Genomic DNA, 133,614 nt, shown 5'->3' with positions numbered 1-133,614 from the left:
TCTGAATACACCGAAGTTGGGTGCCATCGAGCAAAGATGGGTGGCTCAATTAGCTGTTTTCGATTTTGAGGTCCGGTACCGTCCTGGACGGCATAATGTTGCAGCAGATGCCCTCTCGAGGCACCCGTTGGCAGGGGAGCCTGACAGTCCTGAAGAGTTGGATGACTGTGTTGCCATTTGTAATGTTGTCAACAAGGGCACACCTTTAGACCCTGAATTATTGATTGTGGGTGACCAGTGCTGTAAGGTTAGACAGATCCGTGCAAGGGAGGGTAGTCCCGGGAAAAGTGACATCCAGGAATGTATGTTTGCTCTTCCAGGTTATACCAAGTCTCAGTTGAAGGAATTTCAGCTAAGTGACCCTGTTTTGGGCTCCTTCAATGAGTTTTGGGGTAGTCAGAGAAAGCCCACGAATCGAGAGAGAAGCAGCCTACCTAGGCCTGTGTTGTCACTGCTGAAACAGTGGAAATATATCCAAGTGATGGATGGGTTGTTTTACAGGGTTGTGAATGACCTTTGCTTAGGTGAGTGCAAACAGTTGCTTTTGCCAGCCTGTTTAAAAGAACAAGTCCTGAGCAGTGTCCATGATAAGATGGGACATCAAGGCATTGAGCGTACGCTCGACCTGTTGAGACAACGTTGCTTCTGGGTCGGCATGTACAAGGATGTCGAGAGGTGGATTAAAAGGTGTCACAGGTGCATTCTAACCAAAATGCCACAGCCGCGAATCCGTCCGCCTATGAAGCCATTTTTAGCATCCAGACCGTTGGAGGTGGTGGCCGTGGATTATACTGTGCTTGAACCTGCCACGGATGGTCGCGAAAATGTGTTGATTGTCACTGACGTATTTACTAAATTTACACAGGCGTTCCCCACCAGAGACCAGAGAGCTGATACTACAGCGAAGATACTGCTGAAGGAGTGGTTCATGAAATACGGGGTACCAGAGCGATTGCATTCCGATCAGGGAAGGAATTTCGAGAGTGAGAACAGAGAACGGTTTAACAGAACGCTCCACGAGTTGTTAAGAACGCTTTCTCCAGAAAAGAAAAGGCGATGGCCAGAACACCTTCCTGAGCTGATCTATGCATATAATGTAACCCCACATGCTACCACTGGGTATTCACCTTATTTCTTGTTATTTGGTGTAGAACCACGCCTTCCAGTAGATGCTCTCCTGGGTGAGGAACATCCTGTGAATAGAGGGGAAGATTGGTTAGTAATTCACCAGAGCCGTCTCAGGGAAGCTCATGAAAAGGCGAGAGCATTTGCAGAGCAGAAAGCTGCAGAGAGATTGGCTCCACTTAATGACAAGGCTTACTGTCCATCTGTTGGTGTTGGGCAGACCGTGTACTTGCGCCACCGCCCTGTAGGTAGACATAAGATACAGGATTCCTTGGCTCCAGTCGTGTACCGGGTAGTAGAGGTACAAGGTACCACATATATGGTTGAGCCTGTAGAGGGAGGTCCTCAAAAACGGGTCCACAGAGTTGATTTGCGACCATGCGAGAGACCTGTGGTTGAAACAGCGGAGGCAGTGAGTAGAGTGACAGCTCCAGTAGCAAAGTTTCCCTCTGATTCAGTGGAAGCTGAACCTGTTGATCCAGAGTGTGTAATACTGGAAGAGGTTACTTTGCCTCACGTGGAAGAGACAAGAGATGTGGAAATGGAAGTCTATGGGTCAGCAGAGGAAACGTTAGCAGGGGGACGTGATTGTGTTCTGGAGAATGAGGGACAGCTACCCTCTGAGTTAGAGCACACGGGGAAAGAGGGTATTGTTCTTGTGGCAGATAGACCTGTGCCAAAGAAACCGGTCCCTGCACCAAGAAGGACTAGCCGTGTCAATGCTGGTGTGCATCCAAACCCATTTAATGAACCCAGGTCGGCTTGTAATTCTGTCTCAATCAGCCCTGAAATCTTTTCCCAGGTTTTGACGAGCCTTGGTAGTGTTTTTTTCAGGGAAGCAGTAAATGAGGTTAGGAATCAGCACTGATGTCATTGAGGACAATGATGGGTTTCAGCAGGGGAGAATGTGGCCAGAGGTATAAATACAGCATGTTTTTAATGCGTGTTAAAACAGTGTATGGCCCCTTTAAGAGATCACCGATCTCTTCCCGCAAGATTTCCTGTTTGCATGTGCGTGAATAGAACGGCCATTTCGTCATAATCCGATGTAGCTGCCGAGTGCCATGTCGTGTTGTTGGCATCGGGGAGATTTATTATGAAGTGATGCTGTCTTTCTGGGTAAATATTACAGTAAAACCTTTCTTCGATATCCGAGAGAACCAGAGACCTGTTTGTGTGAACTTTCGATGTGTAATTCTCTGTAGATGAGATCGGATCGTGTGTGATCCACGTGAACCTCGCGTCGGGTGATAGTGGAAATTTCCAGTGTAAGTTCAGTATTTCTTCTATTCTTGTGTTAGTATCTGGGATTGTACAAATGCTATCAGTCCTGTTAAAACTCCTGTTTTAATGTTTAACAATGTGCTTTCATGTGAAAAAGGTGGTTATTGTGAGAGCAGAGATGAGATTACTTTATTAATGTGTTTCTTTTATCTCTTCTTTGTACCATAGCACTACCGTATTCTTTACTGTGTCAGTACCTCATTTTTTGACCATGTTAGCATAAGGATTCAGGATTTTGGTGAAGCTAAAAACATTTATCTAAGTGTTCCTTTGCACTTTTTTCTACACGGCCTGATCAAGTAGGAGATATTTTTGGTTGTGCTCACTCCAGAGTAAATTATTTGGGAGTGTGTGTCTCCTACTGCTTTTCAACCAGTGTTAATCTGTTGTTAATCTAAATTTTTGTTTTTGTTACATTGGAACTGGTGAAACATTTCATTATTATTATTTTTTTTCTTTCTGTAAGTCTTCAGTGTCATTACACTGTGTAACTCTTGGAGTAATAATTTGAATTTAGTAATTTTTCGTACTTTTCCTATTTTCTTGCGTATTATTTGTATTTATTTATTTTTGCTCAGCTGTGTTTCCGCCGACCGCTGTCGCTTCTTTTAAGTAAAAAAAAACAGCAGTCAGATAAAACCCCTATACAAACAAATGAATCTGTTGCCGTGTGTGTTTCTTTTTCCTGACCACCCGGTTACACTGGCATAGTGCTTCGGAGAGAAATTCAAAATTCCTAGCTCTGCTTCTGCAGTCAAAGGTAAGGTGTGTAGCGCAGTAATAGGGACCTTTTCAGAAGACTCAGAAGGAATTCTGTTGTAGCTGAGTACCTAGTGTGTCCACCTTATCCGTTTGCAGCTTTCTTTTTGCTTCTAAGACTGCATTCATTCCTTCTTTCCCTTCTGTCCCCATATCCTCTTCCTTGTGTGGAGATTAAGTCATTGTTGACTCCTTTTCATAGCTCGGCTTATGCTGCATTATTTAATGCCCGCTCTGTGAATAACAAGGCACTGTTCTTATCGGATTTTATTCTGGACAAAAAGTTGGACTTCCTGTTTTTAACTGAAACATGGCATAAAGAAAATGATGGACTGCTGTTTAATCAGATCACTCCTGTTGGTTTTGGAACCTTAGATCTTCCGAGGTTATCTGGCAGAGGTGGAGGCATTATTGTGGTTTACAACCTGCAATTCAAGATAAGCCCTGTATCTGTTTCCCAGTTTTCATCATTTGAATGCCTAGTTCTGAGTATTTCTGCTCCTACATCTACCATCATTGCAACAGTCTATAAACCACCTAAGACAACACATGAAGCTTTTATATCAGAATTTGCTGAGTTTCTGTCTATGTTGAGCTTGAAGTTCCATAGAATTCTTATTGTGGGGGACTTTAATATGCATGTGGACCGAAGTGACTCTGCGGTTGCCAAGGAATTTTTATCGCTTCTTGACTGTCTTGACTTCTCACAGTTGGTAACAGGTCCAACTCATTGTAAATATCAAATGGTTAATTTGTATCACAGTTATCATCTGTTGACATTGGATTGTCTGATCATTCAGCTGTTTTCTTTAATTTGGAGATGCATCTTTCAAGTGTGCCTACAAAACGAACTGCAACATTCCGGAAGTGGAAGTCTATTGATCAAACAGTTTTTTCTAATTCTGTTGTATCCACTCTAAGTGACCAGCATTCAACATCTTTGGAGGAGAAAGTTTCACAGTTTAACAATGCACTTGTTACTAATCTCAACTCTTATGCTCCTCTAATGTCACGTCAGATTACTTCAGCCTGCACTGCTCCTTAGTATAATGATAATTTGCGCACTAGGAAGGCTGCATGTCGTAAAATGGAGTGTAAATGGCATCTTACTGGCTTGAATGGTCATTATTTGGCTTGGAAGGATCTTCTGGGTGACTACAGAGCATTAATTGAGACTGAAAGATCCTCTTATTTTTCTCAGATTATTGAAAACAATCAAGGAAACCCCAGACATTTGTTTCAAACTATAAATAGACTGCTTAAAGTTGATGCTGCCACCACCTTGCCTGTTTCTCAACAGCTATGTGATTCTTTTCTTAAATTTTTTAACTCTAAAATTTATAGTGTTCGCAATCAAATTTCTGTTGCATCTGCTCCCACTGTCTCACTTCTCTGTTCGTCTGGGTTTACTGGTTTTCCTCTCACTAATTTTCCACATCTTGATTCTGAGGGTCTCAAGAGGGAGGTATCAAGCATGAAATCTACCACTTGCTTGCTTGATCCCATTCCCTCAAGTTTATTTAAATCTTGCTTCAATGTTTTGAGCCCTATTGTCCTTAGTATTATGAATGATTCATTGCAGATGGGGGAGGTTCCAGCAGCATTAAAGATTGCTGCTGTAACCCCAGTACCAAAAAAAGAAAATACTACTCTGGAGGATTTTAATAATTTTCGATCTATCTCCAACTTTCCGTTCATGGCAAAAATACTTGAGCGTGTTGTTGCCTTTCATCTACGTAACCATCTTGCAATTAATAACCTGTTTGATCCTCTTCAGTCAGGTTTTCGTAAATTCCACAGTACTGAAACGGCTTTGGTCAGAGTTACCAATGATTTGTTGATGGCTTCTGACTCTGGGGTAATTTCCATTCTCATCCTTCTTGATTTAAGAGCAGCTTTTGATACTGTGGATCATAGTCTATTACTCGCCCGCCTTGAACAAGATTTTGGTGTGTTGGGGACAGCTTTGAAGTGGTTTAAATCTTATTTTACTAACCGTTCACAGTTCGTTTCCATGGGCGGTTTCAGGTCTGAGATTAGCCCTGTTTTTACTGGGGTTCCTCAGGGCTCAGTCCTGGGCCCTCTTCTTTTTAATATTTATCTGGCACCACTTGGACAGTTGTTGCGATCGCTTGGCCTCCTTTATCAATTTTATGCTGATGATACGCAGATTTATATACACTCAAAGTCTGGTGAACATCTTGATGTTGATTTTCTGTCCGGCTGTGTTTCTGAGATAAAGGAATGGATGAGTACAAATTTTTTGTGTCTGAATAGTAGTAAAACTGAAGTTATGCTTATTGGTTCCCGTCATCAAATTTCAAAAGCTGGTTCCTTATCCTTGACTATTGATGGCTCTGTTTTGGCTACTCAAGCTAAAGTGAGGAATCTTTGAGTTATTTTTGATACCAGGCTTTCATTTGATTCTTTTGTCCAGAGTACAGTTAAATCATCCTTTTTTCACCTCAGAAATATAGCTAGATTACGCCCTGTGCTAAATTTCTCAGTAGCTGAAAAGCTAATGAATTCCTTTGTCATCTCTAGGATAGATTACTGTAACGCCCTTCTAGCCGGAGTCTCTAAATCCACACTTAACAAACTACAATATGTACAAAACTCGGCCGCTAGGATATTAACTGGGTCCAGGGTATGCAATCACATCACTCCAGTTTTGGAGTCCTTACATTGGCTTCCAGTCCGATTCAGAGTAGATTTTAAAATTATGATGCTGACATATAAAGCATTGCATAGCTTGGCCCCTTATTATTTATCTGAGTTGTTAACTTCCTATACCCCAACTCGGAGACTGCGTTCTTCACAATCCAACTTGTTGGTTGTTCCTCAAACACGCTTACGATCTATGGGTGACAGGGCCTTTTCTTTCATATGCTCCTGTCCTTTGGAATTCTCTGCCTCCTGATCTTAGGGATGCACAGGGCTACGACATTTTTAAAGGTAGACTTAAGACTTATTTTTTTAAATTAGCATTTGATTGTTGATGTTACTTTTATTGTTTGAGCTTTGTATTGCTTGTTGTGTACAGCGCTTTGAGAAGTTGCCTTTAAAGGCGCTTTATAAAATAAAGTTTATTATTATTATTATTATTATCCTTCCTTTTAACTGTTGGTGCATTCTTTACCGGCGAGAAAGGATCTTTTCTTTTAGTATTCACAGTGGTAACTTCCATCCTTGTAGCATACTCATGGCTGTCAACTGCCTCGTTACTGCAGGATAAAGCAAGATTCTTTGTAGTCATGGTGCACCTTCTTTTCTTTAGTTTTTCAGTTTCTTGATATATGTTACTTCAAAAGGAACACATTATAGCGATTGGATTGTATAACATATAAAAATCTGGGACAGTCCTCGAGAGCTCACAACATGTGATGCACCCGATCCGCCATCTTGCAGGATCTCCAATTCATTCACAAATTAGAACAATCCGATTGCAGCTGTTCTCGAGTCGACAACTCACTGATTCAAATGATCCATTTAGTGCGAGTCTCCAGTGAACTGAATTCACAAGTAAGAACCGGGAGATCTTGTGAGTGTGCGCATCTGATGATGTTAAAAGTAAGTTACTAATGTCGAATTTTAGGATTAATTATTGTAACTGAAAATCATATTTAGGTCAAAGCTGTTGTTTGTGAACTAAATCTGCTGTAAAGAGTGATCTGTTTAAGCCCACTGAAATGCTTGAATGCAGACACATTAACATCAGAGTCTCTATGTTTTAGGTCAAAAAACATTAAAATAACACAAATTAAATAAAATAACTCATGCACGTTCATCTTCCCCGTTAGGGTTAGGGTTAGGGTTAGACTGGGACAAAAAAAACAGCCCTGGACATCATCCAGACTGGCCCACCATGCTTGTATACAGACACACACACATGCGCGCAAACACTCACATGTCTGGTTTGCTATTTTGTGGGTAATCTTGGTAGGCATAATGGTTTTTATACTGTACAAACTGTATTTTCTATCACCCTACACCTAAACCTACCCCTCACAAGAAACTACTGGCTTCTTTACATTCTCAAAAACTCATTCTGTATGATTTGTAAGTTTGTTTACCCATGAGCACCTCAATTTAGGCCCCCACAGTTACACAAGCCCCCATGAATTGGTGTGTATTCAGGTTTCAGTCCCCACCGGAATAAAAACAGGTACACACAAACACCCACAGACCCACACCCACACACACACACACAAAGAGTTGGACTATACACATCTGTATGTATTAATTCAGTTTCCATTATACTCCATGTAAAATGACTGATTAGAATCTAAAAACAATTTATTTACTATCAAAACCAAGTAGAAAAATAATCAAAGTAAGAAATAAGAAAATGCAAAATGTATTATCAGGCTTTATTGTAAATAACTACAGGTCTTAATTTATGTACTGTATTATTCTAATGAAACATATTAATGCTTAGGGTACAAAATTTCTGCTGTAACTGTATTTTAAGAGGTGCTCAAGAGGCAACTATATTTCAACATCACTCCAAGGGCCTTGTTGGAAACTCAGAAGCGAAGACCAGGAGACCCTTACGTAATCTTCAGCAGAATTCTTTATTGAGAACGTGCTGGATGGCACTGCAGTCATCAAAAGTCTAACCAAAGCAATGATACTTTGGAGTTTTCATACATTCAACTGGGAGGGATACATACAGTAGAGGTGGAGACAATCTAACCCATAGCATGCAAATGAAGTACAGGAATCAGCCTTGATCTCATCAGCATAACAGTGTCATTCAAATGCAGAGGTGCCTGACAGTATCGCTCATACCTTCCCATTATCATAGAAACAAAGGCACACCTGTGCCTTGAGCTTAAAAAGCCAGATGGTCAGGAAGAGCATAAAAACAAAAGTAAGTAATTTTAATTTATAAAGCACATTTACACACAGCACAAAAGTGACCAAAGTGCTGTACAATGAATAACTAAAAAGACGATAAAAAATAAAAACACATAGAATTAATAATCATAATTATATAAAACATGAATAAAAATAAAGCCTTCAGTATCAGGGCACAGGTAAAGTACCAAGTTAGGGAACAAGGAAGGCCAAGGAATAAAAATTAGTTTTTAACCTGGATTTGAATGCAGCGATGGAGGGGACAGATCTAATATCCTGGGGGAGTTGGTTCCACAAACATGGGGCAGCAACTGCAAAGGCTCTATCACCCCTTTGTTTAAGTCGTGTGCACGCCACAAGCAGGAGCCCTTTGTTTGAGGATCTCAGTGACCTTTGAACTGAGTATGGCTGTACAAGGTCGGTGATATAGGTTGGGGCGAGCCCATTAAGTGCCTTAAAAACAAACAATAAAACTTTAAACTGAATCCTAAAAGGACCTGGAGCCAATGCAAGGAGGCCAAAATGGGGGTGATGTGCTCACGCCTCCTAGTGCCAGTTAAAAGACGCGCTGCTGCGTTTTGTACTAACTGCAAATGTCTAAGTGATGATTTTGGGAAGCCAAAGTAGAGGGAATTGCAATAATCCAGCCATGATGTAATAAAGGCATGCATAACTTTCTCAAGATCGTTAAAAGATAGGAATGACTTCAGCAGGGAAATCATTCTGAGCTGGTAGAAACTATTTTTAACAACAGAACTAATCTGTTTGTCAAGGCAGAGTTCTGAGTCAAGAATGACACCCAAATTTCTGACATAAGGTTTGATAAATGAGGTGAAGTTACCTTAATTTTGTACCACAGTGCATCTTGCCTTGGGAGAACCAAAAATAATCATTTCTGTCTTGTCACTGTTTAACTGGAGAAAGTTGTTAACCATCCAAGTTTTGATGTCCTCGAGACAGGCCAGAAGAGATTGTATGGAATCCCTAGATTTTAGAGGCAAGTACAACTGTGAATCATCCACATAGAGATGAAAAGAGATGTTATGCTTCCTTATGATTTCACCCAGTGGGAGCATATACAGGCTAAAAAGCATAGGACCCAAGATGGACCCCTGAGGGACCCCATATGAAACAGAAGCAGAGGATGAGGAGAACTTGCCAATAGATACTGAGAAAGTCCTATCATTGAGATAGGAATGGAACCAAAGTAATGCAGTCTCCCTAATGCCCACCTGCTGATCAAAAACATCCTTTATAATAGAAGAGGGGATAAAATCATAAGATGAAGTAGTAGGTTTCATATGTGATACTAAATTCCTCAATTCAGTGAGAGAGATGGGCTGAAATTGGTTAAAAGTAGCCAGTACCCCTGAGCAACCAGGCGGAGTAGCAGATGAGGTGGGAGTAAACACTGATCTAAAGTTCTCAATTTTATTAGTAAAAAACTTAAGAAATTTATCACAGGTATCAGTAGATACATCAACAACTGGGGAATTTAAGGGGTTGATAACAGAGTTTATCGTACTTAATAAAATGTTTGGTCTGTTTGAGTGTTTACTGATCAAATCAGAGAGGTGCTTTGCTCTGGCTGAGTTGCAGTAAGAGAATGTATCTGGTGAGAGTAATGATCCTGAACTCTGACAATTTGCAGGGGACTGAAAAGGGTGATGTCAAATGTAATGGGCTTATGATCAGAGAAAGTGGCCTCCTCAATCACAATATTATCAACATTAAAACCATACGATAAAATTAAATCAAGTGTATGTCCCAGTTTATGAGTAGCTTTATCTATATGTTGCGTCAGGCAAAAGGCATCTATTACACCACATAATTCACTAACCATAGGTCTATCCAGACAGAAAACATGAATATTAAAGTCACCAAGTATAAGGAGACGATCATACAGTGACACAAAATGAGAAAGAAAGTCAGAGAATTCAGTTATTAAGTCTTTGTCAGGCTTAGGGGGCCTATAGATCAGTACACAAACCAATGGTGACATAACAGATTCTACAATTACACATTGCAGTTCGAAGGTGGAAAAACTCCCTGCAAACAGTGTCCGTAATTTAAAATTGATCCTAAAAACAAGAGCCACACTGCCTCCTCTTCCAACGCGCCTTGGCGTGCCAATAAATGAACAATTAGTTGGGCAAAGTTCACTAAAAACAGACGACTGGCCAACTCCAGCGCTAATCCATGTCTCAGTTAAAAACAGAAAATCCAGGTTGTGACGAGAAAAAAAGTCATTCAGAATGAAAGTCTTGTTAGACACTGACCTGCTATTGACCAGGGCCACTTTTGCATTTGAATAAGCCGCAGCCTGGGGGCAGTGAGAGTATTCCAAAGAGCGGATGTTCAGTGAGTTTACCCCACCGCTACGGACACGCAATCTAGGCAGAGCAGGGCCAACAGGCATCTGGGGTCGATGCAGGGTAATGTGTACATGACAAGAGTACCTCAAATCCCACAAACTTCGAGCCAGGCAGAGTTCTTTCCGACCTAGAATGTCTTCAGAGAGCTGGTAGGGACCTAATTGTGCAGGAGAAGCACTCGCTCCTCTCCCGATCCTCACCCGGACGCTTCCACATTTGCCTCGGCGCCTCCGACGCTTCCTCCGGTTAGAGATACAGCAATGTCAAAACAAAAGGTCAATGTCTCAGAAACCTGGGCTGCTTGACTTGATCATCTCAGAATGTCATCACCTTAACCTCAAAATGTAAAAACACAATGTACATACTATTACATTGGAACCTAGATTTAACATTTTATAAACAGTCCTTCCGTTGAGAGTTCTATTAACTCTCACATAATACAAATTTAAACCTTCTTAAGTCCATTCTAAGTCCATTCTATGGCCTATGTTTGTTAACATTAGCCCCATCTTGCTGTCATGTAACTTGAAAAGGTTACAGGCACATATACAGTGGGTATGGAAAGTATTCAGACCCCTGTAAATTTTTCACTCTTTGTTATATTGCAGTCATTTGCTAAAATCATTTAAGTTCACTTTTTTTTCCTCATTAACCCTCTGGAGTCTAAGGGTATTTTTGCGGCCTGGAGAAGTTTTGTCATGCCCTGACATTTGTGCTTTTTTCAGTTTCTTATAAATATCTAAATGGCTAAAGTTTAATCTCACTGTAATCAGCACAAACTAGGCTATAATAATATGTGAGCAGCATGTATGTACATGATTGTGTTTTTGAGAAAAAAAATGTTATGCGTGGTAAGTGAAAAACTAAAAATGTTAAATCACTTGAATAAGGCAATAAAAACACATACAGAAAATTGGTTCCCAGGAATTTTGAGAACTGGAGCTTGTAGCCTAGAATTTTTTTTTTCTAAATGATGTGAAAATCATCTTGTTTACTCACTTATAGAAAACAATATATTGATTTAAATTTTCTAAGACACTTTTGTTGGTAAAAAGTCATATGCGAGTAGGCGTCAACTATCATGAATTCACACCCTGAGAAGACAAAGGCCTGCATAATGAGCTGCATAATGAGCCATTCAGTCAGCTGTGTCACTGAGAGGGATGAGTTACAAGAAAGAATGTGAGGACAAAATAAATCTATATAATTTTATGTTTGTAGTTTATTTAGAATATATTTAATTATCCCACAACATAATTTAATATTCACTTGTGAGTGCAGTTAAACAGTTTATTAGGAAAAATCAAAGCTGACTTTCAAACTGAATTTTTTTGCATCATTACTCCAGTCACACAATCCTTCAGAAATCCTTTTAACAATCTTATTTTCTACAAAAAAACAATTATTGTTATTATTATCATCATTATTATTATTATTAATGTTGAAAAGAGCTGAGAATATTTTTTTTAGGTTTTTTAGGGGGGATAAATTGAAAGAACAGCAATGATTGTTACATTTGTTACAGTTACATTTATTGTTACATTTATATTATTTACATCAAGCTTTTGAATGGTATAGTAGTGTATATTGTTATTGAAACTTCATAATATTTCACTTGATTATACATTTAGTCAGGAATTATAGTTTGGAAAAAGTCTTTGGAAAAATTCAGCATTGTCTTCTCTTCCACACGTTATGTGAAAACTAGTACAAGTATATAAATAAATAAAAAGAGACTTACTCATGTTTATGAACTCTGCTGAATAAAGTGCTTCATTCTTTTTTTCTGAGGAAATCCAAATCTCAAATCCTCAACCACATCACATCTTTTTGGGGTGAATTATGTCTTATTCCTCTCATCGCAAAGCAAACTGTAAAATAATAAAAACTTGAAGAACAGTCTCGCTGCGTTGTCTTCTGTTGTGTGGGCGTATTCAAAAGCCGCGCGCTTCAGTGAAACATTTGAATCTCAAAAGCGCGCTCGGCGCGGGGGGCGTGGTCGCATTAGAAGATAATGAAGGGAGACCTGAAAAACGGACATCGCGTTGTTTTCATATGGATTACTTTATCACAGAATATTTGTTTTTCAGCAGCACTTGTTTTTAGTTTAAAAGTAGACATGTCAGGCTTTCTATAGATATCTCTCTCATGCCTCTTCGTTGAGTATTCACTGAGTTACAGTTCATTTTAATGACGCATTTGTATCTGAAGATCAGCGCAGACAAAGGCTGCAGGCAGCACTCCTTGTTTGTTATCTTTATTTTATAAGTGCACAAAGTTTTGTTGTTATTATGTCTGTATACAAAAAAAAAGTAGACCCTTTACAGATTCGATTGATGTATTGCACTTATCTGTACAATCAAAACTGAAAGTGTAATTTAAGTTCTTTTCGGGGTTATCAGGAGAAAATACCCCAAAACGCGTATACGCGTTAATCGACTACAGAGGGTTAATATACACACAGCACCCCATATTGACAGAAAAACACAGAATTGTTGACATTTTTGCACATTTATTAAAAAAGAAAAACTGAAATATCACATGGTCCTAGGTATTCAGACCCTTTGCTGTGACAATCATATATTTAACTCAGGTGCTGTCCATTTCTTCTGATCATCCTTGAGATGGTTCTACACCTTCACTTGAGTCCAGCTGTGTTTGATTATACTGATTGGACTTGATTAGGAAAGCCACAAACCGGTCTATATAAGACCTTACAGCTCACAGTGCATGTCAGAGCAAATGAGAATCATGAGGTCAAAGGAACTGCCTGAAGTGCTCAGAGACAGAATTGTGGCAAGGCACAGATCTGGCCAAGGTTACAAAAAAAATTCTTTTTAAGGTTCCTAAGAGCACAGTGGCCTCCATAATCCTTAAATGGAAGACGTTTGGGATGACCAGAACCCTTCCTAGAGCTGGCCGTCCGGCCAAACTGAGCTATCAGGGGAGAAGAACCTTGGTGAGAGAGGTAAAGAAGAACTCAAAGATCACTGTGGCTGAGTTCCAGAGATGCAGTCGGGAGATGGGAGAAAGTTGTATAAAGTCAACCATCACTGCAGCCCTCCACCAGTCGGGGCTTTATGGCAGAGTGGCCTGACGGAAGCCACTCCTCAGTGCAAGACACATGAAAGCCCGCATGGAGTTTGCTAAAAAACACCTGAAGGACTCCAAGATGGTCTGATGAGACCAAGATAGAACTTTTTGGCCTTAATTGTAAGCGGTATGTGTGGAGAAAACCAGGCACTGCTCATCACCTGTCCAATACAGTCCCAACAGTGAACCATGGTGGTGGCAGCATCATGCTGTGGGGGTGTTTTTCAGCTGCAGGGACAGGACGACTGGTTGCAATCGAGGGAAAGATGAATACAAGTACAGGGATATCCTGGACGAAAACCTTATCCAGAGTGCTCAGGACCTCAGACTGGGCCGAAGGTTCACCTTCCAACAAGACAATGACCCTAAGAACACAGTTAAAATAATGAAGGAGTGGCTTCACAACAACTCTGTGACTGTTCTTGAATGGCCCAGCCAGAGCCCTGACTTAAACCCAATTGAGCATCTCTGGAGAGACCTGAAAATGGCTGTCCACCAATGTTTACCATCCAACCTGACAGAACTGGAGAGGATCTGCAAGGAGGAATGGCAGAGGATCCCCAAATCCAGGTGTGAAAAACTTGTTGCATCTTTCCCAAAAGACTCATGACTGTATTAGATCAAAAGGGTGCTTCTACTAAATACTAAGCAAAGGGTCTGAATACTTAGGACCATGTGTTATTTCAGTTTTTCTTTTTTAATATATGTGTAAAAATGTCAACAATTCTGTGTTTTTCTGTCAATATGGGGTGCTGTGTACACATTAATGAGGATTTTTTTTTAAATTATTTTAGCCAATGGCTGCAATATAACAAAGAGTGAAATATTTAAGGGGGTCTGAATACTTTCCGTACCCACTGTAACTTATTCTGTGTCTTGTCCTAGATTTACTTAGGTGTAACAGTTCTTTTTAGAACCTAACTGTTGAAACATATGACATGGATGGTAACATGTCATGGAAACTACATGTTGACACAGAAAATCCTTGTAACATAAGAGTGGAAGTCTTGAAGTCCATGGCGCCCGAATAGCTGTGAAGTCTGTTTTCTGTAGTCCATTTCCCACGTAGATTCACTCAGATGACTCTTGGTCCTCATGAAGCTTGTTCATGGATGTCTGAGGTGATGCTATACACCAGGGTGCCGCATATGAAGATGACATTTCATTTACATTTTACATTTAATCATTTAGCAGACACTTTTATCCAAAGCAACTTACAAAGGCGAACAATAGAAGCAATCAGATCAACAAGAGAACAACAACGGTCTACAAGCGCTATGACAAGTCTCAGTTAGTCTAGTACAGAACACGTAGCCAGGGTTTTTTTTTTTTTTTTTTTTTTTTTTTAAGAATAGGATAGACAAGAAAAGAAAAGGTAAGTACTCGTATTAGTTGTTTAAGTGCAGGCGAAAAAGATGTGCCTTTAGATGTTTTTTGAAAATGAGTAAAGACTCAGCTGTTCGAATTGGGTCATTCCAACAACTCCACCAACTCCACGAAGTCAATGAAACGTTACATTAAATTTATTAAGAACCTCTTTGGGATTGCACCACAAGGCGTCGTTCACTTGCAGAGCGCAAACTTCTGGAGGGTGCATAAGATTGAACAAATGAGCTTAGGTATGTTGGTGCAGTGCCAGTGGTCGTCTTGTAGGCAAGCATCAGTACCTTGAAATTGATGCGAGCGGCTACTGGTAGCCAGTGTAACCTGATGAGGAGAGGAGTAACGTGAGTTGTTTTTGCCTCATTGAAGACAACCCTCGCTGCTGCATTCTGGATCAGTTGCAGAGGCTTGATAGTACATGCAGTAAGGCCCGCAAGGAGAGCATTACAATAGTCCAGTCTGGAGAGAACAAGAGCTTGGACAAAAAGTTGGGTGGCTTGCTCTGACAGGAAGGGTCTAATCTTCCTAATGTTGTATAAGGCAAATCTGCAGGACCGGGTCATTGTAGCAATATGGTCTGTGAAGCTTAAACTGATGATCCATCACAACTCCTAGGTTTCTGGCTGTCCTGGAAGGATTTATGGTTGACAAACCCAGCTGTATAGAGAAGTTGTGATAAAACGATGGGTTAGCTGGAACCACCAGCATTTCAGTCTTAGTAAGGTTGAGCTGAAGGTGATGGTCATTAATCCAGCTAGAAATGTCACTCAGACAGGCTGAAATGCGAGCAACTACCGTCGGGTCATCTGGTTGGAATGAGAAGTAGAGTTGAGTGTCATCAGCGTAGCAGTGATAGGAAAAGCCATGCTTCTGAATGACAGATCCAAATGACGTCATGTAGATGGAGAAGAGAAGAGAAGTGGTCCAAGTACTGAGCCTTGAGGAACCCCAGTAGCAAGTTGTTGTGACTTAGAAACTTCACCCCTCCAAGACACCCTGAAGGTTCTATCAGAAAGGTAGGACTTAAACCGCTGGAGTGCGGTTCCAGAGATGCCCATCTTTCTGAGGGTGGACAGGAGAATCTGGTGATTAACGTGTCAAAAGCAGCAGACAGGTCCAGCAAAATGAGTACTGAGGATTTTGAAGCTGCTCTTGCCAGTCGCAGAGCTTCAGTAACCGAAAGCATGGGCAGTCTCAGTTGAGTGGCCGCTTTTGAAGCCAGATTGGTTGCTGTCCAGGAGGTTGTTCTGTACAAGAAACATAGAGATCTGGTTGAACACAGCTCATTCGAGTGTCTTTCCAATGAATGGAAGAAGGGATACTGGTCTGTAGTTTTCTAAAAGTGCTGGATTTAGAGATGGTTTCTTCAGCAGTGGGCTTACCCGAGCCTGCTTAAATGCTGAGGGAAATGTTCCAGAGTGAAGAGAGGAGTTGATAATGTGAGTAAGTGAAGGCATAACAGAAGAAAAAATCGCTTGAAGGAGGTGAGTGGGGATCGGATCAAGTGGGCAAGTAGTAGGATGACTGGACAGGATAAGTTTGGAAACGTCCGTCTCTGAGAGTGGAGAGAAGGAGGAGAGAGAGAGTGTGCATTAGTCGTTGTGAAGTTATCCTCAGTCTGCGGTGTGGAGAATTGGTCACTGATGGTTCTTGTCTTATTTTTGAAGAAAACTGCAAAGTCATCAGCTGTAAGAGTCGATGGAGGAGGAGGTGGAGGCGGATTAAGAAGAGAAGAGAAAGTTTTGAAGAGTGTCCGAGCATCACAACAGTTGTTAATTTTGTTGTGGTAGTATGATGTTTTAGCAGTGAAGACATTTGCAGAGAAGGAAGAGAGTAGAGACTGATACACACTGAGGTCGGTAGAGTTTCTTGATTTATGCCATTTCCTCTCTGCAGCCCTGAGTTTAGAGCGATGTTCACGGAGAACATCGAACAGCCAGGGGGCAGATGGGGTGGTGCGTGCTGGTCTAGATGACAGTGGGCAAAAGTTGTCCAAGCAGGAGGTTAGAGTGGAGCAAAAAGTGTCCGTAGCACTGTTCGTGTCCAGAGCTGAAAACTGCGAGAGTGAAGGAAGTGAGGATAAAACTCCAGAGGATAGGCGAGATGGAGAGAGTGAGCGTAGGCTCCATCGAAAGGTGACCCGCGTTGGAGGGTGCGCCAGGTTAGCAGTAATGAGGAAGTGGTCTGAGGTGTGCAGTGGAGCAACTAAAGAGTTGTAGATGAGGTCCAGTTGGTTGCCCGATTTGTGAGTCGCTGTAGTAGACACTCACTTGAGATCAAATGAGGCGAGCAGAGTGTTGAAGTCAGCAGCCTGGGGTTTATCTAGGTGGATGTTGAAGTCACCAAACAGTACCAGAGGAGTACCATCTTCAGGATAGTTTGATAGCAGCACATCCAACTCCTCCAAGAAGTTTCCCAATTGACCTGGGGAGCGATAAATGACCACAAAGTGGATTTTAACAGGGTGGGTTACAATAATAGCATGTGATTCAAATGAACCGTTACCTGTAGGTGATGGTTGAAGATCAAATTTCCAATCTTTCGATATAAGGAGACCAGTACCTCCCCCTCTTCCAGTCGTACGAGGGGTGTGGGAACAAGTAAAATTAGTGGAGAGGGCAGTGTCTTCAGGTGTGATCCAAGTCTCAGTCAGTGCCATGAGGTTGAGACCGGAATGAGTAGCAATAGAAGAAATAAAGTCTGCTTTGTTAACAGCAGACTGGCAGTTCCAGAGACCAACTGCAATAGAGAGCGTAGTAATAGAGGTCAGAGGGACAGGCCGTAGATTTGTCGGGCAGGCCTTCCTTCGACGTACATAGAGTGCTCTCCGAGTTTTAGTAGTGATAGTAGAGATCTGAAAGCACATAGTGACTACAAGTGACCAAAATAAGTATTTGAGGACAAGCTGTACAAAAATTGAAAGGGGAGAAAAGCAATACTCAAGTGCCTTGTCTGTGTCCTTGCTCAGTGGAGTCGCGCAGGTAGAGTCGATGGTCTTTACACTCGTTGGTCTTCACACAAGGAGGCTTCACACAAGGGCTGCCGCGACCGCTGCCGCGGTGACACCTACCACTTATATATTTGCCTGATTACCTGTGATTGAATTCATCGGTCCCGCCTCCTTATTTAGCAGACCGAAACTGGCCAGTCCCGCGATAGGCAAACGCAAACCCAAGCGCCACTTCAGCACATAATAACCAGTACAACACACACAATAAATAAATAAAAATATCCCCACAAACCACCACCATACAGTAAACTAATGAGAAAACGAGGCAAAACACTTACAAACTGCTGTCCTTGTTTGTTGCTCGACTGTTTCTTCTGACAAGCGCTTCCAAAACAGCTCGTTAAGTACTTTCACTGGCTATAGTCTCGCCTCCCTATTTAGCAGACCGAAACTGGCCAGTCCCGCGATAGGCAAACACAAAACCAAACGCCACTTCACACGTATTTACCAGGGTAAGACACACAATAAATAAAGCAAAGTTTTCCAAGCAACGACGATCACGCAGTAGTCTAATGAGATAATGAGGAAAAAACTTACAAACTGCTGTCCTTATCTGTTGCTCGACTGTTTCTTCTGTACACATACCTGCAACACAAGAAAACAAAGAAACAGCAGACCAGCAGTATTCATGCATAGATATTTTTAGACTTCTGTTGATTGTATAGTGGTTTTAAGTTTGGTGATCGTATAGTGTTTTTCTCAATCTAGTTTTAAGCAATTTGACACCTATGGACCAGTGAGGTGGGGATAAAACTACTGATAGGGGAAACCTATGAGGAAGTCTTCGCCACAGGGTTGGCCCCCGAGGCCTGTTGCACATCGGTTCTTCCCTGGGCTCCCCACTGGTCTGTGTGTGTCCTAATCTGTCCCTGTAGTTCAGGGGTCATCAACTATATTTGTCCAAGGGCCAGAATTTTTCTCTGCAGACACTTTAAGGCCCAGATACTCGTAATATAAAATAAAATTTGAATTGTATCCTAATATGTTATTATTTGATATACTAATTCTAATTCCAAATTTATGTTATTTTTTACATATTAACTGTACTGCAGCAAGCCACCAGGGGGTGATAGCGATATTTTAGGCTTCATATTTGTGAGGCTGTCAAGCTGTCCATCACTGTCACATGCAGGTCGTAGTTTGTGGAGAACTCTAGAAGAAAGGCCTTCTGAATATATTTGAATGAAAAATGGCACTCTCAAAGAGCCTTAAGCGAAAAGTTGATTCAGAGAACTGTAGTTTTAATGAAGAATGGACTGATAAGTACATATTCATAGTGCCTACTTTTAGAAATGCTGTACCTGTGTGCCTCATTTGCAACGAAACTGTCGCTGTCGCTAAAGAGTACAATCTGAGGCGTCACCACAGCACAAAGCATGCAAGCTTCAAGGAGTCTTATCCTGAACAGTCAGAGGCCCGTCAAAGAAAAGTTGCTGCTTTGAAATCTCAGTACTCCCATGCCAGCGGAATTATTAACCGAACTTCAACTGAACAAGAGAGGGCAACAAGTGTGTCTCTGCAGGCTGCCTGGGTACTCTCCAGGCATAACAAGCCATTTACCGATGCAGAGGTTTTTAAGGAGTGCATGGTGGCTGTTCTGGAGGAATTTGCCACTGACATATCTACGGACAGGATAATTGCGTCTGTTAAGCAGATACCTCTGTCTGCTAAAACTGCTGTTCGCCATGTCCATGTTTTGGCAGAGGATGTCCAGCGACTTGTAATTGATGAGATCAAAGAAGCCAGATACCTATTGCTGGCTATTGATGAGTCCACCGACAATACTGACATTTCCCAAATGTGCATTTTCGTCAGATATTTTAATGGCAAAGATTTCAAAGAGGAGCTGCTGGCCTTGATTCCACTGGAAGGCCTGACCACTGGCGCTATTATCTTTGGTAAGCTGGAGGAACTATTTCAAAAGCATGGAATGTCATTTGAAAAAGTCAACCTGGTTGTCACAGATGGTGCTCCTGCCATGATTGGCAGAAAAAAGAAACAGGGGAGTAGTGAGCAGAATTAAGGCTGTCGCTCCCAGCATTAACGCACTTCACTGTCTCATTCACCAAAGCGTGCTGTGCACAAAATTAAGTGGCGATCTTAAAGAGGTTATGGACAAAACAGGGGGAATTCAAGCACACAGCACCGTTTATTCCGAAAATTTGTGCAGGAATCTGAAGCCTCTCATGATGACCTCTTACTCCACAACGACGTGCGCTGGCTCAGTAAGGGCAAAGCACTGGAGCGTTTCGTTGAACTCAGGGATCAAGTTGTGGATTTTTTAATGCAAAGTCAATCAAAAGCGGCAGCTGACCACCTGCGCATCATTCAAGACACAGAATACATGTGCAACGTTGCATTTTTAACGGATATATTTTCTAATTTTAACGCACTAAATTTACAACTACAGGGGAAAGAAAAAACTGTGGTGAATATGGTGGAAAAACTTGATGCCTTTGGAAACAAACTTGATCTTTTCCACAAAGATTCGTTGTCGGGGAGGGTGCTACACTTTAGCACACTTGAGACAGTGGGTCACAGCAAGGTCACAGAGAACATGAAGACATTTATCACACTGCTGAGGGAAAATTTCTCTGCCAGATTTGATGACTTTGCCATTTCCAGGGATGTCATTGGATTTGTGCGTGACCCGTTCACTTTCAGCCCAGGTGGAGAATTCTCCGCTAATGTGAGGAAGGTGATGCCCCGGACGAGGTGGCTATTCAAAGTGAACTGATTGACATCCAGGCCGCTGGTGACATAAAGGCAGCTCTCCGTAGTTATGAAAGCTTGAGCGCCTTTTGGGTGGCTTGTCCCCAAGAGTATAAAACACTGAAGACATTGGCCATGTATGTGCTCACCATGTTTGGATCAACATACACCTGTGAAGCTGCGTTCTCAAAAATGAACTCTATAAAAACGCATGAGAGGAACCAACTGTCAAACCAGTCTTTGGAGGACTGCTTGCGCATAAGCCTGACAGCTGTCAAGCCGGATGTCAAAAAGATGGTGTGGGAATGTCAAAAAGATGGAGGGGAAATGTAACTTCTCCCATTAAGCAAACGTAGGTATTTTAGTCTGAGATTTTCTCGGTTTTACTTTATTTGTGTTTATTTGTTGGATCACAGGCTACTTTAATTGTATGTAAATAGTAACATTTCTAATAACTGAGGCCTGTCGGTTTTATTCGTCATTAGAACTATTTGCTGATATGCAATGCTTGCAATTACCATGTTCTTCTCTGTTATGTTGATGGTTGTTATTGAGACACCGCAATTGTGCGCAAATCTCAGGCAAGGGAAATTTTGGCATTTGTTAAAAAAATGAGCATGTGAAACAATAAAAGATGTTCAATGAGAGCAACGCGTTTATCGTCATTCTTGACTGAAGGCAGGCTATGGCACAAGCTTCTTTTCAGAAGGCTTTTTTTTTTTTCGTTAGATTTAAAAATAAATAAATATGGAACGGACACAAATATTCGTTCGGTGGGTTGGTATTCAATTTGAAAATTTGACATTCGAATATTCGTTTTTTTTTTTTTGCACACCTGGGATCCCCCGCGAAACGGTTCTCATTCCCCCTTGAATAAGGCCGGCGACACACTGGCTGTGTGAGCATCTCAGCTCCATGGCGTGTCCGTTTTTATTTCGGCTCCCATATTTAACAGGTTGGAGTTTGCACACTGAGACACGCGTCTCAGGTGCGCTCGAGCCACGCGTAAACGCGTGCATGCTAGAAATAGAACCGACACGTGTTTCAGCAACGGGAGTGTTATCTGGCTAGAATGCAGAACAGCGGAGTTTGTACGGACCGAAGTGCATGTCTGAGCTTGTGTTTTGTTGCTTTGACATTATGGAAAATAGAATAATAGAAACAAAATGTATTAGCATTTTTACCCGTTATTATCAATCTAAATTAATCTGGTTTTTAATTTAACTTAATTTAGTTTTTCTTTATTTAAATTTCGTTTTTCTTTATTTAAATTTAGTTTTTTCTTTATTTAATTTTCGTTTTTCTTTATTTAAATCTACCCTTACTGTGCCAATTTGTTAGTCATAAAAATATTAGACTACCTTAAAAGTATTGCTTAATTTAACAGACCTGTGTGTGTGCGTTTTATATCACTAGTGTAGTGTCCGTTCTTGGAGCATAAGCCCTGCTAGCGTGAGGTGCGCCGCTTTCCGCTCGCACTGTTCTGACTGTAGTTTACTAGTAGTTTATTAATTCTGAATGTGTCGCGTCTCGCGTGTCCATCTATATTGCACCAAATAAAAATGCAAACGGACATACAGACACAGATTCCTGCCTTTATTAGAGAGAAAAATATGTTCAGCCCCTCTCTCCGAAGCTTCGAATAGTCGATGTTCATTACTACCTAAGCTTCGAAGCTCAAAAAATGGTATTAGGACCAGCCCAAAACTTTTTCCTCTTACAAGGCTATTCCTGAATTCAGTATTATTCTGGGGGCCGAATGGAAATCTCTGGCAGGCCGGATTTGGCATTGTTGACAGTTGACATTGCATGCTGTAGTTGGTGTGCAAACTGTACTGTGTGACACCTCCATCTTCCAATGGAACATCAGTCATAACAAAACATCATAACCCAAAGAGAATAGGAGTGACTAGAGTGTGCTGTAATATAGCTTTGAAGGCTGTGAGTGTACTTAACGTTCTCTCAATGAAAGGAAGTGACAGTCACCTTCCTGTAGTTTTATTTACAAAGGATCTTTCATCTTTGTTGTACACTGGGGAAATTAAGCACTCAAAGCCCTAACAGTTAACACCTGAGCAAGCTGATCCAACAGTTCGGTGAAGTGGGGAGGGGCTGCTTCAGAGTGGTAAGTACAGTAGACTGAGTAGGAGCTGAGTATAGCTGTTCATTTCTCCTAATGTCTTCTTGCTTTTCCTACACTCTTTCATCCAGTGTATTGAGCATCGCGTTAGTTCAGTCAGGCCACGTTAGTCACGCTTGCATCAGCCGGCAGTCAGCTGTTCCTGATGTGTACCAATCCAGTATTGACATCACATGCGGTCTATTTAAATTCCCATTCTTCAGCATCTCTTCCATTGCATCGCTGCTTGCAATTAACTCCTTCCTCCAACCCCAACTCCACCAACTGAACCTGTAATCCAATCTAACTTTGTTCTTTCTTTACAGTCTCTTCATTGGAAGCAGTCTCTATCACGTTTCGTTACAACTCATGTAATTGTGAATTGTAATTATGTGAATGCATATAATGGTTCTGTTCTGTACCTCAGGGGGGTTTGTCTTGCTGCTCTCCCTGCTCTGTCCAAGCATGGCTGCATGGACAGGCATGTGGAGTGTTGCCCAGAACATAACCATACCGCCAACATTAACTGTATGCAATATAATTGTCATAAATATACTTGACGGAAGTGGTCCTGATTGAACTAGTTTTACCACAGTAATGACAACTGCCCTCCTTCTTGGGACTTTTACGTTTCTGTCGGTTCTCTGTGTTAACCTAAAAGGATGCTGCTGCAATCTTTACTCTGGCTTTGACATCAGAGTCTCTTTCCCAAGTAGCTAACCTGTCCAAGTTGTTTTACAAGCTTCCAGTGGACCATGCAAGATCTAAAAAAGGTAAAGCAGATCTGTACTCGGCTAAAAGGCCATCAAACCATGTTCAAACTAGTGGTCCTTTATGATTCATTACCTTCTCTGGAGTGTCAGCTATTCCACTGTAAGCTGCAGCTGACTGACCTTTCAGTGTATTCACTTACAGTTTCATCCTTCTTCTGTACACAACTCTCAACAAATCCTTGTGCTTGAATGAGAGCAGTTGTTTTCATGGTCATGTCCTCTTGTATTGTATTGTATTGTCAAGAACACAGCAATATCGTTGACCACTGCAAAGAGTGATCCACTTTCTATTACTGTTTGGGTTGTGTCAGCAAGAACTAGGTTGAGCACATGTGAATAACACCAAACATGCACATGATTTGGTGACAACTTGGACATCTGTGTAGAAAATCTTTTGTATTGGCCTTGCATATTAGAAGCACCATCTGTAGCATGTCCAATGCACTTGCTTAGGTCCAAATTGAGCTTTTCAGCAAGCTCTGAAACAAGATGGAAAAAATGTTGTCCAGTAGATTCCTTACATTTGATAATGCTGATAAGCCTTTCATAAATTGTGTCTGTAACATATTGTACAACAACAGAACACTGTTCTTGTGAGTTGATGTCTTGCATGGTGTCAATCTGAAGAGAGAACATTTTAACATTCTTTATGTCTCACGCAATGGTCTCATGAATAAGCTGCTGAATGGTATCAATGACAGAATTAACGGTTCTTGGAGATAGTAATGAAACCAGAGACCCTCTGCCTTTTGCCCCAGTTTGATGTATCATCTTAGATTTTTCAATGCTCTCCTTTAAATGCTCTTTTAGACAGACATCATACTTGTTAATAGGACTATAACCTCCAAGAAGTTACCATGATCAATATTGCAGTCATCAAGCATGTATGCAGCCTCATTCTCTAACCTATAGCTAAGGCCTCTTTTTCCAATCATCTTTACAACATCAACTACACACTCGAGTACTTGTCCTTTCTTTCGGATTTGTTTCCTGTGTAAGGACAACTGACTTCCACTAAGTAAGTGTTTAACATTAGATGTAGAGGCATTTGGAAAGTATGCTTCTGCACAACTTTTGTGAGCCATCCTCTTTTCGTGTTCCTCAAAGTGCTGATGCACGTTTCCAGTCTGTCATACCACTAATGAAGGGAGGCTTGTCAGTTGACTTGGCAAATGCTATGCAGACAGAGCAATACAAAGCATGACATTCTTGGTGGTAAGTAAGCCACCTTTTATTAGTGCCATCCCACCAGAACACTTTTTGCACTACTGGATTATTTGATGTTTGTTGAGCATGATACTAAAAAAAGGTCTTCAAACTTTCATGGCGGGGAAAAAAGTAAACAGCAGACATACACATTAAAATCCTGAGTGATAAATTAACACTGCTTGGAGCATATATGGTCCCACTTTACGAAACCGTTAATGTAACACTGAAGTGGTGTTAAAGTTAATGTGATAATTATGTGATTAATTAAGTGCTAATTGAGCATTAATGATGAACACCTGCAGTTAACAAGCACAATCAGTGAAGTAAAGAGAAACACAAGAATAACAACTGACTTTAGCCACAGCCTTAGATGAAATCAACTGAATAAAAGAAGTCATTAAATCTCTCAAGATCTCAGCAAAAGATAATTAATTAATCATCTCCACAAACAGCATGTACTGTTCAGAAACACAGACATCAAGAATCAGCATATGAATCTCAACAATGGTGACGATCATCAGACAGATTAATAATAATAATTCCTTACATTTATATAGCACTTTCCTGGGCACTCAAAGAGCTTTACATAGAAGGGGGTATCTCTTCAACCACCACCAGTGTGCAGCATCCACCTGGATGATGCGACGGCAGCCATATTGCGCCAGAATGCCCACCACACACCAGCTTATTGGTGGAGAGGAGACAGAGTGATGAAGCCAATCATTCATTGTTCATTCATGTTCATGTTCAAGATTCCTATTAAGTTCCGTATCAGTTACAAAATATAATTACTTACTTATAAGGCCCTTAATGGCTTAGCTCCTGCGTACCTAACTAGTCTTCTACCACGCTACAACCCATCACGCTCCCTAAGGTCACAAAATGCTGGACTTTTGGTAGTACCTAGGATAGCAAAGTCCACTAAAGGAGGTAGAGCTTTTTCGCATTTGGCTCCCAAACTCTGGAATAGCCTTCCTAATAATGTTTGGGGCTCAGACACACTCTCTCTGTTTAAATCTAGATCAAAAACACACCTCTTTGGCCAAGCATTCAAATAATGCATCTCATAATTTTGGACTGCAGTTATATCTGATCAAATGCGCATTATTATTCTTTAACTTGGGTTAAACTAATTAATTTGACTTGGCTGGAACAGCAGCTACGCTAATTATGTCTCTATTTGTTTCTCTGTTTTGCCACGGGATTAACATTTACACAAGCTCCAGTCTGGATCCATAACACCTGAGAAGAGATGATGCCAACCCCTCAGAGGACCTCAGATGATGCTAACCCAGAGACAACATACAGAACTACCACATTTTGCTATAAGTTCGATTGCAAAATTGCTGTTAATAGTGTTAATCGTCTGTTTGTTTACGTCTTTTATTGATTTTTCTGAATATTTCTGCTGTATGCACATAAACTAACAGTCATCACTGATAAGCTACTACTAAATATTGTAGAAACTTAATTTTCTGTAAAGTTGCTTTGCAATGATTTGTTTAATAAAAAGCGCTATACAAATAAACTTGAATTGAATTGAATTGAATTCACGTTGCATTGCATTCTGGGTGGGAAATGGGAGTTTTACTAACTCAAACATGTTCTGAGGACAGAAAGGAAAATGATTGGTTTACAGATTCAACCAATGAAATTGAAGCAGAGGCGGAGTCAGGAAATTTGAACGTGTGGATGGAATACTTCAGACAGATACATTACTGATACTTCGTGGGAGGCATTTATTGCAAGGTAAGTGAATTTGCCATGTATTTTCATGAAAAAAAAATTCACATCTCTAATGTATAATAAGATAATTAGCAAATAAAGATGCACAGAACAAATAATCAAGGTCTAAATATCATACAGCATGCATTTTTATTTGACTGCTTCATCAGCTGATTGCAACAAAGCTGTTTATGTGGTAACTGGAGTAAAACACGCTTTTCCAATGCTTCCACAGTCTGTGAAACCCATATGAGCGACAACAGAACTCGTTCATATCTCTGTGACATTTCATCAGTCAGTTAACGTTTGCACTGCTCTCAGGGCAGGAGTACTCAATATTTATATAAGTTTTATTTTTAGAGTACTATGCGCTGCCCTCAGGGCAGGAGTACTCAATATTCATATAAGTTTTATTTTTAGAGTACTATGCGCTGCCCTCAGGGCAGGAGTACTCAATATTCATATTACTGTTATTTTACTCAACTATGTGCTGCTCTCAGGGCAGGAGTACTCAATATTCATATTACTGTTATTTTACTCAACTATGTGCTGCTCTCAGGGCAGGAGTACTCAATATTCATATTACTGTTATTTTACTAAACTATGTTCTGCTCTCAGGGCAGGAGTACTCAATATTAATATTACTGTTATTTTTACTGATCTATGCGCTGCTCTCAGGGCAGGAGTACTCAATATTCATATTACTGTTATTTTAGTGTACTATGTGCTGCTCTCAGGGCAGGAGTACTCAATATTAATATTACTGTTATTTTAGTGTACTATGTGCTGCTCTCAGGGCAGGAGTACTCAATAGTTCCAAGATAGCACCGCTGAGTTCGGATGCCGTCCAGGTCGCTCCACTTAGATTGTGTTTTTATTTACTTTTGTACTTTCTTTTGCACTCTCTTTTTACATATATATCGTCTGCACTCATCACTTACGACAAAGGAATACTTTTGGACACTGGACACCACTTCACTAACCTGTTTCTGGACACTTTATCCTCCAACCCATCGTGGCCATCTGAGATTCTCTGGAACGCTGAGATGAACAATGGCCACTTGAGTAAGCCAACGCGGCGATGGATCAAGAAACACTGCGGGAAACGCTCTGGGATTCGCAACAGAGTAAGGAAAAGAGCACACAGCCCTCCTCTGCCGAGCATTCTGCTTGCCAATGTCCAATCTCTGGAGAATAAGATGGACGATCTTAGAGCCAGGATAAGTTTCCAATGGGACATTGTAACACTGTAACATCCTTTGATCCATTCCATCACAGGCAGACACAAGCTTGGCTTTTGTCTAAGCTTCATGATGTGCTCAGCGGTTACATCAACAAACATCCTGACGCTGTTTCTATCATCGCAGGGGATTTTAACAAAGCCAACCTCAGGCAGGTTATGCCTAACTTTTATCAACATGTATCCTGTCCAACCAGAGGACTGAATACACTGGATCATTGCTACTCTCAGTTTAAGAATGCCTACAAAGCTCGCTCACTACCGGCTTTTGGCAAATCGGACCATGCCGCCATTTTCCTCACACCAGGATATAAACAAAGGCTCGTTCAAGTACTCCCAGTGCAGGGAGTAGTGACGCGCTGGTAAACAAACGCACTGCTGCATACAACGTGGGTCTCTCGTCAGGGAACATGAGCGAGTACAAAACATTGTGCTATGATCTCCGACGGGCAGTAAAATCTGCAAAACACAGATACAGGGAACGCATAGAGTCCCATTTCCAAATAAATGACTCCCAACACATGTGGTAAGGACTAAGAACCATCTGTGCCTTTGGAAACATATCCTCTGCAGCTGTGAGAGCAGAACCGTCGCTGGCTGACGAGTTAAACTCTTTCTACAGCCACTTTGAATTAAACCGAGGCAGCGCGAGTCTGCCGATCAGTGCGTCAGGAAGCGGCAGTCAGAGCAGCGATAATCACGTAATCACTGTGTCAGAGGACCAGGTCCGGGGGGCTCTAAAGCGAGTGAACGTCAGGAAAGCAACAGGTCCTGATGGGATTTCTGGCCATGTTCTGAGGTCCTGTGCTGATCAGCTCGCTGGTCGCTATTTTTAATGAGTCCCTTGCTACCTCAGTGGTTCCCACCTGCTTTAAAAAATATGTCATCATCTCTGTGCCTAAGAACAATAACCCCTCTTGCCTGAATGACTATTGTCCAGTTGCCCTCACATCACCAGTCATGAAGGTCTTTGAGAAACTTATAAAGAACAACATTTGCTCCTCCATCCCTGATACTTTGGACCCTATCGCCCCAACAGATCTACTGAAGATGCCATCTCTCACATCCTGCACTCTTCTCTCACACATATTGACAGCAGCAATGGGAACTATGTAAGGCTGTTATTCATTGACTATAGCTCAGCTTTCAACACTATAGTCCCCATCAAGCTAGCTTCCAAACTCGTCAACCTCGGCCTGAATTCTTCACTCTGCAACTGGATTCTTGATTTCCTCACTGGTAGACCTCAAGTGGTGAAAGTAGGCCAGTTCATCTCCAACTCCATCACCCTGACCGTGGGAGCTTCACTCCTCTTATGATCAGCGGGACCCCTGTGGAGAGGGTGAGCAGCTTCAAGTACCTTGGTGTAAACATCTCTGAGGACCTGACTTGGTCTACCCACATTCAAACACAGGTTAAAAAAAGCCAGGCAAAGACTGTACCATCTGTGACAGCTGAAAAATTCAGGGTTTCACCATAGAAAGTGTATTGACTCAGTGTGGTAGAGGAACAGCCCCAGTCAAGACTGCAAAGCCCTGCAGAGAGTTGTGCGCTTAGCTGAGCGCATCTCAGGGTCTGCTCTCCCCTCGCTGCAGGACATCTACCTCAAACGCTGCAAATGCAGAGCTTTTAAAATCATCAAGAACTCAAACCACCCTAGCAATGGTCTTTTCACTTTAGTGCCATCTGGTAAGCACTTTTGTAGCCTGATGGCAAAAACTGAGAGATTTAGGAGGAGTTTCTTCCCCCAGGCCATCAGGCTTCTAAACTCAAAACCAGCCTCTTAACATCTACATGACTCCACTTAATCACTTTATCAGTAAGATATTCATCATTCTCTACCTTACATTGACATACTGACAGTGTCAACCTGTTTGCACATTCGCCTCTTGTACATTCCTGTGTATCTTAATATTTAAGACTACAGTATACTTTCATGCACATTTTATTTTCTATTCTGTATTTAATTCTACAGTATACTTTTTATTATATTTTATTATCTTTTTTATATTCTTATATTTTTATTGTTTACTTTTATTTCATTTTTTCATACCTATATTTATGTATATTTTCATCTGTGTTGTATTCTTTAATAAATGCACTGTCCATGGAGTGGACCTGACTCACATTTCACTGCTGGTTATATATTCTCTATATAATCGTGTATGTGACAAAAAAAAATCTTGAATCTTGAATTCATATTACTGTTATTTTTACTGAACTATGCACTGTTCTCAGGGCAGGAGTACCTAATATTCATATTACTGTTATTTTACTAAACTGTGCGCTGCTTTCGGGGCAGGGGTACTCAATATTCAAATTACTGTTATTTTACTAAACTATGTGCTGCTCTCAGGGCAGGAGTACTCAATATTCATATTACTGTTATTTTACTAAACTATGTGCTGCTCTCAGGGCAGGAGTACTCAATATTCATATTACTGTTGTTTTTAGTATACTGTGTGCTGCTCTCAGGGCAGGAGTGCTCAATATTCATATTACTGTTATTTTACTAAACTATGTGCTGCTCTCAGGGAAGGAGTACTCAATATTCATATTACTGTTATTTTAGTGTACTATGTGCTGCTCTCAGGGCAGGAGTACTCAATAGTTCCAAGATAGCACCGCTGAGTTCGGATGCCGTCCAGGTCGCTCCACTTAGATTGTGTTTTTATTTACCCCAGGAATATCTCCACTCTGTCGCGCTCCTGCTCGCCTCTTCTGGAACATTTATCCATTATTTGCCGCCTATTCTATCTGCCCCGGGAGTTTTCATCGGTCATTGTTACTGCTGTCTACATTCCACCACAAGCAGACACAAGCTTGGCTTTTGTCTAAGCTTCATGATGTGCTCAGCAGTTACATAAACAAACATCCTGACGCTGCTTCTATCATCGCAGGGGATTTTAACAAAGCCAACCTCAGGCAGGTTATGCCTTACTTTTATCAACATGTATCCTGTCCAACCAGAGGACTGAATACACTGGATCATTGCTACTCTCAGTTTAAGAATGCCTACAAAGCTCGCTCACTACCGGCTTTTGGCAAATCGGACCATGCCGCATTTTCCTCACACCAGGATATAAACAAAGGCTTGTTCAAGTACTCCCAGTGCAGGGAGTAGTGACGCGCTGGTAAACAAACGCACTGCTGCATACAACGCGGGTCTCTCGTTGGGGAACATGAGTGAGTACAAAACATTGTGCTATGATCTCCGACGGGCAGTAAAATCTGCAAAACACAGATACAGGGAACGCATAGAGTCCCATTTCCAAATAAATGACTCCCGACGCATGTGGCAAGGACTAAGAACCATCTGTGCCTTTGGAAACATATCCTCTGCAGCTGTGAGAGCAGAACCGTCGCTGGCTGACGAGTTAAACTCTTTCTACAGCCACTTTGAATTCAACCGAGGCAGCGCGAGTCTGCCGATCAGTGCATCAGGAAGCGGCAGTCAGAGCAGCGATAATCACGTAATCACTGTGTCAGAGCACCAGGTCCGGGGGGCTCTAAAGCGAGTGAACGTCAGGAAAGCAACAGGTCCTGATGGGATTTCTGGCCATGTTCTGAGGTCCTGTGCTGATCAGCTCGCTAGTTTGTTTACATCTATTTTTAATGAGTCCCTTGCTACCTCGGTGGTTCCCACCTGCTTTAAAAAATATGTCATCATCTCTGTGCCTAAGAACAATAACCCCTCTTGCCTGAATGACTATTGTCCAGTTGCCCTCACATCACCAGTCATGAAGGTCTTTGAGAAACTTATAAAGAACAACATTTGCTCCTCCATCCCTGATACTTTGGACCCTATCGCCCCAACAGATCTACTGAAGATGCCATCTTTCACATCCTGCACTCTTCTCTCACACATATTGACAGCAGCAATGGGAACTATGTAAGGCTGTTATTCATCGACTATAGCTCAGCTTTCAATACTATAGTCCCCATCAAGCTAGCTTCCAAACTCGTGGACCTCGGCCTGAATTCTTCACTCTGCAACTGGATTCTTGATTTCCTCATCGGCAGACCTCAAGTGGTGACAGTAGGCCAGTTCACCTCCAACTCCATCACCCTGACCGTGGGAGCTTCACTCCTCTTATGATCAGCGGGACCCCTGTGGAGAGGGTGAGCAGCTTTAAGTACCTTGGTGTAAACATCGCTGACTTGGTCTACCCACATTCAAACACAGGTAAATAAAGCCAGGCAAAGACTGTACCATCTGCGACAGCTGAAAAAATTCAGGGTTTCACCATAGAAAGTGTATTGACTCAGTGTGGTAGAGGAACAGCCCCAGTCAAGACTGCAAAGCCCTGCAGAGAGTTATGCACTTAGCTGAGCGCATCTCAGGGTCTGCTCTCCCCTCGCTGCAGGACATCTACCTCAAACGCTGCAAATGCAGAGCTTTTAAAATCATCAAGAACTCAAACCACCCTAGCAATGGTCTTTTCACTTTAGTGCCATCTAGTAAGTGCTTTTGTAGCCTGATGGGAAAAACTGAGAGATTTAGGAGGAGTTTCTTCCCCCAGGCCATCAGGCTTCTAAACTCAAAACCAGCCTCTTAACATCTACAAGAATCCACTTAATAATTACTTAATCAATAAAGATATTCATCATTCTCTACCTTACATTGACATACTGACAGTGTCAACCTGTTTGCACATTCGCCTCTTGTACATTCCTGTGTATCTTAATATTTAAGACTACAGTATACTTTCATGCACATTTTATTTTCTATTCTGTTTAATTCTACAGTATACTTTTTATTATATTTTATTCTTATATTTTTATTGTTTACTTTTATTTCATTTTTTCATACCTTTATTTATGTATATTTTCCTCTGTGTTGTATTCTGTAATAATTGCACTGTCCATGGAGTGGACCTGACTCACATTTCACTGCTGGTTATATATTCTCTATATAATTGTGTATGTGACAAAAAAAAAAAAATCTTGAATCTTGAATTCATATTACTGTTATTTTTACTGAACTATGCACTGCTCTCAGGGCAGGAGTACTCAATATTCATATCACTGTTGATTAGGCACTCCTGGTTTAAACTATTCAGCTGAAAATACAGTAGTCTAAGAAAAAAAATGATTATAATTCATTTGTTGAATATACAAGAAATAATAATAATAATAATAATAATAATAATAATAAATAAATCAGCAATTATGGGGCCAAGCACTCCAGTGGCAAGTTGAGGGGCTAAGCATGGCATGGAGCATCACACCAAATGCAACAATGAGCAATAAAAGCAATTTTAGGATGATTGTAATTGTAATGGCAGAAAAATCATTAATACAATCTCTAGTAGCGTGATTTGTTGGCTTATCAAGTGTGACCAATAGGATAAAAATTTATCAAATCAATGTGGTGTGTTCTGTGTGAGCTGACAATGACACACACAAAGTTTGGTGTCAATATGCCAAAGCACTGCAGAGATACACCTACAAGTGCCATTTTGGCATCATGCCTCAAATTCGTTGCTGTAGTATGCGAAAACGGTTTTGTCTATCGACACAAAATCCATAACTTTTTGTCAGCACAGGCTGAAGATTATCTGGCTCGATTTTGGTGAAAATCGAAACAATCGTTGATGAGGGGTTCGAAAAAGTAGGTTTTCAACATAAATCAAAATGGCGGAAAGGAAGTTCAGCTTACTCTGGCATATTTGGTATCTATGTTGTCGGCATAAGCCACAGCATATTTTGAGATGAGTTTCATTGCAATAGGCTAATGCAATAAAAGGTTATTAGCATTTTTATAAATGTAATTATTAATGGTTAATGAATGGTTTATTACACTTGACCAATAGGTGGCGCTGTTACCAAATTGATGTGGCATGGTCAGTGTGAGGTGACAATGGAACATACAAAGTTTGGTGCAAATATGTCAAAGCTTTGCAGAGATATAGCCTCAGAACCATTTTGGCACTGTGCCTAAAATCTGTAACGGTGCTGTATGAAAACGGTTTTGTCATGAAACACGAAATGCATAACTTTTTGTCAGCACAGTCTGAAGATGATCTGACTCGATTTTGGTGAAAATCGGACCAACAGTTGAGGAGGAGTTAGAAATAGTAGGATTTTAACATAAATCAAAATGGCGGACAAGGAGTTCAGATTTCCTACAAAAAAATTGATATGTCTGTTGTCGGCACGACCCAAGGAATATTTTGAGACCAGTTTCATTACAATAGCGTAATGCAATCATAAGTTATTAGCATTTTTGGAAATTTTATAATTAAAGGTTAATGAATGGTTTATTACTCTTTGCCAATAGGTTGCGCTGTTACCAAATTGATGTGCCGTGGTCAGTGTGAGGTGACAATGGCACATACCATGTTTGGTGTAAATATGTCAAACCTTTACAGAGATACAGCCCTCAGATGCAGTTTGGCATCTTTCCAGCAAATTCGTTCATGAGCTAAACAAAAACCGTTGCTTGTAGCAACACGAAATCTATAACTTTTTGCCAGCTTTATCTGAAGATGATCCGAGCCAAATTTGGTGAAAATCGGACCAACGGTCTAGGAGGAGTTCGAAAAAGTAGGTTGTCAACATGAATCAAAATGGTGGACAGGAAGTTTAGCCAATATTGGTAAAATTGGTATCAGTGTTCTTGAAATGATCCAAGGAATCTATCAATATCTGTCCGATTACAATAGGCTAAAGTAAGCAAAAGTTATTAGCATTTTTCTATATTTCATCATAACTTTTGACCACAAGGTGGCGCTGCCCCCAAACTTTTTGAGTACCATGAGGGTATGGAGCTGAAGATTTTTGTAATTAGTTTAATAAAGATACGCTAATGTGTTCGTAAAATACAGCGTTTTAGAACATAATTTAAAATGGCCGACAACCAAAATGCCTGACATTGGCATGATGCACCAAATCTAACGAGACTAGTTTTGTGATTTTTGGCCAAAGCATTCAGAAGTTATGAGCAAAAATATGCATTTTTCATATCTCCTGACCAATAGGGGGCATAGTGTCGAAACACTGCAGGTAGTCTCAAGTCATGCTTGTTATAACACACACCAAGTTTGGTCTCAATAGGCCAAACCGTTGCGGCGATATAGCCTCACAAGCATTTTTGCGTGCTTTTCGTAGAATTTGCTCTCATGGTATTCGAGAACGGTTGGACAAATCAACTTGAATTCCATAACTTTTGGCCAGAATGGTCTGAAGATGATCTGATTCAATTTTCGTGAAAATTGGACTGTCTAGGACGAGTTCGAAAAAGTAGGTTTTTCGAACAATTGAAAATAGCGAAAAAACTAAACTTCGTGATTTTTGAATTTTGGGGTCCTTAGACTCGGCATGAGAGAAGGGTTTAAAGGAAAAAAAGAATTTTCTTTCTGTGCCTTATGGTTCAAAAGTTATTAGCATAAAAATATTGAAATTTTGGACAAGTGGTGGCGCTAGAGAGTTTGAGTTAGAGACTCCAAATTTGCTATGGTTAATGTTGACACTGTCCTCTATCAGTGTGCCAAATTTCACAACTTTCCCACAAGCGGTTCTATGGGCTGCCATAGACTTGCGGCGGAAGAAAAAAAATCAAGCTAACGGATACAATAGGTGCCTAAGCACCTTCCGTGCTTGGCCCTTAATAATGCTATGTACCCATACATTATTTTTTTCAGCTGTGACTGTTTCATGTAGTTTTTCTTCTCTTTGCAGAATAACATTCTTGGAAGAAGCAGAAGCCGTCACTGGTCCATTCTTTGAGAAAGGGAATCTCTGGACTTTCTTTGTAAGCTCCTCTAGTTTTAGTTGAGAATCTGGTTGATATTTGAAGTGGCCATATTATTTTTCCCCCAATATTACCTTTCATGAATTGCAATATAGCTGTTTTTAAATATACAAAGGTCTGCAAAGGTTTAAAGATCAAATTGCATAACAAATAAAGTTTTGTCTCCTAAAAGTAAGAATTGATTCTGAACTACTGTGCTGAAATGAATGTAAGAAAGTCCGATCTCACTTCATGTTATCAATTACCTGTTACGTTTGTTTGCATAATGCCAGCCTATGGACATCATCGGCTGTCCCTCAAACGTCTACTTCAGGGATAGACAACGTCGTTCCTGGAGTACCGCTGTCCTGCAGAGTTTAGCTCTAACCCTAATCAACCACCCTGAACAAGCTAATCAAGGTCTTCAGGATTACTAAAGCTACAGACAAGTGAGGGTTTTTTTTTCAGGGTTGGAGCTAAACTCAGGACTGCAGGACATCGGCACTCCAGGACTGATGTTGCCTACCCCTGGTCTACTGTAATCTGCTCTCAATCACTGTAGTTGTAGCTGAGGCCAAACAGAGAACAGTAGGCTGTAGAAATGGCAGGGTTTAATGATGTATTATGTGTCATTAAGAAATTGTCAATTTTGAGGGTATTGAAATGTGATTTTTATAATTTTACTAGTAATTATGTTTGTAATAGTAAAATATTTTGCTCCACAAAAGAAAGTGGTCCAGGAAATATATGAAAATGAGGATGTTCATGATTCAGTGTCCAAAACTAAAGCCTTCAGGTAAACTATATATATATATATATATATATATATATATATATATATATATATATATATATATATATATATATTTATATATATATATATATATATATATATATATATATATATATATATATATATATATATATATGTGTGTGTGTTGCAAACACTTCTGGAGACTTTGAGAAACTGGCTTTGAGAAGATATCTGGCAAGGCAACCTAGGGCCTGGTTTAAAGGGAGCACGTTCAAACTACAGCAGTTCAATGATGCATCTACCTTTTGCTGTGAAATCTTCCTGTGTATTGTACATGCATTTAATTCACTGGATTTGTTTATAATTGTAATTGTTTAAAAAAGGAAAGAAGTCATAATTATACTTGAATATTTTATTGTAATATAGGACCTGTAAACTGATTATTTTCAATCATTTTGTTCTTACACAAACAATTTATACAACAGACATTGAATGAAACAACATTTACAGCACAATAAAAAAATTTTTTTTCTGAATTAGAAGGCTTAATTTTTCTGCAATAGCCTATGAGAACATTACGTGATTGCACATAGATTGACACTGGGAACTTTTGAAATCACATTTATGTATCACCAAGTCAACTCGGTGAGAGAAGTCCTATTCAGACGGTAATTGTTACTCATATGAACAAATGTAAAAATTTATTTACATCTCAGTGATAACTCATGGATTTGATGATTTATTCACAGTGGAGAAGAAAGATGTGTGATCATTATGAACCTAGGAACGCACTGCTGACATGGCCAGTTGCATAGTTGTCTGCTCTAAATAAAATGTCTTGAAATAATACATTTAAATGTAATAATATACTATTTATTATTTATTTAAATATCTGGTTTAAAAAATAGGAAAATAAACCCAAAAAAGCTGAAATGGTTTTCTTAAATTTTATCTCTCAAAATGATGGGTGTCATTAAAAATATGAAGATTAGCATTAATACGTTAAATAAGTTAAATTAAATAAAGTTAATAAAATTAATTAAGTTGAATAAATGCAATCTCTTATTTACACGAGGCAAACAAAGCTGCTTGGTTTGCATTTTTAAGTATGTAATTGTAGGCCTATACATATTTTAAAATTGTATTGCATACCTGTTACTGCCATAATAATGACCCATTTCAAATGTTTATGTGCTTTTCTGGTCATTTTGTTCTTAACATCATCCAATCACTATGTTGAAGCAGTTATGAAATATTATTCTTGTAAACATTCTAGCATGTCAGTATTTATTTTTTTTTATTTCAGTAATATGCATGCAAAGTACAACAGTTAGTATATGGTGTTAAACGGTGATGAAAATGGATTTAAACAGTTAATTTTGAAATGATTTATTCTCAGAGATGTGGATTTGGACAGCAATTAAATTACCACATGACCTTGGTAATACAGCTGCGGATTTTCATGGGGATGGTGGGAGAAAAAACAATGACATTCTGGATTCAGATGGCAATAAAATCACAGACTAACCCCCTCTAAATGTTGATAATCACTTACGTCGCCATGAGAACCAATTACCCTCTGAATTTGCCTATTATGTACTTTTATCAGGTGGAACAAAACACACCATTTTTCATACATCTCCATTTTTGCACCATTTTGGACTCCGCAGCATCAGATGCCTCTTCAGTGTTAGCTCCTTTGATTTGTTCAATTTCTGCCAGCTCTTCCAGATAACTGAAGAATAAAATAAAAGATCAATCAATAATACAGACATTGTCTACTGGTTTATAAATGTAATGATTAAAAAAAAAAAAAAAAAAAATTGAATACCCTTAAAAATATAAATAAACTATATATAGACTATAACTCGTTAATATAAACAGGAAAAACAATATCAATACTATATAGAACAAATGAAAAAAATAAATATCTATGCAGTGTAGACTACACTGTATATTATGGGATTGTGGGACAACTTGCTTCAGTTTTTCAACAGTCAAGAATGCCCAAGGAGCCGACAACCATGTTTAACGAATGATGTTCATGATTGATATAATGTGTTGTTTAAAAGAATGTACAATGGTTAGGTCATAGAGGATAGCACATAATACACACACACAGAAAAAAAGAAGAAAAAAAAACATATGAATATCAGGTGCTCCTGCCCTGAGAGCAGCACATAGTTCAGTAAAAATAACAGTAATATGAATATTAAGTACTTCTGCCCTGAGAGCAGCACATAGTACAGTAAAAATAACAGTAATATGAATATTGAGTACTTCTGCCCTGAGAGCAGTGCTAACGCTAACTGACTGATAAAATGTCACGGAGATATGAACGAGTTCTGTTGTCACTCATATCAGTTTCAAAGACAGTGCGGAAGCATTGGAAAAGCATGTTTTACTCCAGTTACCTCATAAACAGATTTGGTGCAATCAACTGATGAAGCAGTCAAGTGAAAATGCATGCTATATGATATTTAGTCAAAGATTATTTGTTCTGTGTGTCTTTGTTCGCTAATTATCTTTTTAAATGTTAGAGATGTTAATTTTTTTTTTTCATGAAAATACACGGTAAATTCACTTACCTTGCAATAAATGCCACCCACTATGCGTCAGTAATGTATCTGTCTAAAGTATTCCCTCCACACGTTCAAATTTCCTTCCTTTCTGCTCTCAGGGGGAGCAGCTGTGGCCTAATGGTTAGAGATTTGGACTTGTAACCCCAAGGTCGCAGGTTCGAGTCTCGGTGCTGGCAGGAGTTGTAGGTGGGGGAGGGAGTTAATGAACAGCGCTCTCTTCCACTCTCAATAGCCATGACTGAAGTGCCCTTGAGCAAGGCGCTGAACCCCCAGTTTCTCCCCGGGTGCTGGATATATAGCTGCCCACTGCTCCGGGTGTGTGTTCACAGTGTGTTCACTTCTCACTGCTGTGTGTGTGCACTTGGATGGGTTAAATGCAGAGCACCAATTCCGAGTATGGGTTACCATACTTGGCAAAATGTCACTATTTTTTCTTTCAGAACATGTTTTAGTAAGTAAAACTCCCATCTGCTTCTGAGTGCACCAATCATAACTCATCCATGGCTCCCAGCATGCATTGTGACATGAATAAATTATGTAGCTGCATTGTCTTAGTATTTTCATTTATTCTTACTATTTGCTTTTATTTTTGTTGTGACTTTTTACTGCCTTGTTTTGTGACGTTCAAAAATCATATCAAAATTATCAGAATATTTTGTCACCATTGCTGAGATTCACATGCTGACTTCACGTCTATGAATGCCAGAATTAAAACCTCTTTATGAACCATATTTCTGAAAGTGTTTTATAAAGTTTTCTGATATTGTCATCTTATAGCATAGAACTATAATAATATAGGAATCATAAAAAAAAAACTGAAGACTTACATAACTAAAGCAAACACTATTCACCAAAATGGTAAGTTGAAAAAAAAAGAAAAGAAAAACAAACATCTAAACCTTAATTCTCAAAAAAAGAACATCTCGGGTTACGCATGTAACCATGGTTTCTCAAGAGGGAACGAGATGCTGCGCCCCCTAGGGGGCACATTGGGGGAATGCAGCCTGCATGACCGGTGTCTGAAGCACGTTTGAAACAATGCCAATCTATTGGCCTACCTGGCCCCTGACATCATAGGCAGGACGCCCGGAAGTATAAAAGGGCATCTTCTGAATAAGTCCTCCACATTAGCTGTCTGAAGGAGACGTAGACAGGTAGGCCAAAGGCTTTGCAAGGGGGTGCAGCATCTCGTTCCCTCTCGGGAAACCATGGTTACATGTGTGACCTGAGACATTACCCTTCTAGGGAACTCAACGCTGCGCCCCCTAGGGGGCACATTGGGGAACAAAATCCAATACACCATGCCGAGGCACATGCCTGTCCACCTGGTGGGAGAGCACCAAGGAAGCGACAGACAAAGCCTTTCCTCAGAAAGGGGCCATGCCACTGATGCCATGGGCCACTCACGCAACTTGGCAGAAATGGGGGAAACCGAATAGATCAAGGGGAACATCCCATCCAAGTTAAAAGCACAGCTATCCTCAGATGCTATGTGAGCAGAACTAGCCTGGAAACACAAGACCACTGAGGAGGTGAGCCTCTGAAGGCTACTTGAATCCCAGGTAAAGAGAGTAGCTGCTGAGCTAGAACACAGCTATCCTCAGATAGCTGTCTGTAAGGTCTTATGTAGGCTTGTGGACCAGAATAACCAGGTAAACCCTCCTATGAGGCTGCCCAGACCACATAGATATGGCTATCTACTTACTACACTAGCATGGGAGATATTACTGTCTAGGCGAGGGCTCAAGGAGACCACTACTTAAGAAGGGGCGCAGTCACTGAGCTAGCACACAGATATCCTCAGATAGCTATGTACCAAGGAAGGGCTACCAAAAAGGGGGACCGACTGAAACTACCCAGACCACAAAGAGTGGTCTTTCTACTTACAACCCAAAGAAGGGAGACAGCACTGTCTTGGTAAGGGCACAAAACCCCACGCAGGGGAGCGATCTCTGAGCTAGCACATAGCTATCTGAGGATAGCTAGGCTCTAAAAAAAGGGGACCACTTCATGAGAGGGCTCACCGCAACTGCAGTAGAGCACAGCTAGCCTCAGATAGCTGTTTTCAGGTAAGCCTATCCTGCCGTCACAGTGGCCGGAATGTTACCACCCTCAGGTGGCTATACTAAGGAGGACCCCAAAGCGTGTCAGTCCCAAATAAACAATATACAGCTAGCCTAGATAGCCTTCCTGCAAAGTTGCCCAGACCACAGAGAGTGGGCTATCTACTTACTACCCTAGCAGGGGAGATAGCACTGTTTAGGCGAGGGCTCAAGGAGACCACTATTTAACCCTCTGGAGTCTAAGGGTATTTTTGGGGCCTGGAGAAGTTTTGTCATGCCCTGACATTTGTGCTTTTTTCAGTTTCTTATAAATATCTAAATGGCTAAAGTCTAATCTCACTGTAATCAGCACAAACTAGGCTATAATAATATGTGAGCAGCATGTATGTACATGATTGTGTTTTTGAGAAAAAAAATGTTATGCGTGGTAAGTGAAAAACTAAAAATGTTAAATCACTTAAAAAAGGCAATAAAACACATACAGAAAATTGGTTCCCGGGACTTTTGAGAACTGGAGCTTGTAGCCTAGATTTTTTTTTTCTAAATGATGTGAAAATCATCTTGTTTACTCACTTACAGAAAACAATATATTGATTTAAATTTTCTAAGACACTTTTTGTTGGTAAAAGTCATATACGAGTAGGTGTCAACTATCATGAATTCACACCTGAGAAGACAAAGGCCTGCATAATGAGCTGCATAATGAGCCATTCAGTCAGCTGTGTGACTGAGAGGGAAGAGTTACAAGACAGAATGTGAGGACAAAATAAATGTATATAATTTTATGTTTGTAGTTTATTTAGAATATATTTAATTATCCCACAACATAAATTAATATTCACTTGTGAGTGCAGTTAAACAGTTTATTAGGAAAAATCAAAGCTGACTTTCAAACTGAATTTTTTGCATCATTACTCCAGTCACACAATCCTTCTGAAATCCTTTTAACAATCTTATTTTCTACAAAAAAACATTTATTGTTATCATCAGCATCATCATCATCATCATTATTATTATTATTATTATTATTATTATTATCATTAATGTTGAAAAGAGCTGAGAATATTTTTTTTCAGGTTTTTTAGGGGGGATAAATTGAAAGAACAGCAATGATTGTTACATTTGTTACAGTTAAATTTATTGTTACATTTATATTATTTACATCAAGCTTTTGAATGGTATAGTAGTGTATATTGTTATTGAAACTTCATAATATTTCACTTGATTATACATTTAGTAAGGAATTATAGTTAGGAAAAAGTCTTTGGAAAAAGTCTAACTAGTAAAATGTTTACACATTATGTGAAAACTAGTACAAGTATATAAATAAATAAAAAGAGACTTACTCATGTTTATGATCTCTGCTGAATAAAGTGCTTCATTCTTTTTTTTTGAGGAAATCCAAATCTCAAATCCTCAACCACATCACATCTTTTTGGGGTGAATTATGTCTTATTCCTCTCATCGTTAAGCAAACAGTAAAATAAAAAAAACTTGAAGAACAGTCTCGCTGCGTTGTCTTCTGTTGTGTGGGCGTATTCAAGCTGCGCGCTTCAGTGAAACATTTGAATCTCAAAAGCGCGCTCGGCGCGGGGGCGTGGTCGCATTAGAAGATAATGAAGGGAGACGTGAAAGACAGATATCGCGTTTTCATGTGGATTACTTTATCACAGAATATTTGTTTTTGGCAGCACTTGTTTAGTTTAAAAGTAGACATGTCAGGCTTTCTATAGATATCTCTCTCAAATCACTCTTTTGAATATTCACGGAGTTACAGTTCATTTTAATGACGTGTTTGTAACTGAAGATCATCGCAGACAAAGGCTGCAGACAGCACACCTTGTTTGTTATCTTTATTTTATAAGTGCACAAAGTTTTGTTGTTATTATGTCTGTATACAAAAAAAAGTAGACCCTTTACAGATTCGATTGATGTATTGCTCTTTTCTGTACGATCAAAACTGAAAGTGTAATTTAAGTTCTTTTCGGGGTTATCAGGAGAAAATACCCCAAAACGCGTATACGCGTTAATCGACTTCAGAGGGTTAAAGACCCTAGGAAGGGGAGCAATCACTGAGCTAGCACACAGATAACCTCAGATAACTATGTACCTAGGAAGGGCTACCAGAAGGGGGGCTCGACTAAAACTACCCAGACCACAAAGAGTGGGCTGTCTACTTACAACCCAAAGAGGGGAGACAACACTGTCTTGGTAAAGGCTCAAAAGACCGCTACTTAAAACTCTAAGCAGGGGAGCAATCATTGAGCTAGCACATAGATAGCTAGGCTCTAGGAAAAGGGACCACTCCACAGGAGGGCTCACCTCAACCGCAATGGAACACAGCTAGCCACAGATAGCTGTATTCAGGTAAGCCCAACCCACCATACCAATGGCTGGAATATAACCACCCTCAGATGGCTATACTAAGGAGGTCCCAAATCTGCATCAGAGCCCAGATAGCCTTCCTACAGAGCGGCCCAGACCACATAGAGTGGTCTATCTACTTACTACGCTAGCAGGGGACATAGCACTGTCTAGGTAAGAGCTCAAGAGACCGCTACTTAAAACCCTAAGCAGGGGAGCGATCATTGAGCTAGCACATGTTTATCATCAGATAGCGAGGCTCTAGGAAAAGGGGCCCACTCCATGAGAGGGCTCTCTGCAATTGCAGTAGAACACAGCTAGCCACAGATAGCTGTATTCAAATAAGCCCATCCTGCCAAAAACAATCCATGTCAGTCCCACAGTAGGCTAGCAAAGCACCGTGCTATTGACCAAGATCTCACAAGAGGGAGATCCAGACCATCAGTAAATGATTCGTTAAGAGCGAACAAACATTATAGATAAGATCAAGCCTGATGTAAGCAGTAGCCATAGCACTAGAGGGCTAAACACAGCTATCCTCGAATAGCAGTTCTCTCAGATAAGGCTGAAGATTGCCTTGGCTATGGAAATGGGCCATCTAGTTAAAACCTCGAAGGGGGACAGCACAGTCCAGGCAAGGGGCTCACATAGACCACAATCTACAAAACCCCAAAAGGAAAGCATTCTCCACACTGGAACACAACTATCCTCAAATAGCAGATTCATAAACAAAGACTTCAGCACTTACTCGAGAACTTGTGCCAAGGGGAACCCAACCTAGTTATTAAAATCTAGGCTATAATATAGCTGCCGTCAGACCACCATATTCCAGAGCAAAAAGATATTCCCCATAACCACTCTAGCTGCTGAAAACCCTGGGAGAGAAAACTCGCAAGCCTCTCTCCACGGAATATTTAAATATATTCATGCCCAGCGAGGCTCTCCACACACAATAACATGCATATTAGAGAGTCACAGCCAAGTTGAATATAGGTCCGCCCACGATCTCGCAGGATCAGGGCTGAAACAACTCTGTGCTCACACTTCATCATCATAACAACCCAACAACATCTGTGGCATCTGACAACCCGTATAGAGAAGGAGTGCAGATGCCACAGATCAAAGCGATGACCGCGAGGTGAGATAAACTGTGCCCCGCAACGGTGGAACCAGGCCGCTCGAGACACAAACGCTCTGTTCCGTATCCCTCGGGAATAGTAACAAACACGATTGGAACCTAGACATCGTGACTCATCACAATGAGCGCATAACACTGAATGCACGTGCTCTTCGCCGAGACAAACGCAAAAGCAGAAAATGCCCCCGAGTGAAAGTGACGTGACATACAGCCAAGTATGGTGACCCATACTCAGAATTCGTGCTCTGCTTTTAACCCATCCAAAGTGCACACACACAGCAGTGAACACACACACCGTGAACACACACCCGGAGCAGTGTGTATCATTTATGCTGCGGCGCCCGGGGAGCAGTTGGGGGTTCGGTGCCTTGCTCAAGGTATTGAAGGTGGAGAGAGCGCTGAACATTCACCGCGCTGTATTTGCAGTATTTGAGTATTTGCGGTGCCTATTAGAATCCAAACACAGAGGCATACATTCCCTAAGACACTGCTTGACTCGAGTGATATCTGCGGGATCCAAGAACCCAAAAAGGGCATCTCAACCCTGCGAATTCCGTGATCCAAGTATTTGCGGTGCCTCGGCAACAGTGGGACACGAACCATGAGATGCAAACGCTTGTCACTCATCTCTCGAGAAGAGGAACAAATGCGAATGGAGCTTCTCATTGGGTAACACTCACAATGAGCACATTCAGAGCCCTTCAGCACTGAACGAGCAAGCTCCTGACCAAAAACAGACGACAGATAGATTGTGTGCATCCAGAAACCTCTGGAATGGAGGCACACACTTCTCACACCAACCTGCCTTGGTCTCTTCCATAGAAGGGGAACTTCTGTTTTAGACACTCCAGAAATAAAGTCTAACTGGTTAGTAATGCATGAAGCTGGTGATGTTGTTTGTGGAGATGATTAATCATCTTCTGCTGAGATCTTGAGAGATTTAATGTCTTTTATTTCAGTTGATTTAATCTAAGGCTGTGGCTGAAGTCAGTTCTTGTGTTTCTCTTTCCTTCAGTGATTGTGCTTGTTAACAGCAGCTGTTCATCACTAATGTTCAATCAGCACTTAATTAAACACATATTATCTCTGTAACTTTAACACTGCTTCAGTGTTACTTTAACACTCTTGTAGAGTGGGACCATATTTGCTTCGAGCAGTGTTAATTTAACACTCAGGATTTTACCATATACGTCTGCTCAGACCCTGACGTGATGCTAAGCACTTTTCCACATCAAAGCCAGTTTTTTACAAATATGAGCATCGGTGTGGATTTAAGTGTACGCTCACTCTGATCAAATCTGAGCGTATGTGCACTTTATAAATGAGATCCCGATGACAATGATTTCTTCTCAAGACCACTCGCCACAAAGTAGCAAAGTCCAGTTAAGCTTGCTGGTTACCTTGCATGTGACACTTGCTTCACTCCATCCCAGCCATCAATAAGCTGTCTAAGTTAAACACACCTACCTGCCTGTGAACGGCTTTTTAGCTGTGCTGGTCTATTATTCACAACCATGCGAAGCTGGGTAGACTCTGTGAGCTTTGAAAAGCAGCTTCTGCTGAAACTGCACAAAAGTTTCAGAGGGTGAACTGTCCGGGATGTGTTAGTATGTCCAAGTAAGGCTCTTGCCCAGCTGTTTGATTTCAGGGCATTGGGTAAAGTTCATAGTGTTTACAAAGTTTCAAAATTATTTTTAGTATTCTTTAAATGTGTTTTGTTGTCTGGATCTTGTCTGATTCAGTAGTTACTGATGAAAATTCATTAAATATCACCAGCTGAGATGCATCTAAGAACTTTGAGTAGTTTTGTGAAGAGTAATTTGTGCTTTTACCCAAGTACTTTTTTTAACACCAGTACTTGTAAATGAGTAATTTCAGCAATGTAACAGTATTGTACTCGAGAACAAATTTTCAGCTCTGATCTGGCATTCAAAGCAGTGAGCACATTATCATCTTAACTTTACTCCTCCAGAATGGAAGAGAACTGAAATGAGGAGCAGAAAGCAGGAGATGAAGTATTTGTTATAACTTTATTGAATAATCTTATTTGCTTCTTGCTCAGTGATCTGCTGATTTATCTGACCAGCACTGATTAAACCAGTGTTATACCAAGCAAAGGCACAACATAACATTAAACATATAACATTAAAAGTAACCAGTCATTTATTATTTTAATAGAAAATTAATATTAAGAAATAATCAAACACAGAGAGATGAAACAGCATGCAGTACAACGTAGATGTGTGTTTGCTCTCTTGATGCCCCACCCCACCCCACCCCACCCACCCACCCACAAACAACTATTGCCTCCTTTTGTTTTGTTTCAGATGTATGTCCATCTCAGTCTCTGAGGTTCTCCTTTCTTCTGTTTTCGTACTTATCATTTTTTCTGGTCATGTTTTTACAATGTAACACTGGAAACACTTTACAGTCTGTGCACTTACATGCAATAATTCATGATGAACTAATGCACAGCTGACGTATGACTCATGCAAAACTAAGCCTTTCATTAACTATTGCCCAATCAGCAACGAATAAAGAGTTCATCTGGTTAATAAATTAAGTCATATGATTTGTTGTTAACTACATGTGTCATCATGGATTGATTCCCTATCAACATCTCGTAAATTACAAACAGTGTAAATGAATTACCAAAATGTTTCAAAGCCATGTATTTCAACTTCCAGCTGTCTGAATTAATAAATCATTACATCATCATTAGCAAAGATTTTATCTATGATTTTGGAGGACTGAAGCACACCTCGTCTAGGTGGTGGCAAGTAGCAATGAACATGCTGCTCACAAAGATACTCAGAAGACGTGAGAGAACAAGTAAGGAGCTCTTTCTCACACAAGGCCAGACAAAGTGGGTCTCTGAGCTGTGTGCTGTGATGATGAGATGATTGACGACTGGTGATGGTGAGCATTGTGATTGGGTGACGGGACGAGACAACAGCCTAATTCACTTACTGCTGTCTGTCATTAACATTAAACAAACAGTAAGAGAAAATCACTCACTGCCCTTGACTTTTGTAGCTTTCACAAGACTTAATCTATAATTTATACAGTTACGAATATGCAGTTTTATTTTACATTTGATTATTTTATTCAATTTCTTATTTTGTTAGTATTTGCTCTACTGAATTTATTTGTGTTATTACTTGTAATTTATTTGTTTTTAATTATTGACTGTTCACAAGTGTTTAATAATGTTTGAACTTATTAAACTTATATTAGTTAGGCTAGTACTAGGTTTTTTTTTTTTTTTATAATTAATTTTTTAACCTAATTACATTACATTACATTGTGCTTTGAATTAAATGGCAAAGAATGTGTTTGGATCAGGTAAATGGATCAAAATCATTACCATGGGAGCATATTACTTAATATAATGAGTTAAAAGTCAGATGCCTCTACAAGTCATAACAATGTTATCTTTGCAAATTCTCAGCTAATGTTTTTTTTTAAACCAGACAGCTGGAAGTTGGAATACTGTACACGCTTTGACTCACTGTGGTGAACATATTAATTTCCACTATTGGTTAAAGCTAGACATTGATAGAGAATTAATCCATGATGACACATTTAATTCATATATGTCTTACCCCCGGTTTCACAGACAAGGTTTAAAACTAGTCCCAGATTAAATGTAAAATGTAAATGTAAGATGCACACCAGTAAGGTTTTTTTTTTCTTTTCTAAGGCATGTTAATAAAAATGACTTAAATGTGCTAATTGAACTATGGCCTGATCCTGGTTTAGTCTAAGATCTGTCTGTGAAACTGGGTCTTAATCTATTAATCAAACATTTTATCAGATGCTGATGTAAGTAATGAGTGGCTTAGTTCTTTATAAATCAAACATTATCTCAAGACTATCTGTGCATTAGTTCAGCATGAATGAAGGCGTGTTAGTGAAAAACTGCTGGTGTTCCCATTCTTCTGGGTTTCCTCCGTTCACTTATCCACACTGATCTGTTACGTTAGATCTCAGATTCAGTATTCACGAGTTTGACCATCTCCTGCTCCTTAGTGAATGAAGCTGCTGCACCCTTTTCTTCACTGCTGCTCTCTTTTGTAATAATCAGAGTCTGTTTCTTGCCACACCATCTGTGGAAAAATAAAACGTGTACATTCACTAAAACCCAAAATCACTGTTAACTTAATCAATTGCTGGCAGCTATTTTATAAATCCAATAGTTTTAAAGTTAGAAAGTGTAAACCAAACCTATTCTTTATTTCTGTATTTTTTTATTTTTATTAATTAAAAAAAAAAAAAAAATCTTGCTGTTGTCTACTGTCTGTTTATTCTTTTGGAGCACAGATGTTTAAGTGCACTTGATTTAAAGACCTTTAGGGCCTGTTCAATACCCACACTTCTGGGTGCACACATAGAGAGGAAGTACAAGCAAGACGATGCCAGGTCTGAAAAACGGCAACACTAACACACCCTAACCCTAGCAACTTTGAAGCGCTACATTTAAGAAACCACAAGCCTTCCTTTAGAAAAGCAGCCTATGTTCATCTACACGACAGCCATGATATCGTGGTTTCTAAAGCCAGTTGGCAAGACTTAATAGCAACTGTTTTAGCAACTCAGCTTTCATAATAGCTGTGTCAATCAAATGTTCTTTTACACACATTCAAGATCACACTTGCACACCGTGGCCAGAATTACCAGCAGTACATAACACAAGTAGACAAGTACAAATTGACAAGTGTGTGCATTGTGAGAGGCTGGTGGTATTTTTGTACTTACAACATACCTTTTTCTGTTTGCTACAATAACACAGACAAGCAGAATGAGAAGAACTGCCAAAATGATGGTGAGTAAAATGATGAGCCAGTCTGAGGATTAGAACAAATAATATGTTATTTCAACCAAGCAATAAAGAAGAAGCAATGCAGTTGTGCAAGTCAGAGTGCAAATTACAAAAGAATCATAATGGCAGAGGTTTGGGTGTGTTCTTAATAAACAAAATACATATGTTCATGTGTGTTCTCCCAGTATGTGAGGACAACTGCTGGTTTGTCTGCCATCAGCAAATAATCAAATAGATAATTACAATTTTTAGACAACCGAAAGCTGTTAGACACAAGCGTCTGATAAACTTGTGGTTTAACTTAAAAATATGCTGCTTTAAACACAGGCTGTTTTAACAGAGTTATTTCCTATATTCAGTTCAACAACACTCAGGGTCATCTTTGTTTTGCATTTGTGTTTGTACTGCAAATGTATTCATGGGATTAAAAATTCAACTTCCACAGTTATGAGACTCTACCCACTGTTCTGTTTTCTGTCAATGCCTTTGGTTTTGCATGTGGTTGCTAAACTTGCTCATGTCGATAGTGTTTCGGGTTGGTCGAAATGATATTATAAGTTTAATGAGTAGCATTACGACTGTACATGTACTTGAAAATGCCACAGCTCTTCATATTCCCCATCCTTCAAAGATGGTGATCAGACCTCCTAAAACAGGGCTTTTTAACTCCAGTCCTGAAGGGTCAGTGTCCTGCTGAGTTTAACACTCACCCTCGGTCCTGGAGGGCTGCTGTCCTACAAATTTAGCTCCAACTTGCCTCGACAGACCTGCCTGGAAGTTTCTAGCATGCCTTGTAAGAGCTGATTACTTTGGTTCAGGTGTGTTTAAGTGGGTTTGGAGCTGAACTCTGCAGGAGCAGGACTGGAAACCTGCCTGTTCAGAATTGCTTGCAAATAACAGATAGATGGGTTAAAACTGGGATTGATAGTGAAGCCTGCAGGACACCTGCCCTCCGGGACTGGAGTTGTTGAAGATCGCTGACCTAACATTGTTAAAAAAAACAAAACAACAACAGCAAATTCTCATTATGTATGTTTTGAAGCATAGGTACTGGTTTGAGCTGGTTTAAGCTGGTCCTCAGCAACTAGCTTCTGCTCAGGACCAGCTCAGGACCAGCAGTCATGCTTCAAAACATACCTAATGAGCATATGCCGTTTTTTTTGTTTGTTTTTCTCAAGACTGCCTTATAATACACACCCTGGTGACATGCTGTCAATCTAGGCTTGTTAAAGACTCAGAATGAATACAGACAAATACAGAAGCACAGTAACAGAACAAATTAAAGAAAAGGGCAGAAGTCATTTTCAGTAACAATTATACACAATTAAGATACAGAATAGTGTATTATATTTTGTAAAGAATGAACTGATGATAAAAGAGATATGACAATTCCCATGATGACTTTAAACAGAAAATGTCACCTGCTTTATTTGCTGTAGTTTCACTGGTAGACGCTGTCTCACTCAGCCCTGAGGAAGTTGTGGACTCCATATCACGTGTATGACGGATTGCCTGGTCATTTGTTTGATCAGTGCGGTCCTGTTCCACAGGGCTCTGTGTGGGGCTGCTCTGCGTCCAGTGAACTGGAGTCGAGGACTCAGACACAAATGTGTCTTCAGATGTTGAATTTTCAGACTCTTCCCCTCCATCATTTGTCTGGTGTGTTGTGACTTCTGTCAAATGACAGTTATGCAGAACTTCACTTGCTGTCTTGTAGATATTTACATGAATTTATTATACAACCAGCATTACTGGCAAAACTAACAAATCAAAACAGCTTAGCATTTATTTGGTCATTCTTAAAGAAATAAATCGGTCTGTTCAGGGATGGAAAGTTTGGCAGGGTTTTTCTGAAAACTTAAGAACAAGTAAAACTGATGCATGTACACATGAACTCAAAGATAACACTGGTCTACAGAACTTGTCTGCTTAAGAGATAAAATGTGATATTAATTATGCATTTTGATGTGCTGAATTCAAGTATGACAGTTAAAACAATTGATTGGCTGCTGTTTCCAAGATAATTCAGTTTTTACACTTTATGTCTACAGTACCTGTCACCTCTCCTGTGTATGTAAAGTCTTGAACACACTACACGATTTTTGCTTATGATTTTCTGCTGGTTTACTGTCTGGAGAAGTTGACGCTAGATGCCGAAGGTCAGAGCCAGTTTGCAGATTTGAGCTGACAGATTTCATTGAAAATCACGCAGAGTATGATGGTCACAGCCTCTGATTCCATCCAGTCAGAGGAGATCAAACATGTTTGATATTTTGAGCAGATATATTGTTTTCATTTGTTTAAGGCGCATGTTTCTGTGAGTAGTGAGTGATCCTCCGTCATTTAGTGTGTGATGGCCAGTTTTTCTTCTTTGACTATTTACAAAGTCGGTAAGTGTATGAAATCTGCTCAGATTTTAAAAGTCGTGTAGTGTATTCCAGCCTTAATGCTTTAAAAATCAGCAAAAAGGGTTATATAAATAACATTTATAGTATTTATAATAAAAGGCAAAAAACTATTTTTCCATTGTTTCAATGTGACATCATTCGCTGTGCTCGTAGAACATATGTACATACTGTTTAGTGTATGTGTGTGTGTGTGGTGGGGGTAACCGTCATACCTGTAAACGCTGAAACAGAGTCATCTGTTTTGTTTGAAGTGTCAGGGTCAAACTTAGCTGTGCAGTTCTTCTCTGACGTATCTGATTAAAATGCAATAGTTTGTTAAAAAGATAATTGATTGTGTGTTGTTTAAAATTTGCAACATATGGTGCAAATCAAACCTTCAGCATCATAACAGAATGCGTCGTATTTTTTTCCATCTAAAGTTGCCGTGATGATGCCCGTTTGGTTGTTAGCACAAATTACATGTGGCGTGTGACGGAGTATCACCACATCTGAGCTGTTTATCCATCCGTACCTGCAGACAAAATGTACATATTTAGGTGGAGCGCAAGGTATTAAAGATTCTGTATGTTTAATTGTCATTTGGCTATGTTTAGCTGAATATAAGAACCTGCACGTCTCTAGTCCTTTATTGTAGGCTTGTTTCACCTGCTCCAGACTGGCTAATGAAGAGGCTAAATGCTCACACAAGCTCCTGGCCTCCTCAAACGTCAGACTATAGCGTTCTCTCCCCTCCACGTGAAACACTCCAGCATAGCTGCAGCTCCGTGAACGCACTGCTACAGGAGAAACAGGGCATTAACGATAGTAATGAGTCAATATTATTCATACAGTGCCACTCTAGAAGCAAGATTTTCTGAAACATAGCAGAAGAATGGAGAGAAGGGAAACAGTGATAGAGATTTAGTGCAGATTTGAGCTTTAATCGTAAAGAGTGAAAGAAACTGACAACACATAAAGATCAAGAGCTTTAGGATCATTTAATAACACTTCACATCTGTCTGGCAAATTTAGGTGTCACGCTGCCGGGGTGGATGGAGCAGGTGAGGTATGGATCTAATCGCAGACTGATTTCCTTAAAACAACATGAGGACATTTTAGACAACAAGTAGAACACAGGAAGAAGCTAATACAACCATCAGAGTACAAACCCAGAACTACTTAAATGTTAAAACATGAAGTGACAAATGACGATTTAAACTGAGGTTGAACGCATAGATATTGTATGACATAGATGCCTCATTTGTGACTGTTTCTATATACAAAACAATTATAGTCATTCTTTAATGTTATGTTTAATTTTCAAAGCTTACTATAATATTGCCTTTATTTTATTTGCCTCTTAAGGGTAGCAGCTTGACAGGCAAATATATGGTACTATGGAGGAGAGAAGGCAGGCAGAGGTGAAGACTGAACTGCAGGAGCTTTAATTAATGTAACAAAACAAACAAATAACCAGGAACACAGAAAGCAAGAGAACAGAAACATGAACAAGCAGAAAGACTACAAACTGACTACAAAATGGCACATGGGACAGGAAGTAATACCAAAGTCCTGAGAAGACGAAAGGAACTTTTAGCATATGAAATCTAAAAACATATTGTAGAAATCACAAATAAGGTGATGCAATGCATGTTTTGTTCATTGTAAAATAGTTTGTTCAGATGAATTAAGATATATTAAGATCACGATTGAAATGATTAAGGTTGGGACAGCATTTGGACAAATACTTTGATCAACAAAATCATTTTTGTTATTAACATGTTAAGTGTATTCTTGTTCAGTTTACACAAAATAATAAAATGACTCCTCTTTCTTCAAGCTACTTTTTACATTTGTTAGAAGAACACTTGCACCACTTTTAGTAGGTCCTAGCCACTGCATACCAGGAACACCTTGCTGTCTATGGATGGTCAGCAAGCTCACAGATTTCATCAAAAATATCTTAATTTGTGTTAAGAAGATGAACAAAGATCTTATGGGTTTGGAACAACATGAGGGTGAATAATTAAGGACAGAAATACATTTTTTTTGGGGTGAACTATCCCTTTAAAGTATTATTTCCAGTATAACGTGTTGAATGAAAATACAAAATGTGTAATAATTCTTTATATTCATTTTTTTTAACCGCTCTTTGTGCCGTGCCTGATATGCTCTGGCACCCGCTGGTTACAGCCCCAAAGGCCTCCTTTTAAGTATAAAAGCGTGTCTGCAAAACACGTTCAGCAAAATCTTTCCGAAGGAGACGTGTTGGCAAACCCAGTGCATGGCAATGGGACACCACTTCTCATTCCCCTTTTTAGGGATTCATGGTTGTAGTCATAACTTAGAGGTTCCCTTTCAAAGCTGAACTTTGACACGACGTCTATGACAGTATGGGGAAGCAATGCCCACTCACCATGCTGAGGGAGTGCCTTCCTCACTAAACTGTAGATACCATACTGGGAATAGAATAACCTGACTCAGCAGATCAACCAGCTAGAGTCAAGATGTGTAAACCCCCAGGGCCTCTTTATGTGTCATACACTGCTTAGTAGTACCACTCCCTGAGCCAGTTTCTTCCAACAGTAAAGGAAAGATACTCAAGATTCTACTCTCTATTGCAAGTGAAGTCCTGGCTTTTACAACCTTCCTTCCTTCATTTCAGGGTAGGTGTAAGTCTTATAAGCCCCCAAGAGCAGAACCCTAAAGGAAAATGCTTCACATTTAAAAAAGCCCATAGCTTACCAAAGGGATTGTACTATCAAAGCAGAGCATACATCCCTACTACAAGAGCCAACAACAGTTATAGAAGGAGGTAAATAAAGCAGAGGGACTCTCGTGAGTTGCCTATCATAATTCGATTCACCCTGCTCTACCCTAATGTAGTACTCAAGCAGACTACCAAAGGGAGCATGAAAGGTGCTGGAAACCTCTATACTACACCCTTAGTTTTTGCCACTCCTCCAACGGGACCTTAGGCCCTACTTCAAGACTCCAAAGTATCTGAGGGAGAGCAGCTCATACATACCTTGAGTAAAAATGCTCTAACCATCTAAAGTGGAGCGATATCCCCACTTTAGGACCCACTAGTATTTGGGGAGGAGGGGTACCTGAAGTTCTCTGTTCACTTTGCTAAATGCCTTCATTCACGAAACTACCGCCAGGTGGCACAAAGGGACGGATTGCGAAATGAATGTAATTGTAATATGAAAGGAAGACGTAAAACAACAATAACATATAATATATATATATATATATATATATATATATATATATAAAAAAATAATAATAATCTTCAATATATATATATATATTTATATATATATATATATATATATATGGATTAAAAGCTAAATGTTTTCATTTCGGTTCATTCTTGGTTAAAAAAAAATAATAATAATAATCTTCAGCTTCCATTTGCAGAGCGAAATGAGAACGGCCCATCATTTACAAATAATTCTTATTAACTCTGTTATTAATCTCCAAATTTCATACTGCTAACACATTGCACTTTTGAATTATGCCTTTACTGTGTGACCAAAAATTGTGAATTGTGACTTTGATCGTGCCTCACGCGCACATATTCATTGGAAACAGCAGTCGTTCAACGAACCATGCGGCACGAGCAGCGGTCCACTTTGGCATATTTTTGTTCATTGTGATTTTTTTTTTGCGTAGATAATGAAACACATGTGAAATCCAAAGCCTATTTTACCTCATGAATAAGAGTTTAGCTTCAAATGGGCAACATGTTTGGATTTGTCCCGAATGAGAGAGATAAGCCCAACCTTACCTTATGTATCACTTTAAATTATTTTAAATTATTATTTTTGTTTTGTTTATAAGCCTATATTATTATATACTGCAATTATATTTATACATTACAATTATATATTTCTAATTATTGTTCTGTTCTAATAAATTTGTTGAATTTAAAGGATTTGTTGTAAAGTGAAGGGAAACTAAAAATATCCTGTTGGTACATTATAACATTATTAGGCCTGCCGTTATTATTTCTGAATGTAATAAAATGCAACTCTCACAACTTTATAAAATTTATTTTCTCTAAAATTTATTTTTTAGCGTGTTTTTTTTTTTAAAATGCAGCAAACGAAAATAGGCGATTAATCGGTTAAAATGTGTTATTGTGGGTTAACAGATTTACATTATATACTTAAATACGTCTTTCTTCATGTAGACTGAATGTTTTACCGCCTTACTAAATGTTGGGCTCATGATCAATGAGTTGTATTCGCTCAAACCGCGGACGGTGAAGCTGGGTCAGTTAGAGCTCACGCTCTCTGTGAAGGTCTTAAAGCCTCCCTCAAACATCTACGTTCACAAACTTCTACGATTTTCTTAAAAATAATGATTAATTATCAATTGATAATTTGTTATTATTTTGGTCTAGTGAAAATAATAATATGAGCTGCGGGAAAATAATGAATAAAAAGAGTAAGACTGCTGTGAGTGCAGGCATGTTTCAACCCAGTAACAACACAGCGTTCCTCAGCCAAAAAACAGACCGAGTTCAGTTCAGCTGGAGGGGGTTGGGGTAGTTCTGTATAGCTTGTGGGGGTCGAGATAAAGGTGTGAATCTCTTGCTCTTTCACATGAGGGTTTCAAACTTGCAGAACAGGTTTTTAGGACATATTGGTTTTAAAACAACTTTAAAGAAAGGTTTGATCCACTTCAAATGTTGACCACTGTATAGCGCAATATAGTTTATTAGTTATTATAACTTAATTTCAGAGGAAGTTGCTAAAAAAACTAAAAAAAAAAAAAAAAAAAAACAAACAAACAAACAAAAAACTTTAGAGAGAAATACAACCTTCACAGATTACATAATGCTTTCGTTTTGAATTGATTCGTTTAAAAGACATTTCAAGCTTTCTGTAGATATATTTCTCATGTATGTGAGACACCACAATTTTAAGTTAATTCATTATCAGGAAAAAAATCACGTGATCGAGAGGGCGCCTCCCTGTCATGCATGTGTAATAATTTTCTTACAAACACTTGAATATGAATAATAATTCACATTTTGCATATGCATTACAAAGCAATTTTTTTTACATGCAATTATCCAAAATAAAACCAAACAAGGTTTGTAATAACAAATTAGAATAAATGCTGCACGTGCACTCAGCATCATGCAGAGCAAATCTTGCACTGATATTTTACAGAATATTTACATTTAAATGCAGCTACAATTTATTTATTTATTTATTTATTTATTTATATGTTTTTTACTTAAATTACATGAAAGCAAGTAAAGAAGACTGAAGTTGTCAATTAATGAAGCTCTTTTTTTTACATTGTGAGTATTTCGTTGATTATAATGAGAGAACTTGAGTTTGTACATGAAGACGTTTTATTAATCAGTCCATTCTTTAGATTTTCAATGATTTAGTTAAATCGTGCAGGTTTAATTTATTCCTTTCTTGTTTTAATTAGTGCCTCACGTTTTACTAAAATAAAGAAAATAATTTATAAAACACGCAAGCCTAGCTCACTATGCTATACACTTTTAATGCTCCAACGCAAAATAAACCACAATTTATTTTGAATAATATAACACATAATTCATATTATATAAATAATACTGCACACTATTTAAATGTGTCAAATCTAAAATATGGTGTAGAGAAAATATAAGCACAGGCTTGACATTTATCCTGCATGAATTCGTTCTAAGAAACGCACATATCTTCATAAGGACTAAACTTTCATCTGTGAATATTAAATATTTTTTCTTTCATTTTCCCTGACTGCAGTCAAATATAACACTTCAGTGAGGCAAAGCTGACGGCTATTTGCAAAAAAGTGCTTTGATGCGATTGTTTGAAAACTTGTGATTAAAGCGCCACTTAGCGGTCAAAAGCTGTAAATGCACTTTGTAGACGCCGGCGGCGGTACGAGCGGCGGTAGAACCAACGTTTTGGATGGCCACCTACTGTATGCGCTAAACCATGGAATTGCAGATGTTTTTTCTTGTTTTACCCCCACCAGATGGCACTAATCAAGCTTCAAAACTTGTATTTTAAAGGCATTGAATCTATTTTAACATGAAATACTACATCAATTGAAAATATTTTATATATATATATATATATATATATATATATATATATATATATATATATATATATATATATATATATATATATATATATATATATATTAGGGGTTGCACGACTACTGATTTCTGCTAGTCGATTTCTTATTTAAAAAATACTCAAGTTACTCGACTACTCGTGGTTCATGCTACTGTAAATGAAAAGACATGAAATGGTTCTTATCAATAAACACATATTAATTCATAGCCTAATGCAACAATTATATATGTAAATTGTCAAAACTTTATAATTATGACATTACATATTTATATTTTCATGTAACAGCCAGTATTTGTATCTGTAACAATTACAAAATTATTTGTATCCCAATTCGAACGTCGTACAGTTACTTGATGAGATCTTATAAGACCGTTATGACTATCTTTTTTTTTTCATAGTTATCACTGAACAAGTATGCCGTGTTAAACTAAAATAATTATTAATTTCTAAAAATATATTTATCATGCAAGCAGAAAGATGTCATGACAAATGTTTAGTGATCATTTGAACACGACTGAATCCATTCAATGCGCACATTTTCATTACGCAGAACTCTTTAAGCGAGTCTTTTTTTTTTAAACTTCACTAAACAAATGTGTGTGTGCCACGCAAACCAGCAAAAGATAAATATGCAAATATGTAGGACACAAAGAAAATGTATCTGTATCTAAGTTGATTATTAGCCTACTCCTGAGAGAGAACTGGTTTGGTTTTTGAGAGACCGAGATGCGCAACGCGGCTGTTTGATTGGTTAGCGCACTGTGCTTATTCCATTCATTCGCATCATATCGTAGCCTAAGGTTTAAATCATTGCCTTTTAAATATATACAAATAATAGAACATGTATGATGTATTATTATAGGTGATATTACTCTTGCCAAGCTCTGATTTCTGAGAGATGCACGGAGAAGCAACAGCAATGCTTGTTTGATTTGCGCTCTTTTCATTCATAAAGTTTTCAAAACATTCATTCACTTCACACTCTATTGCGTGACTTTAGAGTTCTGTGTATAATATAGCGCTGATCCCCTGATCAACTGTTATCTAGCAAACACCAGACTGTGCCAGCTTCAGCCGAATATTCAGGCAGAATTATTCCTTGTCCGTTATTCGTTTTTGAAGCCATTATCCGTGCCATTCCGAATAAGGTTTTTGGCTCCGGGCACACCCCTAATTATTACATTACATATTTAAATTTTACATGCAACATAGGGCTAGATAAAGTCATAGAAAGTAACAGCTACACGCAATATTGTAATCCTAAAATTCACTTCGTACTTGCAAACTCTGCATTATGGTTAATGCATGCTCGAGTAGTCGATTGCTTCCAACAGCGCCGACTAGTGTTTGAAGTAGTCGATCACTCGACTACTCGACTAGTCTTTGCAAGTCGAGTAGTCTTGCAAAGACTAGGGGGGTAACATTTTAGGTGTCCGGTCCGGTCCGGTTTTGACCGTGAAGATCACAAGTGTGACTCACAAAAGAGGAGCACCAGAGGGTTAATTAAAAAGTGTGCACATTGGTGAAATATTGATGTATTCAGACATTTACTTCATGTTATTTTGATATAATCATCATTATTTCTATTCATTTTCTATTAAAATGCAATCTGATGAAAATGGACTTCAACCACTGTCTGCCTCTCTCTCTCTTCTGGGATTGAAGATGATTCTCTGTAGATCCATCAGTCAATATTTTTTGATCATAATTCCCACCTTCCAGTAACTGTAAAATTCTGCACTCTGTCCTGTATTTTCTTTCTTTTTCTTTGACAAGTCTGTTTCACTCATGTTATTGGTCTGGTTGTTTTGGGTTTGTTTTTTTGATCTGTGCTGATTTGGGGAGGAGCCCGGGTCCTTTGTTAGATCATCATAACGTTCTGCTCTGCTGGAGAGCTGGACCTTTACCATTACCTTTATTTTAATTTAATTTTTGTTCATTATTTGTTTATTTTTTGTTAGTAATTTATCATCTTTATTTGGAAGCCATAAATGTTTTGTTTAATATGATATTTTTGATTTTGACTTTGATACCATTGAAGCTCTCGCTGGTTTTCGTTTGAAAAGCTGAAATTTACTCCTGCCCAGTAGCAAGTCTCTTCAGCCAACAAAGAGTTTCCCACAATTACCTCAAAACAAACACATCTCACTCTGACATCTTTTATGCTGAGTTTTTACACAAAACACTTGAAAATCCCACACAATGCAAAAGGGTTAAAGTCAAAGTAAAACAGAGGTGTGTAAGTGGGTAGTAACTGTGGGGCTGAGGAAGCTTCATTTTGTTCTCCATTAAGGATTTTCATTGGTATTGCTTTCATCAATAGTTCGGACACAAAGAACCTCAAACAGGATTTAATATGTGAAAGTGAAAGTTGTGACATTTGTCAAGTATAGTAACCCATACTCGAAATTGGTGCGCTGCATTTAACCCATCCAAGTGCACACACACAGCAGTGAAAAGTGAACACACCATGAACACACACCCGGAGCAGATGTGAAGAAGAGATCAATGATATAATATAAATATAGCTGCAAGCAGCAATTACGGGGCCAAGCACTCCAGAGGCAAGTTGAGGAGCTAAGCATGGCATGGACCATCAGACCAAATGCAACAATGAGCAATTACAGCAATTTTAGGATGATTGTAATTGAAATGCTGGAAAAATCATAAATACAACCTCCAGTAGCGTGATTTATTTGCTTATCAAGTGTGACCAATAGGTGGTGCTGTTATCAAATCGATGTGGTGTGTTCTGTCTGAGTTGACAATGACACACAAAGTTTAGTGTCAATATGCCAAAGCACTACAGAGATACAGCTACAAGTGCCATTTTGGCATCATGCCTCAAATTCGTTGCTGTAGTATGCGAAAACGGTTTTGTCTATCAACACAAAATCCATAACTTTTAGTCAGCACAGTCTGAAGATCATCTGGCTCGATTTTGGTGAAAATCAAACCAACTGTTGATGAGGAGTTTGAAAAAGTAGGTTTTCAACATAAATCAAAATGCCGGAAAGGAAGTTCAGCTTACTCTGACATATTTGGTATCTATGTTGTCGGCATAAGCCACAGCATATTTTGAGATGAGTTTCATTGCAATAAGCTAATGCAATAAAAAGTTATTAGCATTTTTATAAATGTAATTATTAATGGTTAATGAATGGTTTATTACTCTTGACCAATAGGTGGCGCTGTTACCAAATTGATGTGGCATGGTCAGTGTGAGGTGACAATGACACATACAAAGTTTGGTGCAAATATGTCAAAGCTTTGCAGAGATATAGCCTCAGAACCATTTTGGCACTGTGCCTAAAATCCGTAACGGTGCTGCATGAAAACGGTTTTGTCAATCGACATGAAATGCATAACTTTTTGTCAGCACAGTCTGAAGATGATCTGACTCGATTTTGGTGAAAATCAGACCAACAGTTGAGGAGGAGTTAGAAAAAGTAGTATTTTAACATAAATCAAAATGGCGGACAGGGAGTTCATATTTCCTACAAAAAAAATTGATATGTCTGTTGTCAGCATGACCCAAGGAATATTTTGAGACCAGTTTCATTACAATAGCCTAATGCAATCATAAGTTATTAGCATTTTTGGAATTTTTATAATTAAGGGTTAATGAATGGTTTATTACTCTTTGCCAATAGGTGGCACTGTTACCAAATTGATGTGCCGTGGTCAGTGTGAGGTGACAATGACACATACAAAGTTTGGTGTAAATATGTCAAACCTCTACAGAGATACAGCCCTCAGATGCAGTTTGGCATCTTTCCAGCAAATTCGTTCATGCGCTAAACGAAAACCGTTGCGTGTAGCAACATGAAATCCATAACTTTTTGCCAGCTTTGTCTGACGATGATCCGAGCCAAATTTGGTGAAAATCGGACCAATGGTCTAGGAGGAGTTTGAAAAGTAGGTTGTCAACATGAATTAAAATGGGGGACATGAAGTTCAGCAAATATTGGTAAAATTGTGATTTTTGGCCAAACCATTCAGAAGTTATAAGCAAAAATATGCATTTTTCATATCTCCTGACCACTAGGTGGCGCTGCGTCCAAACACTGAAGGTATTCTCAGGTCATGCTTGTTATAACACACACCAAGTTTGGTCTCAACATGTCAAACTGTTGTGGAGTTATAGCCTCACAAGCATTTTTGCGTCCTTTTTGTAGAATTTGTTTGTGTGGTATTCGAGAACGATTGGACGAATCAACTTGAATTCCATAACTTTTTGCCACCATCATCTGAAAATGATCTGAACCAATTTTCGTGAAAATCAGACTAACCGTCTAGGACGAGTTCGAAAAAGTAGGTTTTTTAAACAATTGAAAATAGCGAAAAAACTAAACATTGCGATTTTCTAATTTGCGATTTTTTGGGGTCCATTCGACTCTGCATGAGCCAAGGATTCAGAGGAAAAAATAATTTTCCTTCTGTGCTTTATGGTTCAAAAGTTATTAGCATAAAGATATTGAAAGTGGTGGCGCTAGAGAGTTGGAGTTAGAGACTCCAAATTTGCTATGGTTAATGTTGACACTGTCCTCTATCAGTGTGCCAAATTTCACAACTTTCCCGCAAGCGGTTCTATGGGCTGCCATAGACTTAGACAAAAAATCACGCTAACGAATACAATCGGTGCCTAAGCACCTTCGGTGCTTGGCCCCTAATAAACCACAGAAGCAAGATTTATCAGATTTATTCACCCAACTCAGATTTGGCAAGTCAACCATCAAAGTTTCCAAGAACTACATGTAACAAACCTCAGAACAAAATGTTACCACAGTAACTGCTTATGAAAACAGAGAGTGCATTTTTGGAGGGGCACGGAGATGCTACAACACAAGCTGAATATTTTAACGTGAGGAAAAATCTGGGACCAGAATCATTCTTTCACTTGCTTTTCAAACAGCTTAAACTCCTCTGGCTCTTTACTGGTTTGTTTTTGTAATGCTGAAATGTACAACTGCCCAGCATATCTCCCTTTCCTCTGTAATAAACAAGTGAGCACTGTTTATCTGTCCTCAGACACACACTTAGCGCTGCTCCATTCATACTCAAATTCAAAGAAAGATGTGTATTGTTCCTCTGACGAGTCTTCTTACCTGTGGTAGCTTCTGATCTCGAGGAGGCCAGTAATGCAGAGGTGAGACCCAACAGTATAATCCACATCCTGATGCTGGTGAGGGATCTGTATGTGAATCCAGATGATGTATAGTAGAGCTTAGAGTCTGCTGCAAGTTTGGAGATTTGAGTGTCTGAACTAATAAAGATCAGAGGAAAGGGAAGTGCATGTATAACCACACCCTTCTACATCTGCCTTCACTCTCTCTCTGGTGTTTGTTTGGTAAGAGATTGACATCCCTCACCTCCAAATCACCCTGCTACTGCTTCTCGTCACCGTTAACATGTTTATTCATTTATTTATTTTCATATTTGAAACTTTTGTTGGTCATTTTGTGTGAGTAGCTGCAAAGATGATAAAATAATTTTGGCAAGTTGAATATCAAAGTTTCCAAGAACTGCATGTGACAGCTTCTGTGAGCTCACAAAGAGCCTCTGCACCCAGTGAATCACATAAAATATCCAGGCATAAATCAAAAGAAAATATACATAAAGCCTATTTAAGCATGATCAAGATTTGTTTCACTGTGACATTATTTTAAACACATTTCCTCACAAATTCTCATGACTGGTTTACACAAATTAATGGTGAAAAATACTTTTTTTTCTTTTTTTTTTCACTTAGTACAAATTAGAGGCAGCGCATCTACCACACCAGCATTCATCAGCCACATCAGTGACTTCATGAAATAATTAAGCCAACTGACTTTTCAGATCAAGATTCACAACAGAAAGTTTCTTTGTAAAGCAACAACAGCTGACAAACACAACTGACAATATTAGCTGCATTTTAAGTTTCTCATGAAAAACAGAATCTGCATTTTGAAAACAGGACAAATGCTTCATTTGTCACTGCTGTTGTGTTCACGTTTATGTTGTCATTATTAATTATGTAATGAACAGAATAAACAAGACGCCTTCTGGAAATTCAGATCTTCGAGATAACTCTCCTCTCACTTCCTGTGTAGAGCTGTTACTTTAATACTGCTATGTTTCTGTCCTTTGCTATGGTGATGCACACAAACAAATGTACTGTAAGCTACACAAACTCCTGAACACCTGATTCAGTAAAGACGAGTCTGCTCAAACTGAATTTCACTGTAACACTTTATAATGCCTTATTTAATGTCTGTCACACAAAGATATCATTTAAATTCACAATAAAGACATTTAAGGCACAAATCATGTGGCTACTACAATGCTCATACAGATCTGACAAAGTCATACAAGAATTAAAAAAAAAATTACAAAAGATATAAAATAATAAGCATATTCTTTCAAAATCACAAATATCAGAAAAAAGAGAAGAATTATTATTGTACCTCTTACAAAGAATTCAAAAGAATTGGGTTTTTACAAAATCACACTGATCTGTGAAAAAAAAAAAAAAAAAAAAACACAGGAAGAGGTTGTGACAGTTGCGGTGTTGCAATCTGCACCATGGTAACACAAACACAAGAGAAAGTGCTAATGAAACACTTCTAAGTGAGTAACTAGCAACATAGCACTGCATATCCAGTATTATAACTGTGCTAAGTTAGCATACAAATACACACAAAAATATATATAAAAAAATTCAAACATTTCATTACTTAGTAATTAATTTTCTGATTTTTTTCTAGAGTATACTCCTTTGGATGGTGTGTTTGATGAATTTACTACACAAAATTTATCTTGCGAAGTTAAACGCATGGACTGCAAACACATGATTTAGTACCCAAATAATAGGCCTACACACATTCTTTCTACTAGGGTTGCGTTTCACTACATAAAATTATTTAATAAATATCTGTTTACAATCAGCACTTTTCCACATGTACACAGGACAAAGTTAGAGGGTGCACACAATCTGAGGGAGTGCAGAGCCATGATCACTAACCAGAGGTGGGTAGTAACAAGTTACATTGACTTCATTACATTTTTTGGGTAACTAATACTTTTGGAGTATATTTAAAGATGGGTACTTTTACTCTTAAGTAAATTTTTTGTGGAAAAAACTGTACTTTTACTTTGTTACTGTGGGCCACGCTCCTCTCGTTACTTTATCTTAATGCAATACAAGTTATAAATGCTTCAGTTTATACCAAACTAGCTGTATACTTTTCTCTGGGCAATGAACGATGCCCATTCGCGAATGATTCATTCTTTTGAGTCAATTCTGTTCAAAAGCTTGATCAAACCAGTGAATTGGTTCGCAAATCACTTTGAATGATTTGTTCAGTTCCCTGCTACACGCGCTGAGCCGTCTGAAGCGGTTTACTCAGAGTTGTAACAAAGTTTAAGAACATCAAGAGCATTGAAGACATGGCTCTGGATCTACAGTCAATTGAAAGCAAATCTGCAAAGGTTATTGTTTGCTAGCGATGAAGATCTTTACTAGATGAACACAGCGTGTGCTGTCTACGGTTCAACAGGTATAACCTAGATAGGCTAAATTCGATTACAGTACATGATACCACTATGACATAACCAGTTTTTTTGTACGTGTAACTTATAAATTAAATACAATGTATAATTTTTACATTAAATAAGCTGTCACAGAGTATGAAATGAACACCCTCCAAACCCACGTTAGTTCTGTTCCAGGAGGAATGCCTTCGCCTAGACACAATTAATATTAAAATTTCCACAATATTTACGCTTGCAGAAATATACATTTGTTTACATTTTCCAGAACAGATGGAAGAAGATCCGTCAATGTGCATTTGGTTCGTTATGTTCAGATGTTCGGTAACTTAACCGTCGTGTGAGGAGTTTTCGCTCTTCTCCATGTCAGAGGTTCCCTTTCGAACGTCCACTCTCGTTATGTATGGGAAAACTAATTTTTCCCTTTCTGCTGAAGCCTGATTTGTTCACGTTTGTGTAGCTGCACAAACCAATGGTGCTTCAGCCTGCCAAAAGGGGCGGGGCCAACCACTATATAAGTTGGTCCGTAGTGCCCTTCATCAGATTATTCTCCTTCAGCAACGAGGGTCATCTCTTCGCTGGCTCTTCTGCAAGAAAGAAGCCGTAAAAGAAGCTCCAGCTCTGCTCACCGCCATGGAAGAAGCCGAAAGCAGCAACATGAGCATCAATGCAGGCATCCGGGCAAAGAGCAAATTTCCTAGAGCAAATTTCAGCACTCGTTGCTTCAAATGTTGAGCCGCAAGTGAGGTTAGTGCAAGGGACTCTTGCACGATGAAGACGGGCACAGCGAGTGCATCGCCTGCCTCGGCCGTGCCCACACAGGGGCTGCACTCGCTGATGGCACGTGCTTTTTTTGCAAGAGCATGAGCCTTTCCCATCTACACTTGTGGGTCGCCTTGTTCCATCAAGGCAACCCCCCCCCAACGCCTGCGTGCCCCGCCCTCCCCGCGTCCTCTCACATGAGGACAGCACCCCTCTTCAGCTGTGAGTGGACTGGTCTCATTCGGGATGTCCAAGGAGGACATCGTCATCGATGACATCACCACCGACGATTCTGTGTCCTTGGTGGCGTCAGGAATTGAGAAATGGGGTTTTTGCCAGCCGTCCATGATGAGCTCACCAAGACGTGGCGAGCCCCCTACTCAGCATGGGTGAACCCCTCTACTGCAGCAGCTTTCACCACCGTTGACAGCGCTGATGAAAGGAGGAAGCGACTGCCGCACATATGTGCCCACCATCTGCCCTCGGCTTAAAGGGCCATGCAGCGCATCCATCTAAGCCCTGCATGACCACCTCAGCTATCACCAACAGGGCTTATGCAGCAGCCGGACAGGCGATCCTTCAAGTGTTTCAAGCCAAACTTCTCCGTAGTATGGACGAGTCTGGCCAAGAGCACCAGGAGACCTTTAAGAAGCTGTGTCCCCTTCCCGAAGCGTCAAGTTCCCCACCCACGAGTTGTGCTGGACCCTAAGCCGCAGCCGCACTGAGGCGCTAGAGAGGAAAAGGAGAGGCCCCATTCTCGCCTCAGCTGGAACGCCCCCAAAACAGCTCCTTCACTCCTCACCTCTCTGAACACCTCTGAGAGACGGAGTTAAGTTTTCAGCGGGTCACGTCCTGCAGGTGCAGCACGTGCCCTAATGTGCCCTAATGTGGGCGTGGATCTTGCCGGATCATTCCCTGACAATTCAGCGATTGACAGCTTCCTTCAAACCGGGGACGATACGCCCCCCTGAGCGTTTTTCAGAGGCTGCTTGACCTCATGGCAGCTGCCACCTCTGTAACTCTGCTGGGCCTGCTCCACATGCGGCTCCTCCAATTTTGGCTAAAAGCCAGAGTCCCGCCCCGCGCTTGGCGGTTGAAGAGATTTCTGGTCAGGGTGGACCGCCGCTGTATCAAAGCTGTGGCTGGTGGAGGACTGGCCTGGTGGACCACTCGCCTGTTTCAGACAGGAGTGAGGATGGGCGTAGCGTCCAGAATGAAAGTGATCACGACAGACGCGTCCAACTCTGGGTGGGGCATGCTTTTGGAGGGCAATCTGACATTCGGCTCCTGGACAGCTCAGCAGCGATGCCTACATATCAACTCCCTGGAAATGTTGGCACTCTCCTTAGCCCTGTATTCCTTCCTTCCGGCCATCAAAAGCCACCACGTCCTGGTCCATTCAGACAGCACGACAATGGTGTCTTATATCAATCACCAAGGCGGTCTCAGGTCTCACGCCTTATACAGATTGGTTCATCGCCTCCTTTTCTGGGCACAGGAAGAACTCCTCTCGCTAAGGGCGGTTCAGGTGCTGGGCAAGATGAACCTGGGAGCGGACATGCTGTCCAGGGGCAAGGTAACCCCAGGCGATTGGGCGCAGCATCCTCAGATGGTACAGCGAATTTGGGCGGTCTTTCGGAAGGCAGAGGTCGACCTCTTTACCACGGAAGACAACTCTCAATGCCCAACATTTTCTCGATACGGAGAAATGCCCTGGCCCAGGGCTTGCCTGTATGCATTTCCTCCTATCGCCCTGATTCCCCAGATCATCAGGCGAGTCAAGGAAACCAAATGCTCCCTCCTCCTAGTAGCTCCGCTCTGGAAGAACCAGGCTTGGTTTCCAGAGCTGATGCAGCTGGTGACGATGGCCTCGTGGCCCATCCCGTTTAGGAGGGACCTTCTCTCTCAGGTGAAAGGCATGATTTGGCATCCCCACCCAGAGTTGTGGAGCCTTCATGTCTGGTTCCTCGACGGGAGTCTGATAGGCTCCCAGCGAGAGTAAACAACACCATTCTTGAGGCAGGTGCGTCATCCACGAGATGGCTCTATGGCCAGAAATGGTCAGTATCCCTCAGTTGGTGCTCTGCATGGCAAGTGGACCCGAGGGGCGCGCCCCATCCACACTCAAAGTATATGTCGCGGCCATCGCAGCGAATCATTCTCTCGAGGCCGGCCATCCAATAGGCAGAAACGACTTGGTCGTTAAATTTCTGAAGGGTGCAAGGAGACTGAATCCTCCTCGCCCTCGGACTGTGCCGTATTGGGACGTAACCATGGTCCTAGGGGCCCTAAAAAGGCCCCCATTTGAGTTGCTCAGTTCGGTTGACTTGAGGCCCCTATCGCTTAAAATGGCCCTTCTCCTTGCTTTGGCATCGGTTAAGCGTGTGGGTGACCTACCAGCACTGTCGGTCAGCACCTCGTGTCTTGAGTTTGGGCTCAATGACTGCAAGGTCATTCAGAAAAAGAGACATGGCAACGCTCCCAAAGTGCTCTCTACTCCCTTTAGAGCGCAAGTAATATCCCAATTGGTGCTCCCCACTGCAGACGGCGAGCAGGGACCGAATGCTCTCTGCTCTGTTAGGGCTCTGAGAGTCTATGTGGAAAGTTCTGAACTGTTTAGGCAGTCTGAACAACTGTTCACTCTGTCACTTATATGGGAGAGCAAGCCAAGAGATTCATGCTAGCACCCTCTCATATTACAATAATGCACTCTTGACATTTGCCATTACAATAACATGAAAAACTGCCTCAAATGAACTATGAAACCAAAATAAAGTCGTACCAGCAGCAATCCATTTCTTATTGGTTAAAATGAACAGGCCCTTCGAGCCCCTGAGCACCCATGGGACCGGCACCTATGAGCATGCTAACTTGAAAACTCTAATGGCTAATAATTTATATATAATTTAAATAGTAAAAATATTTCACAATATCACTGCTCTTGCCGTACTTTGTACAATAAATGCAGGCTTAGTGAGCAGAAGAAACTTCTTAAAAAAAACATAAAAAATCTTACTGTTCAAAACTGGTATATTTGTATGAAATATAAGTTTATTAAATCTATGGTATTGGGGAAAAGGGAAAGAGGAGTGAAGGTGCAGTGCAAGAGAGAACCTTTAATTATTTTCCACGGCCCCAAATTTAAAGATTAATTATGGTGGTTAAGTATGTTGACCCATACTCAGAATTCATGGTCTGCATTTAACCCATCCAAAGTGCACACACACAGCAGTGAACGAACGAACACACACACACACACACACACACACACACACACACACACACAGTGAACACACCCCCGGAGCAGTGGGCAGCCATTTATGCTGCGGCGCCTGGGGAGCAGCTGGGGGTTCGGTGCCTTGCTCAAGGGCACCTCAGTCGTGGTATTGCTGGCCCGAGACTTGAACCCACAATCTTAGGGTTAGGAGTCAAACTCTCGAACCATTAGGCCATGGCTTCCCCCCCATTTAGACCTTTTTTATGTGATGGCCATACAAATAATATGGCTGTCTGGTTTCAGAAATTGTTGTGGATGTATAAGCTATATAGGCAAGGCAAGGCAAGTTTATTTATATAGCACATTTCATACACAATGGTAATTCAAAGTGCTTTACATAAAAGAAAGTAAAATAATCATGGAAAAATTAATAAAATAATAATAATAATCACAAAGGTAAAACAAGGAATTTAAAAACTTAAAAAAATATTGAAACATTGATTTAAAATGAATTTAAAAGAGTTAAAAATTGAAAATGATTTTAAATAAAATACAGTGATTCCAACAGCGGGCGGCATAATAACTAAAAGCCGACTCCCCTTGTTTTGTGTGAACCCTTGGTATTTCTAACTGACTTGATCCTAATGATCTGAGTGGTCTGTTACGTTTATATTCAGTGAACATATCTGCAATGTATTTCGGTCCTAGGTCATTGAGTGATTTATAAACGAGTAAAAGTACTTTAAAATCAATCCTAAATGTAACTGGAAGCCAGAGTAGGTGCCTGAGGACTGGTGTGATATGCTCAGGTTTTCTGGTTCTAGTCAGAATCCTGGCAGCAGTGTTCTGGATGAGCTGCAGCTGTCTAATGGTCTTTTTGGGAAGGCCGGTAAGGAGACCATTACAATAGTCCACCCTGCTGGTGATAAAGGCAAGAACAAGTTTCTCCAAGTCTTGACTGGAAACAAAACATCTAATTCTAAATGTTTTTTAGATGATAGTATGCTGATTTAGTTACTGCTTTGACATGACTACTGATACTAAGGTCTGTCTCCAGAATCACACCAAGATTCCTGACTTGATTTTTAGTTGTTTGACCCCTAGAGTCAAAGTATGCATACGCCTTGAGAAATTCATCTTTGTTTCCAAATGCAACGACTTCAGTTTTTTCCTTGTTTAACTGAAGAAAGTTCTGGCACATCCAACTGTTAATTTCATCAATGCATTGGCAGAGGGAGTCAATGGGGCTGTAGTCATTTGGAGATCCCAGGCGCCGCAGCCTAAATGGCTGCCCACTGCTCTGGGTGTGTGTTCACATTGTGTGTGTGTGCACTTTGGATGGGTTAAATGCAGAGCAAGAATTCTGAGTATGGGTCACTATACTTGGCTGTATGTTACATCACTTTCACTTTTTTCACTTTCATAAGGCTAGGTAAATCTGAGTATCATCAGCATAGCTGTCATAGGCAATTTTGTTCTTTCTCATTATTTGACTTAGTCGGAGCATATACAGGCTAAACAAGAGTGGTGCAAGAATTGAGCCTTGTGGAACTCAGCATGCCATGGACATCCACTTAGACATATGCTCTCCTATACTCACATAATAACCTCTCCCTTCTAAGTATGACCTGGACCATTTGAGTACCATCCCAGAAAGCCCGACCCAGTTTTCCAGTCTCTCTATTAGTATGTTATGATCGACAGCATCAAACGCAGCACTGAGATCTAGTAATACCATCACTGATTTTTTTTGTCAGAGTCAGAATTTAGGCGAATATCATTTATTATTTTAATGAGTGCTGTCTCTGGGCTATGATGTGTTCGGAAACCAGATTGAAAATTGTCCAGGTATCCATTTGAGTTTAAGTATTTGTTCAGCTGATTAAAAACTATCTTTTCTATAATTTTGCCTATAAAAGGAAGTTTTGATATTGGTCTATAATTGCTCAAGATGGTGTTATCAAGATTGCTCTTTTTCAGGAGGGGCTTAACAACTGCAGTTTTCAGGGAGTTTGGAAATGTCCCAGAAAGAAGTGAGACATTCACCACTTCTAAGAGATCTGCTTCTAAACAGTTAAGCACACTTTTAAAAAAAAGTTGTGGGAAGTGTGTCAAGACGACTATTTTAGATGCTGCACTATTTCTTCCAAAATTTTGCTATCAATTGCTTCAAAAATAGACATAGTATCTTTTTGAAATTGCGGCCAAATCTGTCTGACCTCTTCTAAGAAAAGAAGGAAGCAAACCCATTGCATTTGCTGTCGGAGAGCATTTCACTGGGAATCTGACTTGGGGGGTTTGTCAGTCTCTCAACAGTAGCAAAAAGCGTACGAGTGTTGTTTAAGTTACTGTTTATAAGGTTTGAGAAGAAACTCGATGAAGGCTGCATGAAGGCTGTCTTTATAGATGCTATAGTGAATTTAAAGTTTCGTCTTCTGCCACATCTGCTCAGCTTTTCTGCGTTGTCTTTTCATAGTCTGTACTGCTGTTGATCTACTCCAAACTGATTTCTGTCTGTTTGTTTTCTTACTCACTATTACAGGAGCAATATCATCAATAACATTCTTAACTTTTGAGTTAATTGAATCAAGGAGAAGATCAACAGAGTCTGCAGAAATGCTTGGTGTTAAAGATATAGCCTCCATACATAGCACACTAGTGTTCTCGTTAATGCATCTCTTTCTGGCAGTGACAGACCTAGATACAGTGGTAGCAGAGAAATAAGGGTCCAAAATTGCACCTTTTGGGGTACAACAGCTTGTCACTGGAACAGGACCCTTAAAAGGACATATTTGTTCACAGTAAAATCCTTAGTGTTAAAAGTGACATCATGAAAATCTGACTTTTCCAGGTTTTAAGTGCTATAATCAGGTCTCTGGTGCATCTATCAACCAAGAAAAAGATTAACCTAGTTACTTTGTTTTGGTAAGTCTTTTTCTGCAAGCGTCTGAGAAAACGAGTGCATCTGATTTCGCTCCCTTGGTGACGTGGCAAAGGGATCTCATTATAATATTACCACCCCTTAATCTGTAAGCTTCCACACACGTCGCCGTCATTTTGATATCGCAAGCAACAATGGTATACAGCTCTAATGCCATTGTGAAAGTTTGAGCAAAACATGCTAACTGTTCTGCCTTTGGCTGCACAGATGAGCACAGAAGACTATTTGGAGTCCCAGCCTCAGAGCAGACAACAGAGCAGTGGATTTATTGATTTATTTATTGTATATTGCTGCTGCCACACAGATCTAAAATAAACATACAATTTATTTCCCAGCGCTTTACCTTCACAGACATAACCAACTGTTTTTGTAACTTGTGTGTTTTTAACATAAACTTCTGTGTAAAAGAGAACTTAGTTTAGTACTCACATGCAGTGACATCTGTTTTTTCGTTTGTCAGAGCCGTTAAATGTAGAAATTCTATACCCAAATATATAGGATAGAATCTACTCACACAAACTGAGTGCAAATTGTTACATCAGTTTTGAGTAGATTATATAGGTTGTTTTTTACAGTGTGTGTACTTTCTGGACTTGTCTCATTTGCATTTGGCCCAGGCTTCTGCAGTGGGTTTATTAGCATCTACATCTGGATTTGCACCAGCTGTTTCTGAAGAGGCAGAATAGTAACTTACCCAAGATGTAGATATTACAAAGTGATCCATTTTGTCAAGTTAAAATAACTGCTTTCGATTGAATATTTAAAATGTAATGTATTGCTCTGATCAAAAAGCTGAATTTTCACCATCATTATTCCAGTCTTCAGTGTCACATGATTTTTCAATGATAATTATATAGTATGCTCATTTGCTGTTCAAGAAACATATTTGTTGTTATTATTAGGGGCCAAGCACCGATTGTATCCGTTAGCGTGGTTTTTTCCTTCTGCCGCAAGTCTATGGCAGCCCATAGAACCGCTTGCGGGAAAGTTGTGAAATTTGGCACACTGATAGAGGACAGTGAAAAAAATTACCATAGCAAATTTGGAGTCTCTAACTCAAACTCTCTAGCGCCACCACTTGTCCAAACTTTCAAAAAATTTATGCTAATAACTTTTGAACCATAAACCACAAAATTAAAATTCCTTTTTCCTCTGATTCCTTGGCTCATGCCGAGTCGAAAGGACACCAAAATTCAAAATTCGTTAGGTTTATTTATTTTTTTGCTATTTTCAATTGATCGTAAAAACTACTTTTTTGAATTCATCCTAGGCCATTGAACTGATTGTCACGAAAATGGAACCAGATCATCTTCTGACCACACTGGCAAAAAGTTATTGAATTCAAGTTGATTAGTCATATTGTTTCCGAATACCAAGTGAACAAATTTTACGTAAGGCATGCAAAAGTGGACGTGATGCTATATCTCCGCAATGGTTTGGCCTATTGAAACCAAACTTAGTGTGTTATAACAAGCATGACCTGAGACTACCTGCAGTGTTTCGGCGCTGTGCCCCCTAGTGGTCAGGAGATATGAAAAATGCATATTTTTGCTCATAAGTTCTGAATGCTTTGGCCAAAAATCACAAAACTTCATGTCGAATTGAATGATACCCAGTTTTCCAATGTCAGCCATTTTGGGCACCGGCCATTTTGAATTATGTTTTAAAATGCTGTATTTTACGAATGCATTAGCATATCTTTAAGAAACTAATTACAAAAATCTTCGGGCTCCATACCCTCATGGTACTCAAAAAGTTTGGGGGCAACGCCATCTTATGGTCAAAAGTTATGATGAAATTTAGAAAAATGCTAATAACTTTTGCTTACATTAACCTATTGTAATCGGACTGATGTTGATAGATTCCTTGGATCATGAAGAGGACACCGATACCAATTTTACCAATATTGGCTGAACTTCCTGTCCACCATTTTGATTCATGTTGACAACCTACTTTTTCGAACTCCTCCTAGATCGTTGGTCCGATTTTTACCAAATTTGGCTCGGATCATCTTCAGACAAAGCTGGAAAAAAAGTTATGGATTTCTTGTTGATACACAAAACAGTTTTCGTTTAGCGCATGAACGAATTTGCTGGAAAGACGCCAAACTGCATCTGAGGGCTGTATCTCTGCAAAGGTTTGACATATTTACACCAAACATGGTATGTGCCATTGTCACCTCACACTGACCACGGCACATCAATTTGGTAACAGTGCCACCTATTGGCAAAGAGTAATAAACCATTCGTTAACTTTTCCAAAATTTCCAAAAATGGCAATAACTTTTGATTGCATTAGGCTATTGTAATGAAACTGGTCTCAAAATATTCCTTTGGTCATGCCGACAACAGACATATCAATTTTTTAGTAGGAAATCGGAACTTCCTGTCCGCCATTTTGATTTATGTTAAAATACTACTTTTTCTAACTCCTCCTCAACTGTTGGTCCGATATTCACCAAAATCGAGTCAGATCATCTTCAGACTGTGCTGACAAAAAGTTATGCATTTCATGTTGATTGACAAAACCGTATTCATACAGCACCGTTACAATTTTTAGGCACGGTGCCAAAATGGTTCTGAGGCTATATCTCTGCAAAGCTTTGACATATTTGCACCAAACTTTGTATGTGTCATTGTCACCTCACACTGACCATGCCACATCAATTTGGTAACAGCGCCACCTATTGGTCAAGAGTAATAAACCATTCATTAACCATTAATAATTACATTTATAAAAATCCTAATAACTTTTTATTGCATTAGCCTATTGCAATGAAACTGGTCTCAAAATATTCTGTGGCTTATGCCGACAACATAGATACCAAATATGCCAGAGTAAGCTGAACTTCCTTTCCGCCATTTTGATTTATGTTGAAAACCTACTTTTTCGAACTCCTCATCAACGGTTGTTTCGATTTTCACCAAAATCGAGCCAAATGATCTTCAGACTGTGCTGATTAAAAGTTATGGATTTTGTGTCGATACACAAAATCATATTTGTACAGCGGCGCTACAAATTTTGGGCATAGTGCCAAAGTGCATCTGTATCTCTGGAAATATTTGACATATTGACACCAAACTTTGTATGTGCCATTGTCACCTCATACTGACCAGGCCCAATTTGGTAACAGCGCCATCTATTGGTCAAACGTGATAAGCCAATAAATCATGTTACTAGAGATTGTATTTATGGTTTTTCAGCCGTTTTGACTAAAATCATCCTAAAATGGCTTCAACTACTCATTTCTGCAGTTGGTCTGATGCTCCATGCCATGCTTAGCTCCTCAATTTGCCTCTGGAGAGCTTGGCCCCGCAATTGCTGCTTGCAGATATATTTATTATTATTATTATTATTATTATTATTATTATTATTAACAATATTTAAAACAGTCGAGTACATCAGGATTCTTTGATGAACAGAAAGATCCAAAGATCAGCATTCATCTGAAAAAAAAAGCTTTTGTAACTTTACCCATAGACTATACCAAAAGCTTGGAGTCAGTATAATTTGAAGTAAATTTACATTTATGCATTTTAGCAGACGCTTTTATCCAAAGCGACTTACAGTGTATTCAGACTATACATTTTTTACCAGTGTGTGTGTACCCTGGGAATCAAACCCACAACCTTTTGCGCTGCTAACGCAATGCTCTACCACTGAGCATTTAGCAAGGATGCTTTAAATTGATCAAAAGTGATGATAACATTTATAATGTTTACAAAAGATTAAAATTTCAGATAAATGCTGTTCTTCTGAACTTTCTATCCATCAAAGAAACCTGAAAATAAATATTATTAATAAATGTTTTTTGAGCAGCAAATCAAAATATTAGAATGATATCTGAAGGAACGTGGTGGCTCTTGCCATTCCTATGAAGAATCACTCTTGAAGTCTTGGGGTTTTGATGCCAGAAAAATAGACTTTTTTATTCTCAGAGAGATAAAACAGTCTAGAGACAATCTGCAGACGATCTGTCGTGTCTGCTAATTCTTTGATACAGTTTTTCCTGAAGGCGTGTTCAGTACATTCTATACATATGGTTATTGTTTATCAACTCTTTTACCTCTTTTGGCTATGTCTCCAGCTTCCCACCCAGCAGTAGAATTTATTTTAAGTGAAACAAGGAGGCCTAATCATATATTTTGTCTAATGTCCAAATAGAGTGTGCAGCTCCACCATATACCGTACCCCTGCACTGTCTGCACATTCCATTCACACATAGGCCATTACAAATTAAACATTAAAAATCTTAATGATCAAAACATTTTCACTGGTAGTGAATTTAAACACTTTCTAAAGTGCCTAAATGTCAAAATTAGTGCAATATATTTGTTGAAAAAGTCTAATACACTATTTAATTATTAGGCTGTGAGACTGTTACTCATGTTATTTTTGTGTTGCTGTCTGCTCTAGCTCCCTCCCTCCCTGTACAATAAATCCATATGAATATCTGTCTCTGCTAAATTGTTTAATGTAACTTTACAAACAATATTGATGTCTTTTAGCACAGTATTCCGAATGACGATGATAATGGGGTGCTACGGACAGATACATGCAGTTACTCAACTACGTTAATAAAGACAAAACTATCTAGTGCAGAGGTTCTCAATTCCAATCCTCGTGCCCCCCTGCTCTGTACATTTTGTATGTTTCTCTTATGGCTTCAGACATTTGTTCTATTCTAATGTAAGTGCCCTGTGAAGTGGACATCACAGGATATTCCACCATGATTCCAGTTCGAAGTGAACGTATATGTTCCATTCAAAGTACACTGAAGTGTGTGAGACGTGAATTTAAATTGTATTTATTTACAGAGGTATATGATGTCACACTTGTCCGTGTGTGAAGACGGAGCTCACTTCTAACCATAGACTGTATAAAAACATGGGCGTAGTGTCTGTGACGTCACCCGTAGATTTGTGAAAAGCGTTTTTGAAGCTCAAAGTGGGCAGAGCGGGCCGTCGCCATCTTGGCAGCACGTCACTGCATGTCAATCCCGGGTAATTGAAAATTGGCAAAGAGGCGGGAACTGGTTGCTGAAAACACACCCACCTAGCAAGACGGCAATGACAGCAGTGGCAATCCACCTGTCACTCAAGTGGCCACACCCTTAATTATGCAGAAATTTAAGGCTTAATATAATTTAAATGGATGAGTTATAAAAAATAATAAAAAAAAAACACTCCCCTCACAGTTGTCATGAAGGGCAAAATTAGCTATATAGACCAAAACCACTTTTTGTACCAGGCTGTAAACACATTTTTTTCTGCTGTAAAGTTGAACATTTTAACATGGAGAGTCTATGGGACTGACACCCTTTTGGAGCCAGCCAGTAGATGGATTGCAGTTTTAGTCACTTCCTTGTTGGCTTCACGAGAGAGCGGGAGGTTGCCGGTCGCTTTTAACTAGCTGATTATCTGAATCAGGTGTGTTAACAAAGAGAGGCGTGCAAAATATGCAGAGCTGGGGTGCGCAAGGACTGGAATTGAGAACCGCTGATCTAGCATATTTACGAAACTGACCTGCACTTGAAGCCCTGAACAGGTCAATGATGTGGCTACATTTCATTGCTTCTTCTGGCTGCTTCCTCTCTTTCATTGAGTCCCACGCATCGGTTCTGTTCGGAATCATTTGATGGAAACACGGAACACACGTGAGCTGATTTGTATATCACAGCACTAACAGTCGAGACTAGGTGCTGGGATGATAAATCGATGCAGAATCGATTTGTGGATCGATTCTTAGTTTTTTAAAATGCATCGCGAATCCTCTGGAATGGATTCTGAGCTTAGATTTTAACAGCAGATCCGCACACTCAAATGTTCATGAAGAAGAGTGCTAAAGAGCGCTTGTGAGTTTGGCTGAGTCATGTAGGTTCACCTCAGTTTAGAATGCTTTTATGACGTGAGATTAATGTAAAAGGCCAGTTTGAAAACCTTTGTAATTCGCTTCAACCTTTTCGAATTTTATGAATTATTAGGTTCAGGTGTGTGTAAGGATTTGGAAACAAGCAGAGTACAGCTGTTTCTACAGCATGCAGTGTCATCTGCTGTTCAAAACTAAGCTCAGAATCGATTCAAGAAAGAATCGTGATGCATTCGGAAAATCTCAGAATCAGTGCTGAATCATTTCTCGATTTGCGATGCATCGATTTATTTTCCCAGCCCTAGCCAAGACTAACCAATATATCATTTGTTATCGATTTATTTTCAAAGGAAAAAAAAAGAAATTATCACTTTGGTACATTGAATAAAGTATTAATAATAAAAAAAATAAAAAAAAATAAAAAAGTTGGGATAATAAGTCAATCAGAACATTGCACTTACACTTGGTAATCAGCTGATTCTCTATCTGGGTAACCGATAGGATCCTGTACAATATTTAAAGAAGTCTGCAGACCTGAAGTATCAGGTTTTCTGTTGAAAAGCATTTTGAGTCATGGGACATTTTACAAACAAAGACAAGTGTAGGAGTCTTACTAGCGCTCCACACGGGTGTTCTCCTCTCTTCAGACACGCAATCTCACTAATTCGATCCAGGTTCAAGGAGTCAGGATAATTTGATGTGCACAAGTAGGGCTCGCTTATTCTAAAAGGGGTCATATGATGCTTTTTTAAAGATCATTATCTTGTGTATTTGGTGGAACAGAATATGTTGACATGCTTTAAAGAGCAGCATGTCAAAAAAAATGATTTTTTTTTGAAAATTTCATTACTGAATGTTCTTTAAATGTTTAAAATTAGTATTTTTTTAATGTATTAGGAAAGTTTTTTCTTGGTTTATGTGAATGTTATAGACACATTCCATTCTATCATCTTGAAAACGTTCTGAAAACTTCATTACTGAATGTTCATTAAATGTTTGAAATTTGCATTTTTTTAATGTATTAGGAACGTTTTTTCTTGGTTTATGTGACCGTTATAGAAACATATCATTCTATCATCTTGAAAACCGACACTACCACATCACAAGATGATACTGAAGTGTACAGCGCCCCGGGCGTGGCCCAGATTAATTTTTAATATCTTCTTTAGTGTTCACTAATCTTTCATTTAAAATTGATACGCTGCCAAAATGTTTACTTACCGCTAACCCTAACTCATCTCATTATGATAAATGCATTTTAAAAGTAAAGAACTCACTGGATTAAGTTGGCATGAGAACAATTTATTTACAAAACTATGCAATTACAGCAAAAAAGAAGACAAAAAAAAAACAAGTTAGACAGAAAGTTTATATAAATATGAAAAACATACCATTTAACTAAATTACCCTTACATTTATTTATACTTAAGTATAAATAATTTAACATGTATAAACAATAAACACGTGATACTTCACAATTTACAATAAGGTTTCATTTGTAACATTAGTTACCTACCCAACATGAACTAACATGACAAATACTTAACATTAACCTTACTTAACTGTAGTTAATATATTAACCTAGTTAATTTTAACATTTACTAATACATTAAGAACAAAAGTTGTGCCTGTTGACCTTATTTAATGGATCAGAGCCAACATGAACTAACAAAGAACAGTTTTTTTTTTAACAGTATCAAAGATTGATGCAAATTGTATCAAATGTATTGCTCATTATTTAATGTTAATTTCAACATTTACTAATGTTAACTAATGATACCTTATTGTAAAGATACACCAAAACTTAGTGTTTTGAATAACACATTAGTAAATGGCAGAGTTTTAAAATTAAAACCCATTTTGTACTTTTTATTTATTTATCTAATCATTTACTATTACTATTACCATGAATCATTTCTGACTAAAACAGTGGGTACTTTTCCTCGGTTGTTGCCCATATTCAAATTACTCAGGATTTATGGTTGTTGTGGTGCAACATGTCTTTTCACTTCTTAATCCGGTGACATCTTTGTTTGGGAGCTTTTATTTCTGCACCTGTAAAGAGAAAATAATATACAAGTATCTATTAGTAAAGGTCTAACGTAATGCATCATTGTGAACTACATTAAATGTATGTTGTAGCAATGTACCTGTTATTTGACAGACTATTTACAGCACTAACTGCAGTGACAGCACAATAAGTGGCTGTGCCCAGCATGATTAATATTTAGTGTGTAGCATGCTAATTAAAGAGAGTTCACCCAAAATATGGAAATCATTTTGTCCCCTTCATACTGTCCATAGCTGACAAACTTGTTGGGTTTGATTACCAGCATTCTTCAAAGTATCTTCTTTTGAGTTCTGCAGAGAAAGAAAAGTAAGAGGTTTGGTAAAACGTAAAAGACAGAATTCTGGTTAACTATACATTGAAGTAAATTAATAAAAACTTTTCACGAGTCATCCCTATGCAGAAAAATAACAGTGAACCCTGTAATAAAATGCTTGAAAAATACACAGTCAGTAGATCCAAACCCAGCAGGCACACAACATCATATGACGTTAATATTAGATTAGATTTAGGTCGCGACGTCAGGTAACCAAAATTCAATGTCAAGCCAACGTCTAATGACAATGTTAAATTGACGTCCAAGACCAACATCAGCTGACGATGATATTTGGTTGTTTTTAGGTTGTGTTATAAAGTAACCAAAATCCAACGTCGAGTCAACGTCTCAAGCCAACGTCATATTGACATCAAATACTGATATTTAGTCGTCAGGTATGGCAACCATAATCCAACGTTTCCTAGACGTCATAATGGCAACGTCCACACAACGTCAAATTAAAACATCATTTGATGTTGATCTGTAGTTAGTTTTAGGTTGTGGCATTAACTAACCAAAATCCAACATCGAGCCAACGTCTCAAGCCAACGTCACATAGACATCAAATACTGATGTTTTGTCATCAGGTATGGCAACCATAATCCAACGTTTTCTAGACATCATAATGGCAACATCCACACAACGTCAAATTAAAACATCACTTGATGTTGATCTGTAGTTAGTTTTAGGTTGTGGCATTAACTAACCAAAATCCAACATCAAGACAACGTCTCAAGCCAACGTCAGATTGACATCACAAACTGATACTTAGTCGTCAGGTATGGCAACCAAAATCCAATGTCCACAAGACGTCATAATGGTAACGTCCAATCAACGTCAAATTATAACGTCATTTGACTTTGATCTTTAGTTGGTTTTTAGGTTGTGACATTAAACTAACCTAAAATCCAACGTCGAGGCAACGTCTCAGGCCAACGTCACATTGACATCAAATACTGATGTTTAGTCGTCAGGTATGGCAACCAAAATCCAATGTATTCAAGACGTCATAATGGGTAACGTCCAATCAACGTCAAATTATAACGTCATTTGACTTTGATCTTTAGTTAGTTTTAGGTTGTGGCATTAACTAACCAAAAATCCAACGTCGAGCCAACGTCTCAAGCCAACGTCACATTTACATCAAAACTTATGTTTTGTCGTCAGGTATGGCAACCATAATCCAACGTTTTCTCGACGTCATAATGGCAGCATCCACACAACGTCAAATTAAAACATCATTTGATGTTGATCTGTAGTTAGTTTTAGGTTGTGGCATTAACTAACCAAAATCCAACGTCGAGCCAACGTCTCAAGCCAGCGTCACATTGACATCAAATACTGATGTTTTGTCGTCAGGTATGGCAACCAAAATCCAACATCTTGTAGACGTCATTATGGTAACATCCAATCAACGTCAAGTTATAACATCATTTGTTGTTGATCTGTAGTTAGTTTTTGTTTGTGGCATTAACTAACCAAAATCCAACGTCGAGCCAACGTCTCAAGCCAACGTCACATTGACATCAAATACTGATGTTTTGTCATCAGGTATGGCAACCAAAATCCAACATCTTGTAGACGTCATTATGGTAACGTCCAATCAACGTCAAGTTATAACATCATTTGATGTTGATCTGTAGTTAGTTTTAGGTTGTGGCATTAACTAACCAAAATCCAACGTCGAGCCAACGTCTCAAGCCAACGTCACATTGACATCAAAAACTTATGTTTTGTCGTCAGGTATGGCAACCATAATCCAACGGTCAGGTATCAAGTAGACATCATAATCCAAAGTGGCAACGTCCACACAACGTCAAATTAAAACATCATTAGATGTTGATCTGTAGTTAGTTTTAGGTTGTGGCATTAACTAACCAAAATCCAACGTCGAGCCAACGTCTCAAGCCAACGTCACATTGACATCAAATACTGATGTTTTGTCGTCAGGTATGGCAACCAAAATCCAACATCTAGTAGACGTCATTATGGTAACGTCCAATCAACGTCAAATTATAACGTCATTTGACTTTGATCTTTAGTTTGTTTTTAGGTTGTGGCATTAACTAACCAAAATCCAACGTCGAGCCAACGTCTCAGGCCAACGTCACATTGACATCAAATACTGATATTTAGTCGTCAGGTATGGCAACCATAATCCAACGTTTTCTAGACGTCATAATGGCAACATCCACACAATGTCAAATTAAAACATCATTTGATGTTGATCTGTAGTTAGTTTTAGGTTGTAGCATTAACTAACCAAAATCCAGCATCAAGACAACATCTCAAGCCAACGTCACATTGACATCAAATACTGATGTTTTGTCGTCAGGTATGGCAACCAAAATCCAACATCTTGTAGACGTCATAATGGTAACGTCCAATCAACGTCAAATTATAACGTCATTTGACTTTGATCTTTAGTTTGTTTTTAGGTTGTGACATTAACTAACCTAAACCCAACGTCGAGCCAACGTCTCAAGCCAACGTCACACTGACATCAAATACTTATATTTAGTCGTCAGGTATGGCAACCATAATCCAACATTTTCTAGACGTCATAATGGCAACGTCCACACAATGTCAAATTATAACATAATTTGATGTTGATCTCTAGTTAGTTATTAGGTTGTGGCATTAACTAACCAAAATCCAACTTCGAGCCAACGTCTCAAGCCAACGTCACATTGACATCAAATACTGATACTTAGTCGTCAGGTATGGCAACCAAAATCCAACATCTTGTAGACGTCATTATGGTAACGTCCAAATCAACGTCAAGTTATAACATCATTTGATGTTGATCTGTAGTTAGTTTTAGGTTTGTGGCATTAACTAACCAAAACCCAACGTCGAGCCAACGTCTCAAGCCAACGTCACATTGACATCAAATACTGATGTTTTGTCGTCAGGTATGGCAACCAAAATCCAACATCTTGTAGACGTCATTATGGTAACGTCCAATCAACGTCAAGTTATAACATCATTTGATGTTGATCTTTAGTTAGTTTTAGGTTGTGGCATTAACTAACCAAAATCCAACGTCGAGCCAACGTCTCAAGCCAACGTCACATTGACATCAAAAAAAAAACTTATGTTTTGACCCAACGTATCCCAACCACAATCAAACCAACCACAGACCCAAAGTATCCCAAACATCCGTTTCAGACGTCATAATGGCAACGTCCACACAACGTCAAATTAAAACATCATTTGATGTTGATCTGTAGTTAGTTTTAGGTTGTGGCATTAACTAACCAAAATCCAACGTCGAGCCAACGTCTCAAGCCAACGTCACATTGACATCAAAATACTGATGTTTTGTCGTCAGGTATGGCAACCAAAATCCAACATCTTCAAGACGTCATTATGGTAACGTCCAATCAAACGTCAAATTATAACGTCATTTGACTTTGATCTTTAGTTTGTTTTTAGGTTGTGACATTAACTAACCTAAAACCCAACGTCGAGCCAACGTCTCAAGCCAACGTCACATTGACATCAAATACTTATATTTAGTCGTCAGGTATGGCAACCATAATCCAACATTTTCTAGACGTCATAATGGCAACGTCCACACAATGTCAAATTATAACATAATTTGATGTTGATCTGTAGTTAGTTTTAGGTTGTGGCATTAACTAACCAAAATCCAACATCAAGACAACGTCTCAAGCCAACGTCACATTGACATCAAAAACTTATGTTTTGTCGTCAGGTATGGCAACCATAATCCAACGTTTCCTAGACGTCATAATGGCAACGTCTACACAACGTCAAATTAAAACCATCATTTGATGTTGATCTGTAGTTAGTTTTAGGTTGTGGCATTAACTAACCAAAATCCAACGTCGAGCCAACGTCTCAAGCCAACGTCACATTGACATCAAAAACTTATGTTTTGTCGTCAGGTATGGCAACCAAAATCCAATGTCTTCAAGACGTCATAATGGTAACGTCCAATCAACGTCAAATTATAACGTCATTTGACTTTGATCTTTAGTTATTTTTAGGTTGTGACATTAACTAATCTAAACCCAACGTCGAGCCAACGTCTCAAGCCAACGTCACATTGACATCAAATACTGATGTTTATTCATCAGGTATGGCAACCAAAATCCAATGTCTTCAAGACGTCATAATGGTAACGTCCAATCAATGTCAAATTATAACATCATTTGACTTTGATCTTTAGTTTTTTTTTAGGTTGTGACATTAACTAACCAAAATCCAACATCAAGACAACGTCTCAAGCCACCGTCAGATTGACATCAAATACTGATACTTAGTCGTCAGGTATGGCAACCAAATTCCAATGTTTCCTAGACGTCATAATGGCAACGTCTACACAATGTCAAATTAAAACATCATTTGATGTTGATCTGTAGTTAGTTTTAGGTTGTGGCATTAACTAACCAAAATCCAACGTCGAGCCAACGTCTCAAGCCAACGTCACATTGACATCAAATACTGATACTTAGTCGTCAGGTATGGCAACCAAAATCCAATGTTTCCTAGACGTCATAATGGCAACGTCTACACAATGTCAAATTAAAACATCATTTGATGTTGATCTGTAGTTAGTTTTAGGTTGTGGCATTAACTAACCAAAATCCAACATCAAGACAACGTCTCAAGCGAACGTCAGATTGACATCAAATACTGATACTTAGTCGTCAGGTATGGCAACCAAAATCCAATGTCTTCAAGACGCCATACTGGTAACGTCCAATCAACGTCAAATTATAACGTCATATGACTTTGATCTTTAGTTTGTTTTTAGGTTGTGACATTAACTAACCTAAACCCAACGTCGAGCCAACGTCTCAGGCCAACATCACATTGACATCAAATACTGATGTTTAGTCGTCAGGTATGGCAACCAAAATCCAATGTCTTCAAGACGTCATAATGGTAACGTCCAATCAACGTCAAATTATAACGTCATTTCACTTTGATCTTTAGTTTGTTTTTAGGTTGTGACATTAACTAACCTAAACCCAACGTCGAGCCAGCGTCTCAAGCCAACGTCACATTGACATCAAATACTGACAACGTCAAATTATAACATCAATATATTGTTTTTTTTATTATTATTATTATTTAATAAAGTGGTTTCACTTCATTTGATGGTCCCTTTTGAAATTTATGTTGTCGCACCTACAGTCGTGGCCAAAAATATCAGCACCCTTGGTAAATATGATCAAAGAAGGCTGTGAAAATTCATCTGCATTGATAATCGTTTTGAACTTTTATATAAAAAATTCACAAAAATGTATCCTTTCATTGGATAATAAGAATTTAAAACGGGGGAAATATCATTATGAAATAAATGTTTTTCTCTAATACACATTGGGCACAATTAATGGCACCCTTTTATTCAGTACTTTTTGAAACCTCCATTTGCCAGGTTAACAGGTCTAATTTTTTTTCCTATAATGCCTGATGAGGTTAGAGAACACCTGACAAGAGATCAGAGACCATTCCTTCATCCAGAATCACTCCAGACCCTTTAGATTCCCAGCTCCATGTTGGTGCTTCTCCTCTTCAGTTCACTCCTCTCATATTCCGTAGGGTTCAGGTCAGAGGACTGGAATGGCTATAGCAAGCAGAAGCTTGGTTTTGAGCTCAGTGACCCATTTCTGTGTTGTTTTCGAGGTTTGTGTTTGGATTATTGTACGGTTTATCAGATCCAAACATGGACCATTATACGATTTCTTGCAGTCACTTACTGATTTTTTTATCTGTTGGTATTTGATAGAATCCATGATGTCATGTATCTAAACAAGATATCCAGGACCTCCAGCAGAAATATAGGCCCAGAAAATAAAAAATACAGCAGTATATTTCATTGTACACATGGGGTACTTTTTTCTCTCTGTGTGTTCACCAAACCCATCTTGAGTGTTTGCTGCTAAAAAGCTAATTTTTTAGTTTCATCTGATCATAGAAGCCATTCCCATGTAAAGTTCCAGTCATGGCTGATAACTTAATATGCTTTAGTTTGTTTTTGAATGAGCTAGGAGAATTTTTCTTGTAACCCTCCCAAACAAAATGTGTTGATGTAGGTTCTGTTTGACAATTTTTTTTTTAACGGTTTTCTGAACCAGAGACTCTGCTATTTTCTGCAATTCTCCAGCTGTGACCCTTGGAGAGTCTTTAGCTACTCAAACTCTCCTTATCATCGCACATTAGGATGATTTAAACACACGTCCTCTTCCAGGCAGTTTTGTAACATTTTCTGTTGATTGGAAATTCTTAATTATTGCCCCTGATGGTGGAAATAGGAATTTTCACTGCTCTAGCTCTTTTCTTAAAGCCACTTCACCAATTTGTGAAGCTCAATTATCTTTTGCTGCACATCAGAAATACATTCTTTGGTTTTTCTCATTTTGATGAATGATTAAAGGAATTTGGGCTTTGTTTTCCCTCCTCTTTATATTTCTGTGAAACAGGTAGCCATGTCTGGATAATTTCATGTTTATAATCATGCTGGAGTGCTCGAAATTGTGAATTTGAATGGGAATATACTTCAGAGATATTTTACTCATAAGAATTTCTAGGGGGGCCAATAATTGTGTCCAAAGAGCATTTGAGAAAAAACGTTTTCAATTCTTATTATCCAATGAAAGGATACATTTTTTGTGAATTTTTTTTTAAATAAAAGATCAAAAGGATTAACAATGCAGAAGAATTTTTACACTCTTCTTTGATCATATTTACCAAGGGTGCCAATATTTTTGGCCACGACTGTACATACCTGCTCTCATTAGAGTTTTAGAATAAGTTGATGTACTTGCAAAGTTACTTGTAGTCAGTAAAACATATTTTGGGAGACCATCAGAATTAAGAGTTAGAAATTAAGCAGACAGGCTATTAACACTGTAATGAAAGTTAGTTGACATGTAAGTGCAATATTATATTGTCAATAGAATATTCAAAAGGGACTATGAAAAAGTGTTATGACTTTAATTTGACCCATGACCCATTCATGAACCATTGCAGTTTATATAAATTGATATCCAATCTTTTTTTTGCAATATAATGCAATTCAAACACTCTCAAACCTGTTAAGACATATTTAGGATGATCAAAACAGTATTGCTTACTGGATTCTGGGCTGGAAACATAAACTTTTTGATCTTTGTGTTGGAAAGTAAAGTGAGTGCATGCAGACAATGCAAACATTACTGTTTATTGTACAGTCTTGTAATTATGCAATATAACTCTAATTCCTTTGCTATAATTTGGTCTGTTCTTTATATTATTATTCTTTTTTATATATATATAATATATATTGATCAGATTGATTGCTGCTTCTTACTTGCATTTTTTTATATATATTTAAAGTACATTCTAGTTAAAAATGTAAAATTACAAATCATTTCATATTTAAATGTTGATCTCATCCATCAAAGATGATATGCTTCAACTTTTTCTGTGTATGGATTTTGTGGATAAGCACTAATGTACAGAATAATACAAGTTAATTTAAAGTATATTATTGTTTATTTTATTTGAATTATTATTATTATTATTTATTTATTCTTTTGCCAACCCCCATAATCCCATGCCCAAACATAATGCAACGCGGTGACATCGCGCTATTGCGCCATTTTGCGACTACTTGGCGGTCTTTTTTTGAATCGGCATCAATTTATCAGGCGGCCTGCAGTGCACTTACAGCTCGAACTGTGGTGAGTATATCTGGAAATTAGATTATGTATAATGTAAGTGTTCATGCCCCCCATATAATGATATTACTTGTAATACGTATCAAATACATCGAAGTGTTTTAGCTGTAAGACGATGGGTAGAGATAATTAATTAGAAAATGGAAACGTTAACTGTTATATCCCTGAAATAACGCCTGAGTCACTAAAGCCATCTAGCGCTGAAAAACAGTTAAAATAAAGTTTAAACTTAAGACGTATGTTTTTAATTATTATATTATTATTGTTTCGGATAATTTAACGTTAAGCTTTTCATCATGAAATTCCATCGATTCGATGCTTTTCTTTCCTTCAATTGTGTCATGCGAATTAGTTATGCAGATGTTTATAGTAACTTAATATTCTGCTGTACAAGTTGTTTAATTAATTTGGGAGTAATTAGGCTATCTCCTTTAGCTGTCAGATTTCTACACAGGATGTAAAGAGGCTCCTTTTTTTTTATTAATTTAAGCAAAAACAGCCTTTTCTACTACAAGCTCTAGTTTTATATTTGGGGTTCAAGTTTATCACTGAGGTCTATTATAGTATTTAATATTGTGTGATTTCAGGGTGTTGTGGAGCTATACTATATGAGGTTATAACATTTGTTTTTGTTTTTGCTTTTATCTCCTTGCCATGGTCTGAAGAAGCCATATTGTTGTAAGGTAACGTTTTTTTTGTTCATTTATAAATGAGCCGCTAGAACACTTATGTTTTAATATATTACATTAATTAGATTTAAAATATTAATAGATTGAAGGTCATTAATCTGATTCTTCTGGTTTTCTTGTGTGCTCTTCTGTTATCCTATAATTTTGCACTTATAATTTTGCTAGCAAGGAGAAAATGAATGAAATTAATATTTACAGGCCAAGTTGTTGAAATAGTGTTGGTTTTACATTTTGAAATGGCACAATATCAGTTGTTCTGCAATAAGATAAAAACCTGCCAGTTTGGGTGAGCCTATGACTTTTAAATCTAGTACCAACTGGAGGACCTGTATGATATCTGCATTATACTAGATATGATGAACACGTAACACAAACTATAATACCTGCCTCATAATGTGTCATGTATAATCAATTATTTGGGCATTACTCTTGTATCCACAGGTTGATGACAAATGAGGTCATGGCCTGTTTCAGTATGAAGTGGGGGAAGGGGAAGCTTGCCTTCACCAAGATCAATCTGTACACTGTTGTCACAGGTAAAACAAAATTAACAAATAATACAAATATTAGCGTCATATCACTGTGACACTCAGGGTTGTTTAGTTTCTGTTTTAGTTGGTTTAGTGAAAACCAGTAACCTCGTATTGTAGGTACTCATCTGTCACACAGAAATCGCACAAACGTTCATATATACACTTCTTGCTGATTGGCAGGTCATTCCTGTTGTCAGCCTTTCTTTATTGTTCAGAACTCTAACAATTGTTTTTGCATCCTTAAAGATATGTATTAGACATTAAATGTTAATTTACCTTAAGACACTCTGCAAAAATACTGCAATATGTCTTTGTTGTCATGGTTTTCTTTTGCTAGATTGTCTGCTTAGTGTTTGTGAATTGCATCACAAGCTGAAATATATTTTGATGACTTATAGCATGCACTTTACATTCATGGCTCTTAAAGCTATGGTAGATTTTTTTGTTTTTCTCAGAAACTGATTAAAACCCAGTCAATAGTTTAAGTGGTCTAAATGTATTCTGTGGAAGGCAAAGAAATAGTTAATGATAAAATACAGTGATTACTGTAGTGCATCATATCCTATACTTATACATTTTCTTATTCAAATATTTCTTACAGAGAGTGTCCAGAAAACATCAAAAGAGACGGGGCAAATATTGCAGCGGCCACCGCCTTTTGTTTAAAATATGCCCCAGCAGAGCCGTCGCAAGGAGGGTGAGAGGCCCTGTGCAAAGTTGACATGCGAGGCCCTCTACAATTTTGCGTGTGTGTGTGTGTGGTGGGGGAGGTTGCTGTAGTAAGGCAAGGCAAGTTTATTTATATAACAGATTTCGTACACAATGGTAATTCAAAGTGCTTTACATAAAATAAAGTAAAATAATCATGAAGAACAAAACTAAAACAAGCAATTTTAAAACTTTGGAAATTATTTAAAAATTGACTTGAATTTAAAACGGTTAGAAATAGAAAATGATTTTACATAAAATACAGTGAATACGTAAAATACAGTGCAATCAGGTCGGACATCGCACAGTGCTCATTAAATAAATGCACAGCTAAACAGATGAGTTTTGAGTCTAGATTTAAATGTGACTAGTGTTTTAGCACATCTGATCTCTTCTGGAAGCTGATTCTGGAAGCAATGTATTTTTTGGTCCTAGGTCACTGAGTGACTTCTAGACGAGTAAAAGTACTTTAAAATCAATCCTAAATGTAACTGGAAGCCAGTGTAAGGACCTGAGGACTGGTGTGATATGCTCAGATGTTCTGGTTCTAGTCAGAATCCTGGCAGCAGCGTTCTGGATGAGCTGCATCATTTTTGAAAAAAGATGTGGGAAGTGTGTCAAGATAGCAAGTTGACGATTTTAGTTGCTGCACTATGTCTTCCAAAATGTTGCTATCAATTGCTTCAAAATAGACAGTATCTTTTTGATATTGCAGCCGAATCTGTCTGACCTCTGCATTGCTTGAGGATGTGCTAATCGCCTTCCTGATATTGATGATCTTCTCAGAAAAGAAGGAAGCAAACTCATTGCATTTGCAGTCTGACAGCATTTCACTGGGAATCTGACTCTGGGAAACTGATTTCTGTCTGTTTGTTTTCTTACTGACTATTATTGGAGCAATATCATTAATACCATTCTTAACTTTTGAGTTAAAGGAATCAAGGAGAATATCAACAGAGTCCGCAAAAATACTTAGTGTTAAAGATATAGCCTCCATAAATAGTACACTAGTGTTCTCGTTAGGTCTGCACTATTAATCGCATGCAATTGTCATGCGCGTCTCATCAGTAAAGCTGGTTCTGTGATTAGCGCTTAATGTCCAGAGCCGTAGTTCGCTGATGCAATATCACGTTCATAACCGCATGCGATTCATCTGCGATTATGAACGCGATATTGCGCCGCTTGTCAGCAAACTACGGCTCGGTCTATTAAGTGCAGCTACATTTGAAAGCATCTCCTTCTGACAGAGACAGATCTAGATTCAGAGGTAGCAGAGATCAATATATCAAAGAAAATACAGAAGTGATCAGATAGTGCTACGTCCTTAATAACAATGGATGAAATGTTTAGAGCCCTACTGATGATTAAATCTAGGGTGTGTCCACCTTTGTGTGTGGGTCCATACACATGCTGAATCAGGTCAAAAGTGTTTAGAACCGTTATCATTTCTTTTGTAGTTTTGTTTTCTGCATTATCTATGTGAATATTAAAATCCCCTGCAATAGCAAAACAGTCAAACTCTGAGGAAATCATTGATAACATTTCTGTGACCTCTTCAACAAAGGCTGGAGAGTATTTTGGAGGCCTGTAAATAATGATAAACAGAATGCATGGAGCACCTTTCAGCACAATTCCTAGATATTCAAAAGACAAGTACTGACCAAATGACACTTGCTTGCATTGATAGACATCCTTTAAATAGAGCAGCTACACCTCCACCTCTCCTAACAGTCCTGCACACACTCATGAAAGTAAAGTTAGGAGGGGCTGTTTCATTGAGGACTGTTGCACTGCAGCTGTCTTCTAGCCATGTTTCATTTAGAAACATAAAATCCAGATTGTTTGTGGTTATAAAGTCATTGATTAGAAAATGATTAATTTTTTAGTGAGCGAATGTTTAAAGATGCTAACTTGATGGCAGTGCTTTATGTCATTACATCAATTTTAGTTTGTTGCATAATAGGCTGCAGATTAGATGAGTTAGCCCTTCGGCTTGAGATGGACTTAAACTTTCTGTCACATGATAAAACTGAAATAGAGAAAGCTACAGGCACACTGGGTTCCCGCTTGTTCTTTAAACATTTGTGAATGTTGCTGCTATTATAGCGGGGACCCGACACATATCACTGAGAGCTGCTATCAGCTGTTTTTGGCTCACCTACAGCAGATGGAGGGTTGGGGCCCTGGCGTTGTGGCAGCGGTCGGAGAGCTCTCACAGGAGCAGGTCCCACAGGCTTTGGTGTTTGGGGGGCCTGCTGTTTTCTTGTTGATATCTGCGGGCTTGCAACGAATGAGTGAGAGAGTTTAGTCCCAGCATACACCAGTTCCTCCATTTTCTGTGAAAAGCACAGAAGTGGAGATGCTGGAGAGAGGGATAATGTGTCTGGTGAGATGGGCTGTGTCTCTGGTGTTTCCGGTGACTGTGATATGTTGTCCTGGCTTCCCCGGCTGTCTTCCAGAAAGTCATCCTTGAGTGCTGAGTCTTGTAGCTGTTTTGATACATCACAGTCTGTCTGTGAGGAGCTCTGAGGGCAGGGCTCGGCCAGGATGGTGTCCATCAGCAGTGCTTATTGTGGCTGCATGGTGTTATCAGTTGGGAGTGGTCCACTGATGAACTTTGAGTCTTCAAAGTGTTTGAAAAAGGTTCACTAAAGTCCTTCTTAAGGGGTTCTGACTGCTCTTTCAGACTATCATTCTTCCCCACATGGATGATAATTGGATTTGTAGTCTTGTGCTTCATCAGAATATTCTGAAGTTCCTTGTTCACATCAGAGACCATTGCTTGAGGAAGGCAGCATGTTGTTGTAGTCCTGCTACTGATGTTTTCTGATAATAGAGTCACCCACTATCAGAGTCCTGGGCTCGACTGCGCTCTGAGCTGAATGTCGTTGTCTGCTCGACCTTGAGCACCTGTTAGTAGCAGTGTTAGCTGCTGGCTGATCCAATAGATGTTTTAATCACATTTGGGGATTCCTCACCCGCATTCATTAATGCTTCAAATCTGTTCTCAAGATGTATAGGGGGTGGTAGAATACTGGTATTCACAAGCCTTGTCATAGTCGAATCTGGGGTAGAGGATGCTACAGCAGCAATACGAGAAACTCGTGACAATCTGATGTCTCGTGTTCCTTTGGGTCTCGCTCCCTGTTTGTGCCATCGATTAGTGTGGCAATCAGTTTTGGCTTTTTCCTCTACACTTGGTATAAACTGTTCAGATTCAGAAGATTCATGGGACTCACCGGCTGTATGCTGAGAGGGTCCATGACGATGGTCTGCTGAGTGTTCCGTCTGTTTTGAAAGTCCGGCAAGTAACTTTGTTTCAAGAATCACAATCCTTTGTAGAAGTTTGCAGCAGTTCATGCAACAAGTGGATCCAACAGGAGGCATTTTCTCTCTCTTCTCTTTGAATGTAGGCAGTTGTTATCCCATCTCCGGAATGTAAGCTGCTGGCAGTGGGAGGCAAAGTCTTCATTTGTAGTACTATTCCAGTCCCAAAGTTTTTAGTTTTAGTGTTTGTGCCAAAAATCTTTTGTTTGAGCACTGTGCTGATCTTCTGAAGTAAAAAATCTTAGAAAAATCTGAGAAAAGTACAGAAATAAGAAGCAAAGCGGAGAACAATAAGCTAGAACGTCCGAACGGTAGCGAAGCCGGAACCGTAACAAACTCAACTTTAACATGCATCTGTCCGATTGTGATGCCTTGCTTACTGACATGCTTGCGCACAAATCACAGCCCACGCACTAGCTCATAAGGATCTACAATCATAATAATAATAATAATAAGTTAATAAGAATGCTTAAATTAGTTCTAGGCTTGTAGACAGTTATATATAAAGAGTTCAGATGGAAAAGCCTCTAAGTGCGATCCAACATTTTCTTCTAAAATAATTATTTTCTCATCCCCCTATGTTTATGTTCAGTTATTTCACTTTAATGGGAAAGAAAAGAAACTGTTCATTGCTATTAAAGTGAAATTACTGAACCTACACATGGGAGCCTGATAAAATTTTTATTTTTTAGAAGAAAATTTCAAACGGCACTAGGTTTTTGCAGCTGAACTTTTCATATAAAATCAATTTGCACTATTGCACTCTCACTCTTATTCGTATGTTTAATAGTCGAAAACGCAAACATCTATTGTCACATTTATTTATGTTTTACATGAATCATTAACCTATCGCATATTTTCACTTCAACAGGGCGGGAATTTCATAACAGGTTGAGTAGTTTGCATCACTCGATAGTCTATGTCGGTGGCTGAACATTTCTATCATAAAACAGTTCTGTAATATTGTAGGCTACTGCTTACATTTTTCTACAAACTCTAGTCATGATGCGCTTTCTACCATCTCGTCTTGAACAGGAGCGCTTCACAAAAATTAACCAAAGCTCAGTGAATACATGGCTCACAGACGTGACAAATATATCTATAGAAAGCTTTAAATGACTACTAAACGAAATACAACAAATCATAAACCAAAACTCATTCATTATAATCATAATCCGTAAAGATGAACTTTTTTCTAAAGGCGCGTAAAATGAAGAGGTTGCGAGTCAGGATTGGCAACATAATCCTTGCGACAGCAACTCAGAAAACACTATTTATTAGTAAATAATTCAATATCTCATTCCTGTTTCCCCCATGACTCATTTATGGTAATAATTTTTTGCCGATGCTTTGTGTCAAGCTTAAGCCTATTGCATGCATTTGAAAGCAGAACACTGCGCTGCTGCGGGACACTTAACACTGTTGAGCCACTATTGACAGTCACGGTAGCACGGTCTTGTGTTGTTCCCCCAGTGCGGCAATTTTTTCATCACTAATTGATGGATGTCTAAAATATAAAAATAAGAGAAGCCTTAAAACAGGTCTGAGGCCGGCCCGCATCTGAACTATGATGTGAAAATTGGCCCGAAGCCCGGACCAAGGTGTAAAAAATTCAGGGTGAAATGCAGGGCTCTAGACCAGTGGTTCCCAAAGTGGGGGGGGGTCGCGGGACCCCGGCGCAGGGGTCGCGAGATGATTTCTATAAAAAAAATAGGCCCTATATATTTTTGTTGCAATTAATTTAACCCTTTCGCACGTACGATCACACCGGTATGATCAGTCTAGGCTGGTCCCTGGAGTGTACGATCACAACACCGGTCAGTGCATGACGTGAAATTCAAATGTGCTCTCGCGCGTTGGCTGGCGCTGAGCCAGAGACAGGCGCGTTCAGAGCTGTCATCAGAACTTTTCAGTGTTTTCAACCACATAATGTTTATTTTAGGTTTCAGACATATAAGTACTAAAAAAACAATAAATTTAGAGTTTGTAAAATACACACTGATGTCAAAGGAAGAGGCAATAATAATCCTTTTCCATTATAATTAGAAACGTTTTATGCATATCAGATACACATTGTTTAAGTAACTTTAAAGTTTACTCTATTATTCTCCCAGTTCACCATCCACTTACTTTTATGTATTTCGGGAGAAGTGGATGAATTCACGTGTTGTAAATCCAACAGATCCGATTCTCTGAACTGCGTCTGCGGCACAAACTAAGATGCCATCGCGCATACAGCTCAACTAACGCGATCGTTATAAAAGGTGTTTAAACAACAAAACACTTCCACTTGCATATATTTGAAAATCAGAATATCAGCTATTTCATGCCATATCTAACAAATTTGTGAATATTTTGAATAAAAAAGGAAAAATGACATAAAAGCAGATCATCATTCATTCAGCTCTGTTGTTTTCTGCGGTGGTGTGTCACGTGACAAGCAATGACGCGTCACCATGGAAACCATAAAGTGACACATCTTAAAATAACGATCGCCTTGAAAAACTAACGCTGGGGGGTCAGCCAGAATATTTTAAACTTACGTGTGAAAGGGTTAATTCAATACTTGTTAAATGGTGTTTGCAGAAAAGTCTGATACAAATAAAAAAAATATAATATATATATATATATATATATTTTAATTCAAATTGTAATTTTGTCCCAGACATTACGAGATTACGTCAGCGTCAATCACAATCAAGTTACGTACGTACATCACGCGCAGCAACACAACGTATCCCGCTGTTTGCTAAAGTTAAAGGCGTGTGGAGGCTCCAAAAAAAGGGGTTGTTGAGGTGTGTGGGGGGGAGGGGGGGGGGGTCGCGGGGCAGCAGCGCATTTATCATGGGGGTCGCGGGCTTAAAAGTTTGGGAACCCCTGCTCTAGACCAGACTAAAAGTTAAACTTTATAACTTTTTGTCGTCCTAACAACAAACAGTTTTACTCATTCTTATACTCAGAGTCTTATACTGTCTATCCGCTATGACTATTTTAGTCTTCCAAAGGACAAGATGGGTGGAAAAACAGTAATAAAAATTAGATATAAACGACATAAAATGCAGGCCAGGAGTGAGGCCCTCTAGAGGTGCGAGGCCCTGTGCAGTTGCACACTTGGCACAGCCCTTGCGACAGTCCTGTGCACCAGACAGGGTGGGTGGAGGTGGCAGGAAAAAAAAGCTGTTAATAAAATGTATCTTAATGTTTTCAAAACTATTCAGTTCCAATAAGGTTGATGTTAAAATGTAATTATTTTGAAAATGTTCTGTTCCATGTTAAATGTAAATGATAGAACAAATGAATAAATAAATCATATTTGTAATAACCCAGTTCATCTCTTAGTCATTTTTTCTGATAAAACCACAAAACATTTGTGGATTCCATTTTCAGATTAAGTTAAACTATTCTTTTTGCTAATGTCTTAAAGGGTTAGTTCACCCAAAAATGAAAATTGTCATTAATGACTCATGTCGTTCCAAACCCGTAAGACCTCCGTACATCTTCGGAACAGAGTTTAAGATATTTTAGATTTAGTCCGAGAGCTTTCTGTTCCTCCATTGAAAGTGTATGTACGGTATACTGTCAGTGGTTAGAAAGGTAATAAAAACATCATCAAAGTTGCTGACATATGATGCTGCGGATGTGTTTTCTGGTGCGCCCAATAACACATCAGCAGCATCACTGCAGTGTTCTGAACACGCTCAGAACAGACCCGGAAGAGAAGACAATGAATAAAGTTGTAATTTTTGTTATTTTTGGACCAAAATGTATTTTCGATGCTTCAACAAATTCTAACTGACCCTCTGATGTCACATGGACTACTTCGATGATGTTTTTATTACCTTTCTGGACATGGACAGTATACCGTACATACATTTTCAATGGAGGGACAGAAAGCTCTCGGACTAAATCTTAAATATCTTAAACTGTGTTCCGAAGATGAAAGAAGGTCTTACGGGTTTGGAACAACATGAGGGTGAGTCAATAATGACATAATTTTCAGTTTTGGGTGAACTAACCCTTTAAAAATTTAAATCATTTAGTGTTGTCTCACATTGAATCTTGAACTCTATCTGATCTGATGTTACACTTTCTCTGTATGTTTTTATTTTTCTTTTCTCTCTCTGTATGTTGATTATTTATTTTACAACAAAATTCCTGTCTCTGTTAAAGGTTTGATGTCATGTCAACAAAATCCATACTAGCCATATCTTATTTTAAAGTTTGAGTTTGACAGTTTGACAATTTTGACAGTTGTTGGTTTGTGACAGATAATGATTTTGATTTAATTTTCCAACAAAATGCAATGTCTGTCAGATGAAGGAGACTGACGTCAGTCTGACGTTGGGTTCTGACGTCAACCAGATTTTCATTTTCATCCTAAATACCACATCTGACCAACGTTGGAGATTGACGTCAGTCTGACGTTGGGTTCTGACGTCAACCAGATTTTCATTTTTCATCCAAAATGCAACGTCTTACCAACGTCGGAGATTGACGTCAGTCTGACGTTGGGTTCTGACGTCAACCAGATTTTCATTTTCATCCAAAATGCAACGTCTTACCAACGTCGGAGATTGACGTCAGTCTGACGTTGGGTTCTGACGTCAACCAGATTTTCATTTTCAACCAAAATGCAACGTCTTACCAACGTCGGAGATTAACGTCAGTCTGACGTTGGGTTCTGACGTCAACCAGATTTTCATTTTCAACCAAATTACAACGTCTGTCCAACGTTGGGATCCAATGTCAGTATGACGTTATATTGACTGTGGGACCCACATTGCTCCCTTGCTTTTGATCAGGTCTCTTCAGTTAATATTCCCTGCAGTTACTACAAAAAATAACACGGTGAAGTGGTCAATGCAAACATTTTACTTGAACTTACTTTCTCATTGTCCCCAAAGCAACTTGCTAGTTCAGTCAGAAGTATAATAAAGATGATTTCACTGTCTTGGACTCCAACCACTGCTCAGTGTTCACAGGTGTCTGAGTAATGTCTGCCATTCCTTCAGCTTCTGTTGGTTACTACAAAACATAGAAATATTAAAAGAAATGTGTAGCATGTTAAGAGAAATAATCAGTTACTCCTGTGTGTCTTTACATCCTGAGTGAAGTACCAAGTAAAGTGATGAACTATGATGCTGTGTTTGTGTTGTAGTCACGTGAGTTTTGGCAGAGATGAGCATCTGTATAGTCTTTATATTTAGCATCTGTAAAAGCAGGAGAGATATTGCAGATGATCTCAGACAAACTGATGCATATATGACTACAGTACATTCTCATCATAAAAATAGCTGAAACTAGCTAATGCATTTAGTTGAGGTTATTTGAAAATAACGACCCACTTAAACAAATCTTCACTCTTACATACTTTGAGAAATATGGGGGAAAAAAATACGTTTTTATTATTGCAACTGCATTAACAAAAATAAGAATGTGGAAGGTAAAAATACAAACAAACCTTTCTCTTTGTATATGCTGGACCACTGTGATTATCATCCTCATCTTCCTCGTCTGTTGGTGGGTTGGGTTGCTCGTCAGTTTTCTGCAGAGTAAAAACTCTAGAGTAGACCTACACAACAATTCGATCAAAAATAAAAACTATAATCGTTTATTATATTAATTTTTTAACTTAGGTTTCGCACAAAGCCGCGTTCGCTGCAGTCTCACACGTGAGGTGAAGGTTTGCGAGTTCATATGAGCGCCTGCGCTAGTAAAAGACTAAAAAGAAATGCTCAACGATGCTTACCAGAAGTGTTTTATCGAAATGAGTTCATACATCCATATATCTTGGTAAATAATCCATTGTTTTGTTTGCATCCAAACTGCCCAAACATGGCGCACAGGTATGAGACTCCGCACACGCTGCGCGAGTGAAGGTGATACACATGAGCGCGCAATGAAGCGCGTTCAAAATACATAAAAGCAAACGTATATAAAAATGACCTGCTGCGTTCCATAAATATAGATTTGATATCGTTATAAATATTAGAGAATTTTCTGTCTTATAAAGCACTTTTTTTTTACATTTTATCGCAGATAATTTGTTTTTGACAAATTCACGACATTAGATGTATAATTAACATTATAAGATACTGTAAAGATCTTAAGCCAAGTTTAAAATAGTTTTATGTTATTTATTGCTATATTAAAGAGCAGGTCATATGGGTTTTTGAAAAATCTCTCTTTTGCAGTTTATAATGTAGCTATCCTTAAATGAAAACAATCTGCAAAGTTGTTAATCAAAAAAGTGCATGATAAATAAAGATATTGTCTCTCAAAAGATGTAGGGGACTCCAATACAATATTGGGACACTTTAAAATACCATCTGACCTGCTCTTTAAAGTGTCCCAATATTGTATTGGAGTCCCTTACATCAGGTTTAAATGCATCTAAGGTCAGAAAACATTGTTATTTTCTCAGAATATACATTTAATATTCTGAGATATATAGAATATACATTTAATATTCTCAGAATATACATTTAATATTCCGAGCTGCGGGCCGGATAACACCTAGCTAACAGGGAACATTCCCATAACTTTCACTAACATTATGTAAAAGTTATGTAAATGTTAGAAAAAAACGTTCCTGACATAATGTTTCTGGAACAGTCTTATAATGTTTTTATAGTTAAAATACATTGTCGAAAAGTTGAGCAAAATCGTTCCCATAACAACGTTCTTGTAACGTCTTTATGATGTTATTTTTACTTGACTGATGTTCTCAATGTTGAAGGAAAACGTTCTCATAGCGTTCTTGTAACGTCTTTATGATGTTATTTTTAATTGACTGATGTTCTCATAATGTTGAAGGAAAACGTTCTCATAACAACGTTCTTGTAACGTCTTTATGGTGTTTTTTTGTACGTGACTGATGTTCTCATAACAATGTTCCTGTAACGTTCGCAGAAACCCCACAAAAAATGTTCTCAATACATTAAAAAAAACTTGCCATTCCGAAATAACGTTTTCATAACTTAAGGGAAATGTTAGTAAAACGTTCTGACAACTCATTCTTGTTAGCTGGGCACTCGCCGATGCCGAGTCTGAGCCGAGGGCCAGCCGAGCTCGGGCGGATTACTACATGCTGTCTGGGACTGGTCACACTCGTAATTTTTTCCTTCAACATTAAGAGAACATCAGTCAATTAAAAATAACATCATAAAGACGTTACAAGAACGTTGTTATGGGAACGTTTTCCTTCAACATTATGAGTGTGGCGAGGGGGGCGTGGTTTGGCCGAGTCTGTAACGGGAGAGAGACGAGGGAGCAGAGCGAGGCGTAAGTGGGTCAAGTGCAAATAACGAACACCTGTGTTTGATTTTCAGTAATTGGCTTGGAGAGACCGGATATAAGCCGGAGCACGGCAGAGAGAGAGAGAGAGACGAGCTGGGACCTCGTGTTGGTGCTGGGGAGTGACAACGACCAGAAGTCTGAGTTATTTGGATATTATTGTGCAACGGGCACACTGTTGGCGCTTGATGCGCAGGATTGTTTATTTATTTATTTTGAGAAATAAAAATGAGTGTCCCAGCCACAAGCCGACCCCTGTCTTCTTCCTTCCTGAGCATAACTGTGTCGAACCTCATCACACTGGTGCCGAAACGCGGGAAGGAGGAAGATCGTCGCCGCCATGCAGTCCCCGTCAGGCACACCATTTGCAGACATCATCCAGTCACTCGCCGGTCTTCACCAAGAACAACACCAACACATGCTGGCAATCAAGGAGGAGCAGGACAAACGATACGAGGCGCTCCTCCAAGCCCAGCATGAAGACCGCGAGATGTTCCGGAGCTGGGTAGACCAGGAGGTCCGGGCCATCCCCTCGTCCAAGGACAGTACATCTCCTCTGCCGCTCAACAAAATGGGGCCTCAGGACGATCCGGAGGCCTTCCTGGATCTCTTCGAGAAGTCGGCAGAGGCTCGAGGATGGCCCCCCGGGGAGTGGCCCATGCGACTGATCCCTCTGCTGTCAGGAGAAGCGCAGGTAGCCGCCCACCAACTGCCAGTCCAAAAGGTTCAGGACCCTGACCCTGGAAGAGCACAGCAGCTCCGGGACTCCTGCCGCAAATGGTTGATGGCCGACAGTAGCGACGTCGAGGATGTGATCGATCGTGTGGTGCTGGAGCAGTTCGTGGCCAAGCTGCCAAGAAAGACGGCGCAGTGGGTCCAGTGCCACCGCCCGACGTCACTGAACCAGGCCATCCAGCTGGCGGAGGACCAAATGGTGGCATGTCCAGGGGTCGGCGATCCCCTACCATCGGCAACTCTCTCTCTCTTCCCCTCCCCTCTCCCTCTCCAAACCTGTACCTCTTCCTAGGTCCCGTGAAGGGCTTCCTCCGAAGCCAGCACCCAGGTGGAGGACGGGTTATGCGGCCAATCTAGCAGCGGCACCCCGGGCTCCTCCCAGGGGAGGGAGTTCGCCCACGGGACCCTTCCCACAACCGCTGCCCTCTCCGCTCTCTCCCCGCCAATCGCTTGACCCACTTCCTGCCGCCAGAGCGGCGGTAAAGTCTGGGCCGGCCTGTTGGCGCTGCGGGGACCCAGGACATTTCATTGATAGATGTCCATTGATGGAGGTGGGGACATTGATCCGGGTCCCCGACGCGCCACAGGCTGCCCTCGATCAAGCTGGCCTATACCAAATACCAGTGAGTATCAAGGGGGGTACATATCAGGCTTTGGTGGATTCAGGATGTAACCAATCCTCCATCCATCAAAGTCTGATTCATCCGAGGGCATTGGATAACAGCCGCATGGTTAAGGTTCGGTGTGTACACGGGGAAGTGGTGAATTATCCTATTTTGCCTGTGGATATTCAATTCAGGGGAGAAAAGCATAGAATAGAGGTGGCAGTTAATCCGCACCTCCGGCATCCAATAATTTTGGGTACTAATTGGCCCTTATTTAATAAATTATTGGGGTATTTATGTTCGGATGCCTCTTGGGGGAAAAGAGAGAAGGCTCGAGTAGCGGTTGCGCAGTTGGGAGAGGCTGAACTGGAACCTCCGGAGCCTGTTTCAGGGGAGCAGAGTGCTCTGGAACGGAACATCCTTCCGGAGCGCGATGATTTTCCTCTGGAACAGTCCCGGGATGAAACGCTGAAAAACGCCTTTGATCAGGTTCGTTCTATCGACGGGCAGCCTCTTCACCCTGATCTACTGCTCTCCTATACTTATTTTTCAATTTTAAAAGATAAGTTGTATCGGGTGACCCAAGACGCCCAGACAAAGCAAGATACAACCCAGTTACTGATCCCGAGAAGCCGTCGGGAAATGCTTTTCCAGGCGGCTCATTGTAATCCAATGGCCGGGCATTTAGGGCAAACGGCTACACTAAACCGTCTCATGGCCCGCTTCTTTTGGCCGGGCATCCACGAGAATGTGCGCAGGTGGTGCGCGTCTTGTCGTGAATGTCAGTTGGTGAATCCACCGGCCACCCCAAAAGCACCATTGTGCCCCTTACCGTTAATGCAGGTCCCCTTCGAACGAATTGGTATGGACCTCATCGGGCCATTAGAGCGGTCAGCGTGAGGTCATCGCTTTGCATTAGTTCTGGTGGACTATGCAACGCGATATCCTGAAGCAGTGCCTCTCCGCACTATTTCCGCTAAAAGTGTTGCGAGTGCACTGTTTCAATTAATCTCCCGGGTGGGGATTCCGAAGGAAATCCTCACCGATCAAGGCATGGCGTTTATGTCACGCACTATTCGCGAGCTTTACGAGTTATTGGGCATTAAATCGATTCGAACAAGCGTCTATCACCCACAAACAGACGGGCTGCTCGAACGATTTAATCGCATGTTAAAATCCATGATTCGTAAGTTCGTACATGAGGACGCCAAAAATTGGGATAAGTGGCTAGAACCCCTCTTGTTCACTGTACGGGAGGTCCCGCAAGCCTCCACGGGGTTTTCCCCCTTCGAGCTTCTTTATGGGCGTCAGCCCCGCGGGGTCCTCGACGTCCTTAAAGAAACTTGGGAGGACGGACCTTCTAATAGTAAAAATGATATTCAATATGTCATGGACTTGAGAACAAAACTCCACACGTTGGGGCGGCTGTCAATGTAGAATTTGTTACAGGCTCAAGACAAACAAAGTCGGTTGTACAACAGGGGGGCTAGGCTACGTCAATTCACGCCGGGAGAGAAAGTGCTTGTATTACTCCCTACGTCTAGTTCAAAATTACTCGCGAAGTGGCAAGGACCCTTCGAGGTCACACGACGAGTTGGGGATCTCAACTATGAGGTAGCTCGAACGGATAGGGGCGGAGCACATCAAATATATCACCTCAACCTGCTTAAAAAAATGGTCTGAGGCTGAATCAGTGATGCTGCCGACGGTAGTGAGTGGGGAGGAGGATCTCGGTCCGGAGGTGAGTTCAAAGTCCCAATCTCTCGCTCTGGCCCCTGGAGGAGACCACCTCTCGCCCTCGCAGCTCACTGATATAAAGTCAATACAGGCAGATTTTGCTGATGTGTTCTCGCCCCTGCCTGGCCGAAAGAATCTCATTCAGCACCATGTTGAGACTGAGCCGGGCGTGGTGGTTCACAGCCGGCCGTATAGGTTACCAGAACATAAGAAAAAAGTGTTCAAGGAGAATTAGAAGAGTCCAACAGTGACTGGGCGAGCCCGATAGTGTTAGTTCCTAAAACAGACAGCTCAGTACGGTTCTGTGTGGATTACAGAAAGGTGAATGCTGTGTCGAAGTTCGACGCATATCCAATGCCCAGGGTGGACGAATTGCTTGATCGACTAGGCACTGCTCGCTTTTATTTGACACTGGACTTAACTAAGGGTTATTGGCAGATCCCCATGTCTCCCATGACCAAAGAAAAAACAGCTTTCACAACGCCGTTCGGATTACACCAGTTTGTTACGCTTCCATTCGGATTATTCGGGGCTCCCGCAACTTTTCAGCGTCTGATGGACAAAATTCTCCGGCCGCATGCTGCATATGCCGCCGCCTACCTGGATGATATCATCATCTACAGTGGTGATTGGCAGCGACATATGCAGCATTTGCGAGCGGTCCTGAAGACGCTGAGGAGGGCGGGGCTCACGGCAAATCCGAAGAAGTGTGCAATTGGGGGGGTGGAAGTAAGATATCTGGGTTTCCACTTGGGTCATGGACAGGTGCGTCCCCAAATTGACAAGACGTCAGCGGTTGCGACTTGTCCAAGACCCAAGACCAAAAAGGAGGTTAGACAGTTCCTGGGGCTGGCAGGTTATTATAGAAGGTTTGTGCCTAATTTTTCGGACACTGCCAGCTCGCTGACTGATCTAACTAAAAAGGAAGCACCAGATAGGGTCCAGTGGACGGAGCAGTGTCAGCAGGCTTTCACCCAGATAAAGGCTGCTCTGTGTGGCGGACCGCTCCTAAATGCTCCTGATTTTTCTCTCTCCCTTTATTTTTTACAGACAGACGCGTCGGACACAGGGGTTGGGCACGGTCCTGTCCCAGGAGGTGGAGGGAGAGAAGAACGGCCGGTGCTGTACATCAGTCGTAAGCTCTCTAAGAGAGAGACGATGTACAGCACCATAGAGAAGGAGTGTCTGGCCATCAGATGGGCTGTTCTTACCCTCCAGTATTACCTCCTGGGGCGGGAGTTCACCCTCCGTTCGGACCACGCTCCCCTGCAGTGGCTCCACCGCATGAAAGATACCAACGCGCGGATCACCCGTTGGTATCTCGCTTTACAACCTTTTACATTTCAGGTGATCCACAGGCCGGGTGTACAGATGACTGTGGCTGACTTCCTCTCCAGGAGGAGGGGGGGGGGGCGCTGCAGGCAGGCCGGATGGCTCCCCGGCCTGAGTTGGGCGGTGGGGGTATGTGGCGAGGGGGGCGTGGTTTGGCCGAGTCTGTAACGGGAAAGAGACGAGGAAGCAGAGCGAGGCGTAAGTGGGTCAAGTGCAAATAACGAACACCTGTGTTTGATTTCAGTAATTGGCGTGGAGAGACCGGATATAAACCGGAGCACGGCAGAGAGAGAGAGAGAGACGAGCTGGGACCTCGTGTTGGTGCTGGGGAGTGACAACGACCAGAAGTCTGAGTTATTTGGATATTATTGTGCAACGGGCACACTGTTCACACTTGATGCGCAGGATTGTTTATTTATTTATTTTGAGAAATAAAAACGAGCGTCCCAGCCACAAGCCGACCCCTGTCTTCTTCCTTCCTGAGCATAACTGTGTCGAACCTCATCACAATGAGAACATCAGCCAATTAAAAATAACATCATAAAGACGTTACAAGAACGTTGTTATGGGAACGAATTCACTCAACATTATGAGAAGATCAGTCAATTAAAAATAACATCATAAAGACGTTACAAGAACGTTGTTATGGGAACGTTTTCACTCAACATTATTAGAACATCAGTCAATTAAAAATAACATCATAAAGACGTTACAAGAATGTTGTTATGGGAACGTTTTCCTTCAACATTATGAGAAGATCAGTCAATTAAAAATAACATCATAAAGATGTTACAAGAACGTTGTTATGGGAACGAATTCACTCAACATTATGAGAAGATCAGTCAATTAAAAATAACATCATAAAGACGTTACAAGAACGTTGTTATGAGAACGTTTTCCTTCAACATTATGAGAACATCAGTCAATTAAAAATAACATCATAAAGACGTTACAAGAACGTTGTTATGAGAACGTTTTCCTTCAACATTATGAGAACATCAGTCGATTAAAAATAACATCATAAAGACGTTACAAGAACGTTGTTATGAGAACGTTTTCCTTCAACATTAGGAGAACATCAGTCGATTAAAAATAACATCATAAAGACGTTACAAGAACGTTGTTATGGGAACGTTTTCGCTCAACGTTACGACAATGTATTTTAACTATGAAAACATTATAAGACTGTTCCAGAAACATTATGTCAGGAACGTTTTTTTCTACGATTTACATAACTTTTACATAATGTTAGTGAAAGTTATGGGAACTTCTCATAGTCAAACAGCCTGTTGGGAACTATAAATACTATTAAAGTGTGAGAAGAATTAACTTGCGCTAATCTACGGATGAACACAACTGCTGCACATGTGCCTCTGTGTCCTTGCTCGGTGGAGTCGCACAGGTAGAGTCGATGGTCTTCACACGAGGGCTGCCGCGGTGAAAACTACCACTTATATATTTGCCTGATTACCTGTGATTGAAGTCAGCTGGCCACGCCTCACTATTTAGCAGACCAAAACTGGCCAGTCCCGCGATAGTCTTGCAAGTTTGTTAAGAGTAAGTAAAGTAAGCTTGATAAAATTTTTGTGGGTTCCTGCTCATGTGGGAGTGGAGGCTAATGAAGTGGTTGATAAGCTTGCTAAGCAAGCTCTTAAAAATACAGAAATAGATATTCAAGTGACTCGGAGCAAAAATGAAGTTAAAGGGAAAATAAAAGAATTCATGAATAACAAATGGCAAGAGGAATGGAACTGTGATAACAAGGGCAGGTTTATGTATAATATTCAACAGAAAGTAAATGGAAATGGAAGAAATGTTTTTAAGAACAGGAAAGAAGATACAATAATTTCACGCATCCGAATAGGGCATACTAGATTAAATCATTCATTGTTTAAAATAGGAAAACATGAATCAGGTAAATGTATTTTTTGTAATCAGCCCGAAACTATAGAACATGTATTAATGGAATGTAAAAAATATGGAAAAGAAAGGTTAAAACTCATTAATGAAGTTAAAAACATGGGTGTTGAATCATTCAATATGATAAGTCTTTTGAACGAAAACGCAGAACAAAGAAGTATATATGGTGCTATTATAAAATACATTAAAGAAATAGGAATAATTAATAGAATCTAATATATAAAGGTTTTTTTGTTTGTTTGTTTGTTTGTTTTTGTCATCTGCCTATCAGTGCTTCACACTCCAGTCCAGTCGGTGGCGGTAAATGCACCAAAAGTTGGTTTGCCATCCGCCATAAAAAAGTTAGTAGAAGAAGTCCCGCGATAGGCAAACGCAAAACCAAACGCCACTTCAGCACGTATTTACCAGGATAAGACACACAGTAATTAAAGCAAAGTTTCCCTAAGCAACGATGATCACGCAGTGAGAAAACGAGGCAAAACACTTACAAACAGATGTCCTTATCTGTTGCTCGACTGTTTCTTCTGTCAATCAAATCAAAGTAGGCGGGGTTTATTGTTGACAGAAGTAGAGCGCGAAGCCTCAGTTAAGCATTACAGAGAGCGAAGTAAGGTGAAGCTGCAAATCATTTAATATTAATATTAAGTCCTAGTCGGACAGTAATTGTTTCTCAGGGGTACGTAAGTGATTTTCACCATTTACAGGGGGTAGTGATTTGATTGCCGTCCGAATCCAGGATGCCGGTGTTTTTCTCTCACCACCCCAGTAAAAATCCCCAGCCGAATTAGCTACTGTTTTTTGACAAACACCGAGGTCGTGTGGTAATTTAATTGCCATCCGAATCCACATCTTTGAGTTTACAAGAAGAAATCGATTCAAAATTCAGTGCTTAAACCCTTTTTGAGCACTCCCGAACACCGTTAGGTACGTTAACTGTTGTACTTCGTAATAATTTGCATACTTATTTATTTCTTACTTATTTCTGAAATGCTGGAAAATATTTAAAAGAACAATACTTCATAACTGCTCACAGTGACTGGGAGCAGAAAGAGAAGAAAAGAACGCAAAGGGTCAAAATGGGTCTTTATTATGGCAGCAGCGGGTATGCAATACAGTTTTAAAATGTGTGTTATAAACAGATATATAGGCTACATAACTATACCACGTATAATTATATACAACTATAGCGCATCTTTTTAAACAGGAGATTTAAATAAATAATAAATAGGATTATATAAAATATGCTTGGAATAATAAGAATACATTTTACATAATAATAAGTATTTTTAAATGCATTTTACACAATAATAAGAATACATTTTGTAAATAAAATTAATTTTATTTACAGACAATTATGTGACTGGTCACGTGAGCAGCGCGTTCCCAGGTTCGTAGGATCACAGAACTCACTCCTCTGTGAATAGATCACCATCCGAATCCATGAGCTGTTGTTGTTGTTGTTTTTTTCTCAAATATGGCAGTTTTGAGAGGGGGAGAGAGAGAGAGAGAAGCAGAGAGATGTGTAAATTGTGTGTGTCTCTCTACAAACAATGAGTTCACACACCTAAAAACATATACTTTATCCCCTTCTAGCCAAATTAATATAGCGTACCCATCCCATCCCAGATAGCAAAATCTGTCTGGCCCACCTCTGGGCCGTATCCTTGCTCTGGTTCTGGCCCAGTTCTGGCTGGGTCCCCGGCCCAAAACTGGCCCATTCACTGAAAGCATACATAAACAGTTTCCTCTGGCCCAGAAGCGGCCCACACCCTGTAAAAAGACTAAGTGTTTTTATGTGGCCCAGGTCTGGCCCAAATACTTTAAGAAAGTTCTGGCTGAGAGTCGGCTTGGTCCCCGGGCCAGATGTGGCCACAGAAACTGCCAAACATACTTCAATTTAGCAGGAAAACACAAATACAACCATTTACTTTTTTAAGGGATTTTATTAAAATAACGAACAAATACATTAACATATTTTAGAACATTTTAATTAACAAATGCAAAACAAATGCAGAAACTCTTTCATGCCCACCCACCACTCAACACAGACAGAGACACATGCGCACTTTAGACAGCTGCCTTCTCCAAAAGCCATCTCTTGCGCCCACCCTCTCGATCAGCTGCCAGCTGGAGCCACCTCCTTATCGTCCCCTCAACCTCCATTTCAGCGGCATTAGCAGTGATGGGGTTTCTCCGAACTGCAGCTTTTGAAATAAAGAAATACATGTTGTAAGGTCTCTATGAAATTTAAAATCCCTAGGAACTGTTCTCAATACTTTGGTTATCATTGCTCTTTTATATATAGATCTTTTATATGACTAGATCAGATTTTTTTTTTCTTTCACTCAGATGTAATCACCTCCAAACATCTATGTAAATACAGACCAGTTTGGATATTTACATACTTGAATTAAAAAAAAAAAAAAAAAAAATTCAAAGACCATAATATAAAACTGAATAAAACATTAATTTGCTATTTCTACAAGTATACCATTCAGAAATATATTCCAAATCTAAAATGACAAAATAATTAAAGCCTTTCAATTTCATTAACAATTATACAAGCTTAGTAATAATATTGTAATGTATGTAATCATGGACCATGTAACATACATCTACTGCAGTAAATTCTAATCAGTAGGGAGTCTTCATTCTTGTTTTATAAATAAATTTTACAAAATAAAAAATTGTGTTATGCTTCTCATTGCTCTATGAGTAATGCACTTTTCATTCTATTGACTTCTATTAACATGCATACAAATGTGGGAAACGGTAAAAGCAAGCTCAACAAATTTTGTTGCATTCTAAATTACAGTTTGATGACCTCTATGTGATGAACGTGTGACCAAAATCAGTATGCCAAACTTGGACCTCTAAGCAGAATTAAAGAACAGAAACTTTAATCTGCAGCACTGCAATAAAGTGGAGTAGATGCCATATATTTATATTTTTATTAGCATGTTTTTGTTTTAGTACTTCTCTCTGTTTTGATGTCTATGATGAATTAACGCAGGTACCGGGCTCCTCTGCATAGGGACCTTACCCGCTCCAGTATTAAATAGTCTGAATATAAACAAATATTATAGGTGTACCCTAGTTGCAGTGGTTCCCAAACCTGTACTGGAGGACCCCCTGCCCTGCACATTTTGTATGTCTCCCTAATCATGTCACCCAATTTAGTTCTTGCAGTCTCTTCTAACGAGCTAATGAGTGAAATCAGGTGTGTTAGATAAGGGAGAGACATACAAAAGGGTCCAGGGCAGGGGGGCTTCCAGGACAGGTTTGGGAAGCACTGCCCTAGTGATTTCAGGACACAAGCCAAAAACCAAAAACGGTTTGGAAATGGGATTCATGGTGTTGCACATGGTTATTATATAAATTTTGGAACTTTTGAACACAAAAAATCTTTCCCTGAAAAATCATTTAATATTAATAGTAAGTCATAGCGGACAGTAATTTTCTCAGGGGTAGTAGTGAGTTTGCCCCCATTACCAGGGGGTGTGATGATTGCCGTTCCGAATCCAGGATGCCAGCGGTGTTTTCTCTCACCAACCAGTAGTAAAAATCCCCGGCCGAATTAGCTACTGTTTTTTGACAAACACGAGGCTCGTGTGGTATTTAACTTGCCATCCCGATCCACATCTTGAGGTTTACAAGAAGAAATCGATTCAAAAATTCAGTGCTTAAACCCTTTTTGAGCACTCCCGAACACCGTTAGGTACGTTAAACTGTTGTCTTTCGGGTAATTTGCATACTTATTTATTCTTTACTTATTTCTGAAATGCTGGAAAATATTTAAAAGAACAATACTTCATAACTGCTCACAGTGACTGGGAGCAGAAAGAGAAGAAAAAAGAACGCAAAGGGGTCAAAATGGGGTCTTTATTAGGGCAGCAGGCGGGTAGCAATACAGTTTTAAAAAGTGTGTGTATTAACAGATTATTAGGCTACATAACTATACCACCGTTATAATTATATACAACTATAGCGCATCTTTTTAAACAGGATGATTTAAATAAATAATAATAGGATTATATAAAATATGCTTGGAATAATAAGAGTACATTTTACGTAAGTATTATTAAATGCATTTTACACAATATTAAGAATAGATTTGTAAATAAATTAATTTTATTTAAAGATGAAAATTATGTGACTGGTCACGTGAGCAGCGCGTTCGCTCTGGTTCTGGCCCAGTTCTGGCTGGGTCCCCGGCCCAAAACTGGCCCATTCACTGAAAGCATACATAAACAGTTTCCTCTGGCCCAGAAGCGGCCCACACCCTGTAAAAAGACTAAGTGTTTTTATGTGGCCCAGGTCTGGCCCAAATACTTTAAGAAAGTTCTGGCTGAGAGTCGGCTTGGTCCCCGGGCCAGATGTGGCCCAGAAACTGCCAAACATACTTCAATTTAGCAGGAAAACACAAATACCATATTTACTTTTTTAAGGGATTTTTATATTAAAATAACGAACAAATACATTAACATATTTTAGAACATTTTAATTAACAAATGCAAAACAAATGCAGAAACTCTTTCATGCCCACCCACCCCTCAACACAGACAGAGACACAAGCGCACTTTAGACAGCTGCCTTCTCCAAAAGCCGTCTCTTGCGCCCGCCCTCTCGATCAGCTGCCAGCTGGAGCCACCTCCTTATGGTCCCCTCAACCTCCATTTCAGCGGCATTAGCAGTGATGGGGTTTCTCCAAACTGCAGCTTTTGAAATAAAGAAATACATGTTGTAAGGTCTCTATGAAATTTAAAATCCCTAGGAACTGTTCTCAATACTTTGGTTATCATTGCTCTTTTATATATAGATCTTTTATATGACTAGATCAGATTTTTTTTTTCTTTCACTCAGATGTAATCACCTCCAAACATCTATGTAAATACAGACCAATTTGCATATTTACATACTTTTAAAAAAAAAAAAAAAGTTAAATTCAAAGACCATAATATAAAACTGAATAAAACATTAATTTGCTATTTCTACAAGTATACCATTCAGAAATATATTCCAAATCTAAAATGACAAAATAATTAAAGCCTTTCAATTTCATTAACAATTATAAAAGCTTAGTAATAATATTGTAATGTATGTAATCATGGACCATGTAACATACATCTACTGCAGTAAATTCTAATCAGTAGGGAGTTTCATTCTTGTTTTATAAATAAATTTTACAAAATAAAAAATTGTGTTATGCTTCTCATTGCTCTATGAGTAATGCACTTTTCATTCTATTGACTCTCTATTAACATGCATACAAATGTGGGAAACGGTAAACGCAAGCTCAACAAATTTTGTTGCATTCTAAATTTACAGTTTGATGACCTCTATGTGATGAACGTGTGACCAAAATCAGTATGCCAAACTTGGACCTCTAAGCAGAATTAAAGAACAGAAACTTTAAATCTGCAGCACTGCAATAAAGTGGAGTAGATTGCATATATTTATATTTTTATTAGCATGTTTTTGTTTTAGCTACTTCTCTCTGTTGATGTCTATGATGAATTACGCAGGTACCGGGCTCCTCTGCATAGGGACCTACCCGCTCCAGTATAAATAGTCTGAATATAAACAAATATTATAGGTGTACCCTAGTGCAGTGGTTCCCAAACCTGTCCTGGAGGACCCCCTGCCCTGCACATTTTGTATGTCTCCCTAATCATGTCACCCAATTTTAGTTCTTGCAGTCTCTTCTAACGAGCTAATGAGTGAAATCAGGTGTGTTAGATAAGGGAGACATACAAAAGGTCCAGGGCAGGGGGGCTTCCAGGACAGGTTTGGGAAGCACTGCCCTAGTGATTCAGGACAAGCCAAAAACACGGTTTGGAAAATGGATTCATGGTGTTGCACATGGTTATTATATAAATTTTGTAAATTTTGAACACAAAAAAAAAAAAAGTTATGGACTGCAGCTTTTATATTTTGATCAGTATAATTACAACAGCAAAATAAGCTAATATGCATGGCAGTAATGACAATTCTTTACATTTGTTTAATTTTATAATTTATATTATATATTTTACATTATTAATATAATATTAAGATTGATAAAATAATTTCCTATTAATATTAAGCATAATTTAGATATTTTGATCAGTATAATAATAATAATAATAATTAATAATAATAATAATAATAATAATAATACAGTAAAATGACAAAACTAATATTTATGGTAGTAATGGCAATTATTTATTTTAAAATTAATTAATATTTATATTACTTGAATTTATTTGATATATTATTTTACATTATTAATAATTACTATAATATTCAGATTGATTAAATCATCTACTATTGATATTAAATATAATTTTAATATTTGTATTATTATTATTATTATTATTGTTGTTGTTATTACAACAGTAAAACTACAAAGCTAATATTTATGGCAGTAATGCAAATTCTTTACTTATTTGTTTAATTTTATAAATACTTATATTATTTTACATTATAATTCATAATTAATATAATATTAAGATTTATTAAATAAGCTACTAATAATATTAAAAATCATTTTAATAGTTTAATCAGTACAATGACGATGATGATGATAATAATAATAATAATAATAATACAGTAAAATGACAAAACTATGGTAGTAATTTATGGTAGTAATGACAATTCTTTATTATTTGTTTACTTTTAGAATGAATTAATAATTATATTACTTCAATTTATTTTATACATTATTTTACATTATTATTTATAACATTCAGAGTGATTAAATAATCTATTAATATGAAATATAATTATTATTATTTTTATTACAGTAAAAATACAAAACTAATATTTATGACAGTAATTAAGTTTACTGCTAATTAATAATATATTATTTTAAATTATTGCAAATTATTGTTATAATATTCAGATTGATTAAATAAAAATAATTATAGACAAAAATATATAATAACAACTGCAAATGTGTTAGCAAGTAAACTGTAATTTAGGTTTGATGGTTTTTGCGTCTGAGAGAGGAAATAATTCATATAAATTAAAGTAAAAATAAAAAGCATATTGTCTCAAAGTAATGAAAAATGATCCTCAGTTTAGCCATGCTGTTGTTGTGCATACTGTGTAACATGATTTGATTGAAGTGACCTAAATAATGATAATGTGTATTACAGATTGTAAAGAACTGTATTTACTCGTACCCACTACAGAATCCACTACAGCCAGGATTAGTCAATAGTTCAATAAGGACATCTAAGTAATTTTTTATAAATGTGACTTAGTAAAAACATAATTGGTGTGCATCTTGAGACAAAACAAAGGCACTGATATATTTAAATATCAGTCAGTGCAAGTTTATTTCAGTTGAAATAGCTCAGAATTACATTTTAGTCCGGGACTAGGCCTAAGCCTTGTATGTGTAATCGGTAGATACTGTCTCCTTACCAATCACAACCTCTCTGAGTTGAAGAGTGGCCACTGAAGTCTTTCCATTGACTCCTCTCCAATTAAGGTTCTTCGCCAGAGAGTTGGCAATCAACCTCTTTAATATGCGCCAGGTGCAGTCGCGCACGTCCGCCCCACCCAATAAGCCCCAACCAGTTTATCTGAAACAGAATTAAAAAAGAAAAAAAAAAATGTCAATAAAACATTTTTGTATATCCACTGTTTAAATATGTATATTTCAACAATGAATTAAAGTACAAAAAATATATAATTAAAGAAAGGTTTGGAAATTATCCAAAGATATTTGAAATTGGACAAAGATGTTTGTTTTGCTTTGTCCACCCCCCCTTTCTCTTACTACAAGTGCCATTCCTGAAGGCACAGAGGTGCTGACAGTGATCAAGTCCTGTGTCAACATGTGTACACATCGATGGTCTTCTGATTGTCACCTTTTGCACAGTGGGTGAAGCTGTAGTCTGCTGATTAGTCAGTTTGAATGTCTCACATTTGGTTTTTATACACATGGTCAAAGAAGGGATAAAAGAAGATTGTAACTGTTGCTCTGTCACTTTCCTTTGCTGCCTCTTTTCTTTGCTGGAGCTCTTCTTGGGGCTCTGCTCTCTCTCCCTCTTTTTCTCCCTCTCTAACTAGTCTTGATTCAAGGTTAATAGTAAAGCTGCAATACAATATAGTCCCTCAATGCTCTCCCACATATTTAGCTATTCTAACTGCACTTATTTCCAATGTTGCTATAAGTGGCAGTGCGTGGTAATAGATGAGAAATTCACAGTTTTATACCATTGTGCTGATAACGCTTCTTAGTCCTTTGTCAATCCTACAGCCTGAACCACTGTAGAGAAACCACCCTTACAGCCTGGGTTCCTGGAGGGGCAGTGTCCTTGAGGGTTTAGCTCCAACCCTGATCAAACACATCTGAACACACTAATCAGTGTCTTCAGGATTACTGGAAGGCTATAGGTAGGTGAGATCTATTAGGGTTGGAGCTAAACTCTGCAGGGATATCGGCCCTCCAGGACCGAGTTTGCCCATACCTGGTATGGTTATATACATGGTCAATTGCATATATATCATAACAATTCGGCACCCAAGAATTATGACAAGATTGATTCCAGAGAGCATATCATCACAGCCCTAATTTGTGTACCAGTTTAAAAAAAAAAAAAAAAATCAGTACCTGTGTAATTGTGCAAACAATTAAAAACAACAACAAAAAAAAACCAAAGAAAACATCTTACCAGTTTTTGCTTGTAATCTGGGCTCTGCTGAATCCTTTGCTCAAGGCTGAGCAGTTGTGGAAGGTCTTGCAGGGGCAGCAAACCTTCCTCTATGTTCAAAAGCTGTCCCTGGTCTTCCCGCAGCTGCAACAATCTGAGGATGGTGGATTGCTGGTCCAGCACCATCTCTAATTTTGTTAGAACCTCCCTCAGCAGGGCTATGTTGTTAAAGACATTTACAATATTTTACAATTACAATACACACTACAAAAACTGTACAATGTCATCCTTAGTCTTATTAAAAAAAAACGATAAACTTAAAAGTAAGATGACTGAGTGAAAATCACTGAAGGACCAACCTGGTTCTGATGATTGCTGGGGGGCAATTCTGAACGTCTGACAACTCCGCAGCGCTATAAAAGAACACTGTGTTAAGTGAATTGAGGAAAAAGTCCTACACATGAAATACTTACAAAAAGAAAGTCAAAACGAAAGCAAAGGAACACACTCACGTGGCACATCGTCCATCGGCTGCCAATTTTGCAGCATCTCTGTATATGTCCCTTGTGGTGGTGGTGCTGCTGCTGCTGGCAATGTGGTGATGGGAACAGGGGTGAAAGTGGTGTTTGGGATGACTACAGGGAGGTTTACAGTGGGGGCAGGTGGAAGAAGTTGCTTGGGGGGTGGGCCAGATTCCTCCTCTGAGTCCATTAAGCAACCTCCAGGTGGGCCAATTCGAACACTCTTCCTATTTTAAACAAAAATTTAATTAATCAAAATGAAATGGAAACTTCTAAACTGGCAACTTCTTGCTAATTCTAAAAAAAAATCTCTGGAAAACAGGTCTTTAAATACAGCCTGAATGCATCAAGAAATAGCACTAGTGACATGCTGAACAAATATCTGTACATTTTACGCCTTGGTGGTTTCTGTCCAGACATTTCTGCGTCTGACTGGAGGTCTGACCAGGTCTCTGCCTCTTTAGCCTTCCTTCTGCCCTCTTCATAGCTGTCTGCAAAATTCAGTTGAATTTAACATTTTCAAAATTTCTTCAGGATCACTCAATTAGATAAAAACTTAGTACTTCACTAGGCTAATCTTACGAATTACACATACAACATAGGAAATACAGTGCTGAGCCTAATAATGGTCTGTTAGACTGCTGAGTGGACAATATAATCTAATAATGGACTACAGAATTCTGTGATCCCACATTACATGACAATTAACTTATGATCAAGAATAAATAAAGTTACAATAATGTGGGAGAAAAAGTGAAACCTAGCATGAAAATGTCAAATTTACCTGTTGAAAACATTGTTCGGACTTCCCAACTTCCCCAGTCACAGTTAGGAGGTGTCTTGTTTTTAATGGCCAGGTGAAGGGCCATACCCCTCAGTGAATTAGGCCAATAGCACTGGCCATTCTCCACCCAAATGGCTGGAACCAGCTCCACCTCATGTGTCTCAACAAATTCGACAATTTTGAACATGTCTGTTTGGGAAAAAAAGAAACAAGTGTAGTATTTACAAGTATATACACAGGTATAAACTTTTATTGGCACACATACACTATATTGCCAAAAGTATTCGCTCTCATCCGCTTCCAGTGAACAGGTTTGACTACTTTAGTCATTTCCATGAATACAAATCTTAATGTTAAAGCATATATTGATATTCTAGGGAGTTGTGTGCTTCTAATTTTATAGCAACAGTTTGGACAGGACCCTTTTCTATTATAACATGACAATGCCTCTGTGTATGAGGCAAGCTTAAAAAAGAAATGATTGATTGAGTCAGTGTGGAAGAACTTGACTGGTCTGCAGAAAGCCAACTCCTAATCCCAGCTGAACACCTCTGGTGTAACTTTAAATGCAGACCTTGAGCCAAAAACTCATCACTAAACTGCAGTGACTTGTACATTCACTCTATGGATAAAAGTGTTTTGACAACCCCTTCTGTAAAAACAGAAAAAGGCACTTCCAAAACTGTGGCAACAAAGATGGAAATATAATTCATGTATTTAAAAATTGATTTCCATCTCTGTTGCAAAAGTTTTGGAAGTGTCTAAAATGACTGTACCCATATGTACAAGTCACTGGTGTTTGGTCATGAGTTTTTAGCTCAAGGACTGCATTTAAAGTCACACCAGAGGTGTTCAGCTGGGATTAGTAGTTGGATTTATGCAGACCAGTCAAGTTCTTCCACACTGACTCAATCAATATATTTTTTTAACCTTGCCTTATACACAAAGGCATTGGCATGTTAGAACAGAAAAGGGCCCATTCCAAACTGTTGCTATAAAATTAGAAGCACACCATTCCCTAGAATATCATTGATTTAACATTAAGATTTGTACTTATGGAAATTTCTAAAGTAGTCAAACCTGTTCACTGGAAGGGGGTGAGCGAATAATTTTGGCAATATAGTGTATGTGTTTTTGATTTTTCTGCCCTGACACCCAGATAGTTTAACAGATAGTTAATAAAAATTGAAAATTTTCTGTTACTTTTTTCTTGAGCAAAACATTAAAGACGATTTTTAGCTGAAGATTTTTGTGTTCCTTGGTTATTCACAGAATGCAAGTCAATGAATAACATACATTTTAGAATCAAAATAAAATGTCCCTTTAAAGCACAAGTCCATTTCCAGAATAAAAATTTGAAGTCCACCACTGAAGTCCACTATACAGAGAAAAAAATACTGGAATGTTTTCCTAAAAAAATTTAATTTCTTTGCAACTGAAAACAACTAGGCTGCACAACATTGCCAACCAGACAGGTCTTAATATCATTACCACCAAGACCCAAGTTATGTGCATCAATCCAATTGGATCAAAGTTGATGGTAGCCAACTTGTGATGGTAGAGGAATTCCCCTACCTGGAAAGTTCATTTGGCACTGACAATGCAGTTGGCAAGATATTAATGCACATCTTGGGAAGGCTCGTAGCACCTTTGCTAGACTCTGGCCCACCTGGAAGTTAAAACATTACAGCCTACGAACAAAGATTAGACTGTATGACAGCAATGCAAAGTCAATCTTGTATGACTCTGAATGCTAGGGAGTGATGCATAGCGATATGTGAAAGATGGATGGCTTCCAAAACTCCTGCTTGTGAAAAATGTAGTATTTTTTGGCCAGAGAGAATTTCAAATGTACTGTAGAGCTATACAGAAGAACAGTGTGGTGGTTGAGATCAACACAGATGGTTGAGATGGCTTGGGCATTTATTAAGAATGGACCAGCACCGCATCCCGAACGTGGCACTTAAATGGACACCACCTGATAAGAGAAGACAAGGAAGACCAAAAAGATCACCTAGAGGAGGACAGTGACATCAGAGCTGGAAGAAATGCATCTCACCTGGAGCGAGCCACAATATGAGGTCAGATGATAGTGGCCTTATGTCCCATTGGGGATAAAGAGGATTAAGTAACTAATGTTATTTGCTGTACCACACCACCTAAGATGCAGATGAGCTTGTTTCTTCATGGGAATAGATTTGGAAAAATGTAGCTTCACATCACTTGCTCATCAATGGATACCTTGCAGAGAAACAAAGGATAAAAACATCAAAATAATCCACACCACTCCAGTCCAGTCAACCAATTAATATTTTGTGAAGCCAAAAGCGGCACGTTAGGAAACAAATCCATCATTAAGACATTTTTAACTTAAAACTGTTACTTTTGGATGAAATACGAGTCCATAATGAAAAGTCAGGAGAGAAATCTGCTGAGCACTGTTTACAAGCAGAAACAGTCTAAAACAGTGGACTTTATGACTTAAGCTGTTAGAAGTGTGCAACCTTTTTCTTCTCCAGATGTTAACTGATGCACTGGAGTGGTGTGGACTACTTGTGGATTATTGTGATGTTTTTATTAGCTGTTTGGACTCTCATTCTGACGGCACCCATTCACTGCAGGACATCCATTGCTGAGACAATGATGCAGAGACACATTTCTCCAAATCCGTTCCCATGAAGAAACAAACTCATTTACATTTTAGATAGGCCAAGGGTGAGTACAATTTCAGAAAGGTGCTTAAAAAATATAGAACAAGTAAAGCATGAAAGACATTACAAGTAGATGTGATTATGAACAAAGCTTGATGAAAATGAAGTGAACTTTGTTCAGTTCAAATGAACTTTGCAAAGCCCTTTTAAGAAAAGGGGAGAGCACAGCTAAAAAAAAAAAAGCTGCACAAGAAGAAATAGCTAAATGAAATCAATGGCACAAGTGCAGCATTGGCACTGCAACAAATTTGTCTTGATTTGGCAACCTCACATACTTCTCAACATGGTCAAATAACTCAATGGTTTTCAGCCTCGATGAGATTTTTCCAACCAGGTAGATGCCCAAATCACATGAACTCAGAGGATACTCAAAAAATGGTTCCATTAATTCATATTCTCTGAAGACAATATATATTTTGTCCTGACACTGAAGGATATTGTCAATCAAAGCAATGCAGCCACCAATCTTAACACATCTGTCTCCCTCGCTTGATGCATCAATTTTGGTACCACCTATGACAAGCTCCTGGAACTGAAGTACAGATATGTTCATCATAGAGGGTGGAAGTGGGCCAGAATCATGCTCCTTCTGCAACCTTCTCTTTCCATGTGAAGCTTCATCATTTCCTGTAAAAGGATCCATTTCAGAGATTCGCCGAATAATCTGGGCTAGTGGATGATGCGGGGTTCTTATCATCTTTTTCATCTTACCTAGATAATCCTCAAATGGAAATCCAGATATTAGGTCCAGATTTCCATGTATTCGAACATCCTCAGAAAGATGGGTTAGCCCATGAAGATTGTAAGTGACAAATTCTGGACCATACAGTTTGCCAAAATGTGTCACAAATGACACAAGTAATGTGTGTGCAAAGTCATGAAGATCTGCAGACAATGAAGGACTTGCAAGGATGAAAATGGCAACTGATAACAACATGAAATTGTTGTAGACTGAACCCGACAGCACATTTTGGAGAACCACTGGCCCTGTGTACAACAAGAACTGTCGCAACTCTGTGGCTTTCCACCGGAGTCTTTCTAAAAGCCCTCTTGGTTTACGAGCGAAGTCCATAGGAATGAAACCTCTTAAGCCTACGAGTGCACTAGAGATAAGTTTCATCTGATGAGAAGACAAGCGGGATAGCAAAGGCCCTGATGCAATCCATAAATCCAACAGTCTCCGTACTACCCCAAGACAGACAAGGTGCATGTAATCATGAGGAAAGCATGACACCATGCCTATACCTACATCAGTTAATGGTGACTTTGTCACGTGATGGTCTTCATCGTACATCATTTTGAAAGACAGATCTGTCCGGAGTGCGCTGTTGACTTCTGGAAAAGTCATTCTGTGTTTAAGATAAACACCTGTTTGGACACACTTGTCACAACCTGAGTAACCAGTATGCGTTTTTGTTCCTTTAATGAAAGCTCTTGCTGGCGCATCACAGATGACAGAATTGACCTTCAAGAAGCACTGTTTCCCTTTGATGAAGAATCCTTTGCTTAGTTCTTGCAACTCACTGACAAGATCTTGTAAATATGCAACCAGACAACTTGGCTTTGAGACACCACAAAACAGAGCAATGACAACTGGCTTTTTCACAACACCCTGTAGCAAGCCAAGGATTGGCCAGAACTGTACTGAGGAACTCTTAAACAGAGGTAGTCCATCTACGTTCAGCTGCAATTTAAATTCATGCCTGTTTGGAATGTGAGACCAGATGCGATCCATGCTTTTTGCAAAAGCTTTCAAAATGCCGACATAGTGGTAAGTACCACCAGCAACAACTTGGATACTGTAGGAGGTAGTGGTATGTAGAAGAGTTCTGGCATCCTTTGGTAGGAAAGGATGATGAACTCTCAAGATGGCCAGAAGTGCAGTCAAAGCTACTAAAGACACCCTGAAATGAACTGCCCAGTCGCACAAAGACTCAGTTAGTGATGTACTGACATTTACTATGTCATCATCACTCTGCGAATCATCTTCACTGTCAAATATATGTGATGCCTGACCCTGATCACCCTGATTCTGGTCCTCCTCTGTGATATTCACAGTGGCATTCTCTGCAGCTCCAGTGATCTGCATCTCATCAGGAAAGGAAGAAAATAAAGAACTCACCCTTTTCACTGCTCGTTTTCTAAGACTACGTCTATCCATGTTTACCTTTTTTTTCTCCAACCTAAGGAAAAATACAAGTGAGAAATAAACATTAATCAACATTGACATTAACTAAATCATGCACTTGTTTTAAAAACACTTATTCATTCACTGTGTATTGTAAATATATTAAACCAGTGGTGCAACCAGTGTAAAGGTATATGCAAGCTCCATTATACTCAAATATTATGTGGAAGCTGATTACATCAGCATATTTACATTTATGCCTACATTTAATCATAACAGACACTTTTATCCAAACCAAGTTACAAATGAGCACAACAGAACCACAACATGAACAATATGTTAAGTAATTGCTATGATATTTAAGTCAGGAAAAAAAAAAAATATTTAATGAAAAAAAAAAAAAAAAAAAAAAAAAAAAAAAAAAAAAAAAAAATATATATATATATATATATATATATATATATATATATATATATATATATATATATAAATTGCAAAGGTAAAAATGTAAAATTGTACTTTTACTGTAGCCTGCTGTAATATCATTTTCAACACATTTATGTTACTCTATGCAGTGAATAAAGATACTATTTATATTCTGAACAATGGACGGTATCAACTAACATATTCATAAAATAATATTCATAAACATTCTTAAATCATCTATCATTCACGTGATTATGCACACTTATTTGAATGTCCACCTGGAGAGAAGGTGCCTTCAATGACACAGTTACATTAAAAGACCAAATTCAGTATACACCTCATTGCTAATGTGTATTATGGGTATGCTGTGAAAAGCTTTAAAATAACGTGAACAGATCATCTTTTCATATTTACTTAAAGAACATCAGAAAGTGATTTTTTACAACCTTGGAAAGGCTTCAGTACACACCATTTTTCAAGTTCAATTCCACCCATGTTAACTTTCCTGTCTGGTTTGTACGTAATTTAAGTAATTTGTACGTAACATAATTTACGATTGGTCAGCCCGCCTATTAATCATACTCCCTGAGAAGGGTCAACAGCACATTACGCACATTACGCATAACAGTTCCTAATGGTTTAATGCATTAAGATATTTAGGGCTCATCTGCTTGCATGCATAACCAATGGAAATATAGCTACAACATTTGGTCTTTTAATATCACTGTCTTTAATGCGTTCAGATCAAGTGCTGTTGTTTTTTAGTTATTAAAATACTGTGACGGGTGCTGTAAACTTGCGTTTAACGTTCGTGCTGCAGTTCTATGCCCTCGCACCAGTTAGCGTTGAAAACTATATCATGTACACTTATGCAGTCAAAGTTCATTAAACCAATCAAGTAAGTTAATATTAAACCATAAATACTTCTAAGGCAACACATATGTTTTTTTGTTGGCTTAAATCTGGTCGCTAAGTTAAATTATGCCTATATCTGGCCTATCTTTTTTTTTTTTTTTTTTTACATCCAACGTAGCTAGGCTAACGTTAATAACTGTACTAGATGTAGTACAAAATACAGAAAAAATATACTTACCAAAGTGTGTATTCTTTTCCTCTTAATATTTTATTTCTATGTCAAAAGATATTTAAGAATTCCTGCGACGCTAAAATGTGTTGACTTATTAACCTTACCTTACCTAGTATAACAAATTGGAGAGTTCCGGTTTAGCTAACAATTCGTTGACAAATTTATTAACCGTTTTGATTGTGCTATGTATATTCAAAGACTATAGAATACCCTTAATAGTCTATTACAAAATTAAATAATGCTCCACTCACCAGTTTATGGCGTCGAAAGTGAGGTCCCTTTTCCCGCTCTGTGGGATTAGAATTGATGACGAAAGTCGTCTTGTGGCCGTTTCAAAGCAAGTGGGCCGACTGCCGCTCCACAGAATCGGGCCATGTGCTTGATAGATATCCGTCTGCCGCATAATATTTAGAAATGGGCGCCAAACAGCGTGACGGCTGGTCTGTGTCAGTTCCAATCAGGCAGCGTATATGTCCGTCCACAAAGACAATGTGCATGTTTATGTACCATTTATTAATCGTTTTTGTTGTTTTTCTGTTATATTAATTTTATTAGGTTATGTTATTATAATATTTAAATAATAATAATATTTATTTTATCATGATTTTATCATTATCATCATGAAAAATCAACTGGGTAAAAATGGACATTACAAGTATTATAGGCCAGTTTTTGTTGTTGTTATCATCATCATCATTAATTACCGAGTCATTGCACCAACACACTTAAGCCGCAATAGGGCCAGATACAATGCAATGTACTTAATACGACTACAAGATGCCAGACTTGGTGCGACGACGTGAGACAGTACTTCAGCCGACCCGGACTCCAGCCGATTGTGGCGACACTCAGCCAGAATCGGGCCGAACAAGTTTATGAGCTTCTGAATGTCACTTTTTGCACAGTGCCATACAAAATCTCTGTGTGCAAGTGATGTGTGTGTGTGCGCGCGCGCACCAATTAAAGCAGCGCATTAATATAGAATGATGAACGGTTTTAATGCATTGGCCTCGTCACATGCACACATACAGTGATGTTCAGTACGGTCACGCTGTATATATGTTATTCAAGAAACTTTTGAAAAGTTTAAAAAACAATTTATGAAAAAATCTTCAGATACGATTTGCATGAAAATCAAAAGGGCCTATTTTTTTTTATCGTATCAGATTCAGATTCAGATATCTTTATTAGTCCCCAAGGGGGCAATTCAGTTCTACAGCCAACCCATCCAATAAGGGTTAAATTAGAATTATTAGCGCACAATAAATATAAGAATTATAAAGTTAAAAATGTATACAAAACGATCACACCCTGACACACACAAACAGCACAACACACACATTCACCTGCCAGTGACAGAACAAAGCAGTGGAATACAAGAGCCATTTGTGTAGTTATGAGTTCTCATTCAAGAATCTTATAGCAGAGGGAAGGAATGAGTTTGCATAACGATTCGTTTTCCGTATTGGCACATAATACCACCGACCTGACTGCATGAGAACAAATCCAAACCTGAGCACATGATCTGGTTGGCACAGTATTCTATCTGCTTTTTGGACCACTCTTTTTTTCCAGAGAGAACAGAGATCATTTAATCGGGTACCAGTAATTTTTGAGCATACTTTAACAATGTCGCTCAAACTCTTTTTGTCTTTCACAGCTAAACCATTAAACCAACCCAAGAAAGAAAAAGTTAATAGACTCTCAATGAATGCCTGATAGAATGTATATAAAATTCTTTTACAGACCCCAAAGGAGTTCAGCTTCCTCAGTAGGTATATTCTCTGGTTTGCTCGCTTAATAATGCTGTCAGTGTTCTCTCTGAAATTCAATTGCGAGTCAAATACTGTGCCCAAATACTTGTATTTTTGAACCACTTGAACACCTTCATTGTGTATTACACTCAGTTTTGGTTCGCCACTAACCTTCCTAAAATCTATTATTAATTATTTGGTCTTTGACACATTTAAGTCAAGGAGACTGTCGTCGCACCATCTAGCAAACTCCTCAAGGGCACTGCGATGATCAGGTTGGCTGCCCTGTAAAAGAGACAACAGAGCTGTGTCATCTGAAAACTTCACTAAGTAGCTGTTCTCCCAAGATGACCTGCGGTTGTCAGTGTATAATATGAAAAGAAGGGGGGAGAGCACACAGCCCTGAGGAGAGCCTGTGTTTGATACGATAACAGATGACATATTTCCATTTACATAGACCTGCTGCCTTCTATTTGTTAAAAAGTTTAAGATAAGTAATAGGATCTGCTCAGGTAACTTAAAATATTAAGCTAATCGTTCAATCAGAATGTGAGGCTGCATTTTATTAAAAGCTGAACTAAAGTCAGCAAATAAAATTCTTGCATGTGATGCAGGTTTCTCAAGATGTTTATACACCTTGTCAAGAATAAAAGGTTTTGCATCCTCTACACCCTTACCTGCTTGATATGCGAACTGTAGAGGATCTAATTTGTCTACAGTTAGGGGGATGATTGTGTCCTTCAAGACCTTTTCAAAACATTTCATGACCAGGGAAGTTAATGCAGTTGGTCTAAATTCATTGAGGTCTTTAGGAAATTTTGTTTTTGGGATGGGTATTACTGTTGATGTTTTCCATAAATCAGGTATATCCCCACGATCAGCACATTTTTGAAAGATAACTGTAAAAGCCTCACTAAGCTGCTCTGCACAATAATGGAGTGTACGCCCACAGATGGCGTCAGGACCGGGAGCCTTACCTATTTTTGTACTTTTAAGTAGTGTTGTGACTTTTTCCTGTTGTATTTTTATCCCTCTCTCAGGCTTCCACGTCTCTATCAATGTGACTAAGCTATCTGAGAAGGACCTTTCGATACCGTGGCCGGGAAGTGCAAAACAACATTACGAAGTGTGAAACACTTTTACGAAGCTCGAGACAAATTTACATTTTGGAAAACATTTTTACCTATCATAAAACACAATTACATGGGAAAAAAAAACACTTTTACCAAGGACGAAACAAATTTACATTTTAGAAAACAAATTAACAAGACGCAAAACACTTTTACCAGTCCCGAAACAAATTTACAATGACAGATTCTTCACGGAAAGGGAATGTACCACACACCGGAAGTGACGCGGTGAAAGGTGTTGTTGCTGGTGAGCGCGGTAAATTCGTGTTGTGGTTGTGGAGTAAATGGCGTAAATAAAGTTTATGGTGACCGAACATGGACTGCGGCCGAGGGATGTTTTGCGGCAAACACATGAGCAGCTTAACGCGGTTTTGCTTTACGTGTGGTCGGTGTTTGGAGTTTATAAAGGACGTGGACCAGATGGAAACACAGGGGACATCTCGACAGCCGGACACTGCTAAGCAAAGTAAGTTGTTATTTGTTATTTTTCAGTGTAGCGGCTTGTAACTTTCTGTTTTAAAATGGAACTCTGTCCATTTCAGCAGAACAGTCACGCGCATCATACAAACAGTTCATGGAGCACAGAAGCTGAAGTCAAAGGAACGGCAGTCTTTTAACTGTGGGCCAAAAGGAAGATTTAAGCCTAAAGAAAGAAAACACGTCCAGGTAAGTTGTACTGACCGTCCTATACAATTTTGCAATGCTCTATATGTATTTGTGTGTATGTGTATATTTATTTTACCTATGTATACATTTATCTAGTAAAATAACAAGGATATATAATTAATGTAGGATTGATGGCGCCACATGAAACTGATGGAACCGATTTAAAACACTCCCGTTATTTACAGAACCGGAGGTAGCAGCACCTGATCTACTGAAACAAGCTGTACAGAAAATGAGAATATTTAACAAGGACATGCACGGAGGACCTTACGTCCTTATGTATCCAGACTGCTCAGAGATGGTCCATGTGCCTGGGTCAGAAAGGCCATTCAAATTGGCAGAATACAAAAAGGAAATAGGAAAGGCATATTCCAGGATCACTTTTTTCATTTGCCTAGAAAAACACTATAAAAGAGGTTAGTGGATCTCATGATTCAATATTTTTACATATTTTGATACTCTGCTGGAGGATAGATAATGTTTGTTTGATTTATTTTTTTCAGTGATGACACCTCAGACTCTGATTCTGAAACTGTCATCACAACAAGGAGCACAGCTGAATTCAGCCGAACTGACACTTTGGTACATCAGTTAATTCTATTTATTTATGTTTGTATTTATTTATTAGATGTGCATTGGATTTTACGCATAAAATCTTTGTCCTGGTCAATAATTTAGTTGAAAAAGCTTTGTTTTGATTGTTTTGCAGTAACTATTATACAGTAACAGAAAACCATTCAGCATTGATATATGCTGTATGTGGTAATGGAACAATAATGGAAGCTGTTAAAAATTGTTGATAATTTTATCCGTTTCCTCTCAGGTTTTTGAACCACAAAATCTAAGTACTTCCAAACTCTAACTGGAAGATGAAAGGTAGGTGTTGCACACTTGTACACAAAGGAACTTTCAGGCGTGCATGGGTTGAAATTATTTCTTTACTCCTTTACTGGAAATAATAATAATAACTCATATCTTATTGGGCTACAGTGCTTTCACTACCAGCTAAAGGGCAATTTAAATTTTTTTTTTTTTTCATTTAACTCACAAAATTGTGATAAAACTACTTGCAGATATTTCACTACTTATTCACATACACATTATACATTTATATTGCTGTTTTGGAGATGTTTTACCACTTTTGTTCACCTGGAAATACAGCAAGACCGCACATAAGCTCAGTGTTGCGACATGCTATCGGCTGTTTTTGTAACTGACTGAGGTGCCCCTCGCTCCCTACCTAAAGGACCCACAGCTGCTTGTGTGAGCTTTACTTAATGCACCTGCAAGAGCTTATCGGTGTGTCCTAAAAACATAACAATGAGCTCTTGCAGGTGAATAAACACAAATGACAAATTAACCAAACCATTAAAAAAAACATGTGAGAATGAAGTGAGGGGATGTAATGAGAGACAATGTTTTTTTTTTTTCTAGTGGTAATCAACCAATAGGAATCTTGGCTGTATCTTGGTGTATACATAATGTTTACATGATTTGACTGTAGGCATGAAGGACACCTGCTGGTTTTAAGATGTCTAAAACCCCCACTCTAGCCCAGAACACCTTGGCCACTAGAAAAGACCCATTGTCTCTCATTTCATCCGTTTGACTCGCTGACGAAGGCTAGATGCCAAATTGCATGAGAGTACTTTTAAATAATCTATCTTTAAGTTGTTAATGTGATCAGAGAATTCACTCTGATGAACTTGAAACAGAAAATACCATATATATATTTATAACATTTTTTATAAATCTTTCTGTTCCCTCTACTACTACCTTTTACTCAAAACTACATTATAGCCTTTATCATGGAGCTAATAATTTTTATGTTTTATCATGTTACAGAGATGCACCAGGACATTCATTAACAATTCAGCCAGGACAGATAATAAGGCAGACTGGCACCAAGACATTTCTTGCTTTCAGTGTTGTTGTTTCAGACATTTTAATCTTTTTTTTTTCAGATAGTAATATCTGATGCTGAGGATCTGGATCCACCTGAAAAATATCCAGAAAAAAATTCTTGCTACAGGTAAATAATAAAAAAAAAATCATAGTGACTGACATAATTTAAATTCATTTAACTGATTACATGGGGAGGACATTTTTGTTTGTAAGATGTTTTAACATGGAAATGATAATTTACCAACAGGAAATACACAGACCTGTATTCACCAGATGTTGAGCAAGAGGACGAAGAGCCGGTTGCTGTCAATGTGAAGAATTTCCAACAGACAGCAATGTAATATGACAGCTTTTGACTAGCACTCCTGTTTTTTCACTGTACAATAGTTCTGGTATACAAATAAAATCCACAAATTAAGTCACTTTTTCTCATTACAGGGAGGAGACGGACATTACATTACCTGACATCGTAGCAAACCTGTCACTTCCTATTGATCATAAAAGAGTCAGCAGGTTCAACATCTCAAGGGCTAATGTTTGGGATGGGGCAGTCAGAGGTTTCAAGCGTACAACATATTCTGAAACCTGTGACATGCTGGTCAAATTTACTGATGAGACTGGTGTTCTGGAAGAGGGAATTGACACTGGTGGTCCAAGACGAGAGTTTTTAACTCTACTCATGAAACATCTAAAAGACCAGCCCATTTTTGATGGACCAGAAGGACATCGATTCTTGGTCTACAATGCAAATGGTATGCATATGGGTTAGATGTGTACTATAGGATACTAATGGTTGGTTAATGGTCATTGACCATATATATCACATGACAAATGCTTGTATATTAGAGTATATAATGCATTGTTAGTTTTAATTTTGCAATATGAATTCATTCACAGCTGTTAGGGATGATGAATACTACCAGTACAGAATTTGTTTCATTAATTTATTAGTTTTTTTTATGGTGTAAGATTACACTATGCTGTGTATGTATCTCATTAAAAAAATAGGCAAAGAGATACAGTGCTTACAGTTATTATACATAGGTTTTTCCTCCTGACTAACTCCTCCATAGAGTTCAAGAGGAAAATCAGTCCAGTTACCCCTTAAAGTGATCCATCCACCTCTACTGCACATCTGGCAGCAGAGTGATGGTTTGAGGCTCACTTAATCCATCAAACACTTGATAACTTGCTGCTGTTTATCCAACCACCTGCTCCATACTGTGCCAGTGTCATTTACATCTGAATCTATTCCTGCCCTGATTGGTGTGGTGGGAATTACTACAATTGTTGGGTCTTTGTATATTATAGAGTGTGGCCTAGACCTACTCTATCTGTAAAGTGTCTTTAGATGACTCGTTATGATTTGATACTAAAAATAAAATTGAATTGAATTAAAGGGTTATATAGGTTATTATATAATATAACAGCAGATATAATATATAATATAAAATCAGATATAAGAGTGTGCTGATGTTGATGGGTGTGTAAAGCCTGAAGCTTCATACACGCGGAATCCAGGCTGGAATTATTCCAAAGGTGGTTCAACAGCATACTGAGAAAAGGGTTCATTAACTTATGCCGTCTGTTTCATTCCAGTCTTCTGTTTCTGTGTGTAATACTTAGTTTGTAACAATTAACTTTTAATGTGCAATGTGAAAATACAATTACTGCACCTTATCAAATGTATGTTTGATAAGGTGCAGTAATTGTAGAGAAAAGAATATTTAATAGTTTTCTTTAAATATAAATTGAATTGCCACTACACAGCAGTGAAACAATGTTTGTGTTCACTCTGTAGATTCAGGGAGGGTCTTTCAACCCTGGAGTTTTTGACTGCACTACTTTGCTGGCCCCTGCCCTGTGCCACTCTGAAAAGCAACTCACTGCTTTTGACCTTGAGATACTCTTCAAACCTGACCTCAGTCCTTCGGGGAGTAATCGAAGACTTAAAGAAAGTCAAACCATGGGCTACTGGGCAGACTATCTCCTTGATTGTGAAGGTTTGTTAGTTTATTTGTTTTTTTATAACTAGTTAAGAAAACACATGGCAATTAAAGCTGCAAGCAGCATTTATCGGGGTTCAAGCATATCCAGCCTTTAAGCACATAAGCATCAAAAGACATTAAGTTTTATTTAGCAATAATGTAACCACCTAAATCACAGACGGAAAAGACCATTACAGGCAGTTTACCATAGGAATTATATAGCTTTCAAAGCTTTCTGAAAGTTATAGTGCCACCTATGGTCCGATCTCCATGAAATTTTGCATGCTTCTTTAGAATGTTATGTCTCATAGGCTCACCAATTTTTGTGAAGTTCTGAGTTTTCGTTTAGGATTTATAGGCTTTTGAGTGTTTTGCCACACCCATTTTCTAAATAACCCTGTTATGGCTACCCAAATGGTAAAGTTCAACTTTTTTTTAGATAATTATTGATCTAGAGAGTCCAGAGAATTGTACTGCACTGGTTTGGTTGCGATTGGGCGAAAAATCTAGGACTAGTAGTAGATTTTTAAGATGATAGCAAATTTTTGATGAACAGTTTGATTGACAGCAATAGTTCTTGAGGCAAACATAAAAACATATAAACATATAATAATAAAAAACATATAAAATAAACATAAAATAATAATAAAACATATAATGTAAAACATATAATAATAAAAAACTCCTAATAATAAAAATCAGTACAATTACAATAGGGTTTCAGCTCTCCGAGCTTGAACCACTAATTATGTATCTGAATAGTTTTTCTTTGCAGAAGGCCAGGCTGCTGTGTCTGTGGAAGATGTTTTGATGTTTGCTACTGGGCTGTCTTCACTTCCCCCATCTGGCTTGGAACCACTGCCACAAATAGAGTTCCTGGATGACTCTGCGTTCCCAACGGCAAATACATGTACAAACTCCTTGAAATTACCACTCCTAGACTCCCAGACACTTAAGTCACAAATGGACTTTGGGATTCAAAATAGTCCAGGATTTGGCTGTTTTTAAGCTAAATGATGGATGATCTCTAGAGTTAAAACTCTGAAAACGTTGTTGTTAAAGGTTCACTTTAAAGTGCAGTTGCCAAAATTGTTTTTATAATGTAACCGTATGTGAGCATGTTTTTTTTTTCTCACCGTTAACATTTTGAAAATGTTTTAGATTCATGAATCTCAAACTGGGATCCCTTTGTGAATCACTGTTTTAGATAACGAAACAAGTAGTTCAAGAAGTTTTGTTTTCTATACTACAAAAATTTAATAAATACTTATTACTATTTTTGATTAATTTACTTCACACTTAAAAACAATTAAGCTGTGGGTGACAGATTCATAAACATTGTTCAGACAGGAGGCAGTACTCCACCACTACAAAAAACCCTCCCTTTTTGATCATTTCATAGCTGAGCCATTTCTTTTAGTTTCATGTACAGTTCTGATGCAGACTCCCAGTTCTCTGGCTTCTGTAACTGATTGTGTTCCATGGCAAAGTCCAAGTACTCCTGCATGTTTTGGGTCCCCACAAGGAGTCATTGACAGACTAGCCTCAGGAAGGGCATCCAGTTCAGCCTGTTCAATTTGAAATCCGCAGTCTCTGGAGCCAAACCTATGTTAAATAGAAAACATAAGCATTTCTTTTCATTTAAGCTAAAACAATAGAATAATACTTTTATCTGTTTATTACCAATGTATCACCTGTGTGGTAAGTAGTAGAGTTCACTGGGCACTCCTCCTGGACAAGCTGCTGTTCTGGAAGGGCGAATCCTGTGACTGTTCCACAGTCTCACACACTCATCCAAGTCCTCCTGAATAACATCACCAAAGCAATATCTCAATAGGCACTGATGCTCATGACTCCCGTTGAAGTATCCGGCCTCTATAAGGTCTGCAAAAAACTCCATCCAGAACTGAGACCTATAGAAATTGATACAAATTGTAGTTATACTTTTAAGCATATACACATATGTTTGAATAATAAAATCAAAGATTAGTCGTAATGAAATGTATGGTCTGCATCTTTTGGTCATTCGATTTTCTTGTCAGGAACAACTACTTTTCCTGGCGGGCTGTATTTGTTTTACATTTTGTATTGATCTTTATTGTGCCCATTTTTTGTTTTTCATTACTCGTTCCTGAGAAGAAAATCGAATGACCAAAAGATGCAATGACCCTTTCTGAAGACCACTCACCTTCCTTCTCTAAATATAGACCACCAGGACTCAATACGCTGGTTATTTATAGATGAGCCGTACACCAGAGTATAGTCACTGTGATGGTGCCGCAATCAGTCCTCAGTCTCATGGGGATTGACACCGAGGTTTCGCACACATGACATGAAATAGTGAGCTATCACTGTTGGGTTATTATTTGTTGGTCCACATTCAAGCCACAGTACTTTACGTGAAAAACCATCTATGCATCCCGATATGGCCAAACCGAATGGCTTGAGTTTATCATAACCTTCTGCGTGCCACATATAGTTAGGTCCCATGGAGCTTTATGTCGTTCTTGTAAACCTTCTGCGTGTTCTGCTCTCACCACACCCGCGAGGATTAAGCTCCCGGAGCAAATTCATCACATCATCTCTCTTCGAAAATTGTACTTCTGTTTAAGTACCTGCCACATCGTGCGGTAGCCGAGTAGTTGGAGAGGAATAATCCTTTCTGCTGTACAACCCGGCTTCGTTCAGTTTACTTTTAAGAGTCCTCAAGCTGATGTTTACACCGTGTTGACATCATGTCCACGATTACAGCGTACGAGTGGCCTTCGTTAAAATATTGAACACATAGATGCAGTATGTCTGGTGTTTCCGTCTGGACCGCGTCCTTTAGGAAACTCCAAACACCGACCACACGTAAAGCAAAACCGCGTTAAGCTGCTGATGTGTTTGCCACAAAACGGGCAAAACATCCCTCGGCCGCAGTCCATGTTCAGTCACCATAAACTTTATTTACG

At 39.0% G+C, this 133,614-nt stretch overlaps 3 protein-coding genes, 3 long non-coding RNA genes and 1 pseudogene across 7 annotated transcripts; 4 read left to right on the top strand and 3 right to left on the bottom strand.

Annotated features, from left to right (window-relative positions):
• Positions 1 to 19,078: 19,078 nt before the first annotated feature.
• Positions 19,079 to 20,626, top strand: LOC122142470 (annotated as a pseudogene).
• A 25,955-nt stretch (positions 20,627 to 46,581) lies between these two features.
• LOC122142355 (CD44 antigen-like) lies at positions 46,582 to 63,257 on the bottom strand. 2 transcript variants are annotated; one of them, XM_042752721.1, is made up of 7 exons: positions 62,740 to 63,257; positions 52,141 to 52,306; positions 51,908 to 52,044; positions 51,746 to 51,826; positions 50,547 to 50,798; positions 49,069 to 49,150; positions 46,582 to 48,412 (listed from the first exon to the last, which is right to left on the bottom strand). In XM_042752721.1, the coding sequence occupies exons 1-7, from the start codon at positions 62,804 to 62,806 to the stop codon at positions 48,286 to 48,288; spliced, it is 912 nt and encodes a 303-aa protein (XP_042608655.1). In that variant the 5' UTR covers positions 62,807 to 63,257; the 3' UTR covers positions 46,582 to 48,285. The 2 variants fall into 2 exon arrangements, with proteins under 2 accessions (XP_042608655.1, XP_042608654.1); XM_042752720.1 differs by having other exon boundaries at positions 52,141 to 52,309; positions 62,740 to 63,217.
• Positions 63,258 to 79,814: 16,557 nt separating this feature from the next.
• Positions 79,815 to 99,203, bottom strand: LOC109068816. The gene is made up of 6 exons (XR_006158564.1): positions 99,040 to 99,203; positions 98,752 to 98,862; positions 98,408 to 98,500; positions 98,176 to 98,315; positions 80,214 to 80,313; positions 79,815 to 80,007 (listed from the first exon to the last, which is right to left on the bottom strand). It is a non-coding gene; the product is annotated as an uncharacterized LOC109068816 (long non-coding RNA).
• Positions 87,768 to 90,114, top strand: LOC122142357. The gene is made up of 4 exons (XR_006158563.1): positions 87,768 to 88,036; positions 88,699 to 88,716; positions 89,164 to 89,258; positions 89,857 to 90,114. It is a non-coding gene; the product is annotated as an uncharacterized LOC122142357 (long non-coding RNA).
• Positions 99,204 to 101,070: 1,867 nt separating the features above from the next.
• Positions 101,071 to 105,452, top strand: LOC122142356 (zinc finger and SCAN domain-containing protein 1-like). Its single transcript, XM_042752722.1, has 2 exons — positions 101,071 to 101,944; positions 105,240 to 105,452. Exon 1 carries the CDS (start codon positions 101,077 to 101,079, stop codon positions 101,611 to 101,613), a length of 537 nt encoding a protein of 178 aa, XP_042608656.1. The 5' UTR covers positions 101,071 to 101,076; the 3' UTR covers positions 101,614 to 101,944; positions 105,240 to 105,452.
• Positions 105,453 to 111,496: 6,044 nt separating this feature from the next.
• On the bottom strand, positions 111,497 to 117,148 carry LOC109108583. The gene is made up of 8 exons (XM_042753361.1): positions 116,866 to 117,148; positions 116,470 to 116,572; positions 116,073 to 116,308; positions 115,920 to 115,973; positions 115,582 to 115,778; positions 114,464 to 114,486; positions 114,326 to 114,381; positions 111,497 to 111,633 (listed from the first exon to the last, which is right to left on the bottom strand). The coding sequence occupies exons 1-8, from the start codon at positions 117,050 to 117,052 to the stop codon at positions 111,497 to 111,499; spliced, it is 993 nt and encodes a 330-aa protein (XP_042609295.1). The 5' UTR covers positions 117,053 to 117,148.
• An 11,466-nt stretch (positions 117,149 to 128,614) lies between these two features.
• On the top strand, positions 128,615 to 129,587 carry LOC122142487. Its single transcript, XR_006158637.1, has 3 exons — positions 128,615 to 128,799; positions 128,920 to 129,009; positions 129,111 to 129,587. It is a non-coding gene; the product is annotated as an uncharacterized LOC122142487 (long non-coding RNA).
• Positions 129,588 to 133,614: the final 4,027 nt, after the last annotated feature.

This window comes from Cyprinus carpio, chromosome B25 (genome assembly GCF_018340385.1).
Source record: "Cyprinus carpio isolate SPL01 chromosome B25, ASM1834038v1, whole genome shotgun sequence".
NCBI lineage: Eukaryota > Metazoa > Chordata > Actinopteri > Cypriniformes > Cyprinidae > Cyprinus > Cyprinus carpio.
Note: the sequence above shows the minus strand (reverse complement) of the source record. Positions and strands in the feature narration are given on the sequence as shown.

What these genes read in the sequence shown, in the direction of transcription:
- LOC109108583 (XM_042753361.1), bottom strand. Translation starts at nt 117,052, where the DNA reads ATGTTCAAAATTGTCGAATTTGTTGAGACACATGAGGTGGAGCTGGTT. An exon ending in CCGAACAATGTTTTCAACAG is followed by an intron (nt 116,573 to 116,865) that starts GTAAATTTGACA and finishes TGAATTTTGCAG; the next exon opens with ACAGCTATGAAGAGGGCAGA. An exon ending in GCCGATGGACGATGTGCCAC is followed by an intron (nt 115,974 to 116,072) that starts GTGAGTGTGTTC and finishes GTTCTTTTATAG; the next exon opens with CGCTGCGGAGTTGTCAGACG.
- LOC122142356 (XM_042752722.1), top strand. Translation starts at nt 101,077, where the DNA reads ATGTTCCGGAGCTGGGTAGACCAGGAGGTCCGGGCCATCCCCTCGTCC.
- LOC122142355 (XM_042752720.1), bottom strand. Translation starts at nt 62,806, where the DNA reads ATGTGGATTATACTGTTGGGTCTCACCTCTGCATTACTGGCCTCCTCG. An exon ending in AAAGGACTAGAGACGTGCAG is followed by an intron (nt 52,045 to 52,140) that starts GTTCTTATATTC and finishes TTTTGTCTGCAG; the next exon opens with GTACGGATGGATAAACAGCT. An exon ending in AACTACAGCAAATAAAGCAG is followed by an intron (nt 49,151 to 50,546) that starts GTGACATTTTCT and finishes TCTAATCCTCAG; the next exon opens with ACTGGCTCATCATTTTACTC.